This window comes from Lynx rufus, unplaced genomic scaffold (assembly GCF_022079265.1).
Source record: "Lynx rufus isolate CCGP_SWC_20201006 ecotype Redwood Valley unplaced genomic scaffold, mLynRuf1.p SCAF_16, whole genome shotgun sequence".
NCBI classification, from domain to species: domain Eukaryota; kingdom Metazoa; phylum Chordata; class Mammalia; order Carnivora; family Felidae; genus Lynx; species Lynx rufus.
This window is the reverse complement of record NW_025814830.1, coordinates 14,818,919-14,941,496: the sequence shown is the minus strand read 5'-3', so window position 1 is coordinate 14,941,496 and position 122,578 is coordinate 14,818,919. Positions and strand designations below refer to the sequence as shown.

Genomic DNA, 122,578 nt, shown 5'->3' with positions numbered 1-122,578 from the left:
ACTGTCCAGTTTTCCCAACACCATTTGCTGAAAAGACTGTCTTTTTTCCAGTGGATATTCTTTCCTGCTTTGTCGAAGATTAGTTGGCCAGAAATTTGTGGGTCCATTTCTGGGTTCTCTATTCTATTCCGTTGATCTTTGTGTCTGTTTTTGTGCCAATACCATACTGTCTTGATGATTACAGCTTTATGTAATACAGTTTGAAGTCGGGAATTGTGATGCCTCCAGCTGTGGTTTTCTTTTTCAACATTACTGTGGCTATTTTGGGTCTTTTGTGGTTCCATACAAATTTTAGAATTGTTTTTTTTCTAGCTCTGTGAAGAATTTTGGTGTTATTTTGATAGGGATTGCATTGAATGTGTAGATTGCTTTGGGTAGTATAGAGTTTTTAACAATATTTATTCTTCCTGGGGTGCCTGAGTGGCTCAGTCGGTTAAGTGTCCGACTCTTGATTTTGACTCAGTCATGATATCATGGTTCCTGAGATTCTTTCTTTCTGCTTTTCTCTCTACCCCTGCCCCACTCGCACTATCTCTTTCTCTCTCAAAATAAATAAATATTAAGAAACAAACCAGTATTTATTCTTCCAATCCACAAGCAGAGAATGTTTTTCCATTTCTTTGTATCTTCTTCAGTTTCTTTCGCAAACTTTCTATAGTTTTCACCATACAGATCTTTTACCTATTTGGTTAGGTTTATTCCTAGGTATTTTATGGGTTTTGATGCAATTGTAAATGGCAGTTTGTATTTTGTAAATTGTAAATGCAATTGTAAATGGGATCGACCAATTCCTTGATTTCTCTTTCTGCTGCTTTATTATTGGTGTATAGAAATGCAACTGATTTCTGTATGTTGATTTTATATCCAGTGACTTTATTGAATTCAGGTATCAGTTCTAGCAGTTTTTTGATCGTGAATGCCTTTTCTCATCAGAAGCACTTTCTCTATTACAAAGGAGCAAGCACAAAAATGTCTGTAGAGAGAAAAATTCTAGGTGGTAGAGTTCCTCGGGCTCACTTGGCTTCACATGAAAGGTCTCTTAGGAGTAGGAGCACTGCTCCTCTAGGTCAGAGGCCAAGTCTCACGTCTTGTCCTATGCAGGAGGAGCCAGCACATGTCCGTTGGCTACACGTCCCTTGGCCCTGTCTTATTCTCTCCCCCCATCACCAGCACTATCACTTGTAGCTTCCACTTGTTGTGAGTTCTTCAACAGTGTATTATTTAGGGTTTTCCAGAAAAACAGAACCAATAGGCTATAGATATATGTAAGGAGATTTATCATGGGAATTGGCTCCAAATCCCTCCTGTGATTCTGGAGGCTGAGAAGTCCCACAATATGCGATCTACAAGCTGGAGACCCAGGAAGAACGAGGCAGGTATGTTTCAATCTGCTGTCTGAGGGCAGGAGAAGATGGATGTCTCAGCTCAAGAAAGAGAATTCTCCCTTCCTCTCCCTTTTTGTTCTCCTAGGGCCCTCAGCCTCGGTGGTGATGCCTATCCACACAGGTTAGAGCAGATCTTCTTTACTCCATCTACTGATTGAAATGCTATTCTCTAACCCTCACAGACAATCCCAGAATTAATGTTTCACCAGCTATCTGGGCATCTCTTAGCCCAATTAAATTGATGCATAAAATTAACCACCATAAACAGCTCTTCAATGTGAGATTCAAGCAGCTTTCAACATTTTCATTTTGTACTTGCTCAAGTAAATACAAACTGGGGGCCCCGCCTCGCTGTCTGTCAGCAGAGCATGTGATCTTGATCTTGGGGTTATCAGTGCGAGCCCCACGTTGGGGGTAGAGATTACATACATACATACATTCACAAAAAAACCTGTATCATAACAATGAAGTGTGTGAATCTGACAGGGAAGTCCAAACTATAAAATCATTAATTAAGTGGAATCCTTCAGATCTCACGCATGCAAGCACCTTTTTGTTGTATCGTTCCAAGGACCCCACAAAAATCTTTCTATCAAATTTGGTGTTAAGTTGCCTCTGGAATTCCAGAATGTGGCAGCGATTAACATCTTGAAGATTCATCTTAAGTAGCTTTCATGCTGCGACCACACTTTGATCAAGAGATTGTAGTAGGTAGTGTTATAGAAACAGATGACCAATATTGGAGAAAGCTCAGTAACTGTTGGAAGATCTCTTGCTGTGTTAGCAAGAATACCAATTTTGTAGGTTCTTTTTTCAATCATTAAAATATATCTCTTGAGAAACCTAGCTAAGATAACAAGTATCTGCCAAGTCATCCAGCCTATTTGGCTAGACGGGAAGTGAACACCAAGGTCAGACTTCACAATGCCTTTTAAAGCTATCAGATTGGCAGTGATGAACCAGTAACAAGCTGGTTTTGTCTCCAGGTCTCCTGTGATGAGGCTGGAAGCAAACATGAGGCAATTGTATACTGCTTGGAAGGTGTCAATCATTGAAAACCTACACTTCCTTTTCTTCTTCTTTTTTTAAGTTTATTTATTTTGAGAGAGAGAGAGAGATCACGAGCAGGGGAGGGGCAGAGAAAGAGGGAGAGAGAGAATCCAGAGCAGGCCCCACACTGTCAGTGCAGAGCCCAATGCAGAGCTCAATCTCACCCCGAGCCTAAACCAAGAGTCGAACACTTAACCGAATGAGCCACCCAGGCGCCCCATCTACACTTCCTTTTCACGCTACTGTATGAAGACTGAATAGTGCTTTTGCAACATGTGTTTTTAAAAGGTCAGGTTTATTGAGGTATAGTTTACATACAGTAAAATTCACCTTTTGGAGTGCAGTTTTGACAAATACATAGTGATGCAACCACCAGAGTTGAGATACACAGTGTTTTCTTTTTCTTTTTTTTTTTTTAAGTTTTATTTATTTATTTAGAGAGAGAGCATGTGCAAGTGGGAGAGGGGCAGAATCCCAAGCAGGCTCTGCGCTGTCAATGTGGAGCCCAATGAGGGACTTGAACTCACGAACCCGTGAGATCATGACCTGAGCCAAAGTCAGACACTTAACCGACTGACACACCCAGTGCCCCAATATACAGCATTTTCATCACCTCAGAAGGTTCCTGGTACCCCTTTCTGGTCGATCCCTACCCCGTGAACCCAAACCCTGGTAACAATTGATCTGATTTCTTTCCTCGAAGTTCACCTTTTCCAGAATGTGGCCTTTTGTGTCTGGCTTCTTTCACTTAGCATGATGTTTTTGAAATTGCCTAGGTAGTTGTACCACGGGCATTTGAAAAAACGATTACAGAAAATTCCAAACATATAAAAATAGTATAATAGATCTCTATGTGCCTGACACCAAATGTAAACATTTATCAACTCATGGACTGCTCCATAATTTCCTCTATAAGCATTTTGATGTACCTGTAAAAATTAAAGACTTGTGTGTATCTTAACGATAATACGATAATTCCACTTCAGGTAAAATTTTTTGGCAAGACTATTTTAAAGCAGATCGTGAGTACTTCCTACCTCAGTGCATTCGGAGGCACAGACTATCTGAGGCTCCTGGATTCTTAGCCCACAACAGCAGCAGTCGCCTGTCATCCACTGAAGGATCTCAAGGGGGCGGGGCCGTCTCGCGGTTGTAGCGAGACGCATGCGCGGAGAGGAGCACCGGCTCGGCTGCCGTAGTTCGCCTTTCCACGTGGGCGCCTCGTCGTCATGGCGGCCGTTCGGAAGCCAGTGCTACTCGGGCTTCGAGACACTGCAGTGCGTGGCCGCCCCACGGGGTCGGGCGCCTGGACCGCTAGCAAGCTGGGCGGCCTTCCGGTGAGGTGGGGCCCCGGAGCTGGGGTCGGCGGGTGCTGGTGAGGGCTACGGGGTGAGGTCCCTGGGCAGAGCCCGGGTCTGAGCGCCTTACCTGTCCTCAGGACGCCTTGCCCTCCGTAGCAGCGCCGAGGCCAGTGTGTGAACGTTGCAGGCAGCCTCTTGCCCTGGTCGTACAGGTGTACTGCCCCTTGGAAGGCTCCCCGTTTCATCGGCTACTGTACGTATTCGCTTGTCCCCGCCCCAGGTGCAGCATGGGCGGAGCGCGCAGGTAGGCGGGGAAGTTCAGCAGGGTGGGTGGGAGCTGGGGTCCGCACCAGCCACACGGGATAGCGACAACCGCTGGCTGGTGCTCTGCGTTGCACCCTCACTGCCATTTATTTTTACCCTGAAGCTGGAAGGTGTTCCGCTCCCAGTGCCTGCAGACTCGAGAGAAAGAGGCGCAGGACGCACAGGTAAACCGGTTGTGACCAGCGCATTATGATTTGCTGTAATTTGAGGGTATTTTCCACAATGTCGTTTAAGACAAACTTTAAGCAGTGGTCTTCGAAGTATGTTGGAGTGGTTTTTGCACTTTTCTGAACCATGAAATGCTATCTTAAGATTTTTGTTGTTTCTTTTAATATACACTGAAGGCCTTGAGGCACATAATTCCCTGATGTTTCTGTTTGGAAAAAAGTATGGATGTGTACGCGGTTATATGTAACACATATGTGTGTGTTTTATAGTACATATGCTTAGTGTCATGTGTGTACATGTGTATAAAAAACATTTAATAAGAAATCTGAATTTATTGAAATCAAAAAGTAGGGCAAGTTGGTAGCTGCAGAACAAAAATTCAGCTTCCTTTGCCTGGATGTCACCTTATATATACACTGAGTTCTTAACATGTGTCAGGCATGGTACCAGCAATATCAGGAATGAAAAGATGAAGATCTGGTGTCTGCCTATATTTGTCAGGGTTCAGTTGCAGGTAATAAAAAAGCACTGAACTGTTAAAGTTGAAAGAATTGGGTTTTTACTCACATTGGTTAGGCTGGAGGGGGTGACTCCAGGAATGACCTTCAGAACCACATCTGAGAATGGGCTTGTTCAGGAGCTGCTAGACCACCTTCTGCATCCACAGTCAGAAAGCTGAGATGTGGTCTGGTGAACTGGAAGCTGCCCTTGTCAGATCTTTTGCCTCCAGATCCTTGCTTTATATCTATCTACAGACTTTTGCTTCATGGCCTCTCTCTCCACTTCATTCTGTTTCAAGTTTGTGTCTCCCTAGTGGACCTGATTAAGGGAGCCCTGATTATATCTGGAACTCTAACCGCTAAGGAGTCTGGGAAATGTAGTTCTTTCCTGCCAACTTCTGCAGTACATGAAGCACGACTGAAAGAGTTTGGAATAGGTGGTTGAAAAAACCACCGTACTGCATCTGCCACACTGCCCCTGAAAAGGGAAGACAATTTTTTGTCACCTCCAACATGCTTTGGGTGAATGGGGTCCAGAAAGTTGAATCAGAGTGTGCAAGAGAGGAAGATAGTGGTGCGAAGGCTCCCTCAGGAAGGTGAAGGGATTTGTAGCTCAAGCCAAGGGAATAGGTGAGATCACCCAAGTGATCTTGATTCACTGGACTTGATTCACTGGATATTTTTCCAGAAACAGGAAAATGGCCTTGCAGCTGAGGATTGGTGTGAAGGTGCAGATGACTGGGGAAGTGACAGTGAGGAGGTGCCACCACCACAGCGTACCTTGGATTTTGGAAATGATCCCCACAGCGCCAAAGACACAGACTGTACTGCTCAGCTCCGAGATCTCCACCTGCAGGATACTGTCCTGGGCGCTGCTCCTCCTGTTTCTCCCGGGGAAGAGATGGCCCTGCCTTCCCTGGTGCCCCAGTTCCTGCCCTACTACATGTGTGTTGTAGATGAGGATGACTACAGGGACTTTGTCAGTCTAGACCACGCTCATAGCCTTCTGAGGGATTATCAACAGAAAGAAGGAATGGATATGGAACAGTTGCTTTCCCAAAGGTGAGAATGTGTGCTGCTGAGGGTGACAGGTGACTTGACCGGGAAGCTGCCACAGTAGGTGCCCTTTGGTTTTATTCTGGTAGTTGGGGAAACTTTTTCAGGCAGAACTTGTGTGTGTAGCACCTTTCTGCTTCACTCCTCTTGATGAGAAAGGAAGACCGACAGGGGATCTTACCAGCCAACCCTGAGTTAGCTTGAAAACACTTTGCTCTGTTCATAAGTACCCTCAAGAAAAGGAACAAAGAAGTTAGGGTTGCCAGCTTCTCCAGAAGAGCATGTGTTTACTGTCTCTTTTTTTTTCTGTTTTTAAATGTATAGCTCAGACAGGTAACTTAGAAAAATGCCATTTGTTTTTTAACTCTTGGCTGTGGCTCAGGAACTGGCCTAGGACTTCAGAGACCCTGCCAGAGCCTCGGCTCATCAGTAAAATGAGAGTCGTGTTGGTATCTCTGTTGTCTGTCTCACCAGAGGGTTTTAGGAGTCACATGAGAGAGGAGATCTTGAAAGGCTTTATAAACCAAAGCCCTCTAAAGAAAGAAGTATGGTCATTTTTGCTATTGTAATAGGATATTTGGAAAGATAACCTGTGTTTGTTTGTTTGTTCGTTTGTTTGTTTTTTACCAGAGCTGTTTCCTTTGTAAGCTTTTCAGAATAATGTTGGAGTGCTTGCAGACCCGTTGGTGTCTGAAAATAATCTATAATGGACAAAGAAATGGAGAGAGTCAATGGACATAGGGCTTTTAAAATTGCAGATAATCATCCCAGAGTTGAAAATGACTAGGGAGCAGAGCCTGGGAAAAAATAACTAGCGAGCAGAGCAGGGGATTATGTTAGATACTATAAGGTATTAAATTTATTATTTTTTAAGTTGTGTTCATTAACTTGTTTACTCTTCTAAATATTGTAATTATCTGGATATAGATGCTCAAAAGCATTTTCTGCTTTTCTTAGTCTTCCTGGTGATGGTGATGAAAAATATGAGAAGACCACAATTAAAAGTGGAGATAAGATATTTTACAAATTCATGAAGAGAATTGCTCCTTGTCAGGAGCAGATTTTGAGGTAAAGGCACATTTTCTTTTATTGTTTTTCTTGATTATAAGAGTAATACATGTTAGTTTGGAAACTACTGGGAAATATGAGAAAACCAGAATCTGTAATATTCCCCAAACCAAGAGGCTAAGATTTTTTCATTTATTCTATTTTATTTTATTTTTTTAAGTTTATTTTGAGAAATAGCGCAAGCCGGGGAGGGTTAGAGAGACATAATCCCAAGCAGTCTCTGCAACATCATTGCAGAGCCCAGTGCTGGGCTTGAACTCACAAACTGTGAGGATCACGACCTGAGCCGAGATCAAGAGTTAGATGCTTAACCAACTGCACCACCCAGATGCCCCAAGAGACTAAGATTTTAATATATTATGTTCACTTATTTTTTTATGCATTTGGATGCATGCATGTAGGTAGGAATTATGTGTTTTAATTTTATTTATTTTTTAAAAGTTTATTTATTTATTTTGAGAGAGAGAGTAAGTGTGCGCGTGCACAGGGAGGGGCAGAGAGACAGTGAGAAAAAGAGGGAGAGAGAGAGAATCCCAAGCAGGCTGTGTAGTGTCCGTGCAGAGCTCGACGTGGGAACTTGATCTCATGAACCATGAGATCATGACCTGAGTGGAAATCAAGAGTCAGACACTTAGCTGACTGAGCCACCCAGGTAGCCTGGAATTGTATGTTTTTAAAAACATATTCAGGGAGCACCTGGCTGCCTCAGTCAGAAGAGCTTGTGACTCTTGATCTCGGGGTTATAGGTTCAAGCCCCATGTTGGGTATAGAGATTACTTAAAAATTGAACAAATAAGCGCAGGGGTGCTTGGATGCTTTAGTCAGATAAGTGTCCAGCTCTTTTTTTTTTTTTTTTTTTTAATGTTTTACTTTTGAGAGTGAGAGTGAGAGCACGAGCAGAGGAGAGACAGAGGAGTGGGGGGGGGGGGGCAATAGAAGATCTGAAGCGGGCTCTGTGCTGACAACAACAAGCCTGATGTGGGGCTTGAACTCACAAGCTGTGAGATCATGACCTGAGCTGATTTCGGATGCTCAACCAACTGAGCTACCCAGGCACCCGCAGCATCCAACTCTTGATCTTGGCTCAAGTCATGCTCTCACTCCTGGTTTGTGAATTCAAGCCTGCTTGGAATTCTCTCTCCCTCTCCTGCCCCTATGCCACTCGCCCACTCGTTCTCTCTCTCCCTCTCTCCCTCTCTCTCTCTCTCTCTCTCTCAAAATAAATAAATAAACTTTAAAAAAGCACACATAATTTGGATCATACAGTATAATTTTTTTTTTAAGTACACAGAATCTAGGAATATCCTTTTAGTACATTGAGAACTTTGATTTTTTTGTTTTTTTGAAGATTTTATTTTTAAGTAATCTCTGTATCCAATATAGGGCTTGAACTCACAACCCCAAGAATAAGAGTTGCATGTTCTGCAAACTGAGCCAGCCAGGTGCCCCACAGAGCTTTGATTGTTTTTTTTCACTTGTCTGTTTTCCTGATTTATGGACATTTAATGTTGTTTCCAGACTTTTGCTCTTATACATTATACTAGTGAATAGGTTTGCACCTAATGTCATTTTGCACGTATGCAGGTATATCTGGGGTTACGTTCCCTGAAGTGGCATAGTTAAGCAAAAGGCTGTACAGAGTTGTAATTTTGATTAATAGTACCAGAGTGACCCTCCTAGGACTTCACTTCCTACTGGCAACCTGTAAGTGCCTGTTTTCCCATAGCCTCACCTATAGTGTGAGCTTCATGCTTTTGTATTTCTGCCAATTCAAGTGAAAACACACATCGGGGTATAATTCATTTTGCTTGTTTCTTATTAGCATCTTTCTCTGTTTTTGAATCATTCCTATCCATATCTTTTGTCCATTTTTCCATAAGTTCTTGATCCATTTGATTTTTAGGAACTCTTTATGTATTAGGGAGATTAGGCCTTTATTATGATTAATTTTCTTGGTTTGTTTGATTTTGACATTGCCTCCGGATATATCTTTGGATGTCTAATTGTTCCCATCTAATTTGTTTCAATTTTGCACAGGTTTTTTTTTTTTTTTAATGTTTGTTTATGTTTGAGAGAGAGAGAGAGAGAGAGAGAGAGAGAGAGAGACCGTGTGTGCGCATGTGCACAAGAGGGGCAGAGAGAGGAGACAGAGAATCCCAAGTAGGCTTGACGCTGTAGCTCAGAGCCCGAGAGGGGCTCAAACCTGCTCAAACCCATGAACCGTGAAATCATGACCTGAGCCAAAACCAAGAGTCAGACACTTAACTGACTGAGCCACCCAGGCGCCCCTCACTTTTGCACAGTTTTAGTGCTGTTACACACCCCCTTCAAAAATCTTAGAATGTCATTTCCCGAAAGTCTAGTTCTAGAAGTGAAATTCAGGATCAAAGCTTTGAAATGTAAATGTTCTTGATATGTATTGTGTGATTATAGTTTTTACTACTTAGCACAAAGTCAGACTTTGCTCTTAATTCTTGCATCCTCATTTTATTGATGAAAATCCAATTTATCTTCTTTTTCTTAATTAGGTATGACAGCTAGAAATCTCATAGCATATGTGCCCTCCTGAAAACGTGCCCAAATTATGATACCTTCAACAGAATTTTCAGATCAAACAAATATTTTTGATCATATGGCACCTCAACAGCGGCAGTGACTCCCAGCCTGGAGACCAGCCCCTGGGAGGGATCTCTTACCAGTGAGACTCATGGCCCACAGTGATCCCTGCTACTTGAAGGGCTGAGTTACTGTGTGCTGAGGTGGAGGAGGACCATAATCACTGTCCTCGGTGCTGGTCACGGAGGCGACAACACTATACGCTATGATGTGTGCCCAACAGAGCTGTGAACAAGTATGCAGGAAACACAGAGGAGAGATCAGAGGCTTCTGCCTTGGAAAGGCATTGTGCAAGAGGGGCAGACTTGAGCCCTAAACCCTGCTGGAGGGATTATAGGTCCAGTATGCTATGAGTCACAGCCCAGATGCATAGCAGTGGGGCAGTGGCAATTCAGTGAGCTGGACTCAACGGTGTCTGAATTGAGAGAAGCTTGACTTAAAGACCGTCCGTTCCCTTTTGCTCTTATAGTCCCGCACCTTGACATCCTCAGGGCACACACCCCTGTTGTGTTTCTTGCCAGACTGGGTGCTCCTCATGCTTGGTACCTAGCACTGCCGCGGATTAGATGCTCAGATTGTATATTTTCACTCCGTGTCTTACTAAAGAATTTGTACTTTATCCTGTGGCCAGTAGTTGCCAGCAAAGTGATGATCACTCTGAGATGAGAGAAGAATCCAGGTGAGAGGTGGTAAAAGAGTTTGGATCAAAACAGAGGATATGGGAAGGAGGGGATAAATTTGAGAGATATTTCTATAGTGGCAGGTCTTAGTGACCTCTGGATGTGAGAGGAAAAAATTGGAAGGCAACAAAAGTGGTTTTGAGGTTTCCGATTGTGAAGTTGGATGAATGTTGATGCCGTTCTGGAGAAGGGGGTTTGGGAGGCTCGTATCTGGAGTCCAAGGGTCTTGATTTTTCTTGGAGTACAGAATGTGTCCTTGTCAGTATGATTTATATCTTGATAATCTTTGGCTTGCCTTTCATTTTTTATTTTAATTTTTTTTTTTTAACATTTATTTGTTTTTGAGAGATAGAGACAGAGCATGAGTGAGGGAGGAACAGAGAGAGAGGGAGACACAGAATCCTAAGCAGGCTCCAGGCTCTGAACTGTCAGCACAGAGCCCAGTGCAGGGCTCGAACCACAAACCGTGAGATCATGACCTGAGCCGAAGTTGGATGCTTAACCAACGGAACCACCCAGGTGCTTCCGCCTTTCACTTACTAATAGGGTCTTTTGAAGAGAAGTTTTAAATTTTGATCAAGTCCAACTTAACAGTTTTATTGTTTTGGTGGTTCATATTTTTATTTCCTAAGAAGATTCTGCCTAACCAAAGGTAACAGGATTTGTTATGTTTGATTTCCTGTGTTTTCTTTTTTTTTAAGTTCTTTTTTTTTTTTTAATGTTTATTCTTGAGAGAGAGAGAGAGAGAGAGACAGCACGTGAGCAGGGGAGAAGCAGAGCAGGAGACACAGAATCCAAAGTAGGCTCCAGACTCTGAGCTGTCAGCACAGAGCCCGATGTGGGGTTTGAACTCACAAACTGTGAGATTATGACCTGAGCCAAAATCGGATGCTTAACCGACTGAGCCACCCAGGCACACACACCCCCCTTTTTTTCTTAAGTTTATTTATTCATTTTGAGAGAGACAGAGACAACACAAGTGGGGGAGGGGCAGAAAGAGAGGGGGAGAGAGAGAATCTCAAGCAGGCTCTGCACTGCCAACCCAGAGCCCAACGTGGGGCTCAAACCCATGAAGCTGTGAGATTATGACCTGAACCAAAACCGAGAGTTGGATGCTCAGCCAGCTGAGCCACCCAGGTGCCCATTTCCTATGTGTGTTTTTTTTTAAATTTTTTTTTTTTTAACATTCATTTTTGAGAGTGAGAGAGACAGAGCGTGAGCGGGGGAGGGACAGAGAGAGAGGGAGACACAGAATCCGAAACAAGCTCCAGGCTCCGCTGAGCTGTCAGCACAGGGCCCAATGCGGGGCTTGAACTCATGGACTGCGAGATCATGACCTGAGCTGAAGTCGGCTGCTTAACCGACTGAGCCACCCAGGCGCCCCTCCTGTGTTTTTTTATAGAAGTTTTCAGTTTTAGTTCTTACTTTTAGGTTTATGATCCATTTTGAGTTAATTTTTATATATAATGTATGAGGGTCAAGGTTCTTTTTTATATACAGTTGTTGCAACACCAGTTTCTATTATGGATCACTTTTGTCTTCTTAATCAGTTAGGGAGAGAGGAATGTTAAAATGTAACTATACGGGGGGCCTAGGAGGCTCAGTCAATTAAATATCTTACTTTGGCTCAAAGTTCCTGGGTCCGAGTGCCATGTCAGGCTCTGTGCTGACAACTCAGAGCCTGGAACCTACTTCGGATTCTGTGTGTGTGTGTGTGTGTGTGTGTGTGTGTGTGTGTGTGTGTGTGTGTGTCTGTCTGTCTGTCTGTCTCTGTTCTCCCTCTCATGCACTGTTTCTCAAAAATAAATATTTAAAAACATTTAAAAATATATAAATAAACTTAGAAAAAAAACCAGTTCACCTGTTTCTCTCACTCCTGATCCCTTGTCTCTGGAAACCACCAGTTTCTTCTCTGTATGAGTTTGGTTTGTTTTTTTGTTGTTTTTTAGGGCCTGCAGATAAGCGATATCATTCAGTATTTCATTCTCTGTTTGACTTATTTCATTTAGCATTATGTCCTCGAGACCGATCCATGTTGCTGCAAAAGGCAAGATTTCATTCTCCTTTATGGCTGAGTATTCTTTTGTGGGTTGTATGTGTATATACATACATACATACATACGTGTGTGTATGTGTGTGTGTGTGTGTATACACACACACACACACACATACATACACACCACAATTTCTTTGTCCATTTATCTGTCAGTGGACACTTCAGTTACTTACATGTCTTGGGTATTATAAGTAATGCTGGAGTGAACATGAGGGTAAATATCTTTTTGAGTTAGTGTTTTTTGTCTCCTTCAAATACCCAGAAACGGGATGGCTGGATCATATGGTAGTTCTGTTTTTAATTCTCTGGCAAACTCCATACTGTTTTCCACAGTGTATGCACCAGTTTACATTCCCACCAACGGTGCAGGAGGGTTCCCTTTTCTCTACATCCCTGGCCAACTCTTGTTATTTCTGGTCTTTTGGATAATTGCCATTCTGACAGTGTGAGGTGGTACCTAAAGTATGCTTCTTAAACAGCTTATGTATGGGTCTTGCCTTTATTTTATCCAGACTCTTTGCCTTTTACAGAGTCTTAAGTCCATTTAATGTAATCATTGGTAGTAGTGGGTTAATTTTATCATTCTGGTATTGGCTTTTTCCTCTTTATTTTATTTTATTATTTTTTTTTAAGTTTATTTATTTTTGACAGAGTGCGAGCATGAGCTGGGGAGGGGCAGAGAGAGGGATGGAGACACAGAATTGGAAGCAGGCTCCAGGCTCCAAGCTGTCAGCACAGAGCCTGACGCGGGGCTCGAACTCACAAACTGTGAGATCATGACCTGAGCCGAAGTCGGACGCTTAACCGACTAAGCCACCCAGATGTCCCTCTTTCCCCTTTTGTTTAACCTTCTCTTCAGTGAATTGAGTATTTTTAGTTTATGATTTTATGCCCTTTCTGTTGCCATGAAAAGTGTTTACTATAGTGATTATAATGTGCATTTCTGACTTACTGCAGTCTACCTTCACCCAGTAGTTTGCTATTTTATGAACCATATCACAGATTCCCATTTAGCTTTCCCTGCCCTTTGTGATCTTGTTTTCGTGTATTCACTTCTATATATGCTTTATATCCCATAATACATTTTTATTTTTGCTTGAAATAATCGATAGTTTATGTGGATAGTTCATAACATATATATGTTATATAATGTACGTAGATTATATATTATATAATAAAATTAAAAATAACAATTGGGCTGGCTTAGTCATTGGAGCATGTGACTCTTGATCTCAAGGTTGTGAGTTCGAGCCCCACATTGAGTGTAAAGATTACTTGGAAAAAAAATCTTTAATATTAAAATTAATGATCAGAAAGTCTTTTATGTTTATCTTCCCATTTACCCTTTTGGTGCTCTACATTCCTTCCTGCTGGGCTTCCATCTGGTATTACCCCTATGCCTGAAGGACTTTTAATTTTTTTTTTTTAAGTTCATGTTTGTTGGAAACAGCCACTCAGGTTTTGCCTAAGAATGTATTTATTGATATTTCTTTTAGTAGACATTTTTATTGGATATAAACTTATTTTTTAGTTGTTTTCCATTCAACACTGGAAAGATTTTGTTCCACTGTCTTGTTGCCTTTAGCGTTTCTATTAGAAATTAGCTGTAATTCTTTTTTTATTTATTTTTTATTTTTTTAACATGTATTCATTTTTAAGAGGCAGAGAGAGACAGAGCATGAGCGGGGAAGGGGCAGAGAGAGAGAGGGAGACACAGAATCCGAAGCAGGCTCCAGGCTCTGAGCTGTCAGCACAGAGCCCAACACAGGGCTCGAACTCACAAACTGCGAGATCATGACCTAAGCCGAAGTCGGACGCTCAACCGACCGAGCCACCCAGGAGCCCCAGAAATTAGCTGTAATTCTTAAGTGTTGTTCTTCTTTTTGTTGTATTTATATAATTAAAACTATTATGTACTTCAGTGACTATGTGTTTTAATTTATCTTGCTTGGGATTTACTGAGCCTTTCAGATTTTTGTGTTGATGTCTTTTCATGAATTTTGGAAAAAATCTTGGCCGTTATCTCTGCAAATATTTCTTCTTTCCTATTTGCTTTTTCTAAGGACTCAGTTACTTGTATGTTTAGACAATTTAAAATTGTTCCATTGTTTTTAAAGGCCCTGTTTCATTTTTATTTATTTATTTTTTTACTTTTTGTTTCATTTTGGATGTTTCTGTTTTCCTCACGTTCACAGATTTTTTTTGTTGTTTCCTGCTGTAAACTTTTATTGAATGAAGTTCTTTATTCTGATACAGCATTTTTCATTTCTAGTATTGCTCTTTCAGTCTCTTTAGTTTTTATTTCTGTGCTAATTTCCTTATCTGTTTATGCATGTCTACCTTTTCTACTAGATTCTTTTACATATTTATGATTGATATTTTATTATTTGTTTTATCCCACTCATATTGATATTTTAAAGTCTTTTTCGGACAGTTCCATCATCTCATCTGTGGGTATTCTTTTTTTTTTTTTAATGTTTATTTATTTTAGAGAGAGACAGCATGAGCGGGGGGAGGGGGGGGAGGGCAGAGGGAGCAGGAGACACACAATCCAAAGCAGGCTCCAGGCTCTGAACTGTCAGCACAGAGCCTGATGCGGGGCTCGAACTCACAAACCGTGAGATCATGACCTGAATCAAAGTCGGTTGCTTAACCGACTAACCCACCCAGGCGCCCCTGTGGGTATTCTTGTATTGACTTTCTTTATGGGTTAAATTTTTCTGCTGCTTTACAAATTTAGTATCTTTTCTTTTTATGGTTTAGCAGAGATTGTATGTTGAAGAAGATCAGATACTGAAGTAAATATCTGCTCCTTAGCAGGGCGTGCCCCTTCTTCTGTAAGGCTGGTAGTGGAGGTCTAAATCCCTTTATCTACCTTAGAGTGGAGTCAGTCTGGACTGTGTTGCAATAGATTCAGTTCCACATTGGTTTTAGTGCCTTTGCCTAGACTTTGAATCAAGCATTGATAAGACTTCAGGTATCTTGCTGTGCTTTACAGACTTGCTACTGTTTTGGGGCCTTTGGATTTTCTTTGCTGTCTGGTTTTGCTCCTGGTACTCTTCAAGAAGGAAACAAAGTTTGCAGAGCATGGCCTTCAATACTGGAATGTGACTTGTATGTGGTCCTCATTCAGGGTTCTTTGTTCCCTTGCCCTAGGTACTCTTGGAGTGGCGAACCACTTTTTTTGACCTGCCCTACATCAGAAATCACTGAGCCCCCAGCCTGCAGCTACTGTGGAGTCCAAAGGATATTTGAGTTTCAGCTTATGCCAGCACTGGTCAGCATGCTCAGAAGCACTAATTTAGGTAATAGCCCTTTATTAATTTGAGCTTGTGGGTTTATTGCACTAACTTGGAATTATTTTATTTTAATGTGTATTTATTTTGAGAGAGAGACAGTGCGCAAGTGAGGGAGGGACAGATAAAGAGGGAGAGAGAGAATCCCAAGCAGACTCCATGCTTTCAGCACACAGCCCAATGCGGGGCTTGATCTCACAAACTGTGAGATCATGATCTGAGCCAACCGAAAGCAAGAGTCAGAGGCCAAGCCATATTCTATCCTTAAAATGATTTTCATAGTGGGGCCATCTGGCTGGCTAGGTTGGTAGAGCATTGGACTCTTGATCTTGGGGTTGTGAGTTTAAGCCCCACGTTGGGTATAGAGTTTACAATAAAAAAAATTATTTTCATAGCATTGTATTATTATTTTTTTAAGTTTATTTATTTATCTTGAGAGAGAGATTGAGCGCGCGCACAGGAGGGACAGAAAGAGAGAGAGAGAATTCTAAGCAGGCTCTATGCTGTCAGTGGAGAGCCCTATGTGGGGCTTGAATTCATGAAACCTGAGATCATGACCCGAACCAAAACCAAGAGTCAGACACTTAACTGACTGAGCCACCCAGTCACCCCTTCTTTTTTTTTTTTTAAATGTTTGTTTATTTATTTTGAGATAGGGAGAGCTACATGCGTGCAAAGGAAGCGCAGAGGGAGAAGGAGAATCTTAAGCAGGCTCCATGCCCAGCGAGGACCCCAATGCAGGGCTCAGCCCCATGATGATGAGATCATGACCTGAGCTGAAATCAAGAGTCCAATGCTTAACTGACTGAGCCACCCAGGCACCCCTTTTTGTAATATTTGTGATCATAGGAGTAAAGCAGTCATTTTTTAATCAGTAAGTAGTTACCTGTTAACTGGAGGATTTTTGTAAATGCTTTTTATCAGATTGGTAAAGTTCTTGTCTATTCCAATTTTATGCATTCTTTTTAATAGCCGTGTATAAGCGTTATCTATGTCATGTTAACAAATTGCTGCTTAATAGGTCTGTACCAGTTTATGTTGCTGTCAGCCATGTAAGAGACTGTTTCTGTCTTGGCATCTTTGGCAGCATCTGGTATAAAATGATGAAAAAGTTTTGGTAATGTTGTTAAAAATGCCATTGTGTGACCTAGCAATTCCACTCCTAGGTATATACCTAAGAGAATTGAAAACCTATGTCTACACAAAACCTGTATGTGAATGCTCATATAAGCATTATTCATATAATAGCCGAAAAGCAGAAATAACTCAGATGTCCCATTAACTAATTAATACATAGACAAAATATACCTTCATAGAATATTATTCTATCAGAAGAAGAAATGAAGTACTACATTATACATGGCTACACATGATTATACCTTGAAAACATCATGCTAAGTGAAAAGAAGCCTGTCACAAAAGGCTACAAATTGTATGATTCTGTTCATATGAAATGCCCAAAATAGGTAAACCGATTGAAACAGAAAGTAGATTCATGGTTTCTAGGGGCTGGGTGAGGGGCGCCAAGAAAGAATGAGGAGTGACTGCTAATGGGTATGGGCATGGGTGTCCTTTTGCAGAGATGAAATTGTTCTGGAATTAGGTTGTGAAGATGTTTCTATAACTCTGTGAAGAAACTAAAAAACACTGAATTGTACACTTTAAAATGGTAAATTTTACGGCATGTGAATTATATTTCTATGAAGAAAACCACCATTTGAGCACCTGTACAAGCTCATAATACCTTTGGTGATGGGGCACCCTGGGTGGCTCAGTCTGTTAAGCGTCCGGCTTTGGCTCAGGTCATGATCTCGAAGTATGAGAGTTAGAGGTCCGTGTCGAGCTCTGTGCTGACAGCTTGGAGCCTGGAGTCTGCTTCAGATTCCATGTCTCCCTCTCTCTGCCCCTCCCCCACTCACACTCTGTGTCTCTCTCAAAAATGAATTAACATTGGGGCACCTGAGTGGCTCAATCAGTTAAGCAAGCGTCCAGCTTCAGCTCAGGTCATGATCTCACCGGTCGGGAGTTCGAGCCCAGTGTCGGACTCTGTGGTGACAGCTCAGGGCCTGGAGCCTGCCTAAGATTCTGTGTGTCCCTCTCTCTCTCTCTGCCCCACCCCTGCTTGTGCTGTCTCTCAGAAAAATGAGGAAATGGGGGCGCCTGGGTGGCGCAGTCGGTTGGGCGTCCGACTTCAGCCAGGTCACGATCTCGCGGTCCGGGAGTTCGAGCCCCGCGTCGGGCTCTGGGCTGATGGCTCAGAGCCTGGAGCCTGTTTCCGATTCTGTGTCTCCCTCTCTTTCTGCCCCTCCCCCGTTCATGCTCTGTCTCTCTCTGTCCCAAAAATAAATAAACGTTGAAAAAAAAAAAAAAATTAAAAAAAAAAAAAAAAGAAAAATGAGGAAATGTTAAAAAAAATTTTTTTTGATAAATAACATTAAAAAAATTTAAAAATACCTTTGGTGATTCTTGTAAAGACAATGGAAAAAACAATTATTGCAAAACAATAATTATAACAATTAGGTTTAATGGAAGTAATTAAGCCAACTTAAATAAAAGAGTATTCGTTGTTTAGGAAAAAATGTATTAGTTCTCCATATATTTTGGATATTAACCCTTTATCAAATATATGATTTGCACATATTTTTTCCTATTCTGTAGGTTGTCTTCATTTTTTTTTTTTTTTTTAATTTTTTTTCAACGTTTATTTATTTTTGGGACAGAGAGAGACAGAGCATGAACGGGGGAGGGGCAGAGAGAGAGGGAGACACAGAATCGGAAACAGGCTCCAGGCTCTGAGCCATCAGCCCAGAGCCCGACGCGGGGCTCGAACTCACGGACCGCGAGATCGTGACCTGGCTGAAGTCGGACGCTTAACCGACTGCGCCACCCAGGCGCCCCGTAGGTTGTCTTCATTTTGTTGATGTTTCTCTTTTGCTTGTATTAATGTATTTTTTAAACTGTAAGTATAATACTTCAGAAATCCAGTTACCTGGAGATAATTGCTGGCGATACATATTTTTTCTCTTCTTGTTTCTGTACACATTAAGAGATTAAAACAAAATTGTTCTCATACTTCTGTTCCTTCTTTGCAGAATTTCCCAGTGTCATTGAATATTTTACCCAGTGGAAGTTCCATTTTATCTAGCGATTTCCAAAGTTATTGTACATTTCAACTGTTTCTTTTTCTTTACTATAAATAATAATTTAATTAATGCCCTTCTGTAAAGGCATTTCTATAATTTTAAGTATTTCTTCAGTATTGAATCTTAGAAGTCACATCTTTTTATCAAAGGATATGAACTTGGAGTGCCTGGGAGGCTCAGTCCGTCGAGCGTCTGACTCTTGATTTTGTCACGTTATGATCTCACAGTTTGTGAGATCGAGCTCCACGTAGGGCTCTGTGGTGACAGTGCGGAACCTGCTAATTCTCTCCGTCTCTCTTTGCCTCTCTCCTGCTTGCATACATGCATGCATGCACTCATTCTCTCTCAAAAGAAATAAACTTAAAAAAAAATTTTTTTAAATAAAGGGTATGAACTTTTTAAAGGAGCCTGGCTGGCTTGTCAGTAGAGCATGCAGCTGTTGATCTCAGGGTTGTGAATTTGAGGCCCACATTGGGGGTAGAGTTTACTTCAAAAAAAAAAAAAAAGATATGAACTTTTAAAAAATTCATTTGACACAAGAAAAGAAATTATGTATATTTTGTTGTATTCTTTTGTCTGCTAAATAGGCAGTGTGCTTTGAACACATGTAGTACACAAATACTGAAGATAGATTTTTATGTTGCTGACAATACTGTTATGAAATACCAGTGTCTTCCCTATTTATTGAATGAAATTTCACAATGTTCACAATGTCTAAAGTTGCATAATCCTGAAAGGCTTCTAACAAACCACTACAGCCCCACTCTCACCCCCTCTGCCATCTAGTTGCACTCAAGGGAGACACTGGCAGCACTCCGGGCTGTTCTTCTAGAATTTATTTTTGTACTTCTAAATAAAAGGTACTACTTTTTACATTTACCTCTTTTAGACATTATCAATTGAATTTCTGAATTGGCATGGGGGATCTGGGATCTCTTACAGCCCCCTCCCATTCTTCCTCACCCTATTGCTTTCTCCCATACTCCTGGTCAATGTTTGTAATTTTGTAGTTAGGCTGTTTGTAGTTAGCAAAGCAGTGTATTGTGATCACATGTTCTTGGACTTAATAATACCTGTTTCAGTCTTAAAAAACATTGTTTTTAATGTTTATTTATTTTTGAGAGAGAGACAGAGTAAACAGGGGAGGGCAGAGAGACAGGGAGACAAAGAATTCGAAGCAGGCTCCAGTCTCCAAGGTGCCAGCACAGAGCCCAACGTGGGGCCTGAATGCATGAACCACGAGATCATCATGTGAGCCGAAGTTGGAGGCTTAATGGACTAAACCAGCCAGACGCCCCAATACCTGTTTCATTCTTATGGCCAGTTCTTCTTACACCCTCCTGGAGGTTCTCAGTATTATTTTCCTCACAAGTCCAACTCCAGACAACCCGGCTCCGTGTTTATTTCCCTGAAGACTTGTCCCATGTGCCTTGTTCTCCTGAGCTAGTCTGAACTCTAGGCCTTCCGCACCTCTAGTGTTGCTGTCATTCTGGGTCACCTTCTGCCTTTATTTTGGTATCGCTTTGCCCCTCTTCCAAGTGGGTCCCCTGTTTTCCTGGAACTCTGATCTGCCTCTTTCTCGGTTTATCCTTTCAGTTTTGATACAGCATTTTCTCCAGTAGTTTCCTGAAGAGGGATTGTGGGAAATAGGTATTTAAAGTACCCCATCGGTCTTAAGATACATTTATTCTATCTTTATGCACATAATAAAGTCAGGTATGGAATTCTAAGCCATTAGTAATTTTTTTCAGAATTTTAAAGATTTAATTACCTTTCTTTTATTTTATTTTTAAGTACTCTCTACACCCAATATGAGGTGCCATGATATTACCTCATTCTTTTAGCAGCCTACTTATGGAAAACAGTCCCATGCTGGCCTTTAGTCCTCTTATTTCAGGTCACTTTTTTTTTTTTTAAGTTTATTCATTTATTTTGAGACAGAGGAGAGAGAGAGCAGGCCCAAGTGTGTGTGGGGGTGGGGTGGGGTGGGGGGGGATTGGGGAGAGAGAGAGAGAGAGAAAGAATGAATCCCAAGCACTTACAGTACAGAGCCTGAGAGAGAGAGAGAGAGAGAGAATGAATCCCAAGCACTTACAGTGCAGAGCCTGATGCAGAGCTCGAACTCACGAACCATGAGATCGTGACCTGAGCTGAAGTTGGACGCTTAACTGACTGAGCCACCCAGGTGCCCCCAGGTCACTTTTAGAATCTTTACTTTATCCTTGTTATTCTGAAATTGTGTATATTGTGCTGAGTAGCTGGTAGGTGTTTTCAGTTCAGAAACTTATGTCCTTCAATTTCCTTGAAGATATTCTATTTTTCTTGTTGTGCCTTTACAGGAACTTCTGTTAGTGAAATGTTTGTTTTCCTATTTAGATTCTGTTCTCTTTTGTTGTCTGATTTTTGTTTTGCTTCCCAAGAGTTTTCTTCAACTTTGTACTTTATTCATCTTTTTAGTTGCGGTAAAAAATATATAACATAAAATTTAGTATCTTAACCATTCTAAATGTGCAATTTAGTAATGTTAAGTTTATTCACGATATTGTGCAACCAATGTCCAGAGCTTTTTCCTCCTGCAAAACTGGAACTGTAACCGTTAACAACTCCCCAATTCTGCCTCTCCCCAACCTCTGGCAACCACCATTCTGTTTCTATGAATTTGACTACTTTAGATACGTCATATAAGTGGAATCATAGTATTTGTCCTCTGACATTGCCTTATTATACTTAGCATAATGCCCTTGAGGTTCATCCATGGTGTACGCCGTGTCAGAAGTCCTTTCTTTTTAAAGGCAAACAATATTCTGTCATGTGGATATTCCACATGTGGTTCATCAGTTCGTTTGTTGAACACTTGGGTTGCTTCTACTTGGCTATTGTGAATATTGCTACTATGAACATGGGTGTACAGATATCTTTTCAAGATCCTGCTTTCAGTTCTTTTGGATATATATACCAGATGCAGAATTGCTGGATCATATGGTAATTCTATTTTTAATTCTTTGAGGAACCACTATAATATTTTCCATAGTGGCTTCACCATGTTATATTGCCAATGAGCAGTGCACAAGAATTCCATTTTCTCCACATCCTCACCAACACTTGTTTTCTGGGGTTTTTTGGGGGGGAGGGGTGTTGTTTTTATAGTATCCGTCCTAATGGATGTGATGTATTTATTGGGATTACATTTGCATTTCCCCTAATGAATTTTTTTTAAATGTTTATTTATTTATTTTGAGAGAGAGTGCATGCATGAAGGGGAGTGGCAGAGAGAGGGAGAGAGAGAATAACAAGAAGGAAGAAGGCTCCATGTTGTCAGCACAGAGCCAGATGTGGGGCTCAATCCCATGAACCGTGGGATCATGACCTGAACTGAGATCAAGAGTCAGATGCTTCGGGGCGCCTGGGTGGCCCACTCAGTAAAGAGTCCCACTTCAGCTCAGGTCTTGGGCTCTGTGCTGACAGCTCAGAGCCTGGAGCCTGCTTCAGATTCTGTGTCTCCCTCTCCTTCCCCCACTCCTCCCCCGCTCACACTCTGTCTCCCTGTCTCTCTCAAAAATAAATAAACATTAAAAAAAAAAAAAAAGAGAGAGAGACGCTTAACTGACTGAGCCACCCAGATGCCCTGCATATCCCCTAATGGTTAATGGTGTTGAGCATCCTTTCATATAAATGGCTTGTTAGCCATTGACATATCATTTTGGGAGAAATGTCTACTCAAGTCTTAGTCTTCATTTCATAGTCAGATTATTTGACTTTTTATTGTTGAGTTGTAGGAGTCCTTTTTATATTCTGGGTATTAACCCTTTATCTGGTATGATTTGCAAATATTTTCTTTCATTTTGTAGGTTGCCTTTTCACTGTTGTGTCCTTTGATGCACATAAGTTTTTGATATAGTCCAATGTGTCTGTTTTTACTTCTGTTGCCTGTGCTTTTGGTTTCATATTCGGGATATCTTTGCCATGTACTTCCTTTTTAAAAAGAAAGCACAGGGGCGCCTGGGTGGCTCAGTCGGTTAAGCGCCCGACTTCGGCTCAGGTCACGATCTCACAGTTCGTGAGTTCGAGCCCCACGTCGGGCTCTGTGCTGACAGCTCAGAGCCTGGAGCCTGTTTCAGATTCTGTGTCTCCCTCTCTCTGACCCTCCCCCGTTCATGCTCTGTCTCTCTCTGTCTCAAAAATAAATAAACGTTAAAAAAAAAAAAATTTTTTTTAATAAATTAAAAAAAAAAAAAAGAAAGCACACAGTGAATTGTGCCAATCTTAAGCCTACAGTTTGACGACTTTTTGCATAAATACACTCTTGTCATCACCTCCCAGATTAACATAGGGAGTGTTTGCAGTGCCCCAGAAAGCCCCTTGGGCCTCCTTCCTGGGCAGTATACCCCTCCCTGTCTAAGGTGTCACTCTCCTCCATTCCTATATGGATTTGGCCTATTCTGGAACTTTGCACATATGGTATATGGCTGTTGGGCCTGACTGCTTCTGTTTTATCTTTACGTCTTCGTTAGCTTTATCTTCTAACCCTTCTCTTGAATTTAGTTTGGCCATCCTATTTTTATTTTTCAGAAGATCTTTTTTGTTTTCTGAAACTTTTCCATACCACCTTTTTTTTTTTCTTTTTTGCTTTATGAGTTCTTCTTTTATATCTTTAAGAAGTGGTCTGTTTTTAAAGTTTTTGCTTGTTATTTCCTGCCATTTTTTTTTTAAGATTTTACTTTTAAATAATCTCTGCATCCAACGTGGGACTCAAACCTACAACCCCAAGATCAAGAGTCACACGCTGTACTGACTGAGCCAGCCAGGCACCCCTCCTGCAGTTTTTCTGACCCCTGAATGTTATGTTGAAGGTTTTCTGTAAATGTGTGGTGAACCTTGGAAATCACCATTACTAACACTAATCAACATCATTCTAGTCCTCATCCTTGAGATAAATGTAGGTAGAAAGTTTAGATAGTTGGATGGCTAGAAAAAATTTAAAGATAGGAAAGTTCAGTACATACTAATTAAAAATACTGGAATAAATGTATGCAAATTTAACATAAGAAAAAGTAAGTGTATGTGAGGCAGTTAGGTTCTTTCACTGTAGGCAATGGGTTCTTTCACCTAGTTTCTAAAAGATCCTTCTGAAGTTAAGAGAATTACATTCATTCCGTCTGTCAGTTTTAGATAGTATGTGTTTGGCTCTTTACTATAACAAGGATATTTGTGCCCTGCTCCACCCCCAAGTATATTAGTAATTTTTTAAAGATTTTTTAATTTCCTTTTTTTTTTAATTAAATTTAATTTTTTTTTGAGAGAGCGAGCATGAGCAAAGGAGAGGCAGAAACAGGAGGGGACAGAGGATCTGAAGCGGGTTCTTCACTGACATCAGCGAGCCCAATGTGAAGCTCAAACTCACAGACTATGAGATCACGACCTGAGCTAAAGTCAGACACTCAATTGACTGAGTCACCCAGGCACCCCTAGATTTTTTTATTTCTTTAATCTCTGTACCTAGCGTGGGGCCTTTGCGTTGACCAGTTGCATTGGTCACCTTTCTCCTCTCCTGTGTTCACATCCTTTTTCTTTCCCTTTGCATTCATTGAGATTCTCTCAAGCCTTTCCTTTCTACCTATAATTACGTTTCACCTCTTTTCTGTTCCTTGTGGCTTCTGATGTTTTTCATTAGATACGTAATGGAGCTATTTTGACCCCCATATCTGTTTCCTCTTTCTCCTACCCCTCCGTTGCCCTTCTACTGTGGCAGGTCTCGGGGCTCAGGCCTCCTGTACATAACTCTGCTATTTGGTATTCTGTTGCCTCTGATTCCCTGCCCCTCCTTCTTTCCTACCCTGGTGGCTACTGGTTCTCAGACTCTAACCTTCTCATGCCTTCTGCAGACTGCATGTTGCACATTCTGGTTGGAAATTATCTCACATTCACCAGGTCATTTCTTCTAAGTCAGCTTTATTTTGGCCTTGTTAGTTCAGTCTTTGATGCTTTTCTTTCCATCATCCCTGCCTGCATTTTCCTTTCAAAGTGTTTTTCTTTTGCTCCTCCAAACCAATTGCCCAACTCCTCTTGACTCCTGTTTTCCTGTTCTGCCATCAATGGGAGATCTTTTCAGTTGTATTTTCTTGATGTTATTCTTCATGGCATTGTCCATTGATAAAGTTTTGTAAACTCTTTGGAAATTTTTTTTTTTTTTTGGCCTGAATCCTTTCTTGGAGGTAGTGTGTTCTATTAATATAATATATTTTTATTTGTTTGTTTATCTTAAATGTTTTGTGTGTGTGTGTGTGTGTTTTGTTTGTTTGTTTTTAGTAATCTCTACATCCAACATGCACAAACTCATAAACCTGAGATCAAGAGTCACACAACTGAGGGGAGCCTGGGTGGCTCAGTTGGTTAAGCATCTGGCTCTTGATCTCGGCTCCGGTCACGATCTCAAGATATGAGTTTGAGCCCCAGGTTGGGCTCTGTGCTGATGGTGTGGAGCCTGTTTGGAATTCCCTCTCCCTCTCTCTCTGCCCCTCCCCTACTCATGAGCTCTCTTTCTCTCAAAATAAATAAAAAGAATTTTTTTTTTAAGAAAAAAAAAGAGGGGCACCTGGGTGGCTCAGTCAGCTAAGCGTCCAACTTTGGCTCAAGTAATGATCTTGCAGTTCGTGGGTTCCAGCCCCACATCAGGCTCTCTGCTGAAGGCTCAGAGCCTGCTTTGGATCCTCTGTCTCCCTATCTGCCCCTCCCCCGCTCACACTCTGTCTCTTTCTCAAAAATAAAATAAAAACATTAAAAAAAATTTTTTTTAAGAAAAATAAACTCACACAACTGAGCCAGCCAGATGCCACATGACATATTTTTAAATGGTTTTCAGTGTCCAATATCCTAGACAGTTGTACTAAAGACTTTAAAGTATATTTTCCTGATAAATCTGCTTTTTGTCATCAGCAGTCACTTGCTTTGTGGAAGAGGATGAGTGTGTTGTGAATGAAAGCTAGTGAGCGCTGCTTTTGCTTTTCCTAATTTTTTTTTTTGGCTTATTGGGTAAGATCACTCCTATAGCAACACCAGGTGTGCTGATATTGCATCATCTTTCTCCTTCAGTTATCTTTAGTTACTTAACCTCTTTGTTTTATGGTGATCACTTAAGACGTGTCAGGCTCTGTTCTAAGTATCTAACGTGTATTAGTTTATATAATCCTCCTCAAAACAATCTTCTCATGATAAATACAGTCATTATTATGGAGAGGTGAAATCACTTGCTCAGTGGTAGAGCTGGGATTTGAACCCACGTAGTCTTGCTCCAGAGTCTGGGCTCCATCTACTAATCAAACCTTCAAATATTGAGTGTATCTCCTGACACTGTCTCTTCGCTGGAATATGTTATATTTTTCAGGTCTTTCTGTGGAATTTGGAACAATTCTAATTTATACATGTGAGAAGAGTTGCTGGCCTGAAAATTGTCAGACTCCCATGGAAGAACTTTGTATTATACAAGAAGACCCAGATGAACCGTTATTTAAGTAGAGAATTTCCTTTTATTTATATAAATTAAAACAAATTTTAATCTCCAGATTTGTGTTTTTTTTTTTAATTTTTTTTCAACGTTTTTTTTTTTTTATTTATTTTTGGGACAGAGAGAGACAGAGCATGAATGGGGGAGGGGCAGAGAGAGAGGGAGACACAGAATCCGAAACAGGCTCCAGGCTCCGAGCCATCAGCCCAGAGCCTGACGCGGGGCTCGAACTCATGGACCGCGAGATCATGACCTGGCTGAAGTCGGACGCTTAACAGACTGCGCCACCCAGGCGCCCCCAGATTTGTGTATTTTTACTTCATTTTGACTCACAAACTATCAACTCTTTGTGTTTTAAGTGCTGTCCTTTTTGCTTTATGGCACCTGTACTGGGGCAGAAGCGAGATTTAGAACCTCTTGGCTGTGGGCTGGTCTACCCTTCCAGGGTCAGTGGCTTGTCTGGGCATTTTACACACAGAATGTGGCTCCCCTCCAGCCCAGAGGGCGAGTGTTCCTGCACGACCAGCTGGGGAGCCAGGAGCCCTGGTCAGCCTCTTAAGTGCTGCCACCGCACTTCAGCGCACTCTGCTGCCGTGCCTGCATGCTGACAGATCAAGCCTCTTGATCTGCTCCAGCTTCCTGAGATTCCCACCCTGTGACACTAGCTATTGAGACCTACTCGATGATCCCCAGCCTCACCCATGCCTACCTTCTGCCCCTGCACCCGACGATCCCCAGCCTCACCCATGCCTACCTTCTGCCCCTGCAGCATCACAGCACGGGGGCCCTTTCTCTCGATTCTGGACATGGTCCCTCCTTCCTGGTGTCCACTTTTCCAATTTCCCCTTTCTCTTTTCAGTTTTTATGTTATCAACCCTTCCATTCTGCTACCCTTTGGCAGCAGTATGAAAACACTCCCCCCAGCTATGTGCAGACTTGCTATTTGCCTACGTAGATGAGGAAACTGGTATAAACAATTTGATTTGCTACTCTGGTAAACAATATATTAGGTCCAGATTCTCTTGAGGTAAGGTCCTCCTGGGCAGTGTGTGACCGCTGAGGACACCACCTGATCCTGCCTCCCGGGGCCCCTGAGGGAAAGTGGCTGACTGTATACAAACAACTTGCTGGTCAGTGAGGTACATAGGGGAGGAAAAATAATTTTCTCTTTGCCCTTCTAGGTAGATGGTTGAGGCCCCCTGTAAGAAAAATCAGATTGACAGGAGAAAAACAGAAGCATATGTACCTCCTATATAGACGGAAGATGCTCAGCAAAACTGAATAACTCCCCGAAATGGCCCAAGCCATTACCTCAAATATAATCTTCAGCTGAAGACGAAAGACGTGGGGTGCATGGAAGTAGTTACGGGAAGTTATCAGGCAAAGCAGAGCGGAAAAGGGTAGGGTTGTTATATATTGTTAGAGAAACAAGATACGAGAAAATAAGTCCAGTGTGAACCCATTTATTTATTTCTTTAACGTTTAATTTTGAGGGAGAGAGACCAAGCACAAGCGGGGGAGGGGCAGAGAGAGAGGGAGACGCAGAATCCGAAGCAGGCTCCAGGCTCTGAGCTGTCAGCCCAGAGCCTGACACGGGGCTCAAACTCATGAGATCATGACCTGAGGTGAAGGCAGAAGCTTAACCACCCAGGTGCCTCACCCAGGTACCCCATTGTGAACCCATTTAAATGTAAAACTGCAGGGGCACCTGGCTGGCTCAGACAGAGCACATGACTCTTGAGGTCATGAATTTGAGCCCCACATTGGGTGAAGAGATGAGTTAAATAAATAAGAACAAATAAGTGAAGGAGACATAGATCAATTAAGACAAAGGCCTGGAGTGTGTGTCTGGCTCAGTTGGGGGAGCATGCGAGTCTTGATCTCGGGGTCATGAGTTCAAGATCGAGAGATGACTTTAAAAAAAAAAAAAGGAAGGGGGCACCTGGGTAGCTCAGTTGGTTAAGCATCCGACTTCAGCTTAGGTCACGATCTCGCAGTTCGTGAGTTTGAGCCCCACATGGGGCTCTGTGCTGACAGCTCGGAGCCTGGAGCCTGCTTCAGATTCTTTGTCTCCCTCTCTCTCAGCCTCTCCCCCATTGGCACATGGTCTCTCTATCAAAAATAAATAAACATTAAGAAAATAAATAGAAGGACAAAGGCCATCAAAGGTCCTGGGGAGTAGGAGTGGGTATGGTTGGGACTTTCATTTCCTGCACTTGTGTCCTAATTTGAATTTTTTAAGGTGAGCAAGCATTTTATTTTACACTTTATACTTACACTCACACAAATCCACAAAGAAAAGCAAAGGCCCTCAGAATTAAGGTACTCAGCTCAGGCCGACCAAGGGAAGACAAGGGAGGCAGGAGAGAAGCCAAGGAAGGTGATTCCCATTCACTGAATGTCTAGAGGGAGATCTAAGATCAGCATCCTGGGGAGGGCCTCCTGTAGGTTTAACTGCGAGGATGGGGTCTTTCTATAAGCCAGCCCTGTGTTGGGAAGGAACATCAGCAGTCCATTGTGCCCCCCACTCTGGTTGAGCACTCTGACACTTCCTGCACTCTTGCATCAGGGCAGCAGCCTGAGTATTCCTCATAGACCAGCTTGATGTGTGGTTGGTGAACCAACAGTTTATGAGAAAGACCACAGAAGTCAAAAGCATTTTCCTATGTTTTCTATCTTTATCCTTTCTCTTCTAATTATTATTTTTTACTGAATATATTTGACATATAACATTGCATAAATTTAAAGTGTGCGATGCGTGGGGTGCCTGGGTTGTTCTATTGGTTAGGCCTCCGACTTCGGCTTGGGTCGTGATCTCCCAGTTCATAGGTTTGAGCCCCACATCAGGCTGTCTGCTGTCAGCACAGAGCCCGCTTCAGATCTTCCATCCCCCCTCCTCTACCCCTCCCCACTCATGCTCTCTCAAAAATAAACATTTACAACATTTATTTTTATAAAGTGTGCAATGTGTTAACTTCATACATTTATATATTGTAATATGATTGCTCTTGTAGCGATATTTAGCATGTTGAAAAACAAAATTCAGTCGAGTGAATTTGAAGATCCAACTGGCTTTATTCAAAGATTCATGAGTCTGACAGCATCCCATCTATCTAGCAAGTGGAAAGGAGTTCTGAATTGTTCAAGATGGAAGGTTTTTATAGGCAGAAGGACTGTGGGACAGGAACTTACAAAATAGATTATTTCAGGCAAAGTTACCTTACCTTACCAGGGTCAGATTGTATCACTAGTGTTCACCAGGAAATTACAGACTGATTGGTTTAAAATTCCACTCCTGGGGAAGGCTGAAACTGCAATTAGGGTAGGTATTAACTCTTGGTTGCTAGCTTGCTCCTTAGCACAAGTGACTACATTTTGGGCCTGTTGTGTCTTTTTTACCAGCACCTCTACCACATTACATAATTATCCTTTCTTTTTAGTGGTTGGGATAATAATTTTTTTCTGATTTTATAATTAACATTTTCTTTAAGGAACATGAGCATTTGGGAAATACAGAAAGGTTTAAAGAAGAAATTAAAATTACACACAATTCCATGAAACACAGATACATAAAAATATTAACTGTGGTTTTCTTCCTGTTTTTTGAATATATTTTTGTGTTTACAAAATTTATTCATACATGACTTCGTATCTTTTTTATTTAACATTGTGAGGATTTTTTTAAAAAAATTTTTTTAACATTTTATTTATTTTTGAGACAGGGAGAGACAGAGCATGAACGGGGGAGGGTCAGAGAGAGGGAGACACAGAATCTGAAACAGGCTCCAGGCTCTGAGCTGTCAGCACAGAGCCCGACGCAGGGCTCGAACTCACTGACCGCGAGATCACGACCTGAGCTGAAGTCGGCCGCTTAACCGACTGAGCCACCCAGACGCCCCACATTGTGAGGATTTTTTAATCATATTTCCAAATTACCCTTGCTTAAAAAAAAAGGGGGGGGGCAATAAGCCCAAAATGGAGTTGCTTACGCTAAACCTCATGTCACCAAGCAGAGACTTAATTATAGTTCTGGCTCTCCTAGAAATGAAATCTTAAACCAGTCAATCAGGAATTGCCTGATCAACATTAGTTAGGTAATATGTCTGATAGATCACCTAAAGGAAAGGTAACCTTCCAATAACCAACCCACTTTTGTAGAACTTCCTTGCTCCTTCTCCCTTATAGCCATCAAAATCTTTCATTTTGTACAGTTCCTCAGAGTTCCTTTCTATCTGCCAGGTAGAATGCTGCCCAATTCAAATCAAATTTTGCTCAAGTCAACAAAAAAATTTTTTAATGTTTATTTACTGGGGCGTCTGGGTGGCTCAGTCGGTTAAACATCGGGACTCTTGATTTCAGCTCAGGTCATGATCTCATGGTTCCTGAGTTCGAGCTGGGTCCCCCAACAGGCTCCACACAGTCAGCTTGGGACTCACTCTCTCTGCCCTCCCCCTGCCCCCCACACACTTTCTCTCAAAATAAATAAACTTTAGGGGGCAGGGAGGGCCTGGGTGGCTCAGTCAGTTAAGCATTTGACTTCGGCTCAGGTCACAATCTCAAGGTCTGTGGATTCCAGCCCTGTGTTGGGCTCTGTGCTGACAGCTCAGAGCCTGGAGCCTGCTTGGGATTCTATGTCTCCCTCTCTCTCCGTGCCCTCACCTCCCTCCACTAGTGCTCTTGTCTTTCTCTCTCTCTCTCTGTCTCAAAATTGAATAAACATTAAAAAAATAATAAACTTTAAGAAAAAAGAAAAAAATGATTATTTATTTATTTTGAGAGAGTTTGAGAGAGAGAGAGATGGAGACAGAGAGACGGTGTCCCAAGCAGGCTCCAGGCTCAGCGCAGGCTTGCCTACGGAGCTGTATCCCACCACCAGGAGATCAAGACCTAAGCCAGGAGTCGTAGCCTTAACCAAGTGAGCCAAGTGGGTGCCCCAACAAAATTTTTAATTCACCTCAGTTTATTTTAACACCCTCTAGAAAAGCTTTGCTTTACAATCCATAACTATAGTAACGGGAGTGCTTGTTTTCCTATTCCTTGACAATAGAGAGTTACACTTTTTCTTTTTCCGGATTAATAGGTGAAAATGATCTAAACACCAATTTGCATTTCTTTGATTAAATTTTAATACGTTTATTGATCATACTGTTCATCTTTGTGAGTGCCTGTTCACATTCTTGACCTGTATTTGCTGTTTAAAGGACACTTGCTTTCTTGTTAATTTGTAAGAGCTCCTTACATACAGGGGCATCTATTTTTTAACCTGTAAGTAAGCCTTGGCTGGGAATTCAAACCCCAGGCCAAAAGGTGGCCCGTAGGTTTCTTAAGCCAGATAGCGGTTCCGCGCGCGTCTGTGAAAACACGACCCGGCTGGAGCATCACTGCAGGTGCGAGAGAGAGAGAGAGAGAGAGACCTCCTGGCGCAAAGCCGAGCATTGACCTACGCGGTGCGCTCCACAGGTCCCGGGCGTCGCCCGCTCGGCGCCAAATGACGGCCGCACTGCGCATGAACGGAAGCTAGGTCGCCCTTCCCCCACCTGCTTCCGGCCGCGGCTCATTTCTCGCGCCTCCGCCTCCGCCGCGGCTCGTGGTCGTCCCGCCATGGCACTGTCGCGGGGACTGCCCCGGGAGCTGGCCGAGGCCGTGGCCGGGGGCCGGGTGCTGGTGGTGGGAGCGGGCGGCATCGGCTGCGAGCTTCTCAAGAACCTCGTGCTCACTGGCTTCTCCCACATCGACCTGGTGAGGGCCAGGAGTGCGCGCGGGCTGAATGGCGGGCCGTGTTGCCGGGGCCGGGGGGCTCGGGCTCCGGAGGTCGGGACCAGAGTTGGAGGGGGCGGGGCGGCAGCAGGCCTGGAAACCCCGGGGTCGTGGCTGCCTGCAGAGAGGGCGCTGCTCGGCGGGGCAGAGCGGGCCTCGCTGCACGCCTGGCCGGCTCGGGACGCCACAGAGGCCGCGGGCCGGGGTCTTCCTGGCGTCTCGCGGTGCGGCCGCCCCTGCCTCCTTGGCAGCGCGAATTTGTGGCGGCTCTAGGCTGTGGAGGAGGTCTCGTGTCTTTTCGCTTCAGGGCAGTTCCTCAGCTTTAAGGGGAGGCAGGAGGTGATTGTTTCAGTCTCTCGTGGAGGTTGTGACTGTTCAGTTGGGAGGTCTCCCTTAACTCAAATACTGGTCCAGAGCAGAGGGTGGCAGTAATAGGAGCCAATACACACTGAGCGCTTGTCCCGAGACCGGCGATGTTCTGAGCGGGTAATTTGCATTAACGCATTAATCTGCGCTACCGCGGTAAGGTTGCAGACGCAGTTTTCATCCCCCCCCACCCCCACTTTTTTATCTTAAACAGATGAGACGAAAAGTGAGATCTAGAAGGGTTTTAGTAAATTACCTTGAATCAGGAAGCAAGTGGCAGGACTCCTTTGGGGCTCTCACCCCTCTGTTCTGGGTGCAGTCTGTGTGACTGTCATTGTTATCTTCATAGATACGTTAGCTTGTATCACTGAAGATACTAGGATTTTAACTTTTGCATTGATGTACAGTGGCTGTAATTTTTATTTTTGGCTGTAATTTTAAATTATTTTTATTAATGTAAACTTTTTAGAGATTGGCGATGTTACGTGGAGCTTGGATGTCAGTTTAAAGTGTCTTAAAGTGTAGTGGAAACACGGAATGGAAAAAAAGTAAATATGGCAGACTGAACTATAAAATGAGGGGCGGGGGAAGAATTTACACATCTTTCCTTTGTCTGTTACAAAGTTATTCTTCCCATCCAGTTCTGTACCACAAATCCAAATATGATTGTGCTTCAGCTGGTACCTATTGCTGCATGTTTAAAAGAACCGTTTTGTGGGGCGCCTGGGTGGCTTACTCTGTTGGGCATGTGACTTGGGCTCAGGTCATGATTTCCCAACTCCGTGGGTTTGAGCCCCGGGTGGGTCTCTCTGTGCTGAGCCCTGGGAGCCTGGAACCTGCTTCCTATTCTCTCTCCTTCTCTGTCTGCCCCTTCCCCTCCCCCCCCCCACGCGCTCGCTCTCTTTCTCCCAAAAATAAATAAACATTAAAAAAATTAAAGGAACTGTCTTGTAATAGACAAGACAGTGAATTGGGCACCTGAACAATAAATGCTGATCCTTTTCTGTTTAATCAAAAATTTTAATGTTTATTATTTTTGAGAGGGAGAGAGAGAGTGTGAGCGGGAGAGGAGCAGAGAGAGAGGGAGACAGAATCCAAAGCGGGCTCCAGGCTCTTGAGTGGTCAGCGCAGAGCTGGACTTGGGGCTTGAACTTACAAACCATGAGACCATGACCTGAGCGAGGCGAAGTGGGCAGTGGGCGCTTAACTGAGCCACCCAGGTGTCCCTATTTGATTTAATTTTTATAATAAATTTAGAAAGTACAAATAGAAAATGTTTAGACGGTTATATATGATGATTTTCAGAAATTATAACCAAAGCTGTTAAAGATGTTTCACAATTAGAATGTTTGATGACTCTTAATATAAATTTATAGAAAGTCTTTAGTCATTCTTATTTTCTTCCCTTATTTATTTATTTATTTATTTATTTATTTATTTATTTATTTATTTATTGTTTTTGAGAGACAGAGAACAAGAGCGGGAGGGACCAAGGGAGAAGGGGTCAGAGGATCCAGAGCCTGCTCCCTGCTGACAACAGCCAGCTTGATGTGGGGTTTGATGTGGGGCTCAGTGTGGGGCTCGATGTGGGACTGAACTCAGGAACTGTGAGATCATGACCTGAGCCAAAGTCAGACACCCAACTGGCTGAGCCACCCAGGCGCCCCTCTTGTGTTTATTTTTAAGCAGCAATTAGAAAAAAGTTAAAATGTGACACTTTTTTCAACCTTGTGTGGATGTTTCCTTTCATAGCCCTTAGGTGAGAATTGTAAATGGAGTTGTGTGTGGGGGAAGACTTTTGAACTAAAGCAACAAAAACTCAGTAAATCTGCTAAGTGTCATTTAAGAAAAACGGGTCACAGTTAAATCTGATTTATTTGATTTGAAAGAGTAATTAAAGAAATGAATTATATTTATTTTAATAAACCCTTATGATTTTATGCCATCTAAGGAATTTCCAAACATTTGCCAAGATGGTTAAACAAAAAAATGCATCCTTTCTAAAATATTTTTGAGAAAGTTATCTCTGAAATTAAATCTTGATTTTTTTTTTCATATGTGTTAAAGTATTTTTATCAGTTTAACAATTTTGGTATTACTGGGGAAAGCATTTCCTCTGCTAATATAGCAAATAGCAAAAGTTTTGGGTTATGGGTGCTGAGGATAGTGATATTGCTCACACATACCAGAAAATTTGTGATTTATCTGGAGTTTATGCACTTGTAGATTGATCTGGATACTATCGACGTCAGCAACCTCAACAGGCAATTTTTGTTTCAAAAGAAACATGTTGGAAGATCAAAGGCCCAGGTAACTTTACTTTTCTTATACCATTTCTGTTCATTTATATTTTTGCACTTTGATGGATCTTCTCTTTATTGTATCAGATTAACTGGGACTCTTCAGTGGGAGGGAGAATATAGGGGACGGCACCTAAGAGTACATCCTCCCGTTTTGATCCTCTAAGGCTATGCTGTCCTCAATCTTGTAAACGGTGGGTGTCCCCTTCATATTTAAATTTCTGATTGTTTGCTTAGGATGAGCTTTGTTCTGTGTTCCTGCAGATTGGCTGCTCCTGTATTTGAGGGCTAGAGAACCTACAGCCCATGCTCTTGTCCCTTTTAGAAAAAGACAACCTCCCTGAGGTTCTAGCCACCTTGACCTTTCTTTAGTTCCTTGAATGTTCCATCTTGACTCAGGGTCTTAAAACATCTTTTTACTTTGCTTTTTCTCCCAACGCTTTTGGCAAACTCCCACTCTTATCTCCTTTTCAGTTTTCAAATTTTGGCTTCCTTCTCTAGTGATATGCTCTGAATAAAAACCTCTTAGACTAAGACCTTCCTCTCACAACTTCTACTCTTTTTTTTTTTTTTTTTTAAAGATTCTTTGAATATATGTAAGTAATTGCTACATCTAACGTGGGGCTTGCACCCACAACCCGAGATCAAGAGTTGCATGTTCTGGGGCGCCTGGGTGGCGGAGTTGGTTAAGCGTCCGACTTCAGCCAGGTCACGATCTCGCGGTCCGTGAGTTCGAGCCCCGCGTCGGGCTCTGGGCTGACGGCTCAGAGCCTGGAGCCTGTTTCCGATTCTGTGTCTCCCTCTCTCTCTGCCCCTCCCCCGTTCATGCTCTGTCTCTCTCTGTCCCAAAAATAAAATAAAACGTTGAAAAAAAAAATTAAAAAAAAAAAAAGTTGCATGTTCTTCCTTGCAACAGAGCCAGCCAGGCACCCCACAACTTCTACTTTTTCTGTGTATCATTTATCATTGTTTGTAATTTTGTTTATCTACATTGATTAGTGTCCCTTTGGCTTACCAAATGCTTCATACAGATCCTGGTAAATAGAAGATACTAAATACTTGTTGAATGAATGAATGGGTTAACACCTAGTTACTGCATTTTATATATATATATATTTTTTTTTTTTTTTTTTTTTTGCATTTTATATTTTTGCTGAAGTTTACCATTCGTGTAGATGTATATATGGGAAAGGGCCGGCTCTCCTGTTATTTTTATTAAAATGTGTATAGCTTAATGTTAATGAAATTTTGTCACATTTTTATATTCCTTTAGTTTATAAGATATTAAATTTATATGTTTATATTTAATATAAGATATTATGTAAGTAGGTGAAATAACAGTATTGTTTGCCATAAATAAATTGAAATGCAGAGAGAAATGTTGTAGCAATCAAGTTAGTAATTGAGTGTTGTTTGTTTTTCCAGGTTGCTAAAGAAAGTGTACTGCAGTTTTACCCGAAAGCTAATATCATAGCCTACCATGACAGCATCATGAAGTATGTTCTAATTATTATGTTGCAGAATTGAGTTTGTTGTGAGTTAAACTTTCAAAGTATATGGTATTTTTATTAGCTACATGAGCTTGAGGTCATTCTGCTTTTTAAGAATGTTTTTTTTTTTTTTATCTTAACTATAAAGAACAAACTGATGGTTATCAGAGGGAGGGTGGAGTGGGGGTGGGTTAAATAGATGAAGGGTATTAAGGAGGGCACTTATGATGAGCGCCTGGTATTGTATGTAAGTGTTGAGTCACTAAATAGCTAGTATAACACTGAATGTTAACTAACTGAAATTTAAATAATAATTTTGTAAAAAAATTTTTCTAGAAAAATTAAAATGTGGTAGCTTGTACTCTTTCAGGGAGTTAGATAAGAGGTAAGATATTTTAATACTTTAAATGAGTTACTTTTTAAATGAGAGTTTTTTAAATGAGTTACTTTTTAATGAGAGTTTTTTAAATGAGTTACTTTTTAATGAGAGTTTTTTAAATGAGTTACTTTTTAATTTTTTTTTTTTTTCAACGTTTATTTATTTTTGGGACAGAGAGACACAGAGCATGAACGGGGGAGGGGCAGAGAGAGAGGGAGACACAGAATCGGAAACAGGCTCCAGGCTCCGAGCCATCAGCCCAGAGCCTGACGCGGGGCTCGAACTCACGGACCGCGAGATCGTGACCTGGCTGAAGTCGGATGCTTAACCGACTGCGCCACCCAGGCGCCCCTAAATGAGTTACTTTTTAATGAGAAGCTTATAAAGGGCCTTTATTTTTGTTTTAAATAAAGATATAGTAAACTATGAAAAATCCTTATATAATGATCCAGACTTTTCTAAGTATATTGCTCTCATTCTGATTGATTTCATCTGTGGTCTTCTTCAGTTTCAAAGGTTGCTTCCCAAAATATTTATTTTGACTATGACTTCTATAATATAACACTAGGAATTGTGAAGGGGTCATAGTTTTCACAGTACATAAATATTCTCTGCTCTCCATGAATATATAACTATGGAAGTGTTGGGGCAAAGGAATCCTGGATCTAAATTATCCTTTATGTATAGCTGTTGTCTAGCTTACAAGTAAATGGTATTAAAAATAATAACTTCTCATTTGAGGTCTGGAATTAGAGAAAGTCTTACACTTTCTCCGGAAATATGTATCTCCACCTTTTTTATTCTCTGGTTGTTTGCTCTGCAAGCCTTTGCCTAGCCCTATAACCGTCTTACCCGTATTGCTTTCCCAGTGCTGCTAAAAGTGGGAACCCTAGAGGCCTGAACCCTGCCTGATCCTGACCATGTGAGGTGAAGCCAGAGGCCAGGCATATCCTGGGAATGTGTTCTTTGTATGTTCCCAGGCTGCCCAGAGAGGGCCTATGGGACCTGTGAAGCCATGCCATCTTTCTGCCAGTTTGAGATCTGCTCTTGAGCCCTGGGTAGCTGGCCAGAAAGGGTGTCTAGTCACTCACAGGGATTAGTGGGAAGTAATTTCGTTAAAATCTGCTTATGGTATTTGGAAAAAATCAAATGTATAATAGAGACCCCTCCCTAATATCAGTTATTTTTGCACCATTACTTTAATACGCTTTTTAGGACCCTGTATTACGCCGTGAAGATCATGTGTAAGGCCAGTTGTTTTGGTGACATTTGTTTTATTTTGTTTTGTAGCCCTGACTATAATGTGGAATTTTTTCGACAGTTTATATTGGTTATGAATGCTTTGGATAACAGAGGTGAGATTATTTTTAATACATTTAATTTCTAAGTATTTTCCTTCCCCTATAACAAGGCTGTTTATACTTTTTAGTATTTTAAATATTTCCTCAGTAGTTCGAATCCAGAGAGAAGTAAGGTTAGGTTTAAAGTTTACCAGTTGGTTGTAATTTTAACTAGAACAGGCAGGAATTTAGCTATCATATACTCTGCTATTCTACCAAAAGGTGTGAAGATAGAAGTTGTTAAAATGCTAAAGAGGGTGAGTACATTTGGTATGTGGGTGTGTGCTTGTTTCAGAGTATTCCATCACTGAAGCACAGTGTGACTTCCTTCATTTATATGGAGATGAAATATCAATGCCTACATCCCACCAAGACCAATTAAATCAGACTCTGAATATCATAATTTTTCAATTTCCTACGTGATTCTAAAGTGCAATCAGGGCCCTAAAACCATGGTTTTGAGAATGTGGCAACAGGTTGTCAAAGTTAGCATAGATGCCATGGATCTTGAATTATTTTAGATATGGCTGGTGCCATAAAATATCAGCCTAGATTCCATTTAGATGTACACATTTTGAACCATTGAAGCTTTTCACAGTAGGGGGTGATGTTTCTTATAATCAAGTATTGTATAGCCAGTCATTGTTCCACATGTAAAACAACACCTGTGGAGTGGTTTGTAACAATTTTGAGCCAGAAATACCAAAGAAAAAACACAAAGCAGAGAAAGGGTCAGGATGACTTACTAGACTCCTCTTTACTCCCCTTGCCTTAAACTGCCTTTATAGTTCCAAGTTGATATTCCACATTCTCCATTCATTGCCGTGTGTTACCTGATAATTTTATTAGAATAATAGTAAGTTAAGGACTCAGAACTCATTGAGACAATATTTTAGCCAAGATTAATAGAGGAGGCACAGCTATAGAATAGAAAGGTGACACTTTGGCATTTAAAAAGTATAGTAAGGGTGCTTTTTCTTGGAGTAAATTTGTCATATAAATTCCTTGTATTTGGAATTTTGCTGGCGAATGTCTCTTCTGTAACAGTTGTATTACCCTGGTCATAGCTATAAGAAAATTGCATATAAAAATTAAAAAAATTAGTTTGGGTAAATGTCATCCTAATTAAAGGTAACTGATTTTTCCCCCCATCAACTCCTGCTAACTAGTGTTTTTCTTCCAGCTGCTCGCAACCATGTTAATAGGATGTGCCTGGCAGCTGATGTTCCTCTTATTGAGAGTGGAACTGCTGGTTATCTTGGGCAAGTAACTACCATCAAAAAGGTAAAATAAATTTTTTTTACTTCCCAAATATTTGTGATCTTATGTAGGGAAGAAGTAAACTTTGGGTTTACATGATATGGGCTGGTTAGTACCCAAGATGTAGGGATTTTATCAGATGTACTCTGATAAAACTAGATACTGTATCAAGTAATAAAGAGTATTATAAGCAGAGATTTTTTTTTTTTTAAACTCTGTGCTACTTTGTTTCTGTAGCTTGTATATTAAAATTATTAGACTGGTAAACATAATAAAATTGCCTTTTAAAATTCTTTGTAGCTGAGGCTACATGTCATGCTGTAGTTGATATATGATGAAACTGCCTTCTGCAAAGTTATTTTTTATCTAAAGTCTAGGTTCATAGATCTGAAGAGTACTTTGAAAAATTTTGGTGTCTTTGTGAAATATTTCAAATGTTTAGATAAAACTAGAGAATAATAGAGTAAATAAATACCTGTGCACTCAAACCCAGTTTATAAAATGCAGCATTGTGGTTTGTTGTTTTTTGTTTGTTTTTGTTTTCTAGTTCTTTCAAGGAAATTAAACATAGATACATTTGAAGAATCATTTTGCAGGTTTTGAAACCAAAAGGAATTACACTTGACTTAAAATTTGCTATTTTTGTCCATTATTTGGCAGTTTACCCATGTTGAAAATTATGGCTCTGCTTCATTTGTTTCAGCTGATAAATACTACTCTTGGAAGCTTATTTAGTATCATTCTACAAAGACTGTTGTAAATGTCAGTGTGTGTTAAATTTTAGTTAAATCAGTGGATTCCTTCAGGATCTATTCATAGGTCAAAGCAGTAGTTCTCTTGTTTTCTACTGTGATTTAAGGAATGGCTGCCCCCAAGAAAGCTTATTCAAAGGACACCAGAAATGGTATTATGGAGAAAACCCTGGATCTGCTGCTTTTTATGTTAAAACACTATTTGCCAGTTGGGGTTCTTTTTTAGGTTTCTTGTTGAGAGAGAGAGAAAGTGCGTGCATGAGCCAGTGGGGAAGGGACAGAGAGAGAGGATCTGAGTGGGCTCTGTGTTGACAGCAGAAAGCCTGATGTGGGGCTCAAGTCAGGAACTATGAGGTCATGACCTGAGCTGAAGTTAGACTGAGCCACCCAGGCTCCCCTCAAGTTTTGGTTCTTTAACCATTATTGTAAAGACATTGCTTATTAACATGATCTTAAGATATTAGTATGTATTAAGACTGAGGTTGAGAATTGCTCAATTGAGGAATATTCATCTGATGGTTTTAAAAAATTGTCTTATGTACCATAGACTTCTTCCAAGGATTCCTTATGGTGCAAGTTAAAATGTAAGCTTAACTGAATTCTTCCTGAAACCAGTATTGCACTGTATGTTAACTAACTAAAATTTAAAGAATAAAATGGAAAAAAAAAAAAAAGATGTAAGCCTAAATCAACAAAATGAAGAGTATTGGTTTGGTAATAGCCAGGAATTTTCTGTGTATCTAGGTAGTTCTTGAAATTAATAATTACTTTTAATTTGCTTAGTTTTTAGGAAATTACAAGTAACACGAATATAATGGGTAATATTTAAATAATGGAGGTCCACACCTTTGACAGATAATTGGTTAGAAAGCTGTTGTTTGTCTATCTAGTAATTTTTCTTTTGTTTAATGTGATTAAGGTAAACTTCTTGTGTTTGATATTCAGGTACAGTAATTTCCTTTGGCTTGTTGTAAGTGGTGTTCACTGGTCCAGGAGTCAGAGAAATCCTGGCTTAGACTTAGCTGTGACTGTGATTGATTCAGTTCATATTTGTTATAGTTCCTCATCTGTAAAGTAAGAATTTTGGAGTCACTAATATTTTAAAATTTCCTTGACAGTACAAAATACAGTTGGAATGTAGACGAATGAATGTTTATGATGATATTACTCGATAGTGTTGGAAAACCACCATCATGGGATAAATGTTCTTCTCATATCCTGATTTTGCAGGGTGTAACTGAGTGTTATGAGTGTCATCCCAAACCTACCCAGAGAACTTTTCCTGGCTGTACAATTCGTAACACACCTTCAGAACCTATTCATTGCATCGTTTGGGCAAAGTATTTGTTCAAGTAAGAGTATATATATTTCTGGGTATATTTTCAGTACTGATGATAGGAAATGGGGCTGTTTTTATTTAAATCTCTTGGAGAGATTACGATGAATATTCTTTTATTTACTTACTTATTTTAAAGAGTTTATTTATTTTGAGAGAGAGAGCACGAGCTGGAGAGAAGCAGAGAGAGAGGGAAGAAGAGAATCCTAAGCAGGCTCTGTGCTGTAGCATAGAGTCCAATATGAGGGCTCAAACTCATGAACTGTGAGGTCGTGACCTGAGCCGAAATCAAGAGGCAGACGCTTAACTGACTGATCCACCCAGGCACCCCTAGATGAATATTCTTTTAAATATGGTGGAGATATTCGGTAGATTAAATTCAGTCAACATTGCATGCCTGTTTTTAATTCATTGGTTAAAAACTAATGGAAATTAAAAATACTTTTTAGTGATAACGAAAGTAATACATGTGAAAGTTGGATGCATCAAATATGGTAGCTGGTAGAAAAGTTCTAGGCTTACACACTTGAAGAAAGATGAACGTTAATGTGCTAAGGATCCAACTTAGAAAGACAGGATAAACTCCAAAGAAATTAGCAGGAAGGATATAATTGAGATAAGAGGGAAAAAATAACTTTATCGAGTTCATCATGAAAAGGAGAGGAAAGATGAATAACTAAATGGAGAATGTAATCTCAGCATAGATTTAAATGATAGTAAAGAACAAAAGGATGATAATAAAAATACTGAAAATTGCCAGTATACTGAAAATTTTAATGATCTGGATAAATTCATTTTAAAAAACTTAAAAAAAAAAAACCCAAAAAATTAATTAAAAAAGAAATAGCCTGAATTGTACTATGTCTTAGGCAAGTTTAATCAGTCGTTTTAATTCTTAGTAATGCAACAAACCTTTATGAATTTACAGGTGATTTCCACTGAATTTACAAGTAATATATCATTCTAATAAGGTAAACTGTCCCAGAGACATTTTTTAAAAATGCAGTACTTCTTAGTTTTTATTATGGGACTCTGATGTCTTTGGTAACAAAACCAGTTAAGGCCATAATGAAATAAAAGGAAAATTTCAGGACATTCTCATTCATAAACATAGATGCAAAAATCCTATACAAAATATTTGCATACAAATCTAGAATTGTGTAAAACAAAAAGTATACCACGACAAGGTTGTATTTATTCTAAGAATACAAGCCACAATTTAATACACATCATTCACTTCATTAAGAAAATAAAGAGAAACTGGATAGCCTTTATAGATGCAGAAAAAACATTTGACAAAATTCAGGAAATACCCTTTCATGACAAAAATTGTGGGTTTTATTTTTTTTTTAAGATTTTATTTTTAATCCTTTATTTTAAGTATTCTCTATACCCAACGTGGGAATTTTACAACCCCAAGATCAAGAGTCGCACACTCCACCAACTGAGCCAGCCAGGTGCCTCTCATGACAAAAATTCTTAATAAAATATGAAGAAAACTTTATCAACCTGGTAAAAGATGCCTTTTACAAACCTACAGCAAACACTGGTTTTCAGGGAGCCTTGCTGGCTCAGTCAGTGGAGCATGCAATGTGACTTTTAATCTCAAGGTTGTGAGTTCAAGCCCCACATGGGGCATGGAGCCTAGTTAAAACAGAGTTTGTTTGATTTTCTTTATTTTTTGATTACGGTATAATGTATATGCACTCAGAAGAGTATGCATATAATGGTTTAATGATGAAATTTCACAAAAAATGTAAGCTTCATTTAGCAAACCTTTTTTCTTTTTAACAGACTTTTTAGAACAGTTTCAGATTTACAGGAAAATTGAGAAGATAGAACAGAGTTCTCACACCCAGTTTCCTCTGTTAGCATCTTATGATACATATGTAACAATTATGGAACCACTACTGGTATCTTTATTAACTGAAGTCCATAGTTTATTTAGAGAGCCCTTTGTTTTTACCCAGTGTCCCTTTTCTGTTCCAGGATACCACATTACCATTAGATGTCTGTCATGTCTCTTTAGGCTTCCTTTGACTGTGACAGTTTCTCAGGCTTTCCTTGTTGTCTGTGACCTCTAAAGAAATTAGGAGGAGTCTGGAGGACTGGTCTGGAGGAGTACTGGTCAGGTATTTTGTAGGATACCCCACTATTGAAATTTTTTTTTTTTTTTCATGACGATACTATCATTTTGAGCTGTTGAGAGGGAAATCACAGAGGTAGTTAAATTGCCATTTTCATCACATCATGTGAAGAATATGTTATTGACAAGATTGATGACTGTTAATGTTGGCCTTGATCACTTAGCTAAGGTAGTGTTTGTCCGGTTTCTCCACTGTAAAGTTTCTCACTTTTTTAATGTTTATTTTTGAAGGAGACAGAGGGTGCGAGCAGGGGAAGGGCAGAGAGAGAGGGAGACACAGAATCCAAATCAGGATCCAGGCTCTGAGCTGTCAACACAGAGCCCGACGCAGGGCTAGAACTCACGGGCCAGGAGACCATGACCTGAGCCTAAGTCAGACACTTAAACGACTGAACCACCCAGGCGCCCCTTTCACCCCCACTTTCTATATTGTGCCATGCACTTTGGAAGGAAGTCACTCTGTGCAGCCCACACCTAAAGAATGGGAGCTGTTTTCTGCTTCCTTGAGGGCAGAGTATCTATGTAAGTTATTTAGAGTTCTTCTGCCTGGAAGGTTTGTCTCTTCTCACCTGTTTATTGATTTATTCAATCATTTACATCGATGTGGACTCATTGAATATATTTTATATTTTGGGTTATAATCCAGTAGGGTATTTTGTTGCTCAGATTGTTCTGGCTTTGGCCATTGGGAGCTCTTTCTGTTGACTGTGCTCTTAGACATATGCCATCAATGTGTGGTGGGGTTTGGGGAGCAATTCCTTGCTTTCTGGTACTAGAAGATGCCCCAGGCTCATCATGTCTATTTCCTGCCATTGTATCAGGCCTTTCTCCAAGGAGCCCTGGTTTCCTTTTATTAAAGAATGGCATTAGAAACTCAGATCTGAATGCTCGCCATGCTATTACGTGTCGTTTCTTTTAAGCCCTTTTAGCCAACAGAGCAAAAAAGTCTTTTTATACTAATCTGTATGAATACACACAAATTTACAAACATTTCTGTTTCTAACCATCTATCTATATTAAGGTAAACATGAATTCATACTGGTGTCTCCCTAAACTCTAGTCCATTACTACGTGGATCATTCTAGCTTCCTCCCCTTGCTTATCTGCGCACTCCCACTCCCACCAGTCAGAAACCTCCATTATTTACCATTCATATGCTTAATACAAGCATTATTTTTTTTTTTAACTTTTTAAATGTTTATTTAGTTTTGAGAGAGAGAGAGAGAGGGAGAAACAATCCGAAGCAGGCTTCAGGCTCTGAGCTGTTAGCACAGAGCCCAGTACAGGGCTCGATCCCATGAACCATGACCTGAGCTGAAGTCGGATGCTTACCCGACTGAGCCACCGAGGCGCCCCATACAAGCATTATTTTTAATGATAAAAGTTATAAAGCATCTCCTTTGTAACCTGAGATGGCATAAGGATGCCATTATTGCTGCTTTTATTTGGTGTTGTAATGAAGTTCCTAGCCAGCATAATAAAACAAAAAGAAAATAGAGGATTAAGAATTGGGAAAAGAAGAAACAAAACTGTTGTTTACATACAGTATAGTTTACATACTGTATAGTGAAAAGCTCCAAAGAATCTATAGATAAATTATTAGAAATAATGACAGTTTAGCAACATGGCCAACTAAAAGATGGCATGTCTGTATGCAGTATCATGCAGTTAGAAAATATAAAAGTAGATAACTCACTATAAAAGCATATAATTAAATATTAAAGATAATTAAATGTGAAGCATCAGAAAACATGAAATACCTGAGAATAAATCTTAAGATTTGTACGACCCAGGGGCGCCTGGGTGGCGCAGTCGGTTAAGCGTCCGACTTCAGCCAGGTCACGATCTCGCGGTCCGTGAGTTCGAGCCCCGCGTCAGGCTCTGGGCTGATGGCTCAGAGCCTGGAGCCTGTTTCTGATTCTGTGTCTCCCTCTCTCTCTGCCCCTCCCCCGTTCATGCTCTGTCTCTCTCTGTCCCAAAAATAAATAAACGTTGAAAAAAAAAATTAAAAAAAAAAAAAAAAAAAAGATTTGTACGACCCAGTGTGGAAGATTAGTGAGTACTGGCACATAAAAGGAAGTATAAAATAAAAGGAGAGAATGTGTCCTTGATCTCCAAGTTGATCTATAGATTCAAATGCAATTCCAGTTAAAATCTCATCAGAGTTTTTATTAGAATTCATTCAGCTGATTGTAAAATTTATGTCAAGAGTAAGGCCTAAACAAACATTCCTGAAGTAAGTTGAGGTGACTTGTTCTAATAGATGTCAAGGTTTAATAAAAACTAAAAGGAAGTTACAGTGTGTTGCTGGTGCAGAGATAGAAAAATAGACCATTGGGACAATGCAGAATTCATGACCAAGGTTGCATAGGAGATCCCAGATGAAAGAAGGGATTAAGTAAAAGGACAATTCATTATCAATGTGGAAAATATTATATTCCCTATTTCAAATAATATATGAAAATTAAGTCCAGATGGATAAGGTATTTAGATGTGAAAGGAAAAACTAAATCTTTCTAATATAGGGGGAAATCTTTATCCTTAGAGTTCAGGAACGATTTCTTAAGACACAAAAAGTGCCAACCACAAAAGAAAACATTGATTCATTCAAATTCATCAAATGTCTTATGAAAAGACATTACATATGAGAAAATATTTGCAACATAAAATCAACTAAAAATTATGATGTATAATATATTCCTGTAATGAGTAAGAAAAAGACAACCTGACAAGATAATATGAACGGGAACTTTTCGAGGGAAACCCAAATGGGAAATAAGCAAATGAAGATTATGTTCACCTTTATGACTAACTTGGAAAATTAAGAATAAAATCACAATAAGATACCATTTTACACTAAGTAGTTTGGCAAAACATTAAATTTAGAGAAGCAAATTGATAGGAACTCTTACATGCCATTGTGGGGGTGGAAATTGGTACAGTGACTTTGAGAACAAGTGGACATTTTCTTGTAAAGTGTATCAGGAACTTTGAGATGACTGCTTTTTTTTTTTTTAATTATTTAAAGGATTCCTTTAAAAAGATACCTTTCTTATAAGTCAAGTACTTGAGGAAAGGTTGGAACATTATATTCCTGTAAATGTTATTAAATAGTTTATAGGGTAACTGAATTAACAAAAAAGAATTTCTGCTAATGTATTACTGTTTCTTAAGGCCTGTTAGTAGTAAAGATATATACTACCATGAAAAAAATGTCTCCTTGCTTATTCCTGCTGATTCCTAGATCACCCAGCATGTGGCAGGTGTGTAACAGTGTTTTTTGCATAGCTAACTGCACGTGTACTTCACAAATATTATTCTGGCCTTAGAATGTTATCCAAATTGGAATGTAAAAGCTGCTCACCTGGATCTCTCTGTTCATTTATTTAATTTTGAGAGGGAGAGAGAGAGCATGAGTGGGGGAGGGGCAGAGAGAGAGGGAGACAGAATCCCAAGCAGGCTCTACACTGTCAGCGCAGAGCCTGATGCAGGGCTTGAACACATGAACTGTGAGATCATGACCTGAGCTAAAATCAGGGGTTGGACAGTTAGCCACCCAGCCACCTAGGTGCCCCTGCTCATCTGTCTCTTGCTCGATGATTTTAACGTAGGAATTTGCAGTGCCAAGATGATAGGAATGCATATAGGTCTACTAAAATTTAGCCTTCCTTGTGTTATGGTTGAAATGAGGATGCAAGCTATCTAAACAGGTTGCTTTAATGCTTTTAAGTTTATGGAGTATAAAGATTTGGGATATTCTAAATTAGTTGTTTTGGGGGAAGTAAGCAAAGTAAAGATTTGTTCATAATATTTTATTGTACATAAATATTTCCTGCTCTTTTTGTAGCCAGTTGTTTGGGGAAGAAGATGCTGATCAAGAAGTATCCCCTGACAGAGCTGACCCTGAAGCTTCCTGTAAGTAGATTGGGATATGTTCTTTTATTTAGTGAGCACTACCTTTCTTTTACTAGCTTAATATTGATAGCATAAGAGGAGAAAAAAATAATTGCTGTTATGTGTTAGATAGTATATTATGTGTTTAAGAGACAAAGGAAGAGAGAATCCCACACAGGCACCCCTCCTGTCAACGCAGAGCCCGACACAGGGATGAAACCCACCAACTGAGAGATCATGACCTGAGCTGAAATCAAGAGCCAGATGCTTAACTGAGTCACTTAGGCACCCCATATTATTTCATCTTTGAAAGACTGTTTTAAAAAGTGAGTAGTCCTGTTTTACTAATGAAGACAAGGTGCAGAGAAATTTCATGAAGGTAGTAAATAGAGCTGAGAGTTGTTTTCAATCTGATTACAAGTCCATACTTTGAACTCTTCTAGATGTGGCCTTCAAAAACTGAGGTAGGAAAAGATGCTGATGAGCATATTGTTGTCCTTTCTCTTTGAACTTAGATTGCGTCATGTGCAAGTGACTTCCATGAATGGCTTTTTTCCCCAAAGGTAGATGAGAGCTTAGTTTTACATTTACAGCTGAAAATGAAATAGTGTTTGTTTTGTAGGGGAACCAATGGAAGCTGAAGCCAGAGCCAGAGCATCTAATGAAGATGGTGACATTAAACGTATTTCCACTAAGGAATGGGCTAAATCAACAGGATATGATCCAGTTAAACTTTTTACCAAGGTTCGATTTGCTTTCTTTATAATTATGGATAGACTTATTCTGTTTTAAAATAGTACATGAAATTGAAATATGCTTTTTATGCCTAATGACGTCTTAATAAGTTGATTGGTGTCATCAGGATAATCAGGTTTTACATTTTTAGCTCTCATGTTAAATCGGTATCTCCATAGGAATTACAATTGGTGGCTCACTTATACACTCTTGGTCGTCTTTCCTTCCCTCACTTTCACTGAACTTTTTAGTTTTCCTTATAACTGACCTTTGATTCCTGCTGTTTCTTGTCTTTTTTTTTTTTTTAATTTTTTTTTAACGTTTATTTATTTTTGAGACAGAGAGAGACAGAGCATGAACGGGGGAGGGTCAGAGAGAGAGGGAGACACAGAATTGGAAACAAGCTCCAGGCTCTGAGCTGTCAGCACAGAGCCTGACGCGGGGCTTGAACTCACGGACCGCGAGATCATGACCTGAGCTGAAGTCGGACCCTTAACCGACTGAGCCACCCAGGCGCCCCTGTTTCTTGTCTTATATCCTTTTCCTGCTCAAATCTCTTGGGAATTTGATTGACATGTACTGAATTGCTCTTGAATTCCTAATCCTCTCGTTCTTGGCTGAATCCCTCTTCATTAGTATATATTATTTGCCTGCTGAATATTTCTGGAGAAATCTAGAAGACTTTTAATTGGCTCTATCTAATTGTAGCCCAGGTAGGTCTTCATGTCTGTGTTTTTAAAAGTCTTTTCACTTCTTTTGTCTTCATTCCCCAGCAAGTTTATCATAATAGATACTTGAAGATTTCTCAGCTTTTCTTAAAAGTGCCTGATATATGCTTAACATCCACACTGAGCAGATGACCTTAAGGATATATTAACAGGTTTGAAACCATTGGACAAAATGTACCTGTTAAGAGAATGTCCCACTTCATGCAAATTCTTTTCCCCTCTGCTGTTTGAGAGGTATCTCTTGGAGTAAAGGTTAATTCTTCTACTTTTCCTTCTCCTTGTGCCTTAGTCTTACAATTTTTATCACTGTGTTTTGCTGATTTAATTACAGTATGTTTTGGTGTGGATCTGCTTTTGTTGATTTTGGTGGGAGTTCTGTGTCCTCCCTGGATCTGAATATGTTTCCTTTCCTAGATGAGGGAACTATTGTTTCTTCAGATACACTTTTTGCTCCCTTTTTCTCTCCTCTTCTTCTGGGACTCGTAGGATAGAATGTTAATTATGTTTCATGGAGTCACCCAGTACCCTAAGTCTGTTTTCATTTTGTATAATTCTTTTTTCTAAAAGACAGTGACCTGTCTTTTAGGTCACTGATTTGTTCCTCTGCTTCTTCCATCCTGCTGTTCATTCCACCAAATGTGTTTCTCATTTTCTGTGAGATCATGATCTGAGCTGAAACCAAGAGTCGGACACTTAACTGACTGAGCCACCCAGGTGCTCCTGGTTGACTCTTAAACCTATTTCATTTATTTCCTCATTACAGCCTTTTCTTTGGAAAATGGATTTTGATTTTGATTGTGCTTAAAATGTACTTTATTATAGATGGTGACAGTATTTTCCAAACTGGTGTCTGTATACCTATTTCCCTTCCAGTTTGAGCAACAGTTGAATGCCAACATAATCTGAAGTATATCTCCAGTCTGTTTAGTAGGTAACTAAGCATCTGCTGTGTGCCAGTCACCACTCTGACAGAAGATATAGTGGTGAACAAGAGAGAAAATAGGGCGCCAACTCTTTCTAGGTAATTCATAGTTCAAAGGGAAAGTTAAACATACAGCAAGTAATATATTCAGAATGTTGTGATAGTAAGTTCAGATGGATTGGAACCCTTTGATACTAAGTAGACTTAACGTACATATTATTTAACGTTGTTAGACCTAGTATGCAGGTTCAAAAGAGGCTTTCCAGAGGAAGTGATATTTCAACCCAAGACTTTAAAGAATGAGGTGGGGGGATAAGAATGTTACGTATACAAAGAAAGCCTCAGGTTGAAAAACTGAAACAGTGCCCATAAAGGGGAAAGTGGGAAGAGGGCTGGAAACATAAGCTGAGGCTAGATCAGGCAGGACTTCCTAGGTCATGACAAGGATGTTATACCAAGGCAATGGGAATCCATTAAAAGGTAGTCTATAGGATTACTATGAGAATACAGTGGGTATGCTGTGCCCTCTAGGTCCTGATAATTCCTATTGTAGTCTATATGGGAAGGTGCCTACTGGGATTGTGCAGTGCTAAATCTGAAGTACAGCCCATCTGTATTCCCAGTGTAGTGTGGAGGAAAAGTAGATTGAATAGGACTTAGGATGTTTAAGGTGAGGAACAGTGAAGAATCAGGAATGATAACTGGGTTCCTACCGAACAGGGTGCCATTCTCTGAGATAGGTAAGGTGGGAAGCAGGTGTGTTGTGTAGGGGTTAGAGGAAAGGAGAAGGTGATAGAATCAATTTTGAGATTCCTGTGGAATATTAGAGAAAGGACAGGTGATTCTAAAGGCAAGCAGAGAGGTTCAGACCGGGATTCATAGGCCTATAGAAAGAGAAAAGAGCATGAAGATGGTTTAGTACAGAACTCTGAGGGCTTCCCAGTATTTAATAATTGGATAAAGGGCATGGATAGAGCTTGTTCCTGGAAAACCACACTAATTCTCCATTGCCTGGGAGGCTTTCCAGCCAAGTGCTTAAGGTCCTCTACAAAATGTCTCTAACCACATTTGTTACCCAGATAATAATGTGCTTCTCATTTCCTTATGTGTGCACCCATTTCAGATGTTACCATCTCCTTGAACTCTTTATTGATTCTTCTAGAGCAAAGTTCCTGCTAGTACTCAAAGCTATGTGATTTTTGCTCTAAATTGTATTGTATTTGTATATCTGGCTGTTTCTAAAGGTTTAAGGATGTTTAATAAATATTGATAGAATTGAACATATTTTGATAGAACTAGTTCTGAATATTTTTATTAAGCCAATTTTAAATTAATAGCTGACACAGTAAGTGTATTGACTAAATCAACTGACAATAGGAAATGCAACTGAGGAAAAAGTAAAAATACTAAAATCATCTGAAATTCTACAGGATAGTGCCATTCATGTTGATATCTCTCAGTAATGTTTATTACGTTTTTTTTGAAAAAGTAGTTGTTTTGTTTTTGAGCTTCCGGGGCGGGTTGAAATAGTAATTGTTTTATTTTTTAACTTTGAGTGTGGGAGCAGACCACGTTTCCAAGATGTTACATATAGGTGGTTAAGAGCTGGTTTTGAGTACTTTACTTTTAAAATGTTTATGCTTTATTGCTGTATACCCATGAACTTGGAGGTATTACTAACTGGTATCTCTAGGCTCAATGATTTTATTCAATTCTTGTGGAGCTGGTGCATGTTTATTTAGCTCCTTGATTGGTGTGATTTTGCTTCTGATTGATCTTTGGGGCTTTAAGTGTGCCTAGGGGAGGTGACAGGTGCAGTGAGCAGTGTTCAGAGTTCCCTTTCTCTGTTTTCCTCAGAATTTCTGCTTTCACTATTTCAAAAGCGAGGTTCTGTGTAAAAATTTCTTTCTATACAAGGTTTAAGTTTTGTGGGTTTTTTTATCTTTTGGAAATTGTTGATCTGTTAGTATAGAGCATGACCTTAAATCAGAATATTCTATGGTGTAATATTTGTAATCAACAATGATATTGCTATATTTTATCAGCATAGGGGCTGTAGGATTTATGAGATTTTATTTTATTTTGTTTTATTTTTAAGCTTTTTAAAGATGATATCCGGTATCTGTTGACAATGGACAAACTGTGGCGGAAAAGGAAACCTCCAGTTCCGTTGGACTGGGCTGAAGTACAGAGTCAAGGTAAAGACTTTTATGAGGCACCTATCTGGCTCAGTCGGAAGAGCATGTGGCTCTTGACCTCTCAGGACTGTGAGTGTAAGCCCCATGTTAGGTGGAGAGATTACTTAAATAAACTTAAAAAAGAAATACATTTTAGTCTCTCGGATACCGAAATTGGTAATTCTCTTACCTGAAATCTTTAAATACCTTGAATTTCATTGTAAGAAATTCTAACAGTTTAGAAACATATGATGAAGGGAGATCACTGGAAATCTTATCACCTAGGGAAATAGCCATTATTAACATTTAGGGAATGTCTTTGTAGTTCAGCCCGGTGCACAGAAACAAAGAGGACTTTTGTACATACTTTACGTAAGTTGAATCATACTATTCATATATTCGTACTTGCTCTTTCCAGTCAGTATTATTTAACTAGTGCCCCTTGGTTAACCTTTGTTTTGTATTTTCCCCGAAATAAAGTGTTGTGCTAAGTATACATGTGCATACATCTTTGTACCTTTGTGTATCTCTTAAAGATTTAGCGTATTTGTAATTTAAAAACAATGTTTTTTAATGTTTATTTATTTTTGAGACAGAGAAACAGAGCATGAACAGGGGAGGGGCAGAGAGAGAGGGAGACACAGAATCTGAAGCAGGCGCTGGGCTCTGAGCTGTCAGCACAGAGCCCGACGCAGGGCTCGAACTCACAGACTGTGAGATCATGACCTGAGCTGAAGTTGAAAGCTTAACCGATTGAGCCACCCAGGCACCCCTAATGCATTTGTAATTTTAAATGTGAAAAAAAACTATTGTAGTAGTGGCTACTTCCTTATTCTACCGCCTCTTCCACACATTGTATCTTGTCTTACCTGAATTATATTATACAGCAGTGGTCAGCACACAAACTTAGAGAGTCCCAGGAGATTTGGTGTGTCAGTTTTTTGAAAAAAAATTTTTTTTTTCAACGTTTTTTTTTTTATATTTATTTTTGGGACAGAGAGAGACAGAGCATGAACGGGGGAGGGGCAGAGAGAGAGGGAGACACAGAATCGGAAACAGGCTCCAGGCTCTGAGCCATCAGCCCAGAGCCTGATGCGGGGCTCGAACCCATGGACCGCGAGATCGTGACCTGGCTGAAGTCGGACGCTTAACCGACTGCGCCACCCAGGCGCCCCATGGCATGTCAGTTTTAAGCAGTTCTGCACAGTAACGAATATTTGACTTTACAGACTAAATTCAAATATGGTTCTGATAGCTTCCACTTACTGAGTGCTGTGTGCTAGGCATATCTTTGAATTCCCCAATAACCCAATGAAGTTCTGAGACCATCTTGCAGCTTTCCCATTTCGGTATTAGCACTTTGTTTTTTGTACAGATCTTTGTAGCATCCTGATAATTATTTTAATGGAATTTGTTTCATATTGATTTTCTCATTGGTCAGGCATTAATTAAATTGTTAAATAAAACAAACACATGATGTTTAATAGTGAAATTTCTAATATTTTTTTCCCTTAGGAGAAGAAACCAATGCATCAGATCAACAAAATGAACCCCAGTTAGGTCTGAAAGACCAGCAGGTTCTAGATGTAAAGAGCTATGCACGTCTGTTTTCAAAGAGCATTGAGACTTTGAGAGTTAATTTAGCAGAAAAGGGGGATGGAGCTGAGCTCATATGGGACAAGGTTAGTTTTGAAAATATGTGGCAATTCTGTATCACGTGCTTATTTTAGTTCTTGAACTGTAACCAGAAACTAGTAAATTTTTGGATATCATTTATCCCACCAAAATTTGAGAACATAATACTGATAATTGATTGGATGTTTTCATCTCTAATTACTACACTGAACTATGAGTTTTCTTTACGTGAATTCAAGTAATATCATAAAACTTGATTCTGATAATGGGTTTGTGGTTTATAATTATGTTGACTGGAGAAATAATGTGAATTGACTGGAGTAAAATGTTTCACCGGCTTAAAAAAATTTCTTTTGTAAATGCAGATATGTTAATAGAAGTCATAAAATTCTTTTGGAGACAATAGCTCATGGGCCTAATTTAACCTTGAAAGTAATAAAATAGCCTTTCTGTTGAAATAGTTAAAGGTCTGAGACCTCTAAATACAGATTCTTACAAGTTAAAATAATATTTAATAGCAGTTTGTGGTTAGATGTCATATTTTGAAATTTGATGAATTTATTTTAATTATTAATCAGTGTTTTCTATGTCTACCAGTGATTTATCTGTGATAATGGTAATACGTTTCTATGATGGTAGAGATTTGCCCTGAGTTGTAAAGTAAGGGGAAAAGTTTGGTCAGTTTTACTAAGCTGATAATTCTGTGCAGAGTTTGAAACTTTGGTTGAATTAGACATGTAAACTGAAGCTAGTAAGTTTATGTTTTTGGGATTCTTGAAAACATTCTTTTGGGTTTATGTCATATAAAGATTAACTATTAAATATATATTTGCATTATTACTGTTAGAGTGATTTGGGTAGTTTTCATCTGTACACAGGGCTAGATAATGAAACCATGAAACTGGTAGTTGTTACCCTCTGATTAAAATCTACATCTAATGGGTATGATGAACCAGTTGCCTAGGGAAGTACCTGTACACTGTGTTGGGTACTGTTAAATATTCACACTTAATCCTCATCACAACCTTCTGAAATATTTCTATAATATTCCCTAATAGTTAAGGAATTTCATTTGCCTGAGGTTAGCCAGCCAGCCAGTGAGTATGTAGAGAACTCCCATCCTCTCAGTGCTTTGTCTCAGTGCTTTCTCTTCTCCACTTTAGTGCTTTTGAATTATAGGCTAGGATAGTATGTTCTCAGTGAAGCAGAAAACTTTGCTGAAATCTTAAGAGACCAAGATAACAATCTCAGAAAGAAGATAAACTGTCAAAGGGAAACTTTTGTTGTATTGCCATATGTGAAAAGAAACAGCAAATACAGGAGACTGGTATTTTATGAAGGGAATTTGGAGAGGGAAAACCAAAAGGTGTAGTCCAGATGTTTGAGTTTTTAGTGAAATTGTTTCCTATAAAAAACCTTTATCTCTTTGCCTGGAGTCTGTATTGTCAGACAACTTCCATTACTGACTGATGCACCTGGGAAAGTGTTGGCATCGTCAGTGAGTGGAATTGGTGTTCTGCTCTATACACTTAGTCTCCACTTCACTCGTTTAAGTGGGACTGAGTTCCTAGAGGCCTGGTGGGTCTTGGCATTCTTTTCTTTTCTTTTCTTTTCTTTTCTTTTCTTTTCTTTTCTTTTCTTTTCTCTTCTCTTCTCTTCTCTTCTCTTCTCTTCTCTTTTCTTTTCTTTTCTTTTCTTTCACATTTATTTATTTTTGAGAGAGAGAGAGCATGGGTGGAGGAGGGGCAGAGAGACAGGGAGACTCAGAATCCAAAGCAGGCTCCAGGCTCTGAGCTGTCAGCACAGAGCCCCATGCAGGGCTTGAACTCACGAACTGTGAGGTAATGACCTGAGCTGAAGTTGGACGCTTAACCCACTGAGCCACCCAGGCGCCCTTTGGCATTCTTTTCTTTTTAAATGTTTATTTTATTGAGAGAGAAAGAGAGCCAGTGAGCAGTCGTAGGGACAGAGAATCCCAAGCAGGCTCTGCACTAATTGTGAGCCTACTATTGATGATCCCGTGAACTGGGAGATCATGACCTGAGCCAAAATCAAGACTTGGACTTTTAGCCCACTGAGCTACCCAGGCTTCCCTTGGCAGTCTTGTCAGGCTACATCCCTGGATCCAAGGAGTTGATAATGAGACCCTGCCCCCAATTCATCCATTCTCCATGCTACTATAAGGCTTTATGGAACTGGCCTCTCCTGCAAGGCCATCTCTTGTTCTGGTTGACGATGGTTGTTACACACATGTGAGAGTACTATTTTGAAGGTGATACTAACTAAATTAGTAAATCTGTGGGAAGGCTTGTTAAATTCTTTCAATTATTGGCAGGATGATCCATCTGCAATGGATTTTGTCACCTCTGCTGCAAACCTCAGGATGCATATTTTCAGTATGAATATGAAGAGCAGATTTGATATAAAATGTAAGTTGTTTTGTAGTTCAATTGTATCACTTAAAATTCTAAGTTATTCTTTTCTAACAGTTAAACATACTCATCTTTGTTTTTCAGCAATGGCAGGGAACATTATTCCTGCTATCGCTACTACTAATGCAGTGATTGCTGGGTTAATAGTGTTGGAAGGATTGAAGATTTTATCAGGAAAAATAGACCAGTGTAGAACAGTGAGTATTTCTTTTTTTTTCTTCCTTCCTTCCTTCCTTCCTTCCTTCCTTCCTTCCTTCCTTCCTTCCTTCTTTTCCTTCCTTCCTTTCCTTCCTTTCTCTCTTTCTTTCTCTCTTTCTTTGTTTCTTTCACAAGTAATCTCTACATCCAATGTGGGGCTTGACCTCCCAACTCTAAGATCCAAAGTCTCATGCTCTACCAACTTAGCCAGCCAGGCACCCCTGTCCACCCTCTTTTTTTTTTTTTTAATATTTATTTATTTTTGAAACAGAGACAGCATGAACAGGGGAGGAGCAGAGAGAGAGGGGGACACACAGAATCTGAAGCAGGCTCCAGGCTCTGAGCTGTCAGCACAGAGCCCGACGCGGGGCTCGAACTCACGGACCATGAGATCGTGACCTGAGCCGAAGTCGGCCGCTTAACCGACTGAGCCACCCAGGCGCCCCAAGTCCACCCTCTTTTTTTTTTTTTTTTTCTTTTTCAACGTTTATTTATTTTTGGGACAGAGAGAGACAGAGCATGAACGGGGGAGGGGCAGAGAGAGAGGGAGACACAGAATCGGAAACAGGCTCCAGGCTCTGAGCCATCAGCCCAGAGCCCGACGCGGGGCTCGAACTCACGGACCGCGAGATCGTGACCTGGCTGAAGTCGGATGCTTAACCGACTGCGCCACCCAGGCGCCCCACCCTCTTTTTAATAGTAGTCTATATTTTAGGGGAAAAAAAGTAACTCTAAAAAGCACATTAAACAGAGCACCTAAAAAAATTAAAACAATAAAGTTGATTAAAGCAGTGGAAAAAACATTGTTCCAGTAGTAACCTTATGAGCTCATTTTTAAGCTTCCTGGAAGTTACAGTAAAAAGGAAAATATAGTTGCTTCTCTTATTTTATAAGCTGGTTTGCTTCTAACAGTTTCCAGAGTTTTACTGAATTCTTAGACTCATTGTATGGTTCCTTATAAAGTTTTTTCCATTTTAAGAGTTCTGTATGGTTTTTCAGTTTTGTTTTGTCATTTTCTAGTTCTCTCCTTCATTCATGTTTTTGTTTTCTTCATGTTTTTCAATCTCCTTTTCTGTTTTAAACCTATTTTATGTTCTTTGATAATGTCTAAAGTTTTTATGGATGTATGTACTGTCCTTTCTGCTAGATATCATAGTATTTTTTTGGCCTGTGTGGTATATGATTTGTGGGGTTTTTTTGTTTTTTTTTAATCAACTTAGTGTTAGTTAAAACTGACAATTCTTAAGGACTTATTGAAGGTGTACTTCAAAGAAGATTTGTGTTTGTTTATATCTGGGTGCCTGGCATCCTACCAATCCAGAACTACTTTAAAATTTTTGGCTTTAGTTTTTCAGCTCCTCTAATCCAAGTTGCAAGTCTGCATGAGCCCTGTCCTACTGTAATGAAACATGAAGGAAGATATTTCCCTGCTCCCCTAAGCACAGAGGTCACAATCATCTGTCTTGCTGATTTTGGGGGAAAGATATTTTCCTCCTCTTCTTCACTTGCCTCCTCTTCCAGGTCCTTGCTTTATGGGAGTTTCTGTTAGAGAGTTCTACATGCATGAGGGATGGACTAGATTTGTCTTTTAATTTTTTCTTTTTTTTAAAGTTTATTTATTTTTGCAGAGAGAGACACAAAGCATGAGTGGGGGAGGGGCAGAGAGAGAGGGAGACACAGAATCTGAAACAGGCTCTAGGCTCTGAGCTGTCAGCACAGAACCCAACGCGGGGCTCAAACTCAAGGACAGCAAGATCATGACCTGAGCCGAAGTCGGACACTCAACCGACTGAGCTACCCAGGCGCTCCCAGATTTATCGTTTAAAACCAAAGCCACTTGGACATTCTCTTTGGATTCCTGCTTTCACTTTGAGTTTGCCTGAAGATGATTTGCATTCTTAACAGCTTAGCAATTTAAAAAACTTCCTGAAAATACTTCTAGCCAATATTTTTGCTCATTTATGTTCTCCTTTTTACTATAATGTTGACATGAAAAGACCAATTTATTTTTAGGAATTTTGAAATACATATATGCATATATATGTTTTAATGTTTATTTTGGGAGAGAGAGAGTGCAAGCAGGGGACGGGCAGAGAGAGAGGGAAAGAGAGAATCTCAAGCAGACTCCGTGCTGTTCGTGCGGAGCCAGATGTGGGGCTCGAACTCACAGACTGCGAGATCATGAACTTAGCCGAAATCAAGTTGGATGTCCCAGTTTTTAGGAATTTCTAAAAAACTACCTACTCTGCAGTGGTACTCATACTTTTCAGTGCTATTATTGATTTATTCTTAAAATATTTTTTAGTGTTTCCATGTAGTTTCGGGGTGAATGGGTGTAGAATCATTGCCAGTCTGCTACCTTGATTTGGTTTAATTCTTTTTCTTAACTGTCAAAATTTTAATTTCTAAGAACTAGATTTTTTTTTTTTTACATTTTATTTATTTTTGAGAGACCGAGCACAAGTGGGGGAGGGGCAGAGAGAGAGAGGGAGACACAGAGTCTGAAGCAGGCTCCAGGCTTCCAGCTGTCAGCACAGAGTCTGACACAGGGCTCAAACCCACAAACTGTGAGATCATGACCTGAGCCAGAGTCAGATGCATAACCGACTGAGCCACCCAGGCGCCCCTAAGAACTTCATTTTTGATTTCTACCTTCTAGCAGCCTGAGTTTGTCCTGTGGCTACAGTATGCATCCCTTTGAGCTCACAAACAATATTAATTGTTGAATTTATTTAAAATATCTACTCGTGGGGCGCCTGGGTGGCGCAGTCGGTTAAGCGTCCGACTTCAGCCAGGTCACGATCTCGCACTCCGTGAGTTCGAGCCCCGCGTCAGGCTCTGGGCTGATGGCTCAGAGCCTGTTTCTGATTCTGTGTCTCCCTCTCTCTCTGCCCCTCCCCCGTTCATGCTCTGTCTCTCTCTGTCCCAAAAATAAATAAACGTTGAAAAAAAAAATTTAAAAAAAAAAAAAAAAGAAAAAAAATTTAAAAAAAAATAAAATAAAATATCTACTCGTTCCTATAACATCCTTCTCATTTCTTTTTACTCAGCTTTTTCACTCTTGGGTTAATGATGTTTATGTCTGGATTTTTTGGTTCACATTTATAAGTGAATTTTAAGATGAATTAATAGTGTTAGCCTGGGCATCAACAGGGTTAGCAGTTGCTCCGTTACTGTCGATTTCCCTTCATACAGTTATCTTCCTAGTGAAGCTTAGATCAAACAAATCTGTTTTCCCCATTGAACCCTGCCTCTGACCTTGCCAATACGATGACTAACTTCTAGCAATTCTGTTGCTACAGGAGCCCTCCTCCCAGCACTTGATTGCCTCTCACAGGATTTGGTTTTCTTTTTTTTAAAAAGTAATCTCTACACCCATCATGGGGCTTGGACTCACAACCCCAAGATCAAGAGTCACATGCTTTTTTTTTTTTTTTTTTTAATTTTTTTTTTTAACATTTATTATTGAGAAATGAGAGCATGAGCATGGGAGGGGCAGAGAGAGGGGGAGACACAGAATCCGAAGCAGGCTCCAGGCTCTGAGCGGTCAGCACAGCCCAACATGGGGCTCGAACTCAAACCATGAGATCATGACCTGAGCCAAAGTTGGACACTTAACTGACTGAGCCATCCAGGCACCCCATGAGTCGCATATTCTTCCAACTGAGCCAGCTGGGCACCCCAGGATTTACTTTAAGCTTGGGGAATCTGAGGTTCCACTTTAAAATTCATCTTAGCAGGTGGCCACACTTAACATGGTCATCACAAAGTGAGAAATTTGTGTATTTACTTCTAGTGTTCTTTTGACCTTCGTTTGTATTGATCTTGCTAGTGTTTGCTGAATTTTGTAGTAAAGTAATAATGATGTTAAGTTTGGGACCTTTTTTTGTTTTTTTAAGATAGAGAAAGAGAGCGTGCTTGTGTGCATGAGCAGGGGAAGGGGAGAGAGCATCTCAAGTAGGCTCTACACTGTCAGCACAGAGCCCAAGCAGAACTGGATTCCAGGAACCAGGAGATCATGAGCTGAGGTCAAGAGTCAGATGTTTAACCAATTGAGACACCTAGGCATCCCTTAGTTGGGGCCTTTTTAAATTTCAGTGCAAGTTTTTTATCCATTGCAATTTTTAAATTTTTCATTGGCTTTTATTTTTTGTTTGTATGCTTGGGAAATCGTAAATAGGTGCTAATATTGCCTGAAGTACATCACTTTTTCTCTTCTTTATATAAACGTTAATGTTGAAGTCGTCAAAGACAACTTGAAAAGAAAAACAGCACATTGGTTCCATGCATCTGTGAAAGTGTTACCATTATTCGGAGAAATTAGCATATTGGTATTTATTATTGGGAGGTTGGCCTAAAATTGATAAGAATAACCACTAGGAAGATATCCCAAAATTGACTTTTTTTTTTTTAACGTTTATTTATTTTTGAGACAGAGAGAGGCAGACCATGAACGGAGGAGGGTCAGAGAGAGGGAGACACAGAATCCAAAATAGGCTCCAGGCTCTGAGCTGTCAGCACAGAGCCTGACGCGGGGCTCGAACTCACGGACCGCGAGATCATGACCTGAGCTGAAGTCGGCCGCTTAACCGACTGAGCCACCCAGGCGCCCCTCAGAATTGATTTAATGATATCAGAGATGAATACAGCTAGGCCCTTAATTCGCTAAGTTAGTTTGAAGAATAGTTTATAGAGTCTTCAAGATTTCTTTTCAGTAAACACAGCCTTTCACATGGTCACTAACTGTTAAAGAAAGTTGAAAGAAAATCAGGCTCTTGGGGCGCCTGGGTGGCGCAGTCGGTTAAGCGTCCGACTTCAGCCAGGTCACGATCTCGCGGTCCGGGAGTTCGGGCCCCGCGTCGGGCTCTGGGCTGATGGCTCAGAGCCTGGAGCCTGTTTCCGATTCTGTGTCTCCCTCTCTCTCTGCCCCTCCCCGTTCATGCTCTGTCTCTCTCTGTCCCAAAAATAAATAAACGTTGAAAAAAAAATTTAAAAAAAAAAAAAAAAAGAAAATCAGGCTCTTAAAAAGGCCATGATTTTCCTTATGTTTTCTGCCATCTAGAAGGGAAGATTTAAGTCATTTTTAAAGTTTATTTGAGAGAGAGCTTGCGGAGCAGGTGCGGGGGGGAGGGAGAGAGAGAAAGAGGGAGAATGAGAATGAATGAATCAGTCCCAAGCAGACTCTCCTGTCAGTGCAGAGCCCAATGCGGAGCTCGAACTCAGAAACCATGAGATCGTGACCTGAGCCGAGATCAAGAGTCAGATGCTTAAGGGAGCCACCCAAGCACCCCTATTTAAGTCATTTTTTATTGACCGTGCAGTAAAGAAGACTGTAGGCTTCAAATTATATGGTATATAAAAGCATAAGATTTCTGGTTTCTGCCTGTATTTTTTTCTCCAAAGATTTTTTTGAACAAACAACCAAACCCAAGAAAGAAGCTTCTTGTGCCTTGTGCACTGGATCCTCCTAACCCTAACTGTTATGTATGTGCCAGCAAGCCAGAGGTGACTGTTCGGCTGAATGTACACAAAGTGACTGTTCTCACATTACAGGATAAGGTAAGTGTACAGGCTGGTAATCTTCCACAAGGTTCGTTTTCCTTTCCTAAAAAAAAAGACAACGTAGGCTCCCTTTTGCGGTATAGTTTAACATGATAACAAACTAAACCACATAATTATTCTGAAAGGCTCTGACTGCTAAAGTGCATTGCTCTGATATTCTAGGTTGCTTTACTGTCTGGGTTCCTACTACGTTTTTGGTCTGTGGTTCCAGAATATGTGCCTCACATCCCAGAAAGGAATAGATGAATTTGGATGGAATATGCACCACAGGTTGTACAGAGGTGACACAGTTTCTTGGCAAGCAAGAGACACTGTTACCAGATAGTGCGTAAATTGTGTTTTCTGACAGACGGTATCCTTAAATGGTCTAGTGAGAGTCCTGATTTTGGTGTGTTAAGTTGGCGTCTTAGGAAATGCAGCATTTGTGCATCTGGATATACCAGTGGCGCTGTGGAGTGAGGGAAATGGAAGTTTAGTGTGTGGTCTGGTCCTTAGGTTCTTCCTAAATTGGTTAGGTTAGTTTCTCTGTGTTTGGGAAGATTTCCAAAATGGCCTGAATGGATGCTACTTCCTACTTTGGGGATCACTTCAGATTGCTTTCTGATAACGTTCATCATCATGTTTCATATTTACCCAACATAGGGGGCATAGACCTTTGCGGCCCAGGCTGCTTGAGAGGGAATAGCCTTTCTCCCAGAATTGATTATATAGGGCAGATTGATTTGAGCTTACGTTTTGATGGAGAAGCAGCAGGATTTGGTATACTGGCCAGCAGAGGCTGATTGCCCCACCCGGTTCCTTAGGAAATAATTGTAGTTGGTATGCATTCATTCTTGAGCTTAAAGGCAAGTCCACTATTTTTAGGGTAATACGACCTTTAGAGAATTCCCTGTTATTTTTTAAAAATGTTTATTTATTTCTTTTGAGAGAGCATGAGCGAGTTGGGGAGGGAGAGAATTCCAAGCAGACTCCACACTGTCAGTGAACAGTGAGATCATGACCTGAGCTGAAATCAGGAGTTGGACATTAACTGAGCCACCCAGGCGCCCTTCCCCTGTCATTTCTAAAAGCAGCTAGTATTTCACAGATTGTTACCACTCTTTATCCATCTTGAAATTTATTATTTTTTTTTAAATTTTTTTTAGTGTTTATTTATTTTTGAGAGAGACAGAGCATGAGTGGCGGAGGGGCAGAGAGAGAGGGAGACACAGAATCCAAAGCAGGCTCCAGACTCTGAGCTGTCAGCACAGAGCCCCACGCAGGGCTTGAACCCACAAACTGCGAGGTCATGACCTGAGCTGAAGTTGGACGCTTAACCGACTGAGCCACCCAGGCGCCCCTATCCATCTTGAAATTTAAAGAGAGATGGCACTTGAGAAGAGGAAGACTAATCCAAGAATCCGTCTTATAAATTTTCCATCTATAGAACATCTTCCACTACAGGATTGGCTTAGAGACTAAGATGAAATGTGTTAAATGTCTAGCTCAGTATCTAATCTGTAGGGAATACCAAGAGCCAATCAGGAGTTTGCAATCTCCCATTTGGAGGAAGTTTTATCTGAATGTTCTCAGTGGTCAAACATGGGAGTACAAGATGGACAGCATGGGCATGGAGTAATTGGGTGAATTTCCAGTGCTTTCTGCATGTCCTGGGTGTCCTAAAGAACAACTTGCCCCCTTTCCATTTCCAATGGAACGGGAAAGTATGGGGGGAAAATGTCTGTTTTTTCTTTTTCTTTTTTTATGGTCTTTACATATATTAATATGTTAAATTTTTTTGTCTTCTAGATTGTGAAAGAAAAATTTGCTATGGTAGCACCAGATGTCCAAATTGAAGATGGGAAAGGAACAATCCTAATATCTTCAGAAGAGGGAGAGACAGAAGGTATTATACGTTGCATTTATTCACTCTCCTCATTTGGGTAGAAACTGTATACATGAAGAAGTAACATGAGTCTGTCCATTGTGCATATTGCTTGGTACAACAGCTGAAAGAGGCATTGTTTGGTCACGAAAGTGCACTCCCTAGGTGGCACTGTCTTGCTGGGATCACCACAGTTCCAGGTGTGGGGACTTCCATATTGTCAGGGTGTCTCAGGGACTGTTTCTCAAGAACCCAGTGCACAGTTATGTTTACAGTGACCATAATGCTCTAGTCCACTAACAAGGACTATCCTTGCCTGGATCCTTGAAGCTAAATTAGTAATGGGAACATTGCTCTGGCCGTTAGGGTAATTTAAGGCTATTAAGGGGTTTTGTTTGTTTTGAGAGAGAGTGCGCATGGGGATGGGATGGGAGGTACATAGGGAGAGGGCAAGAGAGAATCTTGAGCAGGCTCCACACCCAGCTCAGAGCCCACACAGGGCTCGCTCACAACCGTGAGATCGTGACCTGAGTGGAAATCGGGAGTCAGACACTTAACTGACGGAGCCACCTAGGCACCCCAAGGCTATTAGGTGTTTTGTCAAAGAGCAGAGAAGCCTTGATAGCCTGCCATAGAGCAGAAAGTAGTACTGAAAATCATTGCCCACCTTTGGCTTTCCAGGCTTTCTAGGCTTTCCTTTTCAAAAGTTCAGGCAGGTTGTCATCCCTTTTGTTAATGCATTTGTTGTATAAAGTACAATGCATTTGGTTCTGTTTAAGCTTTCTTAGAATTGGTTATGGTTGTGCTCCCTTCAGGCTGTGCTAGTCAATCTTCGTGTACTTAGATGTTCCCACCTCTTCAGTCACTTTGGCAGCTCATCTCTTTGCACTGCCATTTTAGTTGATTTCTCCACATCCCCAATTTTGTCATGGTACCATTACTTTGGGCACTGTTTTCCCAAAATAAGATGTATTTATTCACACATTTGTTCATTGGTCATTTATTCAGGACACTTTGTCAGATCCTGATAGGGTTATTCAAATGTCAAGCCTTTAAATTAAAACTTAGTGTCAGGATTCCTCTTGGCTGTAGTTTCTAGTCAAGAAATTGCTTGAGATATTAGGTCATGAGTAATTCAAGACCCTGTTTTGGCTAGGTAGTAGTCTATTTTAAGAATCCAGTTGAATGTTTAAGCCCCATTTTAGCTAGCTGTCTTCATATGCACATAGAAAGTTTGTCCATGACGATACACTCTCTCTTGGTTCTGGCCAGCTCTTTCAAATGCTTGGGCTTTAAAAATGGAAACTGGTCAAGAATCTCAGTGGCTTAAAACTGGTCCTTCTCAGTAGCATACATGTGCTACTGAGTACTAAGGGTGGGATTTATTCAAATACATTTAGGGCCCTGTGTTATAGGTATAGTCCTGTGTTTATAATTCGAGAATGAATAAGGCAGTGGTCCCTGTCTTGAAGTACTTTAAAGCCTGGAAGGAGAGGAAAGATGGTCAACAAGTGGATTTACTACAATCTAAGAAATAACTGTAGGAAGAGAGCATACAAGGTCGGAAGCCTTGTGAAGGGGAAGGGTCACAGGAGAAAGGACTCCTGGGCCAGTTCTTAAAGAAGTAAAGGCCCCCTGGCAGAGAAGGGAATGTCTACATTTGGGCAGAATCAGCAGCTGCTATAAAACGCATGAGCTTGTGAAACAACGTAAAAGGCTTTCAGAACGTCCAGTTATTTGTTTCACTGGAAAGTAGGGTGCTGTGGGGTTGGTGGTGGTGGCACAGCTGGAGGGCTTCGTGTGGCATACATGTGACATGTATTTGTAGTCCTCCCCCAGTGACCTCCTCCCACCAGGATTTATAAGCAGGGAATGTATTAATGTATTTACCTTCTAGCATAGTCTGCAGAGGAGGAGTTAAGCATGTGAAAGAAGAAGCAGGGGGCCAGTTAGGGAGAAAAAACTGAAGGTAGTGAGGGTTGTTTACTGAGGCATAAGCAGATGACAGAGTTGAGATTTGCAGTCAGAGTTTATGGGTTGGCCAGGTGAAGAAAAGTGTCATTGTTGGGCTTGTACAGGACTGTCGCCAGGACTCTGGCTTTGGAGATGATGTTAATTGACCAGGATAGATGCATAGTAGACTATTTTTCTTTCTAACATGTTGGATCTGAAGAGTTTGTAGTTAAGTAGGGAATATGTAAAAGGGCTTGAGGATGGAAGTCTGGGTAGGAGCTACCATTCTCTAAAGGCATTCCAGATAGATTAAAAAGTTAAAGTAAGAAATCTGTAGGGGCGCCCTGCTGGCTCAGTCAGTGTTGCATATCTCGATCTTGGGGTCATGAGTTGGAGCCCCACGTTGGATATAGAATTTACTTTAAAAAAAAAAAAACCTAAAAGAATTAGAAACTGTCAGTAGTGGGGCGCCTGGGTGGCTCACTCGGTTGGGCACATGACTCTTGATTTCAGCTCAGGTCATGATCCCAGGGTTGTGGGATCAAGCTTTGCCTTGGGCTCTACACTGTGCATGAAGCCTGCTTAAGATTCTCTCCCTCTCCGTCTCTCTGTCTCTCAGGTGTCCAACTTTGGCTCAGGTCATGATCCTGTTTGCGAGTTGGAGCCCCACATTGGGTTCACTGCTGTCAGCACACAACCCACTTGGGATCCTCTATCCCCCTTCCTCTGTGCCCCTCCCCTGCTTGAGCTCTCTCTCTCTTTCTCTCAAAAATAAAAACATTAAAAAAAAAAAAATTCTCTCTCTCTCCCTCTCCCCCCCTCCCCCTCCCTCTCTCTCTCTCCCCGCTCTTCTCTCCTCTCCTTCTCTCCCCCACTTACTCTCCAAAAAAAAGAAACCATCATTAGTTTCTGGGTTTCAAGGAGGGGATCCTTTCTAAGCATTTTCCTTACAAGCAACTAAATAATAACCAACAAAGAAAAAGATTATTAGATTACATAGAAAATTACATTCATTTAACGATAACTAGAATTTAAAATACAGTTTACTTAGCATGTGCCAGGCACTGTATAGGTCAACAGGTTCTATATAGCGTGTCCCTCATGGAGCAAATGTTCAATAAAGTGCACTGTGTTGTGAGGAGAGGGTATAAATTGGGAGCAAAGTGAGGAAGCAGTTTTGTAAATGATACTTGAGTGCTTGTATAGGTTAAGAGAAAGGAGCATCTGAACATTCAGGGGAGAAAGGATAATTAAGGCAGAAAGACCCAACAGTAGGTAGGAGGAGGTGGTGACCTAAAAAGTTGGGTTGGAGGAATTGTTCTTCATAGGAGTATTTTAATCCATGTATCAGGTTTATTGAGTGTTAGGGGGTGCTGTGCTAGGTACTTTGCTGCATGAAGCAGAAATGACATGTGGAAACTAAAACTATAGAGTGATTATTTTTGGGAGTCCCCACTGACTTGTCATTGAGAAATGTTGAAAATTTGTGTTGAAAAACAGAAAAATCCATTCAAATCAACAGTTTTCTCGTGTTTCTGTAAAATTTGCTGAAAAGTGAAGTTGTTGTAGATAATCTCTTTGTAAGTAGAATATATGTTGAACAACTCTAAAAGTCGTCTTCGACTCCTTCAGGATTCCAGATTAATTTGGTTTGAATGGGAGAGTGTCAGAATTTCTCACCATTTGGGTTTTTTTGCAACAGTTTTAATAGTTGAGCTTTCATTCAGGGCTGAATTTCTAAGTGTCTAATATTGTAGTGGACTAGTTTGCTAGGGCCACCATTCCAAAATATGCAGACAGTGACTTAAGTGACAGAAATTTATTTTCTCATAATTCTGGAGGCTCCAGGTCGAAAGATCAAATTATCCACAGGTTTGCTTTCTCTTGAGGTCTCTCTCCTTGATTTCTGAGAAAAATGTTGGATTATGCCCAGCCTGACAGGCTCATTATATATCTCAATCACCTTTTTAAAAAAAACCACTCTCAAGGGGCGCCTGGGTGGCGCAGTCGGTTAAGCGTCCGACTTCAGCCAGGTCACGATCTCGCGGTCCGTGAGTTCGAGCCCCGCATCAGGCTCTGGGCTGATGGCTCAGAGCCTGGAGCCTGTTTCTGATTCTGTGTCTCCCTCTCTCTCTGCCCCTCCCCCGTTCATGCTCTGTCTCTCTCTGTCCCAAAAATAAATAAAAACATTGAAAAAAAAAAAAAAAACCACTCTCTCAACATTCTGAGGTGCCTAGGGTTGGGGCTTCAACATACGAATTTGAGGGGATGACAATTGAGCTTATAGAGGGGGGATTAACCTTTTTAAAGTTAATGTGACTGCTCTGTGGAAATATAACTAGTATCTAAATTTCTTTCCAATTTCTTAGCTAACAATCATAAAAAGCTGTCAGAATTTGGAATTAGAAATGGGAGCCGGCTTCAAGCAGACGATTTCCTTCAGGACTATACTTTATTGATCAACATCCTTCATAGGTGGGAACTATTAATATTTTAAGTGTAAGAAATTACTTGAATATTTAAAGAGTGAAGAAAAAGATGTTTTCTTACCCTTAAGCCCTGCTGTTCACTTGAAACCACATGGTATATTTGCTTGAGTTGGCTACTCAGTTCCTTTGAGGCTTGACCTACAGAGGAATTTGGGGAATTCTGAAATAAAAGGAATAGGCAAAAAATGTTTAAGGGTAACTATCATCAGTGGTGTCTGATCAGAAAGACCTAGAAAAGGTAGAAATCCAAGCATTTGAGTAGTTATAATCAGAGATGAGTTCATTTTGATAGTTGAACTAAAATAAAAATTTCAACCATTTTAAAGATTCATTAGAAGAAAGGAAGAAATATTTCCCTCATAAAACACAAATTTAACTTGTGATCTTAATAATGAGATAATGAAAAGAATTCTAGATGTTTGAATCACTTTTTTTTTTTAATGTTCTGCCCATTTTATAAAAAAACTTCAAAGTGCTTGCATTACAGAGTATTTGCATGTATATAACACAGTTAAAATACAGATAGTCTTCCATTTTGGTATGTTTACCTGTCAAATAAAGTGCACTTTTGTGCATGCCCATTGACACATCTAAACTGCACACCAACTTAGGACTTTGGGCATTATCTTGCAAACATGGAGGGTTGCTGTCTGCATCTGATTGTTTTGCCAGTATTGCCATCTCTTTACAAATATACAGTTTGTGTAGTTGTTTGGAGAATATCACATTTTATATACTTGGTTTATAAAAAGCATAAAATGACAGGGAAGACTGAATGTGAGTTATTAGTAAGTGAGTTATTAGTTTCACAAAGTTAGACAATTGAGTCAAAGAGAATTTTTGCTAGGGTGTGATCCCTAGTCTCAATTAGACACCGTTGGATGTCCGTGGTGTGCTCGTGTTCAAGTTCACAAGAAAAAACAATGAAAGTAGATCTACAGTAAAATGGAAATATCAGATGGTGTCTAAAGAGGAGGCATAATTAGGGTTTTTTTTTTTTTATCATATTTTTTAGCTCCTTGGGAACAGAACCCTCCCCCCTTATAACATAACATGTAAGTCTTTTGTTTGACTTTCATGCATTAAACTTTCATACATGTTTTTGCAAATGTGTTACAAAATCAGGGTACTGCCAGTAAAGATGGTGGGGAGACCCAGAGTCCATGTAACCCTGTTCCTTAAACGCCAAATTACTTTGGTCAAGATCAGGGTTGAGTGTATAGACTCTTCACCTGGTAGCTAAAGAAATAATGCCTTAAGAGCAACATTGGGCCACAAAGTTTTAGACTCCGTTTTCTGCTCTAGAAGTGGAAGTTATGTAACATTTTTAAAAAACCTTTTCCCTGATTTGAAGGGGCAATGGTATTGAACACTTGAAGTAGAGTTTTGAATTAACAACAGAAATGTGTTGTGTGCAGTGTTATTTTTAATTTTAGCTCTTTGAAAATCAGCATCTGTATATTTGGTGTGTACATAGTAAATGCACTTAGAGCTTTGAGGAACAGTGTCTCTCTGGTGTGCCTTTGTCATGGGGTCCAGTTTTATAGTGTCTGATTATTTTACAGTGAGGACCTAGGGAAGGATGTTGAATTTGAAGTTGTTGGTGATGCCCCAGAAAAAGTGGGGCCCAAACAGGCTGAAGATGCTGCCAAAAGCATAACCAATGGCAGTGACGATGGAGCTCAGCCTTCCACGTCCACTGGTGAGTCATGGCCCTAGCCAGCCAGCATTTTGTTAATTAACCCACCAAGCAAGACATTATATAGAAACAAACTATGAGTATTTTACGAATTTTACCGTAAAATAGAAATCTGTAGGATTGTTAAAGGTGTAGATTGGTTTGGCATTGGTTGTTTTAATTCTTATGGAAAATAGGAACTATTATTTTTTGTTAGTGGGCTTTTAAAACTAGAAGTGTCGGTGAGTTTACTAGTGTGTGAAGACAGTTCATTCTTGGTAGTAGTTTTGGATTTTGTATGCTTGTTTCCCCCTCAATAGGGGAAGCAAATCAATGCATCTCTGTTGAGTGAACAGATGCTCGGTAAGTATAGAATTTTAGAATTTCACAGTTTCCTGAGAACCGGTATGACTTTGGTAAAGTACATCAGGGACTCTGTTACCCTGAGTTTTCAGTGCTAGTGCTTGGTGATTTACTGTGCTCGGATTTGGATGTTTACTACCTGCTCCCATCACGCAACCCTCCTCTCTTCATTTTTCAGGCAGGAAACTAAACTTAACTTTTTTTTAACCCCAAGTTTTTAGTGTTCTTTGGAATATGGTTGTTCTTGGTTCTCCTGTCCTCTCAGAATTTTAAAGATGAACTTTGAGACTAACTAGAGCATGGCCCACCTGTGAGTCATGGGTTCATGACCTTTTTTCCCCTCCAGAAATGGAAAAGTCTATCATTCTCCTATGAGGAAGGGACTATGGTCATTTTAAAAAAATCATAATTTGAAATATGCATTGATTGATCCATTACCATGGGGTTTGGGAGGCTTTAGCCATGAGTAAGATAGGCAGGTACTCTGCCTTTGGTTTGGCAGGCGTGGGATGGGGGGGTGGTACACAAAACCAACTGTAGTGTAAGGTTAAGAGCATGCACTATAGAGCCCACTGTGTGGGTTTGAATCCTGGCCTCGACTTCTGCTGTTGTGTGGCCTTGGGCAAGTCAGTCTCTGTACTTCAGTTTCCTTTTCTAGAAAACGGATAATATTATTGTCTTCTTTATAGGGTTGTTGTGATGATTAAATGAGTTGTTATATGCAAAGTGCTCAGAACAGTTCCTGGCACCTTGTAAGTGCTATGTATATGTTGTTGTTGTTGTTGTTTTATTATTATTATTACCACCGCTACCAGTATTAGGATATGCACCCTCCCCTTTTTTGTTGGAGAAATAGAAACGAGGAGCTATAATAATTTGAGTTACATAATGCGTGTTACAGTTTTTTTGTTTAGATTAGAAAACAAAAATAGGTGCTCGTTACAGAAAACATTAAAACAGTACAGAAATGTATAATGTATAAAGTGAAGTTTCCCTAAGGGTAGTTATTCTTAAGTTTGATGTATATTGGAAATGCTAACTTTTCACTTTCATAAAATATTAGTGAATCACTAGTAACGCCCACACTTTTAACCATTTTTTCCTTTTTTTTTTTGAAATAAGCACAAGAGCAAGATGATGTGCTCATAGTTGATTCAGATGAAGAAGGTCCTTCAAATAATGCTGACATCAGTGAAGAAGAGAGAAGTCGCAAGAGGAAATTAGATGAGAAAGAGAATATCAGTGCAAAGAGGTCACGCACAGAACAGACAGAAGAGCTTGACGATGTCATAGCATTAGATTGAACAGAAATGCCTCTAAACAGAACCCTCTTAACTGCAGTAGGTCATCTGGGCAGAACCAGGTTATTTGTTATGTCCTTTGTTCCAAAGGGAAAAAATTGACACCGTTGACCTGAAGATGATTCTGCTCCCTTTGAAAGCATTCATTTTGCTAGAACAATTAGAAACATTGCAGTATGCTGTATTGAAAGTAGGATTATAGTTTTAAAGCCCTTTGAACAAAGTGTGTGCATAACCAGTCATGAGATAAAACACCACAATGCATGTTGCCTTTTTAATGTAAATACCCTTAGGTATCATTTAACAGTTTTAAAATATTGTGGTTTAGTAAAGTTGATACCTGGTTATAAATATTATGCCTTTATTTTTGGTTAGAAGAAGAATTATTTTTAGCCTAGATCTAACCATTTTCATACTCTTAACTGACTGAAACAGATTCAAAGAAGTATCACGTGCTATGCATTGAAACTTGTTTTTAAATGTTAACTGGCACTATGTATATTAATGTAAAACAATGTTAATTTACTCAAGTTTTCAGCTTGTACTGCCTGGTATGTCTGTGTAAGAAGCCAGTTTTTGTGTATTGTTACAGTTTCAGGTTATTTATATTTGGTGTTTTGTAGAACTCAAATACGACTACACTGTACTTATGGACCAAATAAATGGCATCTGCATACTTGTTATATGAGCCTGCAGAGTTCACGTTTCTGCTGCCTTATTGGGTTTATATACTACTGCAGGCATGCAAAATTTTTCCTTCTAAAAAACTAACTCATAATGGATGTGAAGGTTAAAAATCACCTCCACGGTTTGCCATAGATGAGTACTTTCTAAAATAAAATTTTTAATGGCAATGTTGCTTTTTAAGTTTGGATTGTAAACAACTGGGCTTTTGTTGAGAATTCATTTAAGTGGTCTTTGCCTAGCCCCAGTAACATAGAACCTTGGCTTTGAGATTCCAGAGCAGGGGAGAGTCTTCTCCATTCTGCAGTCTTCCCTGGGCTGCCCCTCCAACCCCCAATTCATCAAAGTCCCTTCTTGAGTGTACCATTTAGAGCCCAACTCCAGCATACAGATGTGGCCAGACCAGCACTAGATGGATCAGCACCTATGTCTCTGCCCAGGACCTTAGAGTACCCTGGCCCTTAGGGTTCTTCTCTCTTCACACAGATGTGCCTTGAATTTTCAGATAATAGAAACCCCCTGAAGCTGTTTTCCCCCATTCTGTACCTTGGCCGTTGGTGGTTTTGACCACAGTCAATTCACATTTCAAGTTGATAGCTCATTGTTTTGTTCCCCTTTGTGTAATTCTTATTCTGCCATCTAGCTTATTAATTCTTACTCCTTGTTTTATATCATTTGTAAATTCAGAATGTAATCAAAGCCTTCAGAAAATCATGTTGAACAAGACTCAGCCCTCAGGAGCATGCTGCTTGATGCCCACAAGATGGACTGACTTCCAGCCTTCAGTACAGCAGTGAGCAAGCTGAATCCCCACCTACAACTATAGGAGTCTGTGAGGTTCACTTTACCTTTAGATTTTTAGAAGATGTTCCATTTTCCTCCAGGAAAAAGAAAATCTCAAAATGACAAAACTATGTAACAGACAATAATGAAATATTCTGGAATACCACCTCTCAGAAATGTTTCAGTTAACTGGTTGGTCACTGGTGATCATGGTCAGTTTGGAAATTCCATTCCTAAAACCTCACAGTGCCCCTTTAGACTCAACTGTCCATGTGTTTTCAGCATTTTGTATATGTATGTTCTTTTCCATTTTAATGTACATGGCAATGAGTACCAGTTTGATCTGTAGAGATATGCTTGTGTTTTGGGAGACCAGTGCATTTTGTCTCTACAACTCTGTTACTACCTTTTCCAGCAGGGTCTGTCCCTTTTCTACCTGTTTCAATAAAATCAGGGTCAGCAAGGCAGGTCCAACACAGAGGTATTGCCCAAGTAGACTAAGCAGATCCAAGCTGCCTCCACATACCTGGAGCATGGAGACACTCTAGATTTGGCCTTGTGTTCATGGTTTTCCCATGTGAGTTTGTCTTCTCAGTTGGGGAGCCAGACGCAGAGCTCGTCAAGGGTCTTTCCCCAGCAGCTCTATCCTGAAATAGCCTGACAAACCATCTTCCAGCCTTAATGGGAACGGTCTGGTGACTCAAGTTTACCTATGTAGCCTGTTGTCTCAGATGAATCTGCATACTTGGCATGTATGAGAGGATTCAGTGTTTTAATATAGAATAGCCTGACCCCTTCATGAAATAACCAATCAGGCGGACATCAGTGGATGCCAAAACCTTTTGCAAAAGGCTGTTGAACAGAATCTTTACACAGTGCTCAAATGTTGCTATAAAGATAATTTGCAAAACGAAAAAATCAACCTTTGATAACGGACTGATCTGTCACCGCTATAAACCTGTCTTCAAACCTAGCATCAATAATGGGACAACTTGATGTGTGCTTCGTAATGAGATGATATGAAGACTACAACAGAACGTAGGCAAAAAAATCCTTGTTAACCTGAACTTAATCCATCATCTAGACCTGACTTCCAGCTGACAGGAAATAGAGGGGGTAGAGGAACAAACCAAACAACATTAGGAGACAACTACAGAATGTGGGACATTTCTGGAACTCAAGTGCAAAATAAATGACTTTAACAATTCTTGTGACAATTGGAAATGGAATAAAGTGATAATGGAATTATTTTCTTAGGTATAATAATGTACTTATGGAGGCTACTGTCCTTATTCTTGGAATATTAGGAATGAAATGAAGCTTCATAACAACTTTTAAATGGCTCAGCAAAATGTATAATAAAGATAAAATTAACATTTATTGAATCTAGGTGGAGCCTGTATACATTGTTCATTGTACTATCCAACTTTTCTCTGAAAACTTTCGTAATAAAGGTGGATATATATATATATATATATATATAGTCTGTATTTTCCTTTTGAGCCTATGTGACTTTCAAGTTTTGTAATGAATATATTCTATGATTTAAATCAAAAAGGCAATAAAGTTATTAAAAATCTAAGTTGGCATGAGAAAGTGTTGCAGTGATTCCTGGGTCCAACATTTATGAAGTCCTCTGTGTCCTTGTTGCTAGGCTGTGACTTAGGAAGAATTCTCTTTCATTTGAGTCTCCATAGAATCAAGATAGCCAAGTTGCTCCCAGTAGATTAGTGGTTCGCTTAGAAGTTGTAGAAAACATTTGGTTCATAATAGGTGTTCCTGTTCCTGAAAATTGCCCATCGGTAGCAGGCGTCTGAAGGCATCTGGAGAGGACCTGCTCTGTGGCCAAGGAACATGGGCAAATTTAAGCTTCCTACTAGCCTTTTGTAATCTATAGAAAATCGAAACTTAAAAAGTCAAAGCAGGGAAGAAAGGATGATGGCAGATATTTCTAGTCATTGTGTCTTGGGGAGGTGGTAAAGGCCTCCCAGCATCTCCATTTTGACCATTTCCAGGAGGATATATTTAGAGAAGTATTTTTATAGACGCTTTCATACTGGGAATACATTATTTGCATTCTGCACACAGAGGGAAGTTTTTTTTTTTTTGTCCCCTGCAACTAATTTAAAATAAATTCCAGCCAAGAGTTTTGAGAAATTTTTGAACTGCTCTCACTAAAAAAAATCAAGTTGAACTACAGGATTATGATGATGCTGTGCAGTTTGATTATATTCTGAAGATACTATGTTATTCTGATATAACATTTTGGGGAGTTTTGCTAATTGTCTCTGACTCAGCTTTAAACATTTTTAATCTTGCAACAAGTGATGACTTACATAGGCAAAGGCTCAGAAAAATTTTACTAGAATGTACAAATGCTCCAGGGTCCTCAGGCTTTTACTTTAGAAATCCACCAACGGGATTGCCTGGCTGGCTCAGTCAGTAGAGTATGCTACTCAATCTCAGGGTGGTGAGTTCAAGCCCAATATTGGGTGTAGAGCTTATTTTAAAAAACAGGGGTGCCTGGGTGGCTCAGTCAGTTGAGCATCTGACTGTTGATTTTGGCTCAGATCATGATCTCGTGGTTTGTGAGTTCAAGGCCAAAGTGGGGCTCCTCGCAAGCCTGCTTGGGATGCTCGCTTTCTTCCTTTCTGCCCCTGCTTGCCTGCGCACGTGGTCAGAAAAAAAAAAAAAAAAAAAAAAAAGATCCACCAACAATTCACTTTCTCAGGTCAATCTCAGAAAAATGTAGGCATTGTGTACAGTGTCATTCATTCTATAAACATGTATTGCATCCCTACTCTGTGCCGTGCCACACTGAGAAAACCTTGACAGCCTGTGTAGAAACCTTTGAAAGCAGTAAGACACTAAGGACTATTCACAGAAACTCAACTTCTTAGAGAAACTCAAGGTAGCAGTAGGTGGTAGGATGGGGATCTGAGGACCCACATCTTCTGTGTTGTCCAGGTTCCCAATTGGTCCCAGCATCTGCTTCCAGCAGCACTGAGTCATGAACACCAACCTCAAGCTCAAAAATGTGATACCAAAAGCTGTTGGAATCAACATTCCCAAATGTTCCCCACCCCCTGCCCCACGGAACTGCAGACCTGCTGGGTGTTTGTTTGCCACACACAAAGTTTGTGTATAAATGCCCTTTCCTGGGTGCAGGATAAGGTTTCAGGACAAGAAAGGGAAGGTCCTTCCAAGGAAGGACCAACTGCTCCCTGATGAAGGAAGGAAGGGAGGGAGGGAGGGAGGGAGGGAGGAAGGAAGGAAGGAAGGAAGGGGAAATTATCACATCCTAACCCTAATTCTTAGATTGGGGAACCAAGCCTGTCCATGGCTTTGACTCTTCTGTGCCTCTGAAGAGGCCAAAGGGGGGATACCAGGACCAGGGGAAATTGGTGGACTCAATCTGATAGAAAAAGCTGGGCCTCAAAGGAGGGGATGGAAAAATCCCTTTGGGGACAGCTCCCAGTACATGCCCTCCCAGTAGAGAACACACACCTTGGGTCTGGTGCTGTGCGTGGGAAGACTGGCCCCTAGGAGCTGAGCTGGGAGAGGTACAATTGGGCTTCAAGTGAAAGATTTCTTGCTGCTCTCCCTAGGAAGTACTATTTCATAAGGGTAAAGACTGCTGCAACCTGGAGGAGGGAAAGAAGAGTGGATCCCAGCAACTCCTCCTTGTGGAGTTTGGCTGTGTGCCGTCCCTCTTCCCTCAGAACCCAAGTTAGACAGCCACACTTGATTGGCATCTGAATGTGTCCCAAGACCGTGGGAAAAAAAACCTGACTTGTGTCTATAATTGGGGTCCAGACACTACAGACAGATAAGGGGATCTGATGGAAGCCAGATTACAAGGAGAGACAGGAGGAGGATCTTTTTGTTGTTTTTGTTTAAGGTTTATTTATTTTTGAAAGAGAGCACAAGCAAGGGTAGGGGCAAAGAGAGAGAGAGAGAGAGAGACAGAATCTGAAGCAGGCTCCAGGGCTTGAACCCACAAACTGGGAGATCATGACCTGAGCCAAAGTCGGATGCCTAACTGACTGAGCCATCCAGGTGCCCCAAGTTGAGCGACTTTGGCTCAGGTCATGATCTCATGATCTCGTGGTTTGTGAGTTCGAGCCCACATCAGGCTTGCGGCTGTCAGTGCAAAGCAGGCTTTGGATCCTGTCTGCCTCTCTCTGCCCCTCCCCTACTTGTGCTTTCTGAAAAATAAATAAACATTAAAAATTTTTTTAAAAACATTTCTTGGAACATTACTGCAGAGAGTATTTTTGTGTATGACACCATTAATACCACCAAATTGCTCTTCCTGACAGGATGTGCCAACTGACACTCATACCAGTAAAATATATGCAAGTTTCACCATATCCATTTTTAAATAGTAATGTGGTCAGTGAAATGTGATACTTCATTGCTGATTTAATTTGCTTTTCTCAGAGTGGAGATCATTTTTCATGCAATGATATCCTCCAGATATTTGCTCCCCCAAACACTTGCATCCACATGTACCTGCCCTCAACACCGTGAGCTTGGCCGGGTGGGTTGGATTTTTGCAAGATCTGAGAGGTGCTGGGGAAGAACTGCTGGGTAAGACACTGCTCAAACGCCAACTGAGGAGAATGGCGCTCCTCATCAATGTTGAGGCCGGACACCCTGGTCAGTCTGCACCGACACAATTCCCCATTCAGGCTCCCTGCGCCCAGCGACACTGTGGCACCTTCCTGAAATCCTCTGAGCAGGGAGTGCCTGCAAAAGTGAAAAGTCTTCCACTCAAGGTCGTTTTCCGTTTTCCTGAATCCACCGGGTCTTGACAGATGATGGTTTGCTTTTCTTCTCTACAAGCTGTTTGAAATATACAAGGACAAGAACTCGGTAGCTTGTGCTTTGGGGAGACAAAGCACTAGTTAGCTCTCGTTCACTGCTCCTCCCTCCCAATGTGGTCCCTGAGGCTCCACTCCGTCCCAGTACCTGTGGCAGCGCAGGTGATTCCAGGAGCCTCCTTGGTGCCTCACCCGGGGCCCCTGAAGGCAGGTGCTGGAAAAAGGGAGTGTCCTCACAGCTCTTCGTGACTGCCTGCGGTGGCCACATCTGGGGCTCACTAGCCCACTGGATTAGCCTGAGGCCTGCTTCCGGCCTGGCCTGGCCTTGGGGGCCTGCGACCTGTCCCCAGCCAACCCTGGCTCCCAGCACTCGGCCCCTTCCCCACTAAGTAGTCAGCGGCTCCTGAAACCGATGCGCAGCCGGTTGGCTGGCTCCGGGACCGGCTGGGTGGGGGTCGAGGGGTCACTCGAGGTCCTGGGGGCGCATCTGCACGCGACGTAGTGTTCTCCTGGGTCCTGGGGCAGGCGCAGCGCTTCGGCCCTGGGCTGAACTAGTCCGGCCCAGCGCCTGAAAGTGTGGCGGCGCTGGTTAGTGAGATGGGAGGATGTGGGAACCGTTTGTCAACTGCTCGTATTTCTTATTCCGGCCGGGACTGGGGGAGCCGCCTCCAGCTCAGCCCGCGGGAATGTGGGACCTTTCCAGAGGCCCGACGGCCCCGGGCGCACCGCGGCGCCACAGCCGAGGCCAGCTCCCAGCTGCACGCCCCGGCGTCCAGGCCCAGCCTCCGCGCCCCTCCGAGCTCTCGGCGAAGCGCGGCCACCGCCGCGCCGCCGCCGCCGCCACTCCCCCCACATTCCAGAGGCCGCAGCGCCGTCTCCTTCCTCGCATTCCTGCCCCCACAAAGGAGTCCCTCCGCCCCCCGCGCGGCGGCCGGGAGGAGGGGGCGCGGCCCAGCGCCTCCGAGCGCGCATTCCTCCGCCGCGCGCGCCACTCAGCGGAGCGCCGCGGCCCCCGGACCGCGCGTGGCCGGCGGAACGACCCCGGCCCGGCGCCGGCCCCGCCCCGCCCCGCGCCCAGGGGTCCCGGGGCGGGCTCCGGGCTTGGGGCGGACGATGCGGCGGCGCGGCCGGAGCCGCGGCGGGAAGCGGAGGCGGAGGTGACGCGCCAGGGCCGGCGGGCCGGGCCATGCAGCGCTCCCGGGCGGCCGCGGACGAGGCGGCCCTGCTCCTGGCCGGGCTGGCCCTGCGGGAGCTGGAGCCGGGCGGCGACTCTCCAGGCCGGGGTCGGCGGGGCGCGCGGCCCGCGCCGGGAGACGAGGCGGCGCAGGCGCTGGGCCGCAGAGGGAAGGGCGGCGGCGGCGGCCCCGAGGCCGGGGCGGACGGACTGAGCCGTGGGGAGCGAGGCCCGCGGCGCGCGGCGGCCCCCGAGCTCAGCGCGCAGCCTGCGGGCAGCCCGCGGGCCAGCCTGGCGGGCTCCGACGGCGGCGGCGGCGGCGGCGGCGGCAGTGGCAGCGCCCGCTCCAGCGGCATCAGCCTGGGCTACGACCAGCGCCACGGCAGCCCGCGCTCCGGCCGCTCGGACCCGCGCCCCTGCCCCGGGCCGCCGTCGGTGGGCAGCGCCCGCTCCAGCGTGTCCAGTCTCGGCTCCCGCGGCTCGGCCGGCGCCTACGCCGACCTGCTCCTGCCCGGCGCCGGCCCGGCGCCGGCTCGCTCCCCGGAGCCTGCGGGGCCGGCCCCCTTCCCCCTGCCTTCGCTGCAGCTGCCCGCGGGCCGGGAGGGCGGCCCGAGCGCGGCGGAGCGACGGCTGGAGGCGCTAACCCGCGAGCTGGAGCGGGCGCTGGAGGCGCGCACGGCGCGGGACTACTTCGGTGAGCGAGCTTGGCCGTGGGTCGGCCGGGGGAAGAGCGCGGGGTGGGCCGGGGTGAGAAAAGCGAGTCTCCGTGGGGCTGGGCAGAGGGTGTGTGAGTGCGAACCGCAGGGTCCGAGGTTTATTTACAGCCTCGACTTCGACTGTAGGTCTCTGGCCTAAGAAGGGGTTCCGGCAAAGTGAGTTGATGCACTCACTGCCTTGCCTTTAAGAAAAAGTCATGCCAGTAGGCACAATAAGCCATTTTCGGGTCATTTCTTTTTAACCCTTGGCACGTGCCTCTGCTCCTCCTGCACTGTGCTCCGTGATCAGCCGGGCAACCCCAGCACTGTAGGGACTGGTGCCCCCGTTCCCCCCAGGAGTGTGGGGAGTGGACAGGAGCAGAGAGGTGCGGTGGGCCGTATACCACCGGACCCGCCTGACCTGCAGCTTTGGTAATGGCAGTGGCAAGGGGGGCAGAGTGTGTGAGGGAGGGGATGCCCACCCTGAGGCCCACCACACCACACCCTGGGCTGTGTGGTGTATGCGGGCTGTTTCCAAAGGGAATCCTGCTTCACAGCATTTCAAAGCCCACCAGTCTCTTACGGCCTCCATTTCCCAGTCTGCCTCTGGCCTCCTGATCCCTAGTCCTTTGGATAATTCGGAGGCCTCTTACTGAGGCTGGAGGTTCTGAGAGGGGGCCTGGGGAGGGGGCTTCCCTCCCTCCATTACTGATAAGCAGGAAGGCAGACGCACCTGGCTCTGAGGGGGTGAGGGTGGGGGTGGTTATCTTGCTGGGCAGGACTGGGCTGTCCTGGGGTTTGTATCTTTTCATGCATTCATTCCAGCTAGCAGCTCAGGACCGCCCTGAACTGGATCTTGAGAGAGGAGGAGGCTGTATGTGACAGGCTAGATGGGGGCATTCCAGGCAGAAGGAAGAATGTGGGCCAAAGGAGGCATGTGAGGATGTGGACTGTTCTACTCTGCGCCCAGGGGTTATGTGGGCCACAGGGTGGGTCTGCCTTTAGGAGGGACACGCAGAAGAGTTTTGAGCTCATCTGGGAGCATGGGGGTGAGCATTTGTGGTTTGGTAGGTGTTGTGGCTGCTGTCAGATGGCCTGGGAGCATGGAGGTGAGTTAGGAAGCTGTTGGCCTCTCGAGCCCGGCAGGTGCCGGGAGCCGAAGCTGGGGTGAGCTTCTGAAGAGAACGCCTCCAGTGCTCTCTCTGGGGGAGACTGCCTGTCTCCTGTCCCCGTGCACCACAGGGCCCACGTCGGGGTGGTGTCTGTGAGCCTCTGAGGTTACTCACGTATCTGTGTGCGAAGCTGAGGTGGCCAGACCCAAGCAGGCAGGGAGAGAGTGAAGGGCTGACCGCACAAGACCGCATAAGCTGGTGGGTCATCCTTTCGAAAGGGCCCATTGAATCCACCCAGGAGTGGGAGGTGAGCAATGGTACACCTTTTTTCCCAAGAGAAGCCAGATCTGGGTAACCTTTTCCTAATTTTTAAAACTATGGGCAACTATTTGCTTGAACTGCTGATAACTTAGTGCTGATATTTGACCTTTTGGAGCAGTAGAAGTGGCAATTTCATACAATTCAACTTGAATAATACACAGTTTTGCAAAAGGAAGTCTACAGGTAGCATGAGCTCAAGTGATGTCTGCTATACCACATCCTCAGAGTGGGTCTTCCTCTCTGGGCCACCCCTTCTCCTTGGCCCTGGCACTTGCTGACCTCTGGGTCCCTCTCTCCATTCATTGATTGCTTTAGAACTTTCCCATCTCTCCTCACCAAGTTCCGCTGCTGGGAGCCAGCCAATAGCCTCAGACTTCCAGAACCTCTTGAACTTTGGTGGCCTCCCTGCCTTCTCTTGAGCCACCTCCTCCCAAGGTCACACCCTGTTTTTGTTTCGCTTCGGTTCTGACTGCCTCTTGGTCTCAGGACCTCTGATTCCTTGAATCACCTCTGCCCTGCAGAACTCTGACTCTGAGCCAGGACTGCTGCCCCCCTTTGTTGCTGCTATACCAATAGGCGTTGATGGTCTTGAACCTCTGTGATCTTCTGGGTGCCACCCATCTCCCTAAGCCTTGGTCAGTTCCCTCTTTTATTCCCTCAACAATCTTTCTGTTCCCTTTGGTCCCTGAGCTTGCTTTCTATTTTGCTGAGAAAACTGAGGTCAGCTGTTACAGGCTGCCTGTTATTATCAGATCCACGTCTAGATCTGAGGATCAGGGTCATCCCACCTCCAACCCCCACCTCCTCCAATCTTCAGCTTTCCTCTTTCCACTGGACCTTTTTCTTTGGTTATAAATATGTCTTTAATGAAAGGGTCTTTCATAAAAAAAAAAATGGCAAGGAAAAAGCAAAGCCACACCTGCTTGGTCACAAAGTCTCAGTGGCATGCCCACCTCTTCCCATCCCACTGTCTGGTTGGCATCGCCTTTGCTTGCCCGCCTCCCATCTCCCCTGAGCCATCTGTCTCCCCTCACGGGACTGCGCCAGCTCTTGCTAGACCCTGGTGGCGGCCCGGTGCAGGTGCTTGCCAGGCCTCGGTGGCCTGGTCTCACTGTTCCATCCCACAGGTGGAGTCCACTCTCTTCGAAACGCTGTGCTCCCTGAATTTCGTGGGTACTCCATCTCCTTCGTCAGTGTCTTTTTATTAAAGAGACGAAAGCACGTATTTAGAAAAAAAAGCAAACGGAACCAAAAGCTAATCATCATACAAGGTCATAGCCTCTCCTCTTGCCCCACCTGCTGTCCTGCTTCCCGTGGAAAACTGACTTTTACTCTTCACTGTGGATTGTGGTCACTTAAGAAGGTGAGGTCAGGTTTTCAGACTTGATGGACAAGAGTAAGGGTGAGGGGGTAGGTCATTTTTACTTGCCAAAGGGAAGTCTAGCTGCAGATTGTGGGATGAATTATTGGGGGCCAGGCGGGGATGCCTTGAGGACACTCTTGAAACGGACTTTAGGATGAGACTTGATGACTTTGAATCAGGCCAGTGGGAGTGAGGGGAGGGAATGAAGTCAAAATTAGGGAACAGAGTTGCTGAGATTCACAGTTGGAGGAGACAAGGAGGGTGGACCTGGATGCTCCCTGAAACCGAGCTACGCACAGGTGCCGTTCCCTGAGCAGGGACGCTGAGGCAAGAGCAGTTTTGCAGGAAATCCAGAGCTCTGTTCTAGACCTGTGGTGGTCTGAGGCCATCTGGGAGCTGGCTCAGTGACTCAGGAGAGAGGTGTGGACTGGGGCAGATCGCCAGGAGCCCTCCGCAGGCTGAGCCATTGCAGCAGGCCGGACTGCCCAGGGAGCCATGGGACAGCCACGTGTGGAGACTTGCAGGCATGTTGGCCTTCTGCATCTTCAAAACATTTGAGTTAGTAATTAATTTCAGTATGGAATAATTGCTGTTCTCCATTCTCCATTCTGGGCCCCCACCAGCCACCTTTACTTTCCTACCTGGTTTTGAGGGCGTCTGAGCTGGCCCTCCCTCCCCTGGGGAAAAAAGACCCAGGCATGGGAGGGCCAGGACTGAGCAGGGAGTACCCAACAAAGCTGGGAAGGGAGAAGAGCCAGAAATCTAGGTGTGGGTCATAGCCTGTACATGAAAGAGGAGGAGCTGGTCCCACGGCTAGCAGGTTCGGGATGGGGGGTCTGGAGGTGTGCACAGTTAGGAGATGGCTGAATGTGGACTGAGTTTTCTTTCTTGACTTGACTTTCTTTCTTGACGTGGTGCTGATGGGGAAGAGGCTCAACCGTGGTTAAATGTTAAGGAGAGAGAGAGAGAGAGAGAGAGAGAGAGAGAGATGGTAGAAAGCGAGAGGGAGAGGGTGAGGGAGCATGTCCCGGAGCATCCAGAAGATTTAGGGTCTCAAGGGCCAGTGGAGCCTGTCTTCATGCCCTGTGGGGTACAGGAGATCCCGGGTAACTGTGAGGGGGGCTTCTGATGTCTGGGCTGGCCGCCCATGTTCTGGGTCTTCAGGAGGGCTGGCCAGGGAATCCCCGGGACTAGTGCCGGGCTTCCCCCTGGCGTTGCTGGTCACCGTTTTCCTTACTACCCCTCCCCTGCCTGCCGGGCACCCCACCCTGTGCTGCTAGGGGTGATCCCCAATTCTACCAGTAATCCCAGATGCCTGCATGGCAACTTCCTCCCTACTTTCCTCTAGACCTTTGCTCAGATATCACCTGGTCACTGGGGCCTTCTTCACCACCCTAATTTAAAACTCACACACTTGTTTCCACCAGAGATATTATTCATTTACCTGTTGTCGTCTGTCTCCCTCCGCTGGAACAGAGGCTCCTTGAGCGTGCCTTCCTCGGCGTGTTGCCGAGTCTCCAGCAGCTACACTGTGGGGCATGTGGCAGGCCAGCAAGGCCGCTGTGCCGATCAAACAAGAGAATCAATTCACCTTAGGACACAGATGAGGAAAGCATGGCTGGGGTGGGTGTGCCTGTGTGGTCTTTATTCTTTCTGGTTCACAGACCGCAGAAAGGATTTTCCCTCAGTCCAAGAGCAGGTTACCGGTGAAGGGACCCAGAATGACTTTCTAATATAAACATGTCATTAATATTTTTTTAAGTTTCTTTTTATTTATTTTCAGAGAGCTAGAGAGCAAGCGGGGGGAGGGGCAGAGAGGGAGAGGGAGACAGAATCTCAAGCAGGCTCCGCACTGTGAGCGTAGAGACTGATGCGGGGCTTGAACCCGTGAACTGTGAGATCATGGCCTGAGCCAGAATCAAGAGTTGGACCCTCAACTGACTGAGCCACCCAGGTGCCCCCACGTGTCATTAATATTTTGATGGCAAGGACGGCATCAGTTAGCCCTGACTCTGTGCCCGGTGCTCTGCTTACCTCTGAATCCTGAAACAACATCAACAAACCCCCAGATACCATTATTGTCGCCAGGTCAGCCACTGGTAAATGAAGGCTCAGGAAGTTTATTCGCTGAGGGTTAGGCAGCATTAGGACAGTCATGGTGCTAACCTGGGCTCTCTCCTGCGTCTCTCCCATAGGTATTTGCATCAAGTGTGGGCTTGGCATCTACGGGGCAAGGCAGGCATGCCAGGCAATGGGGAGCCTGTATCACACAGATTGCTTCACCTGCGACTCCTGTGGTAGGTATCCTTTTCCCCGGCCCTCTTGCACCATGTCCTTGCACCCAAGTCCCAAGCTGATGGACCGCCCAGCTCTGGCCCAGGCTGGAGTGTGGAGGAGGCTGAATTGTAGTGCCTTTCCTCCTAGGCCTGGCCTGTTTGGGAGGTCCACGCCCCTGGGAAGATGTCCTGGGCCCTGGGGAGGGAGGTGGCCTTTGGTGGCCACGGGGAAAGGAGGCCCCTCACCCAGCTTTGGGGCCTCCGTCCTGTGCAGGGCACTGATGTCTCCTGGCTGCCTGCGTGGGGCGCATGGAGCTAGTGCTGTGCTTTCTGCCTGCCTGGGGTGTGGGGCTGGTCTTTTCCCTGCAATTTAGTTTTTCTCCCAAGTTTACATACAGCGTAAGCTATAAATGTTGTAATTTAACCTAAACAAAGTTACGAAAAGAAAAAAGTAACCATTATCTAACCAACCTAATACATCTGCTCTCTTGATTCTACTACTATCCCTTGAGGCTTTGCCCGTAAGCAAATACCTTTCATTAATTTATACTAAACATGTCAATGTTTTATCCTGTGGAAGTGTGATACATGCACTGTGTTAAGTCAGACAGTGCTGACAAGCTCTTTTTGCAAGAGTAAAAAACCACTCATCTTTCTACTCCTGGTCCCATTCCCCAGAGGCAGCCACTTGGTATTTTTTGGCAATTTCTTCTAGAAGACACCTCCGTATCTGTAACAAGCATACCGTGCTGTTTCTTGATGTAGCACTTTTAGACTGACACTTTTGCTGTGACAGCTGAGGAACAGGTTCTGCCACCTCCTTTTTCTCTTCTCTCCTGTTTTCTCAGTGTACTTTTAATCGTAAACTGTGGTTAAGTCAGTAAACCAGGTTTATATTTCCTTGACTATTTAAAAATCCACTGCAGAGCGAGGAATTATACTGTGATTACACCCCATTTTTATCCTATAGTCTTTTACTTTTCCTGCATTTTTTTCTTTTTTTTTTTTTTTAGGCCCCCCCACCTCTCCCCCCACCTTGTATTGGCTTACTTTGTATAGCTTCACTTCCCGCCTCCCCAGAGGCTCCATTATATCAGGCATCCTGCAGAGTTTCTATTGGGAGGTTCTCACCTCTCTTTACTCTGAGTTCATTGCCCTCTGGGACCCTTGTGGAGTGCTCATTCTGTGCCTTCCCGTGTGTACTCCCTGCATTGAATCCACTATTTCCTGGCAGCTTTTAGCTGCAGATAACAGAGAAACTGCTGAGGAGGCTTAACCTCTAAGAATATTTTTTGGCTCAGTGAACTGGGAGCCCAGAGATTGTGCTGGCTTCAGGCTGAGATTGATCTAGTGTCTCAGGCCCTATGAATAGCTTGGCTGGGTTTCCCTTGGGTTTGGTGTCTTCCTTAGGGCACCTTCTCTTATGGTGGTGAAATGTCTGAGGCAGCTTGAGACTTCCATTGGCACACCACTAGTCTGGAGGAAGAGGGGGCATCTCTTCTGGTTATGTTTTTGGAAACTTCTTTTCCAGAAAGCACCTGGCGTATATCTCCTTGTATGTCATTGGCCAGAGCAGCTCACACATCCATTCCTGAGCCAGTTTATTTGGTTGTTGGGAATGCTATGGTTGATTGACTGACTTGCCTGAGTCTCTGAACCAATGCCATAATAAGGGAAGAGGAGTTATGTTTATACTAATCAAGCCCGCCTGTGGATAATGGGAATGGATTCAGGTTTCCCTTGAATGCAGCAGGCTGTCTGAGGTAAGGCTGAATACTGAACGCATCTTGGAGGAGAAGAGAAGAATCAAAGCTGTGGAACAATGTCCACAAGATTTTGCTTCGTTGTCTAAGAAAGGGCATTTGGGAGGTCAGTGTTCTGAATTCTGCTGTGTCCAAAATGTCTTGATTCTACCCTCACACTTACTTCAGAGTTTGTGAATAGATTTCCAAATTTGAAGCAATTTTCACTCAGCATTTTTTTTTTAAAGATTTTATTTTTACAGGGGCCTGGGTGCTCAGTCGATTAAGTGTTCGACTGGGGTTCAGGTCACGATCTCGTAGTTTGTGAGTTTGAGCCCTGCGTCAGGCTCTGTGCTGACAGCTCAGAGCCTGGACCCTGCTTTGGATTCTGTGTCTCCCTCTCTCTCTGCCCCTCCGCCGCTCATGCACTGTCCTTCTCTGTCTCTTTCAAAAATAAATAAACATTAAAAAAAAAAAACCACCCCTGGTTCATTAAAAGACCCCATGAAGCATTTGATAAAACAAACCACATACTGGGGCACCTGGGTGGCTCAGTCGGTTAAGTGTCCGACTTCAGCCAGGGTCATGATCTCATGGTGTGTGAGGTCAAGCCCCATGTTGGGTTCTGTGCTGACAGCTCAGAGCCTGGAGCCTGCTTCAGATTCTGTGTCTCCCTCCCTCTCTCTCTGACCCTTCCCTGTTCATGCTCTGTCTCTCTCTGTCTCAAAAATAAATAAACATTAAAAAAAACCCCATACACTGCCACATGCATAAGTTCTAAGGATTATTTTCCACAATATTTAAAATACTTTCACATATCAATTAGAAAAAAAGGACAAATAATTTAAAGTATTCTTCTATAGTTTGACTCTGATGTGTGTGGCTCTTGGTTTTCTTTTATTTGTCCTGCTTGGGGTTCATTTTGACTTCCAACTTGGGGAAACTCTCAGCTGTTTTATTTTCAATAAAATCAGCTTTGATTCAATAAAATCAGCTTTGATTCAATTGCTTCTCTCCCATTCTCTCTATTATTTACTTCTAGAATTCAAATTAGAAATATTAGGTTTTCTCATTCTGTTGTGTCTCTTAACCTCTCCCTCATATTATGCACTTCTCTGTCTCTCATTCTGTTTAATTTCCTCAGATCTGTCTCCTGAAAGCTAAAATCCAGACCATTCATTTTTCTCTTCAACTGTGTTTAATCTCCTATTGAACTCTTTCATTCAGTTTTTTATTTCAGTGATTGAATTTTTTTTTTAATTTCTAGAAGTTCTTTTTGTTTCTTTTCTCAAATCTGCCTCAACATTTTTGATCATTTTTATCAAGATTGAAAATACACGAAGAGTGTAAAACACACTAATCTTGAGTATATTCCAGCTTGATACATTTGTACATGTCTACGTGCCCATGTAATCACCCTCCAGATCAAAGGGTAGAATATTTCCATCACCCCGTAAGAGTCCCTGATGCCCCTTCCCAGTCATCGGCACATGACTTTTGAGCTGTTTCCATAATTTGGGGATTATAAATAAACCTTTTATGAGTATTGCGTCTGTGCCCATTGATGGACATTTGTATTTATTTTTCTAACAGTGGAATTTCTGGGTCCTAGAGTAGCATCTGTGTGGCTTCAATATATGCTGCTAAGTAGTTTCCCACAGTAGAAGCAATTTATTATCCTGTTGGCAATGTATTAGAATTTCAGTTTTTCCTCCTTCCTACCAGCATTGTCTGTCTTCATTCTAGTGGGGGTGGCATGGTATATTAATGAGATTTTATTTATTTTTTATTTTATTTTTTTAAGTTTATTTCTTTTGAGAGAAAGAGAAAACACACGTGCCGCAGCAGGGGAGGGGCAGAGAGAGAATCCCAAGCAGGTTCATGCTGCCAGCACAGAGCCCGAGCCAGGATTCAGTCCCACGATGGGTGAGATTATGACCTGAGCTGAAATCAAGAGTGGGAAGACTTAACCGACTTCCCACTGAAAGAGTGGGAAGGTTTAATCAAGGCTTAACCGATGGGTGAGATTATGACCTGAGCTGAAATCAAGAGTGGGAAGGCTTAACCGACTTCCCACTGAAAGAGTGGGAAGGTTTAATCAAGGCTCAACCGACTGAGCCACCCTATTAATGAGATCTTAATTTGAATTTCTTGGATGAGAAGTGAAAACTCATACACCTTTTTATGTCTCTGTTGGCCTTTTTTTTTTTTTAAGTTTATTTATTTTTGAGACAGAGAGAGAAAGAGCATGAACGGGGGAGGGGCAGAGAGAGAGGGAGACACAGAATCTGAAGCAGGCTCCAGGCTCTGAGCCATCAGCCCAGAGCCCGATGCGGGGCTCGAACTCACGGACCGCGAGATCGTGACCTGAGCTGAAGTCGGACGCTTAACTGACTGAGCCACCCAGGCGCCCCTCTGTTGGCCATTTGAATGCCTTTGTTTGTAAAAATGCCTGTTGAAGTCTTTTGCCCATTTGTAGGTTGGGTGGTTTGACTTTTTTTAAATTGCTTTGTGCAAGTTCTCTGTGCACCTTGGATACATGTTGTGTGTTGGATATATGTGTTATAAATTCTTTTCCTAACCTATTCTTGCTTCATTACTTTGTTAATGATGTCTTCTGATGAAAAGAAAGTCACAGTAAAGTCCAGTTTACCTTTTTAAATTTGTTTTCAGTTATTGCTTTTAATGTCCAAGAAGTCTTTGTAATCTCATGTTTTGGACATCTGTTTCTATTTTGTAAGTGTATTACATGTTTGTATTCTGTATTGTGTCTAATTGTCCCCAAATCTGATGTCTTTGAAGTCCCACTTCAATTGTTTATTGTTTCTCCTCACTCTTGGTCATGATACCTTGTTTCTTCACATGGTTTTTTAATTTTTGATATAAAAACCGTATAATTTTTAAAGTCAGTCTGTGGGAATTTGTTGATGTCTGTGTTGAAGGTGCATTTCCCCAGGGAATATTCTATTTATTTATTTAAAAAAATTTTTTTTAATGTTTATTTTTGAGAGAGTCAGAGTGCAAGCGGGGGAGGGGCAGAGAGAGAGGGAGACACAGAATCCAAAGCAGGCTCCAGGGTCTGAACTGTCAGCACAGAGCCTGATGCAGGGCTTGAACTCATGGGCCACAAGACTATGACCTGAGATGAAGTTGGACGCTTAACCCACTGAGCCACCCAGGCACCCCCAGTGTTCTGATTTCTACCACCATAGATTAGTTTTGTCTGTTCTAGAACTTCATATACATGAAGTCAAATGTATACTATTTTGTGACTGATTTGTTGTTGTTGTCGTTAAGCATGTCTCTTTTTTTTAAGCTGTATATTAGTAGCACACTCCTTTTTATCGCTGAGTAAGATTTTATTGTATGAATATACCACAGTTTGTTGATCTGTGCAACTATTGACAGATAATAGATTGTGCTGTGAACGTTCTCGTACGGGTCATTTGTGGACAAATGTTTTCATTTCTCTCTCTCTCTCTCTGTCTCTCTCTCGGGTAAATTCCAAGGAGTGGAATTTCTGGGTCATAGGCTAAGTGTATGTTTAACTTCCTAAGAGACTGCCAAACTGTTTTCCAAAGGGGTTGTGCTATTTTATCCTCCCACTAGAAATGTTAGAGAGTTGGGTTCTGCTACGTGTTTGCCAACAATTGATATTTTAGTCTTTTTAATTTTAACCATTCTAATGGGTGTGAAGTGGTATCTCGTGATTTTAATTTGCATTTCCCTGATGACTAATAAGGTTAAGCATCTTTTTGTCTGCTTCTTGACCATTTATATCTTCTTTTATGAAGTCTGTTCAGGTCTTTTGTTCAGCTTTTGAATTGAGAGTTACTTGTCTTAAATTATTTAGTTGTGAGGATATGTATATTCTGAGTACAAGTTCTTTTCAGGATGCATGTTTTGTGAATACTTTCTCGTAGTATGAATAATATTTAAAAAACATTTTTTTTTTTTACATTTATTTATTTTCGAGAGACAGAGAGACAGAGAGAGTGTGAGCAGGGGAGGGGCAGAGAGAGAGGGAGACACAGAATCAGAAGCAGGCTCTAGGCTCTGAGCTGTCACCACAGAGCCCGTCGTGGAGCTCGAATCCATGAACCAATGACCTGAGCCCAAGTCGGACGCCTAACCGACTGAGCCACCCATGCGCCCCAGTATGAATAATATTTTTAATTAAGTTTATTATTTATTTCTTTTAGTAATCTCTACATCTAATGTGGGGCTTGAACTCATGACTCTGAGATTAAGAATTGCATGCTCTTCTGGGTGAGCCAGCCAGGCGCCCTAGTGCCTGATAAATTTTAAATTTTGATGAAATTTAATATGTAATTTTTTTGTGTTTTATGGTTCTTGTTTTTGTAACCTAAAAATTTTTGGTCCTCTTTTAAGTCATGAAGATAGTCTCCTATGTTTTCTTCTAGAAGCTTTAAGTCTCGCTCTCTCTTTTTTTTTTTTAATCTTTTAGATATTTTACTTTTAAGTAATCTCTACATCCAGTGTGGAGCTCAAAATCACAACCTGAGGTCAAGAGTTACATGCTCTTCTGACTGAGCCAGCCAGGTGCCCCTTAAGTTTCTCATTTCTATGTTGAGGTAGATAACCCACTTTGTATTATATTTTTGTGTATGGTATGAGGCAAGGAATGGAGTTTCATTTTTTTTACATATTTGATTTTTTTCCTCCAGTTGTTCCAGCACCTTGTGCTGAAAAGACTTTGCTTTCCCACTTGTTTGTTTATTGAAATGTCTATGGGTCTATTTTTGCAGTCTCTTCTGTTTTACTGATCTTTTTGTTTTTCCTTATTCCCATATTACACTGTATTGATTACTTTAAGTTTTAAGATAGGTAGGGTAAGTCTTCCAGCATTGTTGATCTTTTGCAAGATTATTTGGCTATTCTAGGTTCTTTGTATTTTTATATGAATTTTAGAACTGGAAGTCAGCCCTCAGCACAAGGGTTTGAAAGAAGAAAACCAAAATAGAATTGGAATGTCAGTTTCCACAAAAGAAATAAGAATGCTGGGATTTTAATTGTGTGGCATTGAATATATAGATCAATTTGAGGAGAACTGATATCAGAATATTTGAAGTTTGAAGTTGATTGTCAAGGACTGAGGTTTTTTTTCCCTACTTGCAAGCTGGTAAGTTTATCTGCCAGTGTGTCACCAATGCTGACTGAAGACATGAGCCTCCTGGGGGCAGGGGCTCAGAGCACGGCAGGCAGGATGAGCTTCACGTTTGAATCATTCTGCACGAGTCCCACGGGGGTGACGCAGAGTGACCCAGGTGGATGCCGCACATGCAGTCGGTCTGGGTCTGTGTCATGGCTAGAGAACCCTGAGTTTAGGGAACCCTGATGTTTTATAATGGGCTGCCAGCAAAGCTCTCTGACCCTTGTTTCTGAGGAACACAGCATCTGTATTATATTGGACACCAAACAAGCCTGCTTTCTACTTCGGAGGGAGATAGCTATCTGTGCTTTTTTTTTTTTAATGTTTATTTTTGAGAGAGGGAGAGAGAGCGAGAGGGAGGGTCAGAGAGAGAGGGAGACAGAGGATCTGAAGTGGGCTCTGCATTGACAGCAGAGAGCCCAGTATGGGGCTTGAACCCACAAACCATGAGATAATGACCTGAGCCGAAGTTGGATGCTTACCCAACTGAGCCACCCAGACGACCCACAATGTCTGGTTTGTAAGTGGTTTGGTCCACAAATGTCCTTGGGATGGTAATTCACAATGAAAGCTGCCGTTCCTCTGTAAGATGTGCAGAAATGTGAGAGACCCAATGGAGAGCTATCTTCCAGCAATGATTTATCACTCTATTCATGTAGGTCTTCTGAAATTTCTCTCAGCAAAGTTTGGTTTGGCAGAGCGAGGGGCAGACTCATCTCTTGTAAAGTTTACCTCTTAGTATTTTACAGGGTTTTTTTTTTTTTTTGGATGTTATTATAAATGCTGTTTTAAAAACTGTACGTTCATTTTCCAATCATTTGTTACCAGAATATAAAAAAATATTTGATTTTCATATTCTGACCACCTGTCCTACAACCTTGCTAAACTCATTTATTACTTCTAGTAGGGTTTGCTTGTTTGTTTGTTTGTTTGTTTTGGTAGATTGCTTATGATCTTCTACACATCCTGATTAAAGATAGTTCTCCTTTTTCCTCTCCAAGCTTTTATTTTTTTTCACCCATCTCATTGTACGACCTAGGGCTTCTAGTCCAATGCTGAACCCTAAGGGGAAAAGCATCCACTATTTCACCATTATGTCTGATGTCAACTGAGGGTTTCTCACGGGGGCCCTTTATCACGGGGAGGATGTTCCCTCCCGTTCCTGGTTAGGCACTGTGGGCTTTCTCCTGACGGGATGCCTCTAATAGCTGTGCCCGGTCTGCTGAGGCTCTTGTTTTGACAAGGACACCTCTTTCACCGGGGCTTTGTTACCTGGTGAGAGTTTTACTTCTTATGTTCATGGATGATGACAGTTCATTCTGGAATGTCTGCTCTGAGTCCCCCTGAAGCAAACGTATTTTATTTTATTTTATTTTATTTTATTTTATTTTATTTTATTTTATTTTATTTTATTTTATTTTATTTTATTTTATTTTATTTTATTTATTTCATTTTACTTTCATTTCATTTCATTTCATTTCATTTCATTTCATTTCATTTCATTTCATTTCATTTCATATCATTTTTGTGATGTTTATTTACTTTTGAGAGACAGAGAGACAGAGCGTGAATAGGGGAGGGGCAGAGAGAGGGAGACACAGAATCCGAAGCAGGCTCCAGGCTCTGAGCTGTCAGCACAGAGCCCGACGCAGAGCTCAAACTCACGAACTGTGAGATCGTGACCTGAGCCGAAGTCGGATACTTAACCGAATAAGCCACCCAGGCACCCCTGATGTGAATGTATTTTAAAATGACAACCTCTTTTTCTTTTTTTAATTTTTTTTTTAACGTTTATTTATTTTTGAGACACAGAGAGACAGAGCATGAACAGTGGAGGGACAGAGAGAGAGGGAGACACAGAATCTGAAACAGGCTGCAGGCTCTGAGCGGTCAGCACAGAGCCCGATGCGGGGCTCGAACTCACAGACTGTGAGATCATGACCTGAGCCGAAGTCGGACGCTTAATCGACCAAGCCACCCAGGCGCCCCTAAAATGACAACCTCTTAACACAACCTGTCAGTGTGTTTAATCTTTTAAAAAAGAATTTTTTTTTAATGTTTATTCTTGAGAGAGAGAGAGACAGAGCGTGAGCAGGGGAGGGGCAGAGAGAGGGAGCCACAGAATCTGAAGCAGGCTCCATGGTCTGAGCTATTAGTACAGAACCTGATGTGGGGCTTGAACTCACAAACTGTGAGATCATGACCTGAGTCGAAGTCAGACACTTAACTGACTGAGCGACCCAGGCACCGCTGTTTAATCTTTTAAAAAGATTTATCATTATAACAGTAGTAGCCTAATATGAAAGGGAAATGTTAAAATTTGCCCATAATCTGCTTCTCGTCTGTTGGAGGAGAGTCCTGAGACATGGAAGCAGGGGCCCCATCCCCGGGTTCCAGCGGCCCAAGGACCCCCTTCTCGATACTCATCCTTGCAGGGAGACGACTTCGAGGGAAGGCGTTCTACAACGTGGGTGAGAAAGTGTACTGCCAGGAGGACTTCCTGGTGAGTCAGAGCTGGGCCCTGGCGGGTGCCAGGGGAGGGAAGGGGACCCTCCTGCTGCACATGGAGACCTGGGCCCAGGAGGCAGGTGCTGGCTGGGCAGGGAGTGCCCCTCTGTCACACGACATCCTGGATCCTTTGTCTCCTCTCAGTACTCTGGGTTCCAGCAAACAGCCGACAAGTGTAGTGTGTGTGGACACCTCATCATGGAGATGGTGAGAACCTCCCCCAGCCTCCTGGAACCCCTCTGACATGGGTGGTCTTAGGACCCACCCTTTCACCTGTTGCAGACCTGCCGAGGGCTCAGAGCCAGAGCCTCTTCTGGGGGCTGTGCTGAGCCTTCCGTCTGCACTGACCCTTCAGTGCCTCCCACCCCCAGATCCTGCAGGCCCTCGGGAAGTCCTACCACCCAGGCTGCTTCCGGTGCTCAGTGTGTAACGAGTGCCTGGACGGGGTGCCCTTCACTGTGGACGTGGAGAATAACATCTACTGCGTCAGAGACTATCACACGTGAGTGGCCAGCACTGTGGGGGCGGGTGTGACTCCCGCTGTTTCTCCTGCCTCCCCAGGAAGCATTTTTCCAGCCTGCCTGTCTGTGTTCTCCATTCTTGGCCTTTTTACTTCCAGCCTCCCCTTGTGTGCTCAGCGGCTGGGGCAAAGCATGGCTCTCTGCCTTGAACCCTCTCTTGGGTGATTCAGCCACCAGCCCTCTCTGTCCTCTCCCCGCCTTTACCTGCATGCGCCCCTCCTCCTAGTGGTGGGGGCTCTCCTGGCTGCCCCACCCAGCATCTATCCCTTTGCTCCCAGGGCCAGGTTTGGCCTCTTCTGCCTGGGGTGGTGGCTTGGGAGTCTCTGCAGAGTCCCTTCCCTGCCTGTCTGGTATCCATGTGAGAGGCCAGTCCATTCTCCCCAGCTGTGGCTCTGGGCCCAGCCCTCAGAGTTCTGGTCTTGTGCTACAGCCTTGCATGGGGTTGGTGCCCCGCATGGATCCCTGGTACTCAGTGTGGAGCCAGGCTTTGCAGGGGTCTCAGCTAGGGGTGGCCCAAACCTGGATGTTAGGGGACAGGGAACTCATAGGAAGTGTGAGGGAGAGGGTAGGGAGAAACGGAAGCCGTCCTGGAGGAGGTGATGGGGTGGAAGTGAATTGGGAACCAGTTAAAAGGCCAAGAAGGCACCGCAGAGGCTGCTCCCACACCAGTGTGTCCACACAAGGAAAGGGGTTCTGACGCTTCGGCCATGTCATGGGGCTACTGTGGGTGGGTCTGCCTTTGGGCCCTTGGCCTCTGGCAGCCGGTCACTTCTGGTTTTCTTTATTCCTCCAGGGTTTTTGCACCGAAATGTGCCTCCTGTGCCCGTCCTATCCTCCCTGCACAGGTAGGAACCACTCACCTGGAGATGATCAGGTGTCTGGCCCAGCCTGGCCTCTGCCCCAGGTTGGCCCCAGGTCTTGGGCCCCTGTGGGAGGGATGCGGATGCTCCCGCCCCATATCCCTCAGGGCTGAGGGTTGCGTTGTGCCCATGCACGCAGGGTGCACGTGTCCCTGCACGAGTTAGAGAGAAACGGTGGCCCTCAGCTCCTTTGCCCACGGATGTAAGGATCGCCCCCTGGGTCTGTTAGCTCTGCAGGCTGAGGTGGTGGGAGGAGCACACAAGAGGAGGATGCAGTCTATGCAGGAGACACCATCGGGTGGTGCACCTCTCTTGGCATGGGTCTCCCACACATGTCGCTTCTGCCCCAAGCTGCCGTGCCTGGGGAGGCCGGACTGGCTCTGGTCGTTCCTGACTGCAAAGAACTGAAGAGAACACGTATACACACATTTGACACCTGTGTGACGGCTCTCATAGACATGTGTGTGTGCGGTTGGGTGCAGCTGCAGGAGGGTGTCCATTCCTGTGCACCTGCTGATGCCATTCTGGCCGCGGAAGCACTGAAGCCAGTGCTCACGTGGGCGTGAATGCACACCTGCCATGACAAGACCGTGTTGTGTAGGTGTGTGCACTACACACAATTGTGTGCAAAACCCCATCTCTTCCTCCAGGGCTGTGAGACAACCATCCGTGTGGTGTCCATGGACAGAGACTACCATGTGGAGTGTTACCACTGTGAGGTGAGCCTGGGCCCTCTGGAGGGCTGGTGGCTAGTGCGGCCCCCCTCCACATGGATCTCCTTTTCTCTAGGTCTTCTGTGGACCCACCTCCTTGTTTATGTCCCCATTCTCCCTGTCCTCCCTAGAGAGCCCTCCCCAAGATATGTTCTCAGCCCATTTCTCATTCAGTCAAATATTTACTGAGGATTTACAGCATGTGGGCTGCTGGGGGTGTACAGAGAATAAAATAAAGAGTCCCTACGCTTATGGCAGCGATGAGTACTCAGGCAGGGCTGGAGCCTGTAGGGCTTGTCAGAGCGCATAGGAGGCCTTGGAGAATCAGGGAAGGCTTTCTGGAGGAGCTGACACCCAGGCTAAGATCTGAAAAATGACTGAGTTAGCCAAGGACAGTCAGTAAGAAAGACAGTAAGAAAGGCACTTCCAGGCAGTGGAAGCAGAATGTGCTTAGGTGTGAGGGTGAATGTGTCATTTTGTGTCCCTGGAGAAGTTGGCAGGAGCTGGGGACATAAGGCTATATATGAGCTGAAGAGTATGGGCTTATTCTGAGGGCAGTGGAGAATGATCCAAAAGGATGACATGATGGCATGAGGATTTTAGAAAGGGTGCTCTTTGCCATCAGAGAATGCATGGAGGAAGAGGGAGGGTGGCTGGGGTTCCCTGAGGAGGTTGTTGGAGGCGAGGTTGTGGTCCTGGGTTCGGGGTGGTAAACTGAGTTGCGTGAAGGTCAGGCAGTAAAAGGGACTGGATTCAGCCAATGACTGAACGTGGCAGTTTGGGGGTTGGAAGGTGTCTATTAGGATCCCCCGAGAGCTAGACATGCTGGAGTTCAAAGACTCTGGCTGCAGGTGTAGGAATTTGGGAGTCATTGGCACGTGTAGCTCTCTCCTTCCTCATACTCCACTCTGAGCTTTCTAATTGCCTTGGCCTCCCCAAATTCTCAATTCAAGAAGACCCCTGGGCCCTCTTTGGGCAGCCTGGACAATCCCTTCAGGTAGTAACTTGGGCAGTTGTACGGCTTACCTCTAGTTTCTCTTCTCTCAGAGATCACTGGCCTGCCTTGTCTGTTGTCTGTCCCCCGCCCCCAATCAAAGTCAAAGCCCTTTGCAAGTTGCACAGGGCCCCACAGATCCGCCCCGCCCCATTACTCTCAGGCGCCCCCCCCCCCCCCCCCCCCCCCCCCCCCCCCCCGCTCACTCTGGGGTTGGGGCTGTGTTCTTCCCTAGGACTGCGGGCTGCAGCTGAGTGGGGAGGATGGACGCCGCTGCTACCCCCTGGACGGCCACCTGCTGTGCCGCCGCTGCCACCTGCGGCGCCTCAGGCCCGGGCCCCTCCCCTCACCTGCGGTGCACGTCACGGAGCTCTGAGCCGGGAAAGGAGCCCACGCTGCGGCCCCGCGTGCGTGCGTGTGTGCGACAGAGAGCGCCCCCGGGCGGGACGGGTGACCCGGTCGGCGTCGGAGCTCTGTGTCCCACGGGGGGCGCCGCTGCCGCGCTTCCGCCCCACCCCCACCCACGTGCCACCAAGCTGCTGTCCGAGGGGCCGGCCCCGCGGCGTAGCTGCTTCTATTTATTCACCGTCTGTGCCTCCTCCGGCCGCTCCCTTCCTTCCAGCCCCTACCCCCTTGCCCCCCGACGCCGGCCTTGCGTTCTCGGGGCTGCTGCGCCCCGCGGCCCCGGGCGGGCTCCCAGACCGCCGTGGGGCACCAGCTGAGGACGCCGCCGCCTTCGCGAGCAGGGGCGCGGGCCGCCTTCTTCCTCCTCCTCGCACTGGCCTGGGGGCGGGAGTGTTTCCTTGTTCAAAAGGGGCCCCGCCTGAGATCGCTCCTCGGGGCAGGGGTGGTCTGGCAGGTGGCGGTTGACGGAGGGCACGCGTGTTTGTGTGTCTCATAAGCGCCTTTGGTGGGTGGGAAGGGTGTCCTTTTTGGGCGGGGTCACAGGAGGGGGGAGACGAATGACACCTTTGTGGAGTGGGGCCCTCGAAGGAGCCCTGCCTTTGGCCACCGGGATTCTGAAGGGTGTTTTCAGCCACAATCCCGCCCGGGTCTCCCCATCCCTCCCTCCTGGCTTGGGGTCCGCTTCCCCCTCGGCCCCCCTCCCCTCGCCATCCTTCAGCCTTGGGAAAAGAACCTTCTCACGCAAAATTTCCAGCCACAGGGCTCGGTCGAGAGAGACCACGAGAGGGCGCCCTGTCCCCGTGGCAGGGAGAACACCTGTTGCAGGAAAGCACTCTGTATCGGGCTCCACGACAAAAGCGTATGATTTGACTTAAATTAAGTTTTTCTTTGAGAATATTTTCATTTTCTTTAAAAGAATATAGTTTTCTTCTAAAAACTTGGCCCACGGTTGTTATTTCTTAGAAAAACTACAAAAAACAGATGTCCAATTTGGAGATCATTTAGCTAGTTTCCAAGTGGGAAAAACGTTGTAGTTTTCACTATTTTTGTGTAAATCCCTCTAAAATTTCAAAATATGTGTTTGCTTTTCAGACTTTGGAATAATGTGGGGTTTTGTTGTGTCAGCGTTTGAAGAACAGTGACCTAATGTGGTTTGGGGGAATGTAGATTAATTTTCTTTCTGACACACTAGCATTGGGAAGCTAGGACTTCTCAGTAATGGCTTATGTTGGATTTGCAACTGTGGGTGGTTTCTGCGGCAAGAGACCCCTAATCATGATAAGCCATCAATGGGATATTTTTTAATGTTTATTTATTTTGAGAGAGAGAGTGTGAGTGGGGGAGAGGAAGAGAGGGAGAGTGAGAATCCCAAGCAGGCTCTGGCCTATTCCCACACAGCCTGATGCGGGGCTTTGATCCCACGAGCGGTGAGATCATGACATGAGCTGAAATCAAGAGTCTGACTCTTATCCAGCCGAGCCACCCAGGCGCCCTATCAATGGAATATTCCGATTTAAGTCCATTTGTGCCTGAACCACCTCCTCTTGGCAACTGTTCTTGCCCTGCCTTCCCTCCTCTTAGATGTGGGTCTTTTTGCTTGTAGGATCATCAGCAGGGGAAACTGTAGGAACCAGAAGGTTGCCCGGATTGCCTCTTGGGATTCATAGGAGAGGAAGTGGCTGCCATTAGGGACCAGCTGGGCTGAGGCCTGGAGCTGGGAGGCCCCCTGGTGGGCTGAGGAAGCAAGTACATGGGAAGTTTAGTGTTAGCTGTTTATTTAAATGCAGAAGTTGTCTGAGATGGGGGAAGTGTGTGTTTTCTGAGAAGGGGACTTCAACAGGATAAGGGTGGCTTCTTGGAGGAGGTGATCCCAACGGGACAAGAGAGATGGCATTTCAGGAATGAGAGGCTGTTTCTGGCTTTTTCTTCCTCTTGAGCTGGACTGTTTTGCTTTCTAGCCAGTTTTACAAAGCTTTCTTCTCATTGCCCTCTTTATTGCTTCTGATGTCAAAGCTGCTTTGCCCTTGGTTTCTCCTTTTTGCAAACTCAGCTCTTATCTTTTCTCTTCCTTTGTGCTGTGGAGGTGGCTCCTGAGCTTCCAGCCAGGGAGGTCACCATTGCCTTCCACACCTGCTCCAGCCTGGTTACCATACTTCCCTTATCCAGCTGGATTGAGTCATCACAGTGTGGAGCCTCACTTCGAGTTCATGTGTCGTACTTTGTTGCATGAACCTGGGGGGCAGTGGCCTCATCTCTGGCCACACTTTGCCCTTTTTCTTTGGGCTTCAGGGCTCTGTATTGCCTCTGTCAGGACTGGTGACCGCCACTATCCCTCTTACCACAGGGCCTTTGCACATGCACTTCCTTTGCCTGGATCCACTCCCTGCTCAGGGCTTTACTTCCTTGTTAAATCCTTCAGATCTCAGCCACAGGAATACATCAGGCTTCCAGTTATTACACTTCACTGAACACATAGAATTTGGGGGCCCTGCTCTGCCAGCTCATTTTCCAAAAGCAGCATCTTCCAGTCCATTTTCAGGAGTTACACTGATCTGATGGTTGTTGAGACTGAAGAAGCAGTGTGAGAGCCAGACTTTGAGCCCGGTAGATTGCCCGTGACCCTCCAACCCTGGGGGCCAAACGCACCTGCCGCTAGGATATCTCCCCTGATATTGGCACCTAGTGACACTAACTATGCCTTTGATCACAGCTGTACTTTTATGTATCATATTCAGGTTTGTCTCCTCCCTAGATTGGTGAGCTCTCTAGGCTAGGATCTGTCTGCATTGTTCACTTTTGTCTCCACAGTGCCCAAGCCAGACCCTGCCCTGGACTTTAGGGTCTCAACTCAAGACCCCACAACCCCATTGGTTTGCAAGTCCCAAGTTCCGCCTTAGTTGCCCAATGAAGGAGCCACAGGTGGGAGATAAATGTCCAAGAATAGGGTTTACACAAATACTATACACACTGCGCATAACATGTGTGCAGGTGTGTCCCAGGTAGCTCATTCCCATCTGTGCCTTTGTGCTAGGGTCTCGGTTCAGTACCCATGCCTTTGAGTACCAGGTCCACTGCTGTGTGTGTGTGTGTGTGTGTGTGTGTGTGTGTGAGAGAGAGAGAGAGAGAGACAGAGAGACAGAGAGGGAGAGGGAGAGAGAGAGAGAGAGAGAGTCTGGAAGGTGGGCCCTTGGAGGGTTCTGGGAGTGGGTCGTGGGCATGGGGTGCTTTCACGGTCCTAGGAGGAAGGGGATGGTGCTGACTCCTCCCAGTCAGTACTTGTAACCCCTGGTCAGGAAACAAAGATGAGAGCATGCTGAGCTGCAGGTGAACTTGAGTGACTTCTGTGGGCTTGCTCTGGAGGGTCTGGAAGGGGTGGGCAGTTGGGGCAGTGTTTATGGGACCTGGGAGGGGTTGGGCATGGAAACTCACAAAAGCAGAACTCCGGAGAGCAACGTGGCTCAAGGAATGACTTGGGGACAGTGGGCCAGCCTGTGGCGGTAACGGGGTGATGCAGTGATGGGTGAGGCTATGCTCACCACTGGCTTCTCCCACCTTAATCTCCAGCCATCTTGCTTCCAGGTAGCAGATGCTCCCTGGGAGGGGTGAGGGCTGCAGCGGTTGTGGGGGATGGGAGTAGTCTCAGTCTGCGGGGGCTCCAGGAGGGCTGTGGGCTGGGATCTGAGGACAGGTCTGGGATTGGGGGAGGCACACAGGTTTGCTGGTGACCTTCCACCCAGTGCCGCTCTGGAGGAACTGGCCGTGCGTGTTGTGTGTGGGCATCGGGTCTCTGTGCCCCCCTGAGTGGGTGTGGCAGGCCCCTGGCTGGGAGAGGGGTGCATGCTCTGGGGACTGGGTGACTGCTTGGAGTGGGCCTGGGTGGGGGGCTCAGAAGGGAGGGGCCGTAATGCCTGGTAGAGGTGGGGAGGCCCCTACAGAGCCATCCTGTCTGCGTGGCCGCGTCTCCTGGGCTGGCAGGACCATTCTGAGGCAGTAGACATCAGGTGCCTGGATCCTGGAGAGCCCAGGGTGTGTCTGGGTCCTGGAGAACCTGGAGAACCCAAGAAGGACACAACTGGAGTGGCAGGGTGCCTTCTCCCTTTCTTTTTTCTCTGGCCTGGAGAACACTGCCGGGGTCCCCTCCCTGAGCCTGGGTGTGTGTGTCACAGGTTGACCTTTTCCTGTCCTACAAAGGAGAGCCTTGGAGGCTCTCCTTCTCCAAGGACCTCAGGCCCCTCCACCCCCCACCCCCCCGGGCCAGAGGGACGGTGACCCTAAAACATCTGGTACTTGGCAGGGAAGTGCCCAGTAGTGGTGTCAGTGTGCCTGTCACATCCTGACCTGTCTGTGCCCAACCACTCCCCTGTCATTCCCATTGTCCCACACCAGTGCACACCCTCTCCACGTCTGCTGTGCAGGTGGACCTGCATGTCACACACACCTGCCCTGCCCACTGGTCACCCCACCTTACTTGCCTGCGTTTACCAGCCTGTCCCAGACACCTGTGTGACTCAGCTGGCTCACTTCTCTGTGACGGTGCCTGGGCCATCGGTGTCCTTGGCCACGGTCAGCCTTGTGGACCTTGTGGGTGGGGCTCGAGCCCAGGAGAGGCATTTCACCAGGCCCAGTGTTTATCATCCTCCTTGCATCCCAAATTGTTTTGGAAACACTGTCTTCCACCTGAGCCAGCAATGCCTCCTCACCTTGGCCCTCTGCCTGGTGTAGATTTCAGCCAGGATCTGTCACTGCAGCCAGATGGGGGCTTTGAGTCTCAGCCTGCCCTGCTCGGCTCAGCTATCTCCCGCCATCTCTGCAATGTGGTCTACCATGACCGTGGGGAGAGGGCCTTCCTCTGATGGGGGACAGGTCTTTTGGGGAGTGGAGAGGAGTGCCTATGGGGATCAAAGAAGGCTGTGTCTGCCAGGGGACAAATTGACGAGGCTGGTGCCACGTAGACTGGGAGGCAGAAGTGGTTGTGTGTGGGGTTCAGGAGCCATTCATGTGAGCAAGGCACCACAGGGTCCTAGGGAAAGACGACAGGAGCCCTGGGTGGGGATGGGGGGGTATCTCACTGCTAGGGGTCAGGGGAGAAAGATTGCATTTAGCTGTGAGGCAGGCCCTCCTTTCCTCCCTTCCTCCCTGTCCCCTTCTTCCTTCTCCCTCTTCCTTCCTTCTTTTTCTTTCTTTCTTTCTTTCTTTCTTTCTTTCTTTCTTTCTTTCTTTCTTTCTTTCTTTCTTTCTTTCTCTCTTTCTGTTATTTTTTAAAGGTTTTGTTTTTGAGTAATCTCTACACCCAACATGGGGCTTGAACTTATGACTCCAAGATCAAGAGTTGCATGCTCTCCCAATTAAGCTAGTCAGGTTCTCTCTTCTTTAAAAAAAAAGAAAAAAAAATAAAGACTGTTATATTTGGTCTCACTGGAAAAAAAAAAAGAACAATTCACTGGCTTTTGAACGGAGCAAATTTATTATCCCTTCTGTGGAGTGTAAAGATGTGGTAGAACACGTTCTTTGTGGGAGTGTAAAATGAAAATTCTGCTTTGCCATATGGAGACGCCCATTATGTGGAGGAGACAGTTGGATAGTTAAGTTCGGAGCTCAGAGAGGAAGTCAGGGCTGGAGACAGAGGTGTTCAGAATCATGGGTGAGGTCACATGGAAATAGGGTGAGACAGAAAAGGGAAGGGGCCCAAGCCAGAGCCGCGAGGTGCTCCCACATCTAACTCTTGCCAAGGGGGATGGAGGGGGACTGGCTGGGATGACGGTGGATTAAGGTGGCATAAGAGAGTCTTGTATAAAAAGGATTGAGACAGGAAGGCAGGGTCTGCAGCAGGGGCTTTGGAAAGATGGAGATCACTGTGACCTTGAATCAAGTTGTTGCAGTGTAGCAATGGGGTAAAAGTAGATCCAAGTCCATTGAGATGAGAGGAGGGAAGGAAGAGGAGGCAGGCAGCTCTTTCAAGTATATTGGGAGGAGGTGCACAGGTGAAGGGAGCGTAGGGCAGGGAGAGTTCTTTTAGTATGCAGAATCCTGTCTGAAGCTCCTTGTCTATGTCTGTAAGAGCATGTATACCCCACACGGGCATTCTCAGGGTTGTCTTACCCACCAGATCCCAGTCTCCATGGGGACAAGGTCTGTGACTGAGGTAGTCACAGCTGTGTCCAGTCCCCTGCCCAGCATCTGGCTCCTAAGGTACTGAGGTACTGGTGAACGTTGGTTAAGTGAATTGGTCAATGCATGTAAAGCACTGAGAACACTAACAGGTGCATAATAAATGCTCAGTAAAAGTGAGTTACTGTCGTCCCGTGGATGGGGAAGTCACTGAAGACTGGATGGCAGCAGTTCTGGAGACCATGATGCTCCTGTGGTAGACTGATCAGGGTGGTGGCTCCAAGTCCTGAAGGATGGAGAGGTTAAAGACGCCCAGCAGCACCATGCAGGCCAGCTTTGGGAGTCCGCACTGCATCCCTGAAACTGGATTGCGTCACCATCCAGGAGCTCACAGCTCCATTATTTGCCCCAGCCCAGGTGAAACCAGGAGAGACCCTGGAGGAAGGGGCTAACTCAGGAAAGGAGTCATTTATTGGACATCACCAGGATGGTGTCTCTCAGATTCATCCTTCCAGCCACAATGATGTCTACTGTAGGTGCCAACAGCTTCGCTTTGACTGGGGAGGCATCCGGTGGTGGTACCGTGGAGAACATTAGGCAGAGACTGGGCACTGGGGGCCTTTTTGACCTCCGGTCGGGCCAGAGAGATGTAGATCACCACTCTGTGAGGGTTGCACAGATCCTCTTTTAGACCAGCTCGACACTCAGCTGAAAATGAGTGTCACAGCTGCAAATGCTGTTGAAGATCTCTGAGCAAATGAATGAGGACGACTGAACAGCTACAGACAGAGCTAAATGAGATAGACTGGCAGGAAAGCTTGAGAATGCCCAAGCTGAGGCTGAGATTGGATCCAGAGGAAGTTCAGTACCACAGGGGATACAGAGAACATAAACAACAACAGCCAGAACTGGATGATGAGCTGAAGAATGTAGAAAACCAAATGCCCTATGCCCAGATGCAGCTGGGCCAGCTGAAGAAAACCAGTTTCTTCAGTGCAACCTTTCATGTCTGGCACAGAGGACAATATGGTACAATCAGAACCTTCAAACTGGGTCACCTGCCCAGTGTCCCTGTGCCATGGAATGAAGTTAATGCACTTGGGGCTGGAAAGCATTGCTGCTGTGCACCCTGGCCAGTAAGATGGGTCTGAAATTTCAGAGGTATCAACTTGTTCCCTGTGGAAACCATTCCCACCTGGAGTCTCTGACAGACGGGTCTAAGCAGTTGCCATTGTACTATCCTGGGACAAGTTAGACCATGTGATGATGGAGATGTTGAGAAAGATGAAAGGAGAGGTTGAGAAAGGGTGAGACACATTTTTGTCTTCCTCACAGGAAGGCAAGATTGAAGACCCAGGAAGCAGTGTGGCTCCCATTCCGTTGAAACCCAGTTTAGCCCTGACAAACAGTGGACCAAAGTTCTTAAGTTCATGCTGGCAGATTTTAAGTGGGGTCTTGCTTGAGAATAGTTTCATAACAAGACTTCTTTTTTCCCTTACAGAGATGCTTGCCTCAGAAGCTTTACATTTTGTTTGGTTTGCAACAAGAAATGTTTTAAATTAAACTCAGATAACATCAAACAGCATATTAAAAAAAATTTTTTTAACGTTTATTTACTTTTGAGAGAGAGAGACAGAGCACGAGGAGGAAAGGGAGACACAGAATCCAAAGCAGACTCCATGCTCTGAGCTGTCAGCACAGAGCCTGACGCGGGGCTCGAACTCACAAATTGTGAGATCATGACCTTAACTGAAGTCAGTCGCTCAACCGACTGAGCCTCCTGGGCGCCCCTCAAACAGCATATGTTTACAATACTGAAAAGAATAAATCCACAAGTCCACTTTATTTTAAAATATTGAACAACAGGGGCACCTGGGTGGCTCAGTCGGTTGAGTGTCCGACCTCAGCTCAGGTCATGATCACTCGGTTCATGAGTTCGAGCCCCGCGTCGGGCTCTGTGCTGACAGCTCGGAGCCTGGAGTCTGCTTCAGATTCTGTGTCTCCCTCTCTCTCTGCCCCTCCCCCACTCATGCTCTGTCTCTCTCTCTCTGTCAAAAATAGACATTAAAAAAAACTTTTTTAAAATATTCTACAACAGTTTCCAGAGGTAAAGCCTGCCATGTATGGCCATGTATGAATGTTCACTCTGCTCTGTTAAAGACATGAAATTGTATTTGTTACTGTTTGAGACACAGTGTGGAGAGGTTTGATTATCTGTAATAAAAGATTTGCTGCAGTCTGAAAAGAGTGAGTTACTGTTACAACTTAGGTAAGCAAAAGTAAGATAAGGGATTTCTGCAGTTTGACTCTTCGTGGGTCCCTATGTGGGACAGTGTCTGTGTCACTTCAGCGATGGTGTGAGACTTTGCATGTGTGGGCATACCCTGTGTCCATGAGACCTGTCACTGTACAGCTGGGACCACTTGCTGGGGAAGGGCACATGACCCAGAGACAAGGTACAATGTGTGAAGACCTCTAGGCTCCTACTTTTATGGTTCCGGCAGACATTAGTCTGTTTGTTAAGGTCACAGCAGCATTCCTGACTTAGGTCAGGTCCCTCCTGAGAAGAGAGACCACTGACCCAGCTGCACATCACTCCCAAGACCATGTCCATGTGGGAGTTGGGTCTTCAGGGCCAAGCTTCTCTGACCAGCCCTCTGTGCAAGTCCTTCCCTGGGTCTCATGGCTATTCTGTATCTCTTCCCTTCCTCTTGTGCTGCAGGGGTTCATCTCACCCCTTGGTGCTGCTTTGAGCCTCCCTTGTGTGGTCTTGGTTGTCTCCCTTCCCCATCCTGCTCAGGCTAGGGCAAGACCCTTCCCTATGTCTTCATCAGGAGGAAATGTCTTATATCTGGTAAGAAGTTGCTATGGCCAATGTCAAAGAGGTTGCTGCCTGTGTTCTCCTCTAGGATTTTGATGATTTCCTATCTCACATTTAGGTCTCTAGTCCATTTTTTTTTTTTAAAGTAGGCCCCATGCCCAGTGTGGAGCCCAACATGGGGCCTAAACTCATGACCCTGAGATGCAGACTTGAGCTGAGATCAAGACCCAAGTGCTTAACCAACTAAGCCACCCAGGCACCCCAGGTCTTTAATCCATTTTGAATTTATTTTTGTGTGTGATGTGAGAAAATGATCCAGTTTTCATTCTTCTGCATGTTGCTGTCCAATTTTCCCAACACCATTTGGTGAAGAGACTTTTTTCCATTAGATATTCTTCCCTGCTTTGTCAAAGATTATTTGACCATATAGTTGTGGGTCCATTTCTGGGTTTTCTATTCTGTCCCATTGATCTATGTGTCTGTTTTTGTGCTAGTACCATACTGTCTTGATGACTACAGCTTTGTAATCTAGCTTCAAGTCTGGGATCATGATGCCTCCAGTTTTGCTTTTCTTTTTCAAGATAGCTTTCAGTATTTGAGGTTGTGTGTGGTTCCATACAGATTTTAGGATTGTTTGTTCTAACTGTGAAAAATGCTGTTGATATTTTGATAAGATTGCATTTAATGAGTAGATTGCTTTGGATAGTATAGACATTTTAACAATATTTGTTTATTCAATCCATGAACACGGAATGTTTTTTTCATTCTTTGTGTCCTCTTCAATTTCTTTTGTAAGTGTTTTCTAGTTCTCAGTGCAGATCTTTTTCCCCTTTGGTTAGGTTTATTCCTAGTATCATATGGTGCCAGTACAGTTGTAAATGGGATCAGTTCCTTGATTTCTCCTTCTGCTGGCTTCATTTTGATGTATAGAAACACAACAGATTTCTGTACATAGATTTTGTATCCTGTGATTTTACTGAATTCATGTATTAGTTTTAACAATTTTTTGGTAATCTTTTGGCTTCTCTGTTTACAGTATCATGCTGTCTGCAAATAGTCAAAGTTTGACTTCTTCCTTGCCAGTTTGGATGTATTTTATTTCTTTTGTTTGATTGCTGAGCCTAGGACTTCCAGTACTATGTTAAATAACAGTGGTGAGAGGACATCTCTGTTTTATCCCTGACCTTAGAGGAGAAGCTCTCAGTTTTTCCCCATTGAGGATGATATTAGCTGTGGGTTTTTTGTATGTGGTCCTTATCATGTTGAGGTTTGTTCCCTCTATCCCTACTTTGTTGAGGATTTTTATCATGAATGGATGTTGTACTTTGTCAAATTTTTTTTTCTTTCTGCATCTATTGAGAGGATCATATGGTTCTTATCCTTTCCTTTGTTAATATTGAACAAAGTGTATCATGTGAACAACATGTATCACTTTGATTGTTTTGTGAATATTGAAACACCCTTACAACCCAGGAGTAAATCCCACTTGATCATGGTGAATAAATCTTTTAATGTGCTGTTGGATTTGATTTGATAATATTTAGTTAAGAATTTTTGCATCTGTGTTCATCAGGGATATTGGCTTGTAGTTCTTTTTTAGTGGAGTCTTTGGTTTTGGAATCAGGATAATGGTGGCTTCATAAAATGAATTTGGACATTTTCCTTCCATTTTTATTTTTTGGAATAGTTTGAGAATAGGTATTAACTCTCCTTTAAATGTTTGGTAGAATTCCCCTGTGAAATCATCTGGCCCTGGACTTTGGTTTCTTGGGAGAATTTTGATTACTGAATCAAATTCTTTGCTGGTTACCGGTCTGTTTAAGATTTCTATTTCTCCCTGTTTTAGTTTTGACTGTTTATGTGTTTCTAGGAATTTATCCATTTCTTCCAAATTGTCCAATTTTTTGGCATATAGTTTTTCATAATATTTTCTTATAATTGTATTTCTGTGATATTGGTTATTATTTCTCCTCTCTCATTTGTGGTTTTATTTATTTGGGTTCTTTCTCTTTTCTTTTTGATAAATTGGGCTAAGGGTTTATCAATTTCATTTTTTTTTTCCAAAAAACCAGCTCCTGGTTTCATTGATCTGTTCTACTTCTTTTGTTTGTTTCTATATCATTTCTTTCTGCTCTAATCTTTATTATTTCTCTACTTCTGCTGGCTTTAGGCTTCATTTATTTTTCTTTTTCTAGATCCTTTAGGTGTAAGGTTAGGTTGTTAGAGATTTTTTTCTTGCTTCTTGAGGTAAGCCTGTATTGCCATATAATTCCCTCTTAGGACCACTTTTGCTGCATCCCAAAGGTTTTGGACCATTGTATTTTCATTTTCATTTGTTTCCATATATATAGTTTTTAAAATTTTTAATGTTTTTATTTATTTTTGAGACAGAGAGACACAGAGCATAAGCAGGGGAGGGGCAGAGAGGGAGGGAGACACAGAATCTGAAGCAGGCTCCAGGCTCTGAGCTGTCAGCACAGAGCCCGATGCGGGGCTCAAACTCATGGACTGTGAGATCATGACCTGAGTTGAAGTTGGACGCTTAACCAACTGAGCCACCCAGGTGCCCCATTTCTATATATTTTTAAAATTTCTTCTTTAATTTCCTGGTTGACTCATTCATTCTTTGGTAGGGTGTTCTTTAACTTCCACGTATTTGTGGTCTTTCCAAATTTTTTTGTTGTGGTTGACTTCAAGCTTCAAAGTGTTGTGGTCAGAAAATATGCATTGTGTGATGTCAATCTTTTTGTACTTGTTGAGGCCTGATTTTTGTGACTTAGTATGTGATCTCTTCTAGAGAATATCCCATGTGCACTTGAAAAGAATGTGTATTCTGCTTCTTTAGGATGAAATGATCTGAATATATCTGTTAAGTCCATCTTTTACAGTGTATCATTCAAAAGCATTGTTTCCTTGTTGATTTTTTGCTTAGATGATCTGTCTATTGTTGTAAGCGGAGTGTTAAAGTCCCCTACTATTATTGAGTTATTACCAATGAGTTCCCTTATGTTTGTTATCAACTGTTTTATATATTTGGGTTCTCTAAATTTGGGGACACAAATATTTACAATTGTTAGATCTTCTTGTTGGATAGTCCCCTTTATTATGATATGATGCCCTTCTTCATCTCTTGTCACAGTCTTTGGTTTAAAATCTAGTTTGTCTTGGGGCGCCTGGGTGGCTCAGTCGGTTAGGTGACCGACTTCGGCTCAGGTCATGATCTCACGGTTTGTGAGTTTGAGCGCCGCATCAGACTCTGTGCTGACAGCTTAGAGCCTGGAGCCTGCTTCGGATTCTATGTCTCCCTCTCTCTCTGCCCCTCCCCTGCTTGTGTTCTGTCTCTGTCTCTGTCTCTCTCAAAAATAAATAAACATTAAAAAAAATGTAAAATCTAGTTTGTCTTCGTGCCTGGGTAGTTCAATCAGTTAAGCATCTGACTTCAGCTCAGGTCATGATCTCACAGTTCATGGGTTCAAGCCCCACATCAGGCTCTGCGCTGGTAGTGTGGAGCCTGCTTTTGATTCTCTCTCTCTCCCTCTCTCTCTCTCTGCCCCTCCCTGACTTGTGCTTTTTCTCAAAATAAATAAATAAATTAAAAACAATAAAATCTAGTTTGTCTGATATAAGTATTGCTATTCTGGCTTTCTTTTGACATCCTTTTGAATGATAAATTTTTCTCCATCCCCTTACTTTCAATCTGCAGGTGGCTTTAGGTCTATAATGAGTCTGGTAGGCAGCATGTAGATGGGTCTTGTTTTTTGATCCATTCTGACACCCTGTGCCTTCTGATTAGAGCATTTCGTCCATTTACATTCAGAGCGATTATTGACAAATATATTTAGTACCGTTTTGTTACTTGTTTTGTTGTTCCTAGAGGTTTTCACTGTCCCTTTGTAGTCTTTGTCATTTTTGGTCTTCCTTTCACACTCAAAGAGTCTCATTTCATATTTCTTGCAGGGGTGGTTCAGTGGTCACAAATTCCTTTAGTTTTTGTTTGTCTGGGAAGCTCTTTATCTCTCCTCCTATTCTGAATGACAGCCTTGCTGGATAGAGTATTCGTGACCACAGATTCTTCCCATTCAACACATTGAATATATATATATATATATATATATATATATATATATATCTCATGCCTCTCCTTTCTGGTTTGGCAGGTTTCTGTGGAAAGATTTGCTGCTAACCTTATTGGTCTTCCCTTGTAAGTTAGGGACTTCTTTTGTCTTGCTGCTTTTAGGATTTTTTTTAAATCTCTATATTTTGCAAATTTAACTATGCCTTAATGTTGGCCTGCTTTTGTTGATTTTGATGGGGGTTCTCTGCACCTCCTGGATTTAGATGTCTGTTTTCTTCCCAAGATTAGGGAAGTTTTCAGCTATAATTTCCTCAAATAAACCTTCTGCCCCCTTATCTCTCTCTTCTTCCTCTTGGACTCCTACATTAAAATATTATTGTATTTGATGGAGTCACTGAGTTCCCCAAGTCTACTTTCTTGATCTAACATTTTTTTCTCTCTATTTCACTTTTTTAATGTTTATTTATTTTTGAGAGAGAGAGAGAGCAAGCAGGGGAAGGGCAAAGAGAAAGGGAGACACAGAATCCGAGGTAGGCTCCAGGCCCTGAGCTGTCAGCACAGAGCCCAACACAGAGCTTGAACTCACAAACCACAAGATCATGACCTGAGCTAAAGTTGGACACTTAACCAACTGAGCCACCCAGGCACCTCTTCTCTCTCTCTTTTAAAAGTTTATTGGAGCACCTGGGTGGCTCAGTCAGTTAAGCCTCCAACTTTGGCTCAGGTCATGATCTCACAGTCTGTGAATTTGAGCCCTGCATTGGGCTCTGTGCTGACAGCTCAGAGCCTGGAGCTTGCTTCAGATTCTGTCTCCCTCTCTCTCTGCCCCTCCCCCACTCACACTCTGTTTCTTTCTCCCTCAAGAATAAACATTAAAAAAATTTTTTTTAAGTTTATTTATTTTGAGAGAGAGAGAGAGAGAGAGAGAGAGAAAACATGAGCAGGAGAGGGGCAGAGAGAGAGAGGGATAGAGAGATTCCCAAGCAGGCTCTGTGCTATTGGCAGGGAGCCTGATGTAGGGCCTGATCCCATGAATTATGAGAGATCAAGCTGAACTGAACTGAGTTGAAATCAAGAGTCAGACACTTAACCAACTGAGCCACCTGGGTGCCCCTTTTTCTCTCTACTTAGTGCATCTCATTATTTTCCATAATTCTACGTTCTATATCACTTATTTGTTCCTTTGCTTCTTCCATCCTTGTGGTCATTACATTTAGTCAGTCTTGAATCTTAGTTATTGCATTTTTCATTTCTGGCTGATTAATTTTCAGCTCTTTTATCTCTGTGGTAAGGGTTTCCCTGATATCATCTCTGCTTTTCTCAAGCCCAGCTAGTATCCTTGTGATTACTCCTTTAAATTCTGAACCAGGCATATCATTTATATCTGTTTCAATTAGATCCCTGGCCATGACCTTTTCTTGTTCTGTCTTTTGGGATGAATTCTTCCATCTTGGCATTTTGTGTAGGTTTCTGTCTTCTCTGTGTAAGGAAAGCCTGTTATGTTTCTTGCTCCTAAGAGTAATGGCTTTATGAAGAAGAGATCATATAATTTTCAGAGTTTGGTGCTCCAGGAAGTGTCTCTGGTGCATTCTGCTGCTGTGTTATGGCTGCTGTATCCCTCAGCTCAGTCTTCTGCAGAGTTTCTTCTTGCCTGCTGTGGGGAGTGTTTTGGACCTTGGCCAGAGTGTGGTGAATGTGCTCTGGTCTGTTTGCGAAAAGAGACCTGATGCTATTTCCACTGGAATTGAAGCTATGCAGAACTCTGTGGTCAGTAGATGTGGTGCATGCAGGGTTTTATGCTGGTCTTCTGGAGGAGGACCCTCTGTACTGGTCCAATGGCACATTTGCTTGAGTAAAGCAGTATCAGCAGAGTGCACGGGGTCGGACTTGGTGTAAGTGGGTTAGGCAGCTAGTGTGGGCTCTGTGTTGTTTACTGAGGTTGGTTTATGCTGAAGGGCAGAGGAGGGGAATGGCACAATCCCCTCCTTTGTCTCTGGAGAGGAGAGTCTGTGCTTGCTGCTCTCAGGGAAGCAGTTTCTCTGAGAGAAAACAATTTCCCCTGGTGCATCACAGATGTTTTTCACATTGCTGATTTCACACTGTCTCTGAGTTGTTTGTCTGCTTGGAGCAGCACAGCACACCTTGGGCTCTACCCTAGCCAGGCCTGCTGCTTTTTAAAATTCCAAACTTCTGGGTCCTGCTGTGGCACGGACCTGCACCAGTCCTCTGGGAAAGGGACTCTCTAGGCTGGGACTGATGCAGATTTGACTCAGAAGGGCAGTCGTGCCAGAGCTCAGGGCCATGCGATTTGGAGCAAACAGGCTAAACAGCCAGTGTTCCGGTTAGCTGCCCTCAGCAGGTATCTGTAGGCCAATGCTGAGGGGTGGAGGGAAATGGCGCCTGCTGGTTCTCCTCCCTCCACCCCTGCCCCACCAGAGGCAATGCCACCTCTCATAGATGCGCTCCAAAAAGTATGGGCAGTCTCTCCCCATGTCCCTTAGGCGATCCAGAGATCTCACAGTCTGCCCCCGGGTTTTTTGTCTGCCTCTGCTTCAGGAGTAGGACAGCATCCTCAGGTCTCTATCCCAGCCAAACCTGGGGACCTTGGAAACTCTAGTCTTTGAACCCCACTGATTGCAAAACTGGCAAAATTCAGCCCTTCTCGTTTTCAGGGCCAAATGCTTTGGGAAGTGTGCTTGTACATATCCTTGTGTGCTCCTCTGTCTCTCCCTTTTCTCCATGACCAGGGCTCCCTTCCCTTCATAGCACCCGCAATCCGTTTCTCCCCCAAACCATATCTCTGCATTTCCTACCTTCCTCAAAGTGGGCTCTCCTTCCAGCTGTGCACTTTGTTCTGTCAGTCCTCAGGTCAATTTCTTGAGTATTCTGAATGATTTGATAGTTATTTAGCTGTGTTCCAGGGATGAAGCAAGCCTAGGCTCCTCCTACTATGCAGCCATCTTAGCTCCCATTTGAGTTGTATGAGTTCTTTACATATTTTGGATGTTAACCCTTTATTGGATATATTGTTTGCAAATACCTTTTCCCATTCAGTAGGCTGCCTTTTTAAAAAAATTGTTGGTTTCCTTCACTCTGCAAAAAGCTTTTTAGTTTCATTCAGTCCTGTTTATTTTTGCTTTTGTTGTCCTACTTAAAGAGATAGATCCCAAAAAATATTGTTAAGACTGATGTCAAAAAGCTTACTGCGTATTATTTCTTCTGGGAGTTTTATGGTTTCTGGTCTTACATATAAGTCTTTATTCCATTTTTAGTTTATTTTTGTATATGGTGTAAGAAAGTGGCCATCTTTCATTCTGTTGCGTACAGCTGTCCTGTTTTCCCAGTACCACTTGTTGAAGAAACTGTCTTTTCCCCATTGTATGTCCTTTCCTCCTTTCCCTAGGTTAATTGAACATATAAACATGGGCTCTGAGCTCTCTATTCTGCTTTTGTGCCAATACTGTATGTTTTGATTACTGTAATTTTGTAGTATAGTTTGAAATCTGGGAGCATACGACTTTTAGTTTAGTTTAGTTTAGTTTTGTTTTGTTTTGTTTTTCCTCAAGATTGCTTTGGCTATTAGAGGTCTTCTATGGTTCCATATACATTTTTTAAGTTTATTTATGTATTTTGAGAGAGAGTTTGGCACCCCCAATTCCATATACATTTAACTTTTTTTTTAAAGTTTATTTTTGAGAGAGAGAGAGCACACAGGGGAGGGGCAGAGAGAGAGGGGGAAACACAGAATCTGAAGCAGGCCCCAGGCTCTGAGCTGTCAGCACAGAGCCAATGCAGGGCTTGAACCCACAAATCATGTGATCATGACCTGAGCCAAATTTGGATGCTTAATTAACTAAGCCACCCAGGCACCCCTTATTTTAAGTAATATTTATACCCAACATGGGGCTTGAACTCACAACCTTGAGATTAAAAGTCGCATGCTTTACCTACTAAGCCAGCCAGGCACCCCAGTTCCGTATACATTTTAAGATTATTTGTTCTAGTTCTGTGAAAAATGCCATTGGAATTTTGGTAGCAATTGCTTTGAATCTATAGATTGCTTTGGGTGGTGTGGGCATTTTAACAATGTTAATTCTCCCAATCTATGACCATGGCATGTCTTTCCATTTTTTTTGTGTCATCTTCAATTTCTTTCATCAGTATCTTTTAGTTTTCAGAGTACAGGTCTTTCACCTCCATGGTTACATTCATTACTAGATATTTTATTCTTTTTGATGCAATTGTGAATGGGATTATTTTATTTCTTTTTCTGATAGTCTGTAATTAGTGTGTAGAAATGCAGGGGCGCCTGGGTGGCGCAGTCGGTTAAGCGTCCGACTTCAGCCAGGTCACGATCTCGCGGTCTGTGAGTTCGAGCCCCGCGTCAGGCTCTGGGCTGATGGCTCGGAGCCTGGAGCCTGTTTCCGATTCTGTGTCTTCCTCTCTCTCTGCCCCTCCCCCGTTCATGCTCTGTCTCTCTCTGTCCCAAAAATAAAAATAAACGTTGAAAAAAATATTAAAAAAAAAAGAAATGCAATATATTTCTGTATATTGATTTTGTATCCTGTGGCTTTACTCAATTTATTTATTAGGTCTGATAGTTGTTGTTGTTGTTGTTGTTGTTGTTGTTGTTGTTGTTTTGGTGAAGCTTTAGGGTTTTCTACATATAGTATTACATCACCTGTAAATAGTGGCCGTTTTACTTCTTCCTTTCCAATTTGGATGCCTTTTAATCTATTTTCCATTTTATGTTTTGATGTCACAACTTACATATTTTTACATTGTGTATACATTGATGATTGTATTGTAGCTACAGTGTTTTTATACTGTTGTTCTTTAACCTTTATATTAAAGTTAGGTTATTAACAACATACCACCATATTATAGTATTAGAGTAGTCTGACTATGACTATATACTTACCTTACCAGTGTGTTTTACATTGTCATATGCTTTCATTTTACTAAGTTGTGCTCTGCTATTTCATCATAAAGAACTCCTTTCAGCATTTCTTATAAGGCAGGTGTAGTGCTGATGAATTCCTGCAGCTTCTGTTTGTCCAGGAAGGTCTTTGTGTCTCCTTCATCTCTGCAGAACAGCTTTGGTGGGTGAAACATTCTTGGTTGGCAGTAACCTCCCCCCATCCCCCCCCCCACCTTCAGCATCTGAATATATTATTCCTGGCCTGGAGGGGTCTGCTGATTAATCTGCTGATGGTCTTATGGAGATTCCCTTGTATTTGAGGATTCCAGAGCCTCACCATTTGCCTAACAGGACTCTTCCTGGTCATCACATTTGTCAGACTTTGCTTTTGGTGGTTAAGTCAAGCTGTCCAATCATCTTTAATATCTCCACAACCCAGACAAGTGTTATCTATCCAACTGGTATTATTCATGCCGAGGCATAACAGGGTTTATTGTGTTGTAAATTTTCAAAACTTCATATTTTCCTGCTGCCTCTGCATCCTCACAAACAGGTTGCAGTGTCCATCCCTGGTCCCTGGGCTGGGGAAAAGTCTGGTCCCTACCACAAGTTCTCCTTCTTGCCTTCCTGTGACTAACGTAGTGACATGAAAGTGTGCCAGTGAAATCCCCTCAGGCCTTTTGCTTCCAGACCCCGTCCTCATCCCTGACAAAGGCTCTTGCCTGTGAGTCCTCTGTGTCTCTTGACTCTTCACTTCCTTGGTGGAGCCCGTTCCCTTTGTGCTTCTCCCATCTGGTCCCCTGTGAGAACAATAACGCTTTAATTCCGTATGCCTCTTTGAATATAAGTTCCACAGCCGTGTTGAAGTGATCCTTAACGACCCTATGGGGGGACCTGCTCCCCCATTTACAACAGGCCCAGCCTGTGTGGCAGTCTGTGGGAGCAAATCAGCTGTGTCCCTGTGTTACCCCTTTTTGGAACACCAGATCTTTGAGTCCTACTAAACAACCCTCGGTCTCCTCCTACTATTCTCCTTTTCCACCATTTTGTTGAAATCTCAAATCCTCTAACAAGCCCCTCCTAATTGACTTTGGTATGTGAGGTGATCAATTCTGAAATTTCTTCATCCTCCATCTGGTTGGTCACTGGTGAGAAAGGACATGAATGAAGATGCCCAGTCCACCGTCTGTAACTGGAAGTCCCTATGGTTTTATCCCAGTGGTGCCATGTGTTCTTTTGTGTGGACACGTTTCCACTTTGGGCCGTCTTCCTGTTAGCTTGGGGTGGCCAGGACCCTAGAGACGAGGCTGGGTCGGCCAATTCTGAGGAGGTATGGACTGGCATTGTGGAAGGACAAGGGGCTTGGCCTGAGAGGCCGTGAGAAGATATCTGCCTTCTCCTGGCAATTGTCCCCTTCGACGTGTATTCCAGGACCTGCAGTTCCTACGGGTCTTGAAGGTCTGAACTGGATAGGGGGTATTTACTGCCCCAAGACATACCCCAGCACTCCCAGTCTGTATTGGGGGTTTTATGCAGAGAGATGCTTCTAGCAAAACCAACACTCTGGTAGTGGATTCCAACCACTTTCTGTGGAAGAACCTCACCATCCACTTGAAAAAAAGTCACTATAGCTTCACTTTAAAAGTGCCTTTCTACAAACACTGTGTGTTCATCGTAGCCCATTAGGGAAATTTAAATAATCTATTTCTTATAAGACATTATCTGTTTTCCTAGCGGACATTTAAGACATTGCTCTTGTGAACGACGTAGGGATAAGAAATATTCTTGTGTCTGTCCTTAACTATTTACCTAGGGTCAAGACATAAAAGCAGAAATGACAGTTTGAGGGATTTTCAGATTTATAATGATGTTGATCACATTGCCACTTACCCACTGCATCATTCGTGCCCACGGGCATTTCTGTCAACCATATGAAAACACTTGCTTCCTGACACCCTCATTATCCCTGGATTTTGCCAATTAAAAAAAAAAAGTCTGTTCTGTTTTGGTGAGAATGTCTTATTTTGCATTTTTTGACTATTTGTGAGGATGGACATCTTTGCTATGTGATGGCCGTGTACCTTGGTCTCCTGTGACTTTCCTATTTATGACCCTTTCTTCAGTTTGAATGTTCTGAAATGTTTATTCTCGAAGAACTTTAAGAATCAATTCATCACATAGCATAAGAGAATAAATATGTGGTAGAGGTTTGACTTGAAATGGTTTCAAATTCTTGATTACTTTGGGCATAATGACATTTTTATTTTCATTTATAAAACGTATTGTATATCAGTAATACTTTATGGATTAGGATCTTACTATGCCTCGCGTCTTTTTCTGGCTCTGTTTCATCGGTCCAAATTCCAGAATGATGATAAACAACAGTGGAGACGGAGGCCTGTTCGCTTTTCTTCTGGCTGTAACAGAAAGGTCACAGAGGCAGGTGACATTCAGGCTGCACTGTCAGTCTGCTTTTGGTGGTTGATTTCGTGAGTGTGATCGTGGGGTTGTGATGGGTTGTCTGGGTGACTCTGCTCTGTGTGTGTCTGAAGGAGAGATCTGGGGTGGGGGCCGCAGGATAGGGGTAGGGGACACTTCCTGATATGGCATGGTCTGGGTGACTCAAAGAGAGGGAAGAAATGCACTGCAAACAGACTGCAGAGAGAAGGGGCCAAGGTCTGAGGGCAGATCTGAGGGCAGAGCACTTGCTTAGCAGATTTCATTCTGCAACAGAGACTCGAGGAAGACTGTAGCAGATAAATGTGGGATCAGGGAGGAGTGCAGGGTGGTCCAGGCCAGTGAGCACAGCCCCAGGGGGCTGGATCTTTGCTTTCCCTTTTCTGTCCTCCCTCCTCCTCTGCCCCCGAGAGCACTGCTGGGCTGTCCTCCCGAAGCTGACGGGGCAGTGACAGCTGGAGGTCCTCAGCAGCAGGAGGGTCGCTCTGCAGGACTGAGAGAGCTGGGAGGCTGCCTAGGACATGAGGCCCCTCTGGGCCTCCCAGGGCTGGAGGACTGTGGCTCTGACACACTTCCTGATATGGCATGGTCTGGGTGACTTCAGCACCTTGGAGGGTGGTGTTTGTGTACCTGGTACACACTCACCTGTTTGTGCCCAACCTCATGTGTCTCCCATCAGCCCACACCACATGCACACATTGTCCACAACTGCCCATGTCATACACATCGATCACACACCTGGCACATGACTGGGCACACGACTGCCTCACGAACCCCATTATACTTGCCTGAAGTTAAGTGCCAGCACGAGTAACTTCACTTGCATGACAGAGCCCGGTGACACACTTTTCTATGACAGTGCCTGGAGCAAAGGAGGGTTTGTACCTTCAGCTCTGAGGTCCTGGGGGGTGGCGGTGGCTGGAGGCAAGGGAAATCACTGTGCTTGAGATTATCTGCCTTTTATTCCACTTTATGGAAGGTGGTGAACTTGAGTTGAGCTGAGAGTGGATGAAGATTTACAGCACCCTCAGCCAGGCTCCCTCTGGTTCTCAGTGCAAGTTCTGGACATGGGGCTTGGGTGCTGGCTAGATTCCTCAGCTGTGTGGGTCTCAGGCAGGGACTGTTTTCCCTGAAGCCAGACAGAGGCATTCCCGCCCTGCTCTGGTCAGTGTCTCTGTGCCGCTGCTTTGCGCAGCTCTACCTCTCGCGTATCCACTTCTTTGCCTGTTCTCTGGGATGGAGGAGTCACACCGACCCTGTTAGTAAGATGGCAGGTTGAAGTCATCTTACGTGAAGGATGATGAAGCAGAGGACAAATTCTGACTGAGGATAGTCTTTTTTTTTTTTTTTAATGTTTATTTGTTTTTGAAGGAGAGAGAGAGACAGAGTGAGAGCAGGGGAGGGTCAAAGAGAGAGGGAGACAGAATCCAAAGCAGGCTCCAGGCTCGGAGCTGTCAGCAGAGCTGTCGATGTGGGGCTCGAACCCATGGAGCGTGAGATCATGACCTGAGCTGAAGTCGGAGGCTTAACCGACTGAGCCACCCAGGCGCCCCTAACTGAGGATAGTCTTAACAAATGTGGGAGCAAAGGTTGACCCTGACTCTGGCACTCCCTCCCTGGGGATGGGGGGCACTTACAGTGACGCTGTTTCCCTTCCCAGCAAAACTTCCTATATGACTCTTCTTCCGCCTCTCACGTTTTACCATTTGGCTTTCATTCCACATCCCTGCTGCAGTGGCTCCTGAGGAGGTCACTGCTGGCCTCCATTTATCAGATGGGCACTGCCTTGACCTTGTCTGGGGAGATAGTTCTCCACCAAGGTCATGGTGAAGTATACTGAGAGAAGACAATACAGACATGATATGTTTTAGAGATAGATTTATTAGGAAATCTGGTGGATTGGTTGTGAATGGTGAAGGAAAGGGGGAAACCTAGGTTCCGGAGGTACCATTTATTGCAATGGGGGAAGACTTCCCATGGTTAGGAGGATACATGGTATTTTGGTGGAAATTAGGAATTACATTTTGGACTTCGTTATTTTTTTTGTAATTTTTTAATGTTTATTCATTTTTGAGAAACAGAGAGGGACAGCATGAGCAGGGGAGGGAGAGGGAGGGAGACACAGAATTTGAAGGAGGCTCTAGGCACAGAGCCATCAGCACATAGACTGGTGCGGGGCTCGAACTCATGGACCGTGAGATTGTGACCTGAGCTGAAGTCGGATGCTTAACCAACTGAGCCACCCAGGCGCCCCTGTCATTATATATATATATAATATACACACATATATATACATATATATATTTTTTAAATATTTGTTTATTTTTGAGAGAGACAGAGTGTGAGTAGGGGAGGGCAGAGAGAGAGGGAGACACACAATATGAAGCAGGCTTCAGGCTCTGAGCTGTCAGCACAGAGCCTGACATGTGACTCGAACCCATGAACCATGAGATCATGACCTGAGCTGAAGGTGGAGCTTAACCTACTAAGCCACCCAGGCGCCCCTACATTTTGGACCTTGGACAGATATTCGAGAACATTCAATAGGAGATTTCAAGTAGGCAGTTAGCTATGAGTTTGGAAATCAGATCTGGACTGGAGATATAAAATTGAGAGTTAATACCATAAAGATGGTGTTTCAATTTAAGAACATCCATGAGATGATGTGGCGACAGGGAGTAAGAGGAAAAAGAAATGGGTGGGTACCAAACCACCCTCATGTACCACTTGGAATCATATCAGCCTCACCTGTTACTCTGGCCACTGGTGGGACTTACCAGATCCATAAAAGTTTAGATGATCTCTAGACTTCGGAAATGCCTTGCTTACCAACATTTTATAGCAAATGAACCATGCCGATTGTCTCATGCTCATTGAAGTCACTGGTCTAACTATGTTCCCCATCAACCAGAAGCAGTCAGTTTGATGGTAGATTGCATGGCCTTTTGAAGACTCAGATATGATGCTAGCTGGGCAGTGACACCTTGCTGGCCAGGATGCATTGTGTGCTCTAAATCAGCAACCAATGTATGAATAACCAATCAGCTGACTGGAGGAGGCACATCAGCACTTCTTGGGGTCTTCTTGAAGGTTTTCCCCCATAGCCTGGATTCCTCAGTCTGAGGTTTTGAGGGGTTGGTGGTAACATGATGAGATTTGGACTCTGGGAGGAGGTCACTTCTGGTTGTCCTAGGCAGGGGGCTGAAGGGGTGACTATGGAGGAAGGATGCCATATCCCAGAAAGATGTTAGTGCCAAGGTCAGCAGTTGGGAGTCCCAAACATCTGAGGGGGAATGACCTCTGTGAGGTGGGTGTGTTGGGGCCAGGAGGTTGAATCTCAAATAGGATGGATTGGATGGGGGTGAGCCTTGAGGGAGGTGTTGGTCAGTGCTGGGTAAAGCCAGAGAGTGGGTCAGAGAGAGGGTGGGAGGCCTGCTCTGAGCTGGTGGTGAGCCTGGCAGAGGTTTAACCTAGAGGTCCTGGGAGGCCCCAGGCCAGCATGGGAGGCCTGAGTTGCAACCAAATCACCAAAATCTCCCTCAGCCTTCCCTGCCATTTTGCTAGGCCCAGGGAACCAGAGGAGAACTGGTTCTTATAGTCCAGGGGAGATATGCAGAGACAGGTGCTCCACAGTGAATTGGAGGGAGGTGGAGGAGAAGCAGGACCTGGCAGGATGGGCCAGGGTTTTGCCAGGCAGGTCAGGTGAAGAAGGGAGTTGTAGGCAGGAGCCAGGATGTGCTGTGGCCTGCAGGGATGAAACTATTGGTCATGTTCCAAACACTCTGGGTGGTTTTGATGGATGAGAAAAGTAGCCAGAGGCAGGTGGGGTGTGACAGAAATTGTGGGTCTTGAATGATCTGCAAAGAGTCTGCATTTCATCCCAAGGAAGGGCAATCAGGAGTCCCTGAGGAGTTTGAGTGGAGAATAGGTTGCTCAGATGTGAGTTTTAAAAAAGTCACACTAGCAGCTGTGGTGAGTGGTTGTAAAGAGTTGAGCCCGGAGGAAGGAAGTAATTGCCATAATTGAGGTCATTATCAACAGGGATGAAAAATCATTCACTCTTTGTTTGCTCATTTTTCATCAAAAATTTTCTGAGCATGTCCTTGGATCCAAGCCTGGTAGGAATGTAGTTAAGACCTCATCATAACCGTGAAAGTCACAGGTGGTCCCTAGGCCATATCCAAGAGGGCATGGCCTTGTTAGGTCTCTCTCATTACACAGGAGGGGACTGAAATTCAGAGGGACAAAGTGTCCTTCCCCCCAAGGTTCTGCACAGACCAAGAGCACAGATCCTGGATGAAGCCCCAAGTGTTATCACTTCCATTCAGCCATCTTTGAAATGCAATATGAATCTCAGGTATGATTTTGTTTACCTACTGTCCTTCCTTCTTCCCTTCCTCCCTTCCTTCCTTCCATGCTTTCATCTATTTAAGAGTGTATAGCATATAATCCTAAACTGCAACTGCTATAGGTGAAATAAAATTATGGTTCCAGATTTGCTTCTCTACCCTTACTCCTTAGATAAGTGGTTCTCCTACTTTTTTGCCTCAAGACCCCTTTACACTCTTAAAACTTGAGGACCCAAAAACTTTTGTTTTATGGGTTATCTCCTTAGATATATACCAAATTAGAAATTAAAACTAAGAATGAAAGAATCTTTATTTGTTAATTAATTTAAATATAACCAATTACATTTGGCATAAATGACATGGTTTTGTGAAAAACTATAGTTTTTAATAAAAAATAAGAGTGGCATTGTATATTTTGCAAGTCTCTTTAATGCCTGGCTAATAGAAGAAAGCCGGATTCTCTTGTGTTACTTCTTCAATCTGTTTTCATATGCTG

General features: G+C 43.3%; 3 protein-coding genes and 1 pseudogene across 6 annotated transcripts; all 4 read left to right on the top strand.

The window, feature by feature from the left end:
- The first annotated feature begins 3,596 nt into the window (after nt 1–3,596).
- On the top strand, nt 3,597–26,201 carry PDCD2L (programmed cell death 2 like). 2 transcript variants are annotated; one of them, XM_047078285.1, is made up of 7 exons: nt 3,597–3,772; nt 3,874–3,989; nt 4,164–4,224; nt 5,417–5,790; nt 6,742–6,852; nt 15,361–15,509; nt 26,025–26,201. In XM_047078285.1, exons 1-7 carry the CDS (start codon nt 3,665–3,667, stop codon nt 26,153–26,155), a joined length of 1,050 nt encoding a protein of 349 aa, XP_046934241.1. In that variant the 5' UTR covers nt 3,597–3,664; the 3' UTR covers nt 26,156–26,201. The 2 variants fall into 2 exon arrangements, with proteins under 2 accessions (XP_046934241.1, XP_046934240.1); XM_047078284.1 differs by having other exon boundaries at nt 3,598–3,772; nt 3,874–4,040.
- A 5,511-nt stretch (nt 26,202–31,712) lies between these two features.
- On the top strand, nt 31,713–74,250 carry UBA2 (ubiquitin like modifier activating enzyme 2). Of its 3 annotated transcripts, XM_047078282.1 has the most exons (18): nt 31,713–31,883; nt 34,494–34,577; nt 35,993–36,063; nt 37,727–37,791; nt 38,960–39,060; nt 41,019–41,140; nt 47,118–47,185; nt 47,787–47,908; nt 51,648–51,747; nt 53,242–53,408; nt 55,697–55,790; nt 55,878–55,990; nt 61,395–61,550; nt 63,342–63,438; nt 67,740–67,845; nt 69,425–69,561; nt 71,023–71,240; nt 72,573–74,250. In XM_047078282.1, exons 1-17 carry the CDS (start codon nt 31,746–31,748, stop codon nt 71,202–71,204), a joined length of 1,923 nt encoding a protein of 640 aa, XP_046934238.1. In that variant the 5' UTR covers nt 31,713–31,745; the 3' UTR covers nt 71,205–71,240; nt 72,573–74,250. The 3 variants fall into 3 exon arrangements, with proteins under 3 accessions (XP_046934238.1, XP_046934237.1, XP_046934239.1); XM_047078281.1 differs by having other exon boundaries at nt 71,023–74,250; XM_047078283.1 differs by lacking the exons at nt 69,425–69,561; nt 71,023–71,240; nt 72,573–74,250 and adding an exon at nt 68,875–69,191.
- Nucleotides 74,251–78,680: 4,430 nt separating this feature from the next.
- WTIP (WT1 interacting protein) lies at nt 78,681–97,322 on the top strand. The gene is made up of 8 exons (XM_047078853.1): nt 78,681–79,362; nt 84,355–84,456; nt 93,786–93,853; nt 94,003–94,065; nt 94,230–94,360; nt 95,173–95,224; nt 95,890–95,958; nt 97,182–97,322. The coding sequence occupies exons 1-8, from the start codon at nt 78,681–78,683 to the stop codon at nt 97,320–97,322; spliced, it is 1,308 nt and encodes a 435-aa protein (XP_046934809.1).
- A 3,545-nt stretch (nt 97,323–100,867) lies between these two features.
- On the top strand, nt 100,868–104,922 carry LOC124511766 (beclin-1-like; annotated as a pseudogene).
- The last annotated feature ends 17,656 nt before the right edge of the window (nt 104,923–122,578 follow it).

Bases quoted from the DNA above. Each gene is read 5' to 3' on its own strand.
- PDCD2L (XM_047078284.1), top strand. From the start codon at position 3,665: ATGGCGGCCGTTCGGAAGCCAGTGCTACTCGGGCTTCGAGACACTGCA. The intron at 4,041-4,163 runs GTAGGCGGGGAA...TTTACCCTGAAG, and splicing joins AGCATGGGCGGAGCGCGCAG to CTGGAAGGTGTTCCGCTCCC. The intron at 6,853-15,360 runs GTAAAGGCACAT...CCCTTGCCCTAG, and splicing joins TGTCAGGAGCAGATTTTGAG to GTACTCTTGGAGTGGCGAAC.
- UBA2 (XM_047078282.1), top strand. From the start codon at position 31,746: ATGGCACTGTCGCGGGGACTGCCCCGGGAGCTGGCCGAGGCCGTGGCC. The intron at 31,884-34,493 runs GTGAGGGCCAGG...ATGCACTTGTAG, and splicing joins GCTTCTCCCACATCGACCTG to ATTGATCTGGATACTATCGA. The intron at 69,562-71,022 runs GTGAGTCATGGC...TTTTGAAATAAG, and splicing joins TCAGCCTTCCACGTCCACTG to CACAAGAGCAAGATGATGTG.
- WTIP (XM_047078853.1), top strand. From the start codon at position 78,681: ATGCAGCGCTCCCGGGCGGCCGCGGACGAGGCGGCCCTGCTCCTGGCC. The intron at 79,363-84,354 runs GTGAGCGAGCTT...TCTCTCCCATAG, and splicing joins CACGGCGCGGGACTACTTCG to GTATTTGCATCAAGTGTGGG. The intron at 93,854-94,002 runs GTGAGTCAGAGC...GTCTCCTCTCAG, and splicing joins ACTGCCAGGAGGACTTCCTG to TACTCTGGGTTCCAGCAAAC.